Below are 129338 nucleotides of genomic sequence, written 5' to 3' on the forward strand. Positions count from 1 at the left end.
TTGATGACAAGGGGCACAAGCAGAACACTCTGCCAATAAAAGCTGGATTTTTTCCTTTTTATTTTTAACATGAGAGAATAGAAAGGGTGGAATTAATGTCACTGTACTAAGAGAAGTATTTCTGAGGGCCGAATGGAGCCACATGCCCAAGTAGATCAAATGACTTCAGCTGAAGTTACAGAGAAGCAGCAGCCTGAGCTGGCCTGGAGCAATAAACTCAGCTGAGCGTCTCCCACACAGCTCCACTCATGTACCACAAAAACAGCCTGGATGCAATGTCCTTGCTGTCCCAGCTGGGATCTGCTTTTCATCAACAGCTGACGTTCACACCAAATTGTAGAGTTTAATATTTATCCCTAAACACATAAAGCCTGCTAATAAAAACGGACTGGGAACTATTTGGTTACAGTTACTAAGGCACCAATAGGCAAGAGTGGGAGTTCACATCTTCAAGCCTCAGGCTGTTCTCATCCTCCCCAACATATTGTTTCCAAGATATTTCTCAGCATCTTTGCTCTTTAAACAAACTCTGCCTCTAAAATGTTCAAAGTCCTTTCACAGGAAGGACAAAGGGTGGGAAAGATGCTCCCTCAACATATTCCCTTCTTCTTCCCACAAGTTGATTCCACCTTCTGGCCCCAAAAGGGGGGAAATATTTAAATGCAAGGTATTGAAAAGGAGAGGTGGAGGGCTATGGGTGTGAGGGGGTACCATGTCTACATGCGCTCTCCAAGCTCTCTCCCTTCATTCCCACTGCACCTGACACCATGCCCGTCAGGCACTTGTTTTCCCACTGCCTTTAAAAACACATATAATAGAGGGAAGAGGACTAGCTCACTCCATTTCTTATTTCCCATTTGTCTTGATAATAGGCCCCTAAAATGCAAGCGTTATCTAAAGACTGAGACATTCGCTTGTCAGCATTGCTAGACAGCAGGCAGTGTTTGCAACACAGGTGCGCGCATAGATGGAAGTGTTCAGTCTTCCAGTCTGTCAAGTCAAAATGTTTCACAGCTGGTAACAACAGAAAATAATTGTGAACAGTGACAATGTAATTAATAACTAATTTCAGGACCATTTGGTTCCAATAAAGGCAGCTGGCACGCAGGTACATGGTTACACAAATCCTCACCACAGGCCTTCACAGCCCACCTTATCCAAAGGTATCAAATGACTGGAGATGGCATCAGCTCATCATTACTATGGTTGCAAGAAATTCTTGAGACATTAACCAAGTTTAGGGATGTATGTATCATATGTATCAAGATCCCTAAACTTCTTTAGAACAAGAGCAGCCATCCCAGCCACAGCTGTCAGCACTTATGCTGTTGAAGCCAAGAGCAGGTCACGCATATGACACTTCTTCATACTAAAGCTTGAAGCTGCATTGGTCAATTTTAAACAGGATAAATACTTTTGAGGTATCATTGAAGCTGCTAGAAACTATGGAAATAAGCACAGCAAAGTTTTCAGGGTGAGACAATACCTTTTACTAGATCAACTGATAAAACTGGAATAAATAGGAAAGTTATGAGGCACCCTAGCGGAGACCCTTCTGAGCCAAAACAGGCTTGTATGCCTCAAAGCTTGTCGAGTTTTTCCCATGTGTATAAGCTAGCCAAACAGAGAACCGTACTTCTTCCTAGAAACATTCTCTCACTTAGGGGAGACTATCACAGCAACATGATTACTGCTAGCGGTACCCACACAAGAACTCAAGACTTTCCCCGAATCTGAAAACACAGACAAGCTGGTAGACACATAAGCTCTTTTTCAGAACAATGACTATGAAAAAGGCTTCTGCCCATCTTCCTCTTGCTGTGTTTTCAGTTACTGTAACAGGGGAAAGAGCCCCTCACCACAGGCACCATCCTGCCTAATTAGGCCAGTTTGTGGTAAATCTTTGTCTTCTTCAGCTCCCTTGATAAATATTACAGCACCATGTGGTAGAGATCATCATTTTTAACTGTCCAATTATAATTATCTGCAAAAGACAATGCTATTGAAAACTGGTCTTGTCAGCAAAGTCAGTGCCTGTACCTTCTCCAGAAGTCAAAACAGTCTAAGGAAGAGGACAAAGCCTGGTTAAATCTGCATTTGGAAAACACTGACTCTCGGGGCTTCATAATAATGTTTAGATAGGCTCTGCAGGCTCTGAGAAGTAAGCTCATGGCTGCTGCATCTAATATTTGTCATCTCTAATTTTTTGTACAGTATTGCCTGAGTGAACTGTATGTTTCCTTTGAGATACCATGAGGTGTACCAGTCAGCCTAAGAAGCAGCAATCAGTGAACCATCTGTCCAGGTGAGGCCATCCTCTTTCTTGCACTATAAATGTGTACAGATTCTGCCTCACATGGACTTACAGAATTTAATCCCACATTGGCTCTGGACAAGTGAAGAGGCAAGATGAGGATCTTCAGCTTCCACCAGCATCAAAATATTACGTGTTCTTGGGAAGATCCACTAGCAGTCAGCATCACCCACGTGCAGCTGAAGGAAATACTTTCAGGGTTGTATCTTTTACAAGTAAAGCTCTAGGGTCAGACTCAGCCTCCTCTATGCTCCCCAGGTAAGTGGCATTGGTATTTATTGGAGTAGGTTTTCGGCAGCATACACATGGAGTTAACTATGCAGCCCACATTGCCGTTAATGACAGCCAAGCACCTAATCCTCCACATGCAGCACACTGAATACGTTACCCTATGTAACAGCAGCTTCACGGTTATTGTACTTCAGTTTATGCAGTTTCCCTTATGCTGCACTGAATGGATTTTCATTCTGTGTCCAGGAGCATTCCAGTCCCTCCAGTAGCAAACAATAAATGAATCTTAGGAGGCTCTGGTGTACTTAGGAGGCTCTGGTGAACCTATCAAAAGAAGCAATTTATTTCTGAACTTGGCACTAGGCACAGCGTGCCTTGTAAATGTCAATTTGTGTATGTGTGAGCATCTGACACTACTCAGCAGCACATGGCTGGGGCCAAGAATTTGACTGAGTCTGGCTGATTTGCAAGCCTAAAAATATTCTCTTTTATCAATATCCATTTTTTTGTGCTTATTTGCATGCTAAGAAAATTCTAAGCAGGAGGTGCTTTCATGGATCAATCCACAACAGCTCTGTTGAGATCAAGTACGTGATGACCTGCCATAAACTGTGTGATGACACAGTTAGAACCATTGCATAAGAAGTGGCCCATATATAGGCATACTTTGATTTTCACTGTTTGTCTGTTATAACCCTGCAGGAATCAGAGACATTTTATTGTTTTGTCTTCATTTACATGCAGTGCCCAAAGGCCTCTGGCAAGCAGAGAGAGGGCTATATAAGTCCAATGGGTTGTTTTTACTACTGTAGTTCCTATCATGGGCCCAATTCACTTCCCATTGACGTCAATGGCAAATCTTCCAATAATTTTTGTGAAAGCTAGATTAAGCCAAAAATCTATGATCACACCCTGTTATGTTTTGTACCAACAGTATTGTGGGCTCCAGCTGAAAATTTTTGCATTTACTACAGTATGGGAAACAAAGGCAGCTCTAAAAGAGGTTTTGATGATAAATGAGTGCATGTATGCGGCAAGCTGCTCTGTTTGTCATTGGAACATCTTCAGAAATACTAAGAAAAAATGTAAATTTTTAACTTTTTTTAGAACAACTCAGGCGAGTTATATGAGTTTATATGACGATTTTGAACATCAGGAATTAGCCTGATAATACTGCACCACAATAAAGCAGTAGAATTACTCCAACAACACCATAGGTTTACAGCTTGGGTGCACTATTTTTTCCATTTCATCAGTCCTCTTCGTTTGGTGACTATCGGTACCGCCCTATTACTTTCAGTTTCACCCACTGATCGTTAGTGATCATTCTGCTTACTTTCACTAGTCTTCTCACCCTTTTTCCTTGATTTTTGCCCTCTCATCTGTGCACTGCCTTCCCTCTCTATTACGAAGGAACTTAGCCACTTACAGGCACCCAGCTCTTCACACCAGCAAAGCGTTTTCTCTCTATTGCCAACTTTTGTCCTTTTTCAAGACCAAAACCGCCTACTGCTTCCAACTTCTACTTTCAGCACTACTGCTCCTCTCTCCATCTAAATGATTTAGCTTTTGTTCCTCTTCCTTAGAACTTTGAAGTGTCCCCCCTAAAGTCATTGTTTTCCACAGTGATATTTTCTGACATGAAAATTCAATCTCTCTTGTCTGATGGACTCTGCAGCCCATAGGTATGCACTGGCACCATCGATCTCTCTTGAAATCCAAAGAAGAGGTCAAAACAAGATGGGTGAAAACACAGATAAAAGCTCAAAATATGATGGCTAATGGCTCAAAATTGAACCAAGAGCCAGTCACAAATGACATTCTTTGGGGTTGATATGGGGTCCAACTCTATCCAAAATATTCTTCAGTGATCTGGATAATGGGACTGGATGCCCACACCAAGTTTGTGGATGACACAAAACTGGGAAAAGATATGCTGGAAGGAAATGAGCCACCACACAGAGAGACCTCAACAGGCTGGAAGTCAGCCAACAAGATTGCTGTTTAATATGTTAAAGCAACAAATGTTTGAGGTTTAATGAAGACAAATACAAAGTTCTGCAGCTGGGATGGAATAATCCCAAGCAGCAGTACAGGCTGGGGCCTGGCTGGCTGGGGAGAAGCTATATTGAAAAGGCGCTGGGGGTCTGGGCAGGCAGCAAGCTGAGTAGGGCCAGCAGCCTGGCCTGGCAGCAAACGCAGCAATCTGTATCCTGGCTGCATCAGCAAAATTACAGCCAGCAAACCAAGATATGTGATCATTCCTGTCTATTCCACACTTGTCAGGCCACACCTGGACTATTTCATCCAGTTTTGCTTTCTCTCTGCTCAAAAGAGACATTTTAAAATTGGAGACAGCTTGGTGGATGATAATCACTGGTGATTAGAGTGCTGGAGAACTTGACGCAGAAGGAAAGGTGGAAGGAGTTGAATATTTCAGCCTCAACTCCAAGCCAAGAGAAGGCCATGAGGAATCTAATCATAGTCTTCTAAGACCCAAAAAGTAGTTTTAGATAGGTCAGAGGTCAGAGAAGTATTGTCTTTACGGGGATTCACGCCAACAGGACAAGAAGCAGTGGGCACAGGTCACTAAAGGGGAAATGCCATCTAGGTATAACAAAAAATAATATTCACTGTGAGAACAATTCAACATTATAAATAATTTCTCAGAGAACTGGTGGAATCTCCTTCACCAGGAATACTCCAGATTTGGCTTGACAGGGCCTTGGATAACTGAGCTTAAAGTCCCGCTTTCAAGAGAGGGACAAATGATGTCAAGTAGACCCTTCCAATCTCAGCTTTTCTGTGATTCTGTGAAAGCACGGGGGAAGAAGCACATGTCAAATTCTGGATGTCTCCTCTCAAAGAGGCTTAGAAGCATTAAGAACAAGGCATGCAGGTCATAGCACAGACATAGGACAGGCTCAGTAGATGAAAGTAGATGAAAGCAGATGAGAAAGTACACATGAAGGGCAATGATCTTTGCAGGTTCTTCTCCCTAATGAAAGGAAGAGATGAAAAATGGGTGAGCTTTTTTTCACCTTAGCACAGTGACCAGGAAATTCAGCCTGCAGCAAGACACTGCAAGGGTAGATGCTGCAAATGTGTCTGAAATAATTTGTCCATGTATAACACAGAAGTCAGAAGGTAAATGAGACTTACAGACTCTCTGGAGAATGCCAGAGACTAACATAGTATTAGTCAACACGACAGCACTGGTTAGGAACCAGCTCTGCGAAATGGCAGCCGAACAGTTGAGGACCAGGATGTGAAGCCTTCAGTCAGTAGCATGTACCACTGGAAGCAAGCTGAAGCTGTTGCGCTCTCTGGAGGCTGTTGAGCTGAGCTGCCAACAGCCTTTCAGCTCTCATTGTGCTGCTGAAAACTTTTCTGTAGCCTGTAGTGATGAAGGCATGAAGCATCATCTCTGGTGACCCTGAGACATCCCTGCCATCTTACAGCCAGCAGAGTCATCTTGTAGATAATACACGTCTGTGGGTTAGTGAGGAATTCTAAAGCAGCAAGAGGGATGTATGTGTGAGGGGGTCCTATGTGAGAAATGTACACAGGTGTTAAAGTTGTGTGAAATGTTATTCTTTAGGCATTATTTGGTTCTCTTTTACTGACACAGTTACTTTTGGTTCTTTTTCTTTTTTCCTCCTTTTTTTTTTTTTTATTCCAGAGAGATCTGAGATCACAGAGTCACAGAATAGTTTCAGTTGGAAGAGACCTTAAAGATCATCTAATTCCAACCCCCCTGCTATGGGCAGGGACACCTTCCACTAGAACAGGTTGCTCAAAGACCATCCAACCTGGCCTTGAACACTGCCAGGGACGGGGCAGCCACAGCTTCTCTGGGCAACCTGTGCCAGTGTCTCACCGCCCTCATGGCAAAGAACTTCTTCCTAACAACTAATCTAAATCTACCCTCTTTCAGTTTAAAGCCATTCCCCCTTGTCTTGTCACTACATGCCCTTGTAAAAAGACACTCTCCAGCTTTCTTGTAGGCCCCCTTTAGGTACTGGAAGGCTGCTATGAGGTCTCCCCAGAGCTTTCTCTTCTCCAGGCTGAATAACCCCAACTCTCTCAATCTGTCTTCATAGGAGAGGTGCTCCAGATCATCTTCATGGCCCTCCTCTCAACTTACTCCAACAGGTTTACGTCCCTCTTTTGTTGGAGGCCCCAAAGCTGAACATGGTGCTCCAGGTGGGGTCTCATGAGAGTCACGAAGAGGGGGAGAATCACCTTCCTCAACCTGCTGCTCACACTTCTTATGATGTAGCCCAGGATGTGGTTGGCTTTCTGGGCTGCAAGTGCACATTGTTGAGCTTCTAATCAGCGAACATCCCAAAGTCTTTCTCCTCAGGGCTACTCTCAGTCCATTCTTGAACTTCATGAGGTTTGCACTGGCCCATCTCTCAAGCCTGTCCAGGTCCTCTGGGTGACATCCCTTCCCTCCAGTGTGTCAATCACACTACACAGCTTGGTGTCATTGGCAAACTTGCTGAGGGTGCACTCAATCCCTCTGTCCATGCCACCGACACAGATGTGCTAGTGCTGTTGAACAGCACCGGTCCCACTACCAATGTCTGAGGAATGGCCCTCATCACTGGACATCAAGCTGCTGACCACAACTCTTTGAGTGTGACCATCCGGCCAATTTCTTATCCAGAAGTGGTCCATCCATCAAATCCATGCCTCTGCGGTTTAGAGACAAGAATGTCCTGTGGAATAGTGTCAAATACCTTGCACAAATCCATGGATCAGCAGAAAAATCAGGCTGCAAGGCAGGGAATCGGGAGATTGCAGTAATATTGCATAGTGATACCTCAGCACATGCCACAGGCTCCACATTGTTCTTTACTCCTCACTGCAGTCCTTCCAGGAATAACTTCAACAAGTAAACTAAACCTACAAAACTGCTGGTTGTATCAAGAAATTTCAGAGTGCTGATCAACAAGGACTAGGACTATGTCATATTTGTTGTGTTCAAGCACATGCAGTGCAAAGCATAGAGGACAGTCAGCAAGGTGTAGGCACATCCCATACCCCATCTTCCTCACAGATGATTGCTCTGTTTGTGTCACTAAAGAGAATTTGTCCCTCAGGGAGGAGCTGCAGGATTTGCCCTCACATGTGCTAAATAACTGCAAATGTTGGCAGAATGTTTAAGGGCTTGCTTTTAAATGAACCACCCAGGTAACTTACTGCACACATGGCCCAAAATAATCTGTGAGTTTTGGTAAGCAACATCCTGCAGCTTAAGAAAAATCACAATACCCACATAGATTAACCTGCTGGCTGGAAGAAAACACTTTCAGGACAGTTTCAAAATACTGTATTAATGAATTTCACAATTCGTGCATGATCATCATTCTGGAAAACTCAACACAGTAAAGATTATTTGCCATTCTATAAGCATATAACTAGACTAGCAAGACTATTGCAATCAATTTAAGATGCGTTTACCCCAAATACTGCTTGGGAGTTTTTTCGTAGCTTTTTTGAGAAGCAAGAAAGTGAATCACAAAGAGTTAAAGTTACTTGATTAACTGAAATTATAGAATAGGAGAGATTTGAGTCCTACGATACCCATCCTATGGACCACCCTACCTTAGCCTCTAAATTATACATGATGTCAAGTCTAGTACATAACAACAGTCAGTTGCTGCTCTGGAAAGCAGAAATGCAAAATTAATATATTTATGCAGATATTAAGAGTCATCATACTTTTTTTCTTCATGAAGCAGATACTGATTCTTATTTCTACTCCTTGTAAGTACTGCAAAGCCACATCCATTGAGGAAGAATGAGTAAGATTCTGCTCTGCATCATGTATCAATGTTTTACTGTTCTGCATCATGAATTACCAGCTTTCTGTTCTGCATCATGTATCAATATGTTTCAAATCCAAGGCCATAATCCTATCTCTCCAGACAGCAGATGGAAGACAGGGAATGAAAAGGATTAACTGGAAACAGAATCTGAAGGACGTGTGCTTGCATAAATACAACGCAAGACACAGTTTGGCTGGTGGAAAGTTATGGTGACAGTGAAGAAGTCAAGGAGAACGCATCTTGGATTTCAAGAAGATCAGAAGACTGCAGAGCTGGCAGATGGACAAATATGTCTTGTAAACTCAACAAAATTCCATAAAAGCTGCTGTTTCATAGACATGAAACTATATAACACCATATTTTCTGTGCTAGTTTTCAGAGGATGACCTCAGTAGTGTAGAAGGCCTCTCAGTGTGTATTTTATTTTGTACTCACTTTGTTTGTTTGTTTGTTTGTTTGTTTTTTCTGGCAAAGAAACAGAGAAAGAAGGGAAGAAAAATCTTACTGCACATGTAAATTTTTAATTTGTCCTTCTAATGCTAGGGGATAAATCCACACTTTCACAGCTGCAGGTTTTGGGCCAGAGAATTTCTTCTGGATGACTGAGCTTTTAGGAGAGCAGCACAGTGCAGCGCTGAACACCCAGTGCAGATGAATAGCAACAGTGAGCAGAGGTGGTGACAACTGCATTCGAATGGGTCATGTACAGTCATGTACACTGGCACAACAGTAGACCCATAAGAAAGTCAGAAAAATAAATCAGAGTGTTAAAAAAAGGTATAAAAATATTAGGAGAAAGCATAAGCTTTATCCCCAACTCTGTATCAATCAACCCTAAGGCCAGCTCCTCCATTAGGGGCACTTCAGTTTTATGTCAGTGAGGGAAGGGGAGGGGCAGAAGAAGTAAATATTTATGTCTTAACATACAAAGTATGTTGATGATACTTATATCTTTTTTTTCTTTATGCTTAATGGTAGAAAATGGTAGGAAACCAGAATAAACACTCTTCAGCTTATAGTAACTGCAAGCAGAATATAAATTGCCATGAACATTCAGTTAGAGGCTTAGTCACATGCCAGATGCTTAGAGCAAGAGACATTTTGAATACTTCACAAAGTCTTGGAGGTGTGGGGTTCCCAGCTCCCACCCCAAGAGTAAAGATTTGCTGTTTCTACAAGTGAATCAAATGATAGTATTTTTTTATAAAGGTAGCACAACAGTATGGTATATTATGTGGTGGGTTTCTTCTGAGAATAACCACAAATTGCTACACACTGCAAGTAACCACAAGTTGTAAGTATTACTGCAAGTAACCACAAGTTGTAAGTATTGCTGCAAGTACTTACAGAACTAGTAGTTTCTTAGACTAAAGAACCCTGAAATAATGGGTCATATAGGCTCAAAAGACATCCATCTTTTGAGAAGAAGGAAAAGTAATCATTGGACTCAGCCTACAGACACTTACTGTTTTATTCTACTTTAATCAAAGCCCAATTAGTCACAAAATAAATTTAAACAGACTTCAGCAATAAAATGGTTGTCTCACGCTTGTCTTACGCAACCGAAGAGCAAAAGAATAATGTTTTTTTTAATGGAAAACATTTTTGTTTGAGTTAAAGAACATTTACAGAATTAACTGCCAAATCACAATCTTTGCAAAGGAGAAATATTTTAATTGGCTTTCAAATTTTTCCTGATGAGGCAAATTTGTTATCTTTTCTATTCACACACTTAAAACCAACCTTTAAGAGGAGTTTTTCATGTTCTGTGTTAGCGCTGTCAGTATTTTTCTTAGTATAATATCTGGGCTATTGTGATACCTCTATAAAATGTTTTCCTGATGGCACACAAATCTTGTCAGCAAATATACTTTAGTCCGCTCATAGCTGGTGTGTACTAAAGATAAATAACTAGAAAATTATACATGCGACTTCATTTAATATTCTTGGTAAACTATTTATTATGTCTGTGGCTATACACACTCTGTCTCCCACTCTTTACTTTGCACAATTTTGTGATTAATGGTTAAAAAAAGACGAAACCTCTGCCAGTTTGAACAAATAGTTCTGGGGACTCGATACAGCTGGGCACAATTCCAAATTTGAGGAGGCGCCAGTAAACTAATGAAGAATGTTGCTGATCTGCTCTAGCCATGCGAAATCAGGATTTCATATTGCACAAACTATGCAGGGTCAAACACAGTTGACATTTAGCTTAGGATGTTCTTGGGTGTTGGTGATTCACCAGGTCTGAACCAGTGTCTCAGCTTGCTCCTTGGAAGCACTATGCTGATAGATGTGATACTGAAGTTACAGGTTTTTTAGTTCTCAAGTCTGGTAAAAATTCCTATGGTACATTTTTTTTTGTGAGACAAGCTCTATTAAGGTCTGCTGTGTTGGACAAATTCCAGCTCTGAATAATTTATGCCTGCTTAAGTGACCTATAAAAAATTAAGTGTATACAGTTTTACTCCTTCCTTCCAGCACTGGGGCTGGATCCAGGAGATCCAGACAACCGAGAGGCACAGAGACCCACCAACACAGCTGCTAAGTATAGTATTTTTCAAATGAAAGCAAGAGATCTCTCCTGCAGCCCAAGGACAACCAAGTCTTAGTGGGTTTGCAAAGGTTAGGGATGCCAGTTTCTGCAGGCAACAGTGCATCCGCATATGATAGTCAACTAGGGCTCCTCGGTCTGGAAAAGAGACATCTTAAAGTGAGTATGATAGCAGTCTACAAAAACATGGTATGATGTGGAGGGCTTGCTTTCTCTTCCACTATAAGAACTTTAGGGCATTAAATGAACCTCTTAGAATCTAGGTTCTGAACAAATCAGCAGGTGAGTTTCGTCATGTTGTAGATCTGCTTCCCACAGGACACAGATGCTGTGGATGCTAAAATTTTACATGAACCGATGGGCAGCTACAGCAAATGCACAAGTTAAGGGTTTTCTTAATTATACAGAAACCTCATAGGATTCAGAAAGCTGGAGGCTGAGAAAATATTACGTAAAAGTACCATACATGTGAGCTCTATTCCCATACTCTTCTCCAGCCTCTTTAGGCTCCCTCTGAGGCAGAAAAAAATGAGAAAGCTTCATCTTCAGCTTGACAGTGTTGCTACTGCCATGACTACCACTTTTCTTCTAGAAAAATAGAACACCTTTCTGCAGTAGTGGTGCAAACCAGTTCTGCCTGGTTTCACTGTCTGGCACAGGTAAGCACAACGTTCAGGTTCCTCTCTGCTACCATACCTTGCTGATCTGAATTTAACAAAACTCCTCAAATCAGAAGCAGATAGTGAGGAATGATACTAAAATCTTTCATATTATTATTCACGATGAAACATCAAACAGATACCTGTAAGAGACAGCTTTATGGGAACGGTGGGATACAATTCAACCACCTGCTGATCCTGGCATGTAATCTATTTCGCTTTCTGTTAGATAGGACACTCTGATAAGACTTGTTTGGTAGCAAACATAATTGGGTATCTAAACAATTACTGGTATATATACCTGCTTCCATTTATTTGCAGCTTAAGGCCTTCAGCAAGACCTGCCTCATCACTTTTTACACATTGTCAGTAGGTCAGTAAAAGCATGTTTTCCAAGCGTAGTGCTGGATACCTCTGTTCTGTGAGAGCTGCAGCTGCCAGGGGAGTATTTAGGACAGCAGATTTCTCTTAAAAACATGCAGCTTAAATGCAATGGAAAAGAGGCTGTGACAAGATATTAAACATGAACATTGGCAATGGTGTATGGAAAAACTAATCAAAGTTTATAGGTGTCTTTTATTTAATGTGAAACTGAAACCTTTCCAAATCTAAATCATCATCAGAAGTTGTTTTTTAAAGAAAAGATATGGTCGCAGGCACCATTTGCTAGGGCCCCAATTCAACAAAAAGGCTTTGGCATGTGGTTAGTATGTGTTTGCTGAACTGGATCCTCTGTGCAAAACAAAGAAAAGCTACTGGGTTGAGATGGGCAATAAACACCCTCTTCAGCAAGAGACATTGTATTAAACTGCAAAGTCTAAGACACTAATACCTCTGTAGGATAAAATTGCATAAGTTTTATTTAATCTATGTCAGATGAACACCTAATTTGAAAAAAACAAATCATCTTCTTTTGTACATATAAGTCTAATACAGAACTGCTTTTCAGTCTTTCATGCCCTGTAAATGAGACATGGGCCAGAATACTTGCAGAACTAAATCACACAATTCAGAGTCATTGAGGGTGGCCAGAAAACCTTATTCCTGAATCAGGTGCTTAATTTTACAACTTGATATCTTAGGACTCTTATAAACGACAGGAAATGTTTTAGGAAGCTTATTTAGTTGATATAGACTTTTCGCCTTTTTCATGAAAAATATGAAATATAAGCTGTTTTCTTGTATTCATGCACAAATTCCTGCCTGTGCAGCTACTGCTGAATTCTAGATCCACCTAGATATATCCTGCTTTCAAATTTGTTTCACTTATCAATCCTGAAACCATCCATGCCTCTTTGTGCTGAACTTTGCACTGTGGCAGTAGGCCTGGGGAGCTGCAGCACCCTCACAGGGCAGCTACAAGAGCAAACACTGTTTCAGGCTTCCCTGGTGCATGTTCAGAATGTCTTCAGGGATCAAAGTACATCACTGCTGTACTTTGTCCTCTGTTATGAATTGTCCCACTCCACCTCACCGCAGTAAATGGGCAGCTCTGCTATTACAGTGTTGGAGTGAATGCAGTGCATCACGCAGGTAGAAACAGAGAGAAGAGCAGTATCCAAACAGTGAGAAGAGCTGGCAGTTCACCAAAGACAGGACAAGGAGTAACTGAAAAGCACAAATGCAAGTATAGTCTTTCCCAGAAGACAAAACTCAAAAAAGAACAAGAAAAGGCCTTTTAGATGAGTTTGAATGCATGGGGGTAAAGCACTTTATATTGAAAAATCCCAGTCTGTGTAATTTCTGTTGTGACTTTATGATCTGCTGTTCATGGGTTGTTATTCCCTTGTTTTGATGTGGTGAAAAAAGCAAAGGGAGACAAGGATTAAACCAAATAGAAGGGGAGCAGAAGTACCATTGGGAGGCAAAGCAGAGGATTAGAAGAGAGGTTAGGCCAGTCCAAAGAACAGGGTATGTGTGTGTGACTGTAGACGTCAGAAAGCAAAGCAACATAGGAGGAGCAGATCAATCAGCAGATCGAAGCTATTGATGTTGAGGGCCTCATTTAGTGTGGTGTTAATAACTTAAAAGGATTGTGGGACAGCTGAGCTTTGTTAACTAAGGACCTCATTTCCCAAGTAGCATGGTCTGGAGTAGAGTCTCTCCATGATACCTCTTGCAGAGGAAGTACATTCAAACCCCTTGAAGCAGAGAGGTGGGTCAAGTCTACATATGTCCTGGTTATGAGATGCCTGGATGAAAGGGAGATGGCACTAGCACTACCATCAAGCCCATCTCCACAAGTTCTGCAAGCCATATTCTTTGTTTTCTTTGTTCCTATTAGAGGTTGTCCAGGAAGGAACATGTTGTTCCAATTCTGTTGAATTTCCCACAAAACCCTTTCAGAGGTTTTTCAGGTTGAACAACATATCAAAGAACTTTTTATCCAGTGCAACCCAAACGACATTTGCTTCTGACATTTCAGTTTGCCTGGCTGAACTGTACACTGAGGTATAATCGCTCTAATACAGTATGAAACTCTTAGAACAAGGCCAGCTCTCTTTGTTGCATGGCCACCCCAGAATCCAGTCATGGAGGCAAGTTCACACTCCACCTGAAATGAACAGCATCCCTTGTTCTTCTCGACTTGCTTCAGGAGACTGAAATTTGCCTCAGCACAGAGATGGACATGGTCTAGCCTTTATCAATGTCTGTGGAGAACCTTACCCCTTAGCAAAAACCCAGATCAGCTGTGTTTAGAACTATGTGGATTAACTACTCTAAGGACTGTATAAACAAGAAAATTCTTCTTGCAGATTTGAGGCTGGACAACATCTTCAGTTATTTCTGGAATTCTTATAGAACTGCCAATTAAATGTGCAATTCAATAAGTAGCGAATTGTGTATATTAATTAAAGGCTACAGGCACTTTGAATCCTCAGTCTAAAGAGTTGCACAAAAACATTTGCTTTGGCTGTCTTTTTGAAACTTGTTTTCCAAGATAAGTGATCAACTGTTAACAAATGCTGAACAGCATTTTTAAACAAAATTTGACACAAGAAAATAAAATGGGTTGTCAGTTTGTTTGTTTGTTTTTTTTAAATAATAGAAGGCCTGATCATAGAGAGGAAAGTCCCCACTTTAACTAAATACAGTAATTAAAATAACAAGCACAAATCCTAGCAATAGAGCAAAGAGGAAAAACATTATCTCACCATCCCCTTTGGAGTGGGCAAGAGGAGAGTGTTACCTCTATTTTGTATGTGAGAACTATAATGTGCAAGGAAGCTGTATGCATTTTCAAAATTCAAATGGAGCCATCAGAGTCATGGTGAACACCCACAATTGCCTGCATCCTCACCATAGGCTGAGCTTGCCTGACTGCTACCATTTAAGACTCACCGTACTGACAGAGATGCTTGCCCTTACTGTAACTAGAGGTAGGCACTTCTATCTATACTGCTGCCTACCTGTAGCCAGACTCCAAGCACATCCTGGTGCGGCACTCACTGCTTATTCAGCCAATGTGGCATCCTCCAAAACCACCATGTAAGATCAAAAGCCTGAGGGGAGGATATGGGTGTAAGCACATGTGTCCCCCACTGAAATGGAGTAATTTTATCAAATTCTTTCCCATAAATGACTAAAAGATGCCAGAAGTGCAAATTCTGATTATCCCTGTTTCTGCCCGGTTGAAGTACACTTCTCCTGAAATGGCACTCTCAAAGGTAAACCAGACTTACCGTATCATGCTGAGGAGACCAAATAGTTTATGAGCTTGCATTACAAATGCATTACAAATGCTTGCATTACAAATCCAGCCAAAGCAGGGATTTTGTGTGGTGCTATTGCCAATGAGAACTGCTCTGTGATCATGAGTTAAGGAGGGCTGAGGTGGGGAGAGTGATAACAAGGATCAGGAGGGGCTCAGTCTTTCCAGTTCTTCTGACTCACCACACAAGCCTGTAGTTTTGCATATCAACCACTTAAAAAATATTTTGAAGACATTATAAAATTTTTTGTTATTATTATCTTGAGGACATGGGGGAATGGCTTTAAACTGAAAAAGCGTAGATTTAGATTAGATATAAGGAAGAAATTCTTTACTGTGAGGGTGGTGAGGCACTGGCACAGGTTGCCCAGAGAAGCTGTGGCTGCCCCATCCCTGGCAGTGTTCAAGGCCAGGTTGGACGGGGCTTGGAGCAACCTGGTTTAGTGGTGCCCATGGCAGCGGGTTGGAACTAGATGATCTTCAAGGTCCCTTCCAACCCAAACCATTCTATGATTCTATGAGTCTATGAAGTTATAGCTGTTATTGAATACACACCGATTTGGGACCTAAAAATATGTATTGTATCTAACCAAATATCAAACCAAACTATCTATACAGTAATCATGTATTACATGTGATTTCAAAGACTGTGGGGGATGCCATTTTTATCTCTCCCATGAAAGTTACTGCTAATTTATTACAGATTACATGTTGATGTTTACCTGGCAGCAGTCCCACTATCTCTGCAGATTTTTTTCAAAGGAAGACCAAAATACTGCCAGATTATCATTCCCGTGGCCACACAGTGGGCACCTGAAGACTGCAGGCTGTATTTTCCAAATGGCCCCTAAGAAGCAAGTACACTTTTGCATGCCTTCATATACAAAGACACGGTGTGGCAATGCTGGGTTCCTTAGCCCCGCTGTCCTGTCTCTCACCCCAGCCAGAAACAGGGGTCTCACAAACAGCACAAGAATACAGCACTGCATCACCCAGATAAGCCAGAGGGCAAGCCTGAGATTCACCCTCTACAGCAAAGGAGCCCATGGGGACAAACACAGTTGCCTTCCTCCTGGAAGGATGCAGTCCGAGATCCCCCTGGTGTAGCACAGGGCACAGGGCAGCCTCCAGGCATGGTTCTGCAGCCCATACTGAGTCCCACAGTGTCAGAAGTAGGCCCTTCATCATGGGCTAGAGTTCACCACAACTCAGAAGTAGCCTTAAGAGACAGACATTAGAAGAGGAAGGAAGGGATCACCCTCAGGTCTCCCTTTTCAAGTGGAGACTATAACCAGGAAGCCATCTCCCTAAGAGAGCAATGCCTTAATTCTCTCCTGACTCCCCTGATGTCTACACATCCATTACAGTGTGATTCTGCAGGCTTTATCATACTTAGTTAAATGTGTGCATGCATTATAGATTTTCATTTACAACTCTGGTTTTAAAAAACTGAAACATAACCTGCCAAAAAGTAGATGTTTTTAAATTATCCATTCTGTTTTAACACCACATTTTTAAAGACAAAGAAAACCACTCAATTTATTTTAAACTTAGATTATTACTTTAACTTCTTTTAAATTCTTGGGGGTTCTTCTGAGTTTAATGAGTTTAGCAGTGCTTTTACAGAGCAAGTGTTTAACATGTGTTGACCATACAACCAGGAAGCTAAGTTTCACTGAAGAAAATTATTTAAAGTTGCATAAATTAGAAGAGAATTTACAATGTTCTTCTCTAATTGCTGGGAATAGTTTGAATGCAAGAGGGGAACAAAAATATACCAAAATTTAAAAAGCATATTTTAATATATTGCAAACAAAAATTACTGTATTATTGCAGTGAGATCAATTCACTAATTCACTCTCTGTCCAATATCATGGGAGCCCTAAATTCAGATGTCATACGTATGTAGCTGTTATATGATGCTTTCTGCAAGCTGAGCCAATTGTTTGGGTAAAAAGGAATAGGAAAATAAGGAAGAGCCTCTCACAGCACACCTGCACAACCTTTAATGCCCAGAAATAAAATTACCAGGCTTCTCATAGCCTGTTACAAATCTTTCTTATAAGGTAAAATATAGATGACATGTAAGAAAAGACTGCTGGGATTTCAAGAGATTCATGAAGAATGTTCCTTGTAATGCTAAGATAAACGACAAAATAAATGCATACATGAGAATTAAAAATCTGCTGAAGCAGTACAGCATAAATGGAATAGGTACAACTACCCATCTTAAAATAATTATTTTTGTTTTATTAGCACCTGAAAGCTTAATCAGAAGTGAAGCCCTAAATTCCAGATAAGCCTGTTTGCAATATGAGCAAAATACATCTGCGGGTTCAGGCTAGGAGCGTGGTGGAGAAATAAATCTCCATGTGCTTGCAGGTGTTAAAAATCAAAATAACACTCTATATCCAACACTTGTTTGGAAATCCATCATGAGCCAAAGTTTCACATTTTTTACAGGTTAATTTATTATGCATTTTGCAATCTCTTTCTGCATGCCACATGTAGCATTCTGAGAAATAAGCTAATTACAAAGTCTTGAACTAGACTCATATCCATGTTCAGCACAAAATAAACTTCCTTCTGTTCTGTTCACTTTAAAGCAAGATTTGGAAATTGTAGGCAGGATACAGCAAATCTGGATTTCTGCAAGACATCAGAGGACTTTCAAGAGTACATCTAGCACTTCCAGACGTAAAGGTCTAAAGCTTGCCTGGTTTTTGAGATATCTTACTTGTGTCATCACTGTCCTCAGAGGTCACCCTGCACACTGCAAAAGCACTGCCCAATGGAACATGTCTGGCAGGTTGTATTCAAAAGGAAGTTGAATATGAGGTCAAAGGGGGTGTTGGAGATCAGGACCCGACTGTGACATAAATGTGTGTGGAGCTTACACAACGCCTGCGTTCTCCTGATTCTCATTTGCCTCTGGTGCTATTAGCTACGTCTGTTCATAAAAAACACTATGCTTTGTTTGCAAAGGCTAATGAATCTTCCTTAAATTCCTTTGCCTAGTGCTGTCTCCCTTCCCTTGCGCTGATGCTAGAACAGGCTGCAGACTCAAACTGCCAGAACTATACTGGTCACCCAGATACCAGGATGATGAAAAGTATATTTTGAAAATAAGAGGAGGATGCTGGAAGAACAAGCAAAACCTGTCTGCTGCAACATTGCAAAGATGACAACCTGAGTCACATGGATCTAGAGGACGCAGACTTCCTGAGGTAGCTACACCAAAACCTCTGTACCAGACAGGATTGAGAAGAGCAAGCTGATCGAGAAAAGGAAAATGCCTTGTGACTTGGCAACTGCACTTCATAACATTTAGGCTCTAAACCGCCTGCCTGTTTGCCAAAAATCCATCTAAGAAAAAAAATACACTGGCTATTTTCCCTTCGTGATGATCTGTCTTCTGATGGATATCTGTTGTGGGGAGAGAGATGGCTGGTGGAATGTGAGATCCATTTAAGGATTGAATTGTGCAAACAATACTCATGGGAAAAGGCAAATGGAAACTGTACTGTGGGCGTGGGGCACACTGGTCCCTACCAGTCCTGAGTCTAAGGCAGCAGCAGAGGCCAATGCCTACATTGCAGTGCATCGTTTGCATAAACCCAAGTTACTTTTAAGTATGAATATAACTTCAACCACTAGAAGATGCTAGTGCAGTGACTATACCTGTACTGAGTAGGGTTGCCTTTCAAGAGACAGGAATGATTCTCCTGGTGAATTTATCATTTTACTTGTCATATTTTCTCTATTCAAACATTCTGCCAAACAAAGCATCTGAGGATGGCTGGTGATACTGATTGAGGATGTGTGGCTTACTGTGCCAACTTAAAGGCCAAAGCTGCTAGAGGGATAATGTCTGTATATTGTGCAGAAGAACAGGGTAGTTCATTTAGGAAAATACCTGTTGTATCTGGAATTTTGTGCCTTGTAATGCACCAATGTTTGCTTCAGTTAAGAAACAACTGACTAGATATGTGATCATGTAATTCTAAATTCCCTTTTTTCTTCCTGTTATTTAAAAATTTTTATGGAAACTTGTTGGCACAGCTTTTCAGCCTGTAATGCGTACCATTGCTAATGAGCACTACTGAAGTGGGCTGTAAATAAAGAATCAAATATAGAACGTGAATGCAAACAGATTCACTCTTCCTTCCTCCCTCAAACCCACAAAGTACAACAGGACCCCAAAGCCACCACCATTTCCATTGATTCATCTGCAAGTGGCTCTGTGTGGATGGCAATAAACACAACAGCACTGGATGGGGATAAAAGCATGTGTATTAAAAGAAGTGGATGCTCTCAGCTCCTCGCAAACCGGAGTGGGCATGCTGTTTAACTGGCAATTTCTTCTCCCAAGGCATATTAAACCCTCAGGTTTTTTTATATCCTCTTTCTCATGTTTAACTGCCATGTTGGTGACTTCCCCCTTAGCTGGGATGATGGAGCCATACCTTTTCCAACATCGCAGGGTTCTTTTACGATCCCAAAAAGACGTCAAGACCAAATTGACAGTGGAGCTGATGCTTTGTTCTAGTTTCTTGAAGCTTAGGGGAGATATAATGAGGTTACTGCAGAAGTATCTCCACATTAATGTTATGCATTTCAATGTGTTTGCTTGGTACAGCTCAGAGGCAATGTTCAAAGTGAACATCATAATGGAGAACTAACACTGTTCATACATCAGTATCAACAAAGGGAACAGATTACACAGATCCTTGCGTAAACTGGTTATAGGAGACAAAAACTACAAATAAAAGGATAGAGAACAGGCTCTAGATCCTTGGACAGAAAATTAGGTGGATCAGCACTGATGAGCTAAAATGCTGAATGCAGTTTTAACAAATTGTTTTGAACATCCAAATAGAGAATACTATTTAATTTAGATGAGCTAAATTTTCAGTGTTTAAAATAAAATACTGTGGCAAACATCGAACTTAAAGCAGTTCCTGAAACCAGGCTCTCCTATTCTTCCAGTTAATTGAAAGAGTAATAGCCTCAGGTGTGAAAAAGTAATGGCTTTAACAAGCTACAATCTGATCTTTTTGTGTACCTAATTGCATGGCTTCTAGCACAGCACTATTCAGTGCTTTGACAATGCAGCTGGCAGTGTTTCCCAAAGCTATACAATTGAAGAAAATGTGATTGCTTCTTTTTTACTAGAAATGGACGGTTTAGCTCAAAGTCGTTCAGCAAACACTTAAGTTTCATCTTGTAGTTATAATGTAAAGATTAGTATAGATTATTTTTAAACGTAACTGATGCTGCATTTGCCATTGGCAATGACTTGCACATTCTGCATCAGAATGTTTCAAGGTATTTACTTCATGGGGCAAGCTTTTAGTGTATGTTCTCAAAGTTTTGGGGTGAGTTTTTCACTTTATTCCTAAGTGGAATGAAAATTCAAGTGATTTACAACTGTAAGAAGGTAGGTAAAATTTTCTCCATTGCTAAAATATTCTTTAATATAGAAGTATGGGTTTGATACTTTCTTCTGGTGTTTGTTATGTGAGAGGTATGTAATGGGAATGCATAGGAAGATGAAAACAGGAGAAAAAACTTCTAGTGAACCTAGAGAGTGAGCACATCTCCCTAACTATGTGTTGATCTGTGATTTTGGTTGCCTGCTTTGCCACAGACATTTTCAGCAACTTGAACCAAGGGCATCCATCTCTCTGGGACTGAATTTCTTTGTTTAATTGGGCAGTCCTTCCCTGCCTTATCAGCACATGGATAACTCCTGTACACCACAGACTGGGAAGGGTTAAGTACTATATAAGTGCTTAAGGAAAGGGAAATACTTTATATGCTTAGAATTACTGTTCCAAGTTCCCTGGCATAAAAAGGAAGTACGCCTTGAATGTTTTACCCTGTAGTACCCCTCAATACCTTTTTTATTGCCTCCAAATATCCCCTTTTTAAAATAAATAGCGTCAATACAAAAAGCCAAGTTCATACTTCTCATTTAATTGTAGATAGTTAAATTTATTATTTAAAATCAAATCCCTCAGAAAATCATAAAGAAAAAGAATATAGAAGTGTATTGATGCTTTCTCATTATATCTAGATAAGATTCTATTACTGCAATTAGATTTTAAGATTATCATAGAATTATAGAATGGTTTGGGTTGGAAAGGACCTTAAGATCATCTGCTATAGACAGGGACACCTCACATTAGACCAGGTTGCTCAAGGCCGCATCCAGCCTGGCCTTGAACACTGCCAGGGATGGGACATCCACACGTTCTCTGGGCAACCTGTTCCACCTCACAGCAAAGAATTTCTTCCTTATATCTAACCTAAATCTCCCCTCTAAACTTGAACCCATTGCCCTTGTCCTATTGCTACAGTCCCTGATGGAGAGTCTCTCTCTGGCATCCTTGTAGGCACCTTCAGAATTAGAAGGCTGCTATGAGGTCTCCATGCAGTTACTTATATTAACTTTGAGTTGACAAACTATGGCACCTTCGAGAGTGTTTATTAGACACTTCTTGAAAATATTCTGTATTTAAACTGTCTCTAGTTGATAATGTGTGGAAACTACAGTACCAAAATTGCTGATTTTTTATTTTTTTTTTTAAACTTTGACTTCAAAACTCAGTTTCCTTTTTGCTTCTAAATTATCATTAAAAATTTCTTATGTATTAATTAAGGTCTACAATGTTTGGGGCTTCTTTAAGCATGTATCCTTTTGATTTGTCATGCTACTTATATTGTGTTTAATCAGGAGATAGATACAGTTTTAGAAGATACCCAAGATACTTTGATTGCAGCTATAAAGGGCAACTGAGGCAAGATTATTCCTGACCAAACAGGGAACCTTGAAATAGATTCTGTGATGATGCTACTGAAATGGGAAAGAGCATCAGTTTTAAAAGTGTAAGAGTGCAAGCTAAAATTATTTTTATGATTCTAAGAATACGTAGCTTTAAATCTCAGGAAAAAAAAATAGAGCAAGAATTGCTTCATCAGTAACTTTTCTGTCACTTTTGCAAGGTCTGTAAGACTGCTTTGAAGTTGCAAGAAAAGAAAGCTGTATTACTTCATTCATATTCAATACAAGACAAAAACAAAAGCAAGCAAGGTAAGTGGAAAAACAGGCAGTAACAGTCACAAGCAGCCTGGGTGTCATGGAAGGAAAAAAAAATAACTATTACAGCTGCAACCAGGACACTGAGTAAGAGACTGAAGGTCTACCACAGTCTGCCAGCCCAGGTTCAGCACTGCGGCATGTATGATGCAAGTCCCTGGTACAGCACTGCTCCAGCTGGCAGCGGCCATCAGCTCAGAGTCTGGGATTTCGGTACACACGACAAAATCTACCTATTGCCAATTTCCTCAGTCATGTTTTTCCCAAACTGTTCTGACACATCTGTGCTGCTAGTTGTGTGACTCTCTTTGGTGGCCATTTTCAAGGCTACAGCATTCAGGTGTCATAATTTACAACAGAACAAATAAGCCAATACAGGCTTATCTTTATGTAATCTCACTAGCACTTACTCTTATTACAAGAAATTTAGAAGACTTTGTTCAAGATTGATAAAGGATGGTAGGTAGATTTTTCTACCTTTTTAAATGCATTTAATGTGAAAGGCTAGCTTCAGTCTGCAAGGTAGACATTGGTGTTAGCTAAAAATTTGTGTAAATAACCTTTTAACTAAACTGTTCCTAATTAACTGCATGCAAATAAGCACCTTGGGCCAAAAATGACACCTAGCTGCTAAAGTTTTCATAGGCAATCTGCACTCACCATAAAATCATCAGGTTTTCACTCTCACTGACACCCTACTGCTCCACCTCATTATGGGTGCTTAACAACCCTGAAAATGAGGATGCATTTATCTACGTATGTGAACAGAAATGTAGTCACCCAAACCGATACACCTTAGTCCTTATAATCAGGGTCCTTTCACTATCTGCTAAGCCCATAAAATTGCATTTACTAGTATTTTTCTAACTTACATAATTAGAAGGATTAGTTTTCATTTTAGCTTGTCTCCCATGTATCAAAACGACACTAAAGCCTTCTGGCAGACTGAAGTGTAACAAAAAAGCACTGTACTTTTTTTACACAAGGAAGCATCATGAACTATAAAAACACACTAAAGGGACTTATTTAGAGAATAATAATAGTAGTATTGGTATACTAAGATGTGAGTGAAAATATACAGGTGTTTCCAGTGCATAGTAAGAATTAAAATACTGGAGGTGTCTTCCTCCAGAAAGTAACAGCTGTAAGTTGTTTTAGATGTTGGAGGGACGAGTTGAAATTCATCCATTAATGTCTAAAGAAAATGTCAACTTTTTTTTTAAAAGTCCCGGCTAACTTAAAATTTGTTACTTATCTATTTCTCTTCCACGAGCCTCATTCTGAGTGCCGAGATCCACATCCTAACTATTGGAAACAGAAACCTTCAACAACTGTTCAGCTGCAAGCTCTTTTCCACAATTGCACACTTTATTTTACCTAGAGACATAAAAGGGCTTGGAAAGCTCCAGCTCTCTTGTGGAACTGCAGCAATGCTCAGATACAAATATGCTCCCAGCTACCAGATAGAGTACTAAAACAATTGAAAAGTGGTTGAGTTTTCCTCCATCACCATTAACTGAAAAAAACCACCATTCCTGTTCTCGAGGGCTGGGAGGCATAGATTTCCAAACAGCTGACACTGAAACAGTAAAAGTTACTTCATGCTGACCTATCCTAAAGGATATATAGAAAAACAATACATAGTAGAAACTAGCTTTTCTACTCTAAGAGAAATATTCTGCACCATCAGAGTTGTTAGAACTTCCAGGAGTGCGGGACAAGCCAGCTGCCAGAGATAGAGGACTTGAGAAAATCAACAAAAGCAACAGGGTAGTCCCCACATCATTAAAGTATTCTGTTGAAGAATTTATGGGAGACTTGAATTTTTGGGAGAGTCAAGACAAGGTGGAAAACCTACTAGTGGTTGAGTTTTAGAGGCAGATTTTATCAGAACATTGGGTAGTGTTTAAAGAGAAGAGGCTGGGCCAATGGTTATGTCCTGTGGAAAGATTTAGGTGAGGTTAAGACCTGGAATAAACTTTTGGAAAACTATTATCCAGTAACTTGTTATCTCAGGCAATAGTAAGTAAAACCTACAAAACTTGCCTCTCTGGTACTGAGACCATAGGGGCTATGCCAACACTCACATTGCATGAAGCACATGTATGATACTGACCTTTATTTCCCTATTCCCAGTTAAATCTCTCACCCATTCTTCATACATAAAACCACATGCAATCCTAGCAACAATGGGATATATTTATACAATTTAGAAATCTCTGTCAGAAGATACCCAAGGGATCTGCTGAATCTTGAAAAGTATAGCTCTGTATAGACTTCAATGTAACTAAAACTGGCCTTGCTTGATTAAAAACAATTAGATTGTGCAATCATTTGGCTCCAGGGCTTTTGAAATTCAGGATACTGGACTACATGAGGGGCAGGATGATTTTGAGCTCTCACTAGTCAAATCAAGGAACATTGTTTACTGTTACAAGAGCACCTTCTACTGCCTGTGTAATGGCATTGTGCTAGGAACGCTAGATCTTAAAAGACAGGTCCTTCTGAACCTTCAGTCTCATTGGTGCCTTCCCAAGAAATTTTAAAGGATGATTTCACGTGGCAAAGGAAAATATGTAGATTTCAGACTACTTGTATTTTTAGAAATAAAGATTCCTTCAGCTTCAATTCAAAACCCCATATATTTCCATGCTTACACTCTGATCCATCCAGATGCTTTCCCCACTTTGTAAAAGATTGTATTTATGTTGAACTTCCAGGTCCTGTTTCAGTTGATCAAGTATGTTAGTACTATTTCCAATTTTGCTGGAGTGAAGTATCCTATAGCTCACAAAACACCTCTTAATAAAGAAGTAATTTTAATTACAGTATATTTCCAATATTTAGGCATATGAATTTTATGTTCTCAAGGATTAACAGTGTCCTGCCAAACTAAAGGAACTCTACTTGCTGTTTAACAAAATTCTACTACAACCATCAGATACATGTAGCCATTAGAGATCTATCTGCCAGGGAATACTGGGGCTTTTCCTGGTTCTTTGGGGTTTGGGGTTTTTTCGTTTGTTTGTTTGTTGGTTGGTTGGTTGGGTGTCTGGTTTGGGGTTTTCTTGTTTTTTTTTTTTTTTTTTTTTTTTTTTGTGTGTTGCTGTTTGTGGTTTTTTTGTGGTTTTTTCGTCCTGTATCCTCTTGATAAAGCTGCCCAAGCCAAGTTAATATTGGGTATCCTTAAATATCTCTTTCAGATGAAAAATATCCATTAATGAGGTGCATGTTAACTAGTACATTAAGCAATTCAATTGCAATATGACACCAGAAAGAAGCTCTGACCTTAATAAACCTCATGGACACTAAAAGGGATGACTCGGCAATTAAGTGGAAAACAATAGGCTACAGAAATTAGCCATTAAATCATTCAGTGTTGACAATCTTTTTGTGCCTTTCAAAAGACTTGTACATCATGTAATTTCCAGCCTTTCCATGAGTTAGGTACCTTTTTCTCCACTAATGTTAGACATCATTGCCACAGAAAAGTGTACTGTAGGATCATGTGCTAATGATTAACACCCTTGCTGTTCTCTCAATCACCAAAGTATTGCCATTAGGTAAATGAGAGACTATATCCTCTTCAAAATCTGATCAAGTTTTCTACTGTACCTCATAACTCCCTTCAATTTCATCGTGATGTATTTCCACCTCTGCTCTTGCCATTTCCTCTGTAAGATCTCTCACATACATACACAAAGCACTTTTCTGCAGTCACACCTGCATTTGCCTTCTGATTTGTTCCTTCAGCTTCACCCACACAGTGTGACATCTCCCAAGGAAGGCTGGTTTCACCTCCCAGCGACTTTAGATGACTTGCAAAGTCTGCAGAGCCTGAGCTCCTTTCTGAAGGGGACCAGAGGGAGTTGCCAGCCAACATCACTTCGCAGCAACTGTAGGAAGAAGGGGATGCCAACATTTAGAAGGAGGGCCCAGCATCCTGAATTGGTAGAAGACTTGAAGATAGACTTTCACTTACAGAAAATAACGCTTTTAAAGACACTGAATTCCAAACATTTTTCAAGAAAAACCCCACTCAATTTCAGATCCCCCTCTCTGCCAGTTACTATGTAGATAACATAGTCTTTTTTTTTTTTTCTTAAGAATAAATCTAAGAAATCATCAAAAATCTAACCCAGGTCTCTGTTCCAAATGGTTCCTATTTCAGACATGCTATGCAAAAAGCAGCCTACATAAAAACTCAAAAGAGCTTAAAAACTGATACGCCTGGCCACCTACAAAAAAGTAATGAAAAGAGATGTTTTTGTTCTCTTAGAAAACCAGCTTGGGACTGGCACTGCAACACATTTCTCTGATTCTGGTTTTATTCTGTCATCTTTGAAGGTAAGGCTTCCAGGAACTGTTCCATGAATATTCTAACAATGTACATAAACACTTGCAGTTTATTGTATTGTTCAGTTAGGATGCAACAAGATAGCCTTGTGTATATACTACTGTCATCCCTTTGCATAACAGTGCCTCAGCACACCTAAGCACTAAATGAGAATGCTAACATAATCTTCAGAGATGAATATTCAGCAGAAATCTTAGCACCTCATTTTTCCATAATTTTTTTCCTAATCAAAATTCAGCTCAGTTTAGCTTTTCTGCCTTTTCTAAGCATGTCTGGGTAATATCAAATGCTTGCTGTTAGGCTAATTCTGCTCTCGTGTGAGAGAATTCATTTTGACATTATGCTAGACCTGGCATCAGTTTTGAGTACATACCGGTGGGGACAGGTGGAATTTCAATAATAACTCATCTCCTTGGTTGTGTTACAGAGCTAACCTGTGGAATCCAAGCAGATGAAGCAAAAGTGGGCTGCAGTAAATTGTATTTTATAGAGATTGAACTTTTTTACTATTGAGTACATATCTTAAATCCTATAGACAACACTAGTTTAAACACTTTTTACATCGTAAATCATACAGAATAGCGATTTGCTTTTATAACACCTATTTCTTTTGCCAGCTTCTAAAATTATATTGTAAAAGCCAGGATATAACAAGAATTTTATAGAACATTTGTGGAATAAAAAATTTGAGGAATTACTGCAGTTTGTTTATTTCTTTAAAAAGAACTGCAGTATAAAGCTAGTTACACTGCACTTAAAATATTTCCCCACATGCTCTTAATAAGTAGCACTGCTGCACTACATTGGTCTGAAATGGATGAGGGTGACCATCTGGGGCCATTTCTCACACAAAGGGAAATGGCTGAATAATTTTGTTATTTAACATGACTGCCATAATTAGCCAAGATGTAACACAGTCGTATAATTACTCCAAATATAGACTTTCTGAGACTTCGAAGAGCTTGGCTAGCTGTTTGTAAAAATAGTTTCATTTCCCCCCTCCACAAGCAGTTTAGCTATACTGGCTAGCGGCTGCTCCACTCAGTCTGTTTTTGCCCCCGTCTGTTTGTGCATTGTGTGTTGACAACTGTATCATGTTTGTACTACAAACCATGCTTTGAATGAGGGCTTAAATCTGTTCAAGCTTTCTAATGTGAAAGGAATGTTGGCACAGCTTGAGAGAAAAAGAAACCCTTTTAAAAATCTTCCTGCATGAAGAAAGAAACTTTTTCTCCACAGTAAATGTGATGTGAATAGAACAGAAAGACTAATTGTTTTCTTCTTGTTCTGGCATATATGTTGTGAATTGGGTGCGACCATATTTAACCAGCATCTATTCAAATTGGTAGCAAATAATTAAGCATTAAATAATAGTTTTATTTGGGAAGGAACTTTAGTACAGCCCTTGTTGTGGATTTCAACATGTACTCCTCGAGTGTAACACTTTTTCAGAGATTATGCCATAAGAGACAAAATATACATATATACACACACTGAGCAGATAACTCAAAGGTAGGTGCCCTAAGTGACAGTCATGATAACTGCAGGTTAGTGCAAGGCACATTGGCTAACCCCTGGAAATCTTCAGCCTTCTGTCCCTTGTTATGGCAACCAACTGCCACCTCCAGCATCCACCGCTGTTCCCAGAAAACAAGTCTTTAGCTGAATTCAGCTGTTTTTCTGACCATCTCACTGCTCACTGAAGATCTCCACTTTTACTTCATCAGAGCGCAGGGCTTCAAAAGAACCAATGCCCTGTTGGTTCCTGACCTGTTCTCTCCCTTCTTCCTCCCCATTACAAGATACCATGTCTGCACTAAAACTAGACTTTACTTTCTTCTGAACTTCTCATTTTATCTAAGTGAAAACCTCTTAGACCTAGAGAAATGTCAAATTGTTTCTACTTCCACATTGTGAAAATATAGTAGGAAAACTTTCAATAAAATGTTAACATTTTAAAGAGTTTCATAGATTTTTGGATGCAGCTTATATTGTATGCAAATAGTTCAAAGGGTGGATTTATGAAGTTATATATAGTGTGTGAAGAAAGATGATTATTCTTCTCAATAAAAAGTGCTTTTGCCATAACAGTCCTTATAAAGTAACTGCATTTTGTTGCTTTTTCTTCTCTTGGGAAAACCACTTCTTTGCTTGCTCCGTCCACATCTGCACAGAGCCAGAAATTATACTGGAAATAAAACATTTAGTAGCTGTTTTATTTCTGTTCCTGCGGTTTTTTGCCTCTCAGACTGGCAGATCTGGGAATGCTGGGAAGACACTGTGATCAATTATTTATGGGGAAAAAAAAAAAAGCCTTACATCTTGGAAAAAACCTGCCTTACATCTTTCACTGGTTATCTTCCTAGTTGGTTAAAAATTAGAAGCTTCCACAGCTTCTAATCCAATTTTCCTTAGTCAGAACACTACTAGTAGGAAATGAAGGGCGTACCAGTAGAAAAATGAAACAAGAAAGTCACAAAAAATTGGAAAAGGATGGAGGATGCTGTACAATTTTAAATGAAATAAGATCTTGTCTCCTTAGCAAAACCATTTATGAACATGCCAGTAATGAGTAAGGGTTAAGAACACAATGTGGTTTTGGGCAGTTAGGATTTTTTTCCTATTCTAATGGTTGTCCCATTGCTTCTGAGTGAAGAGCAGCCAGCTTCAGAAGAGCTGCAGGGCTCCCACCACCATCCCAGATGGAACAGGGGAAGCAAACTAATGCAAGCCTGGCCCCTAACTGCTACCAGCATGATTCAGAACCAGGCTGACATTATTCAGCCTGCTGATGACTGGGTAGGGTTTTTTTCCTGCTCCCCTAGCTGTGGAGTTGCTGGAGATGCTCATGGATGGAGAACAAGTGCCCCTGCCCAGGTACAATTTCTTACTGCAGCATTAGCAGCAGGATAAATTTCAAATTTATCTTTAAATAAGATGTGTCACACATGGCTATCTATTTGTGAGTGGTTTTGGGAGGAGGAACACAAGCTAGGGCCTGCTACCTTTTATTTTTCCCCAGTGTACCCCCAGCACAACAGCCACAGCAGCAACACCACTGTCCTGCTCACATCGTACAAGCAGGGCCCTCGGCACACTCATATGCACTTGAGAGACTGAGCAGGACTCCTTCAAAGAAAAGTGCATGTTGTGCACTTGTACCATGAGCCAGCACTCAGTTTCACCTGAGAACTGACCTGCTTCATTCCTGCATCCCTTCTCAGGATGCACTGCTGTCTGCCGTGCTTCTTTCCACATAGCACATGCAAGGCAGAAGTTATTTTTATAAAGGATGTTCCATATACGCTCTTTAAGGTTAAAAGCTTCCGTTCTACAGGAGGGTGGTCTGCATTGTAATAATGGGCTTCCTTGGCCTTTAAAGCCATTAATTTACAAAGAAAAGTGTCTTTGCTTAAATAAGTTCAAAAGACGTTAACTTACATGGCTAAAGTATTCTATTGAGTCTTTCCACTCAAACTCCTGGTTTCTTGTTTGTTCATTTTTGGATGGAAAATGAAGTTTAGTTAGATTCAAATTTAACAATAGGACCTTTGACACCATGAAGTATTTATGTCTGATTTCAGCCATGCATTTTGTGTTGTTTCTTTGTTTTTCCAGAGCTGCCAGTTCAAACAGCTGTAGAAAGGAGTATCATATCACTTATTTTTCTTCCTATTTGTTTCTACATCTGGAACTCTAATGAAGTTCTTGTGCTAGGAAAGGCAACTCTGGTTTACATATCGTCATCAGGTTTATAAACATCACATCCTTAGCACAGACAGAGAAGGAAAAATGGTCTTCAGGAATGAACACTCACATCAGCATTCACCAGAAAAATCCCATTTTCTAGCTATAACTCCATACATGGCTATTTGTAGGGTCTTAGGCAAATCACATCTTCTCTCTGCCTCATAATCTCCACCTATAAGCTGTAGCTAAGTGAAAGAGTCAACAATGTGACAGGAAAAAATAACTGATGAGTGAAAATCTCCCCACTCATTTTATACCTTCTGAAAAGCATTGTTCTGATTTGCACCATTTCTACTGAAAGGAGAATGAATGGTACTTTGAAGAATTACATCAAGGCAAAATATTGTATTTGGCATTTAAATGCAAAGTTGATAGCTGTCTCAGAAATGCCTGAACCAGATAGTCAATGCCAAATGCTACATTTTTTTGTATTCTGTAATATTCTTCAATAATCGCTTCAAGACTCATACAGAGAAAACAGCACATAATGAAGGCTGTTACTAATACTTTGATCAAAGTCATATGATTTGCCTTTCTGATTTCTTAAAGTTTCAAAGCTGGTTTTGCTTTGTTTTCTGTTGTAAGAGTTCTCGATGCAAAGTACCACTTACATATTCTCAACAGCTCCCAAGGTTTGTACAGGGGCTGTGTGAGTAATAACAATCAAGGTGCAGTAAATTTCCTGAGGATTAACAACCAGCTGGGAGGAGATGAAGGTCAGCAGCACAGCCAAGGATCATTAACCCAAGCTGGTCATTAATCTCAAGAATTTGCCTCACGCTAAGGTCAGTATTGTTATTTCAAGCTGCAAATGAAAAAGACATGGCCATACGAATTTTTATATGATAGCTTTACCTGTAACATCTAGCATATTTTAGAAAAAAATATATTTTATTTGGGAGAATTGCATTAGCTAATCAGACCACTAGCCCACCTTTCAGTGTTTGATTAGTTTTGCTTTCTTTAATATATGTACTGGACTACGACAGGCAGAAAGGATTTATAACATTTTTCTTCCATGTGCAATTGCTGTGGACCTATTAAATAGCGATGTTGTTTATATATCTATTTACAAGTTTTGATTTTGATCCAGAATTTCATCTCCTAGAGCTTACCAGCATCTCTCATATTTGTTTTGACTGAACATCTGTTCAAGTTATTAGAGTTTGAAAGTGGTGTTTCAAAAGATTGTTGTTTGTAAAGTGAGAGTGTTAGAGATAACTAGAGGGTGTCTGCAGTTTAGGGAGCATTTACTCCCTTTAGAAAACAGTAGTCCTTTTAATAGAAAAATAAAAAGGCAATTTTGCTATCCAACTAGTATTCACATTTTCATTCATGGTCATCTGGTATTTAAACTAACACTGCCAATTAATCCTTTCTGTAGCTATTTATCCTGTTTCTATGTCAGTACAGATATGTTGGGCTTAAAAGACTTTAAATTCTCCCTGTTTAGGAAGGATCCGGCCATCAGCTCAGCAGCATGCCTCAGGAGGGCAGACTCCCACAGACACTTTCCTGAAATAAGTCTAAAAATAAAAAGGTGCTGCTGGTCCTTGTGTCCAGGCACCAAAGGTGCCTCAGGAGATCAAATGGCCCCCAATTCTTCTGGCACGTTCCAATTTACGATTGCTACAGGTGACAGTTGAAGAAAATACATACAGACTCAGTGAAAGGAAAACATATTGTAATTTACCTTATCCAATACATGACATAGACCTTTCTACAGCAAATAACATTTTACTTGTTTCAAGGTGGAGCTTGTCTTTCGCTTTATAATGTTTCTTCTTGCTAGGAAATTCGTCCCTGTAAGTTACTCCTGAACTTCTCAGCCCTTGCAGTTTTAAATCCCTAGTCTATTCTTTCTCTCTTTGCTCCTAGCTGGGGATTGGCTGCTGAAAGGGATCAAATGGATCTTTGAGTTCAGTCCTCCGCAGCTGTGCAACAGACGCAGATCTACAGAGTTTTAACTATGTTTGACCCATCTCACCACGGATCACAAACTATTTTCCAACATTTCTTACAAACTTCAGCTCCACACTAACAGACCAAAGTGAGAGTGTAATGTGTTACACAAAATGAGCAGGAATGATAAGGATCCACTGAAGCAATTTTACTTACTTGGCTATATCCTGTTTCCAGCTGCGGTCAATCTGCAACGCTTTAGAGCATGGCTCACCAACCAGGCACCTTGAAGATTTTAATACAATTCTAAATCACCTCATTTATTCTTACTGACATATGTTATGTCTTTACTTGTAACATATTTTTAGTATTTCCTTTAAAATATATTAACAGGTGTGCATGCGAAAAGCGGACAGCTTAAGGAGCTTGTTGTTGCTGGACAAAGACTCAGTTTGAGTGTAGTCCAATGAAAATGTTACACTATGTAGCTTTACAAGCCAACAAAAAAAAAAAGTGCCCCAAATCTCACATTCTGATTGTAGATCAGGCTAACTCTGCCAGAAATAAGCTAATCTTCAGGCTCTTTCCCACAATATATTTAGTTTCTTCTTTCAGTCACAATTTTCTCTATATTCTCATTTTACTTTTCCTGTAAGAAACTAGGAAATGTAATTAAAGTCTTGATATAAAGTTATTGAAAGTCTGCAAACCCATGAAACACAGGACTGCTTCATTATTTATTAAGTGCTAGCAAATGTTTGTTGCTATGGAAAGGCACAGCAAACATGGACTCCCATCCATAGTTCTTAGCATGCAGTTAGAGTATTTTGGTGGCAGCCTTATCTTGACTGTCTTGTACTGTGACAAGGTCCTTCATTATGGGCCAAGTTTTGATGTTCTTTTTTTTTTGACTGAACAATGTGTGATTTCAGAAATTGTTCTACTGAAGCAGCATTATGGGAGTACTTACGACATGAACTTTTACCTGAATGTATACTCATCAATCATCTACAATATATACAGCTATAGACAATATGTTTTGCCTAACATTATTATCTTTTTCCTAAGTCTGTCAAGATGCTTTATTTATATAACCCACAAGAAAATCTTTCCTCTGAGGCGCCCAATGACATGTCCTATCCAGTACCTACTAAGCTTGCTACATCAACATTCAGTTTTTTGGTAGACAGCTGCCTAACCACCCCTCTCGACTTTTGAAGCATGACTGTAATGGAATATCAAATGTCATTATGAAGGTTGTTATGAAGTGAAAATCCTTTTTAGTCTCTCTTTATTAGATTTTCATACTAAAATACATACAGGGAAAACTGCCATACAAACCATAATTACATGCAGATTTCGTTCAGGTTCTTTATAGTCATGCTTTACTAATATGAACATGCTTTATTAATATGAACATATTAATATTGTCCAGGAAATAGCATGGATAAGAAAGTGCTGGCAAAATATTCCCAATATATCCAAACAAAAAGAGAAACATAACATTTACAAATGCAAGAACCACAGCTTGCCTAATCTAGTATTGGTATCAGTGTAATCAGTAATGGCAGTGTCAGCCAGAAGTTACACAAAATCCTCTCCAGGGTGGATTCTTTCTCTGAAGTTTTTACAAGCACATTGAATTGTAATGGACTCCTGAGCAAGTTTTCAGGTGAACAACTGGGAAGACCAGTTTTGTGGTGGAAGGAGAAGAAGCAATGAACACAAGTTGAAGCAAGAGAAGTTTGGGCTGGATATAAAGAAGAAAACTCTCACCCTGAGGAGAGTCATGCAGCAGAACAGGTTGAGGCTGTGTAGGCTCCATCTTTGAAGGTTTTACAACTTGCCTGGAGAAAGGCCAAGGCAGCCTTGTCTGATCCCAGGGATGGCCCTGGTTTGGCCAGGAGGTTGGACAAGAGACCTGAAGCCCCTTCCCACCTGAGTGGCTCTTTGATCCTATAATTAGAGGTCTTTTAATAGAAACAGAAAGATTAAAAAAAAAAAAAAAAAAAGATCAGGTCAAACCTTCTCAAAATGTTTGTTTTTTCTTTCCCTAGCTTCAACAGCTTTCCACCACTCATTTAAGAGCTTCTTTACAAAACCAATACACAATATGATTATATAGGTATATAAAAATATATGTAGACATAATTGGGTAACAACTACTACATGTGTATTTTTATATAATGTCATTATAAATGTGTGTATAAGTACATCAACACCAATATATATACAACAGTATTATAATATTTCCAATCTTATTTTCTCTCCTATTCTAACCTAAGATATTCCTAAGGTATCTCTTGCAGTTGTTAAACAGATTTTCACTGATTTTCAATGACAGTAGTTGATTTTCTGAAGAGGGACAATAAATTTATTTATTCATTAATAATGTAATTAAAAGACAATAAAAGTGTCTTGATTATGTATGCATACACAAACCAGCTATTTCTTTGGTACATTCCTTGCCATGATCCTACTGAGCCTAACTGCATTGCAATTTTGCTATTTCTAAGAGATTTCAAATCAATCTGTTCCCTTTTCCTGTAGCTGATGGTTCTAGCTAAAGGAATACAGCTACATTTTGGACTATGATGAGTGCTGATGACAGACTAACAGAGTGATTAATCTATGTTATTTTTAACCTTTTTAAATATGACTCCTGATCTTTTATAATTGTCAAGAAGGAATATTGCCTTGTGACCGCATATAATTTTCCTGTTTTCTCTCTTTTTCTCTGAATTCTCCATTCAAAGTCTTGGAGACAAAATAAGAAAGCACACTCAAAACTAGCTGTCATAAGAGAGGCTTCTCTTCAGTATTTGGGCAGGCAGAAAGTATGGGAATCTCTTATCTTGCTAGTTTGTTTGTCAGAAACCAATGCAATAGATTTTTAGTCTTATTTACCTCTACAAACTAGCAGTTTAAAATGGTAAGAAGAAGCAGAAATGTCCTGAAAATAGCTGAAGAAGCCAATCTGCCCTGAGGCACATTGTTGTAAATTCCTGAGGAAATCAGACATCATTCTTACCCACTAAAGGAGGCAATGTTGGTAAGCTGGTTGTAAAAGAAAGCTCAGCTACCACTCTGCTGCTTGAAGTGTTGTGCATTAAGACATAAACCAAAGGATTTATCACTTGTGACTTAAAAATCCCAATTCCATTTTTTGCATTAACAGTAGGTTTTTTCCTAGGTTTCTGGCCTACATCCAGTTAAAACAACTATATATAACTACTAACCTAAACATTCTCTTTCTGCTCAGTTGATTACAGTATTATTTATTTTCTCTCCTGAAGTGTTGAAATACTTTTGTACACTGTTAAAAAGTTCCTTGCCTTCTCCCTGAGGTAGCTGCATTTCAATGATGAGTGATGTAATTCATCAGTTCAACAGCACAGTTGGTAATTGGTCTGTAAAGTTTAGCATGCACTCCGGCATCTTTTCAAGAAGGGCTATAAACAAGTACCCATCATTCTTACTCTCTAATATGTCATCCCTGGACCTTTTCTTAGCAGGTCTAAAATTCCACAGCTGTGATGAAATATTACCATGCCACGGTGTATTGAAGCAATGCCATCATGTAAGGGCAAGAATTTTCATCAGTCAGTAGGGAAGCAAGGAAGCGAAAAAAAGATTCAAACTACTCATGTGAGAAATACAAAAGAAAGAACAGTGTGTAAAAACCAGCATTGATTCATCTGACAGTATCTATGGAGAACAGGGAGTATGGCAGTTTTACTAGAGTATAAACTCCAAGGTTTGGGTTTTGGTATTGTTAGGGAACTCCATAATACGATTAGAAAGGGAAATGTAATTGGGAAATGTGACACTTGGGAAAATAAGCTAATTATCCAAAAACTAGAAATTAGTAACATCCAAGTGTTCTTCACATCAACAGTAGCATAGTTCTTCATTTAATTGTCTAGGAAGTAGTAGAAAGATTATATTATTTTCGTCTTTGCTAAGTAATGAGTTAGTTCAAGGATGTCACGGAAAATTACCTTACATGACTGACCATGGAATAATTTAATATAATTAAACAAAGGATAAACAAAAGGAGGTCTGTAACTAAAAGTCAGTGTTCTAAAATGACAATCTTTAATAATTAAGAGAATAATTGAATGAAACGAACCAAATGATGGAAGGGGTTTATTTTTTTTTTAAATGATGATTTTCTTTTTGCCGAGGTGAGCAGCTCCAGAGAGGAGCCTTCAACCCCGGAGCGAGGGGAAACCCCGCGTCCAGGAGCCCCAGCTCTGAGCGGCGGGAGCCTCGACCCCTCCCCAGGCCCTGCCCCGGAGCCGCAGCTCTGCTGCGGCGCGCAGGGACTCACCGGGGGCGGCGCCAGGAGGGAGGCACCGCCCGAGCGGGGAGAACCCGCCCTGGGGAGCGCGGGAGCAGCGCGGGGCGCGGGTGGGCGCTCGGCTCAGGGCCCGCTCCGGGAGCTCTGCTCCGGCTGCCCCGGCGGTGGCAGCGGCGGCACCGGACAGAGCCGAGGGGAGGCTGCGGCGCGGAGCTCGGGGTGCACAAAGTGCCTCCGCTGGTCTCTGGAAGCGAGGGTGTGCAATGGGCAGGGCTGCGCTCGGTGCGCCCTGGTGGAGGTCCTCCTGCAGCGGAGGCTGAGCTGCGGGACGCTGTCGGTAGGGTGAAAGATGTCAGGGGAGCTGAAAGGGAGCTGGACTGGTCCAGGCACAAACTGTGCAGGGGCCACAAGCGCCCATCATAGCACATGCGGAAGAGGAGGAGGGTGTTAATCCAGGAAGCTGGGAGCTGGTAACAAAACAAACCAACACAAAAAGGAGGAGGAGGAGAATTAACCGCACCGGGCTTCCTCTAAAATGCGATATCCCCACCTGGAACAGCTTCCCAGCTCTGCAGGGGCTAAGAAGGAAACACACACCACGCCAAATGAACAACCAGCTGATGCACCAGTAAAGAGGATCACTACTGGTGCCTCCAGGAGAAAGCAGCAAGTCATAGTAGCAGGTGACTCTACTTTGAAGGGCACAGAGGCATCCATCTGTTGGCCTGACCCAGTCTTGAGGGAGGTGTGTTGCCTGCCAGTGGCTTGGGTCAGGGATGTTGCTGAGAGGCTGCCTGGTCTAGTAAGTCCCGCTATACCCACTTCTTGTGGTCCATGTGCGTGCTAGTGATATAGATAGCAGTAGCCTGGAGAACATTAAGGACTACAGAGCCCTGGGAGGGATGGATGGGCTCTGGGGCTCAGTTTTTTCATCGATTCTCCAGGACAAAGAGGAGGACCTTGAAAAGGCCAGGTGGATTTGGAAGGTTAATAAATGGTTAGAATGGTGGTGCCCTAGTCAGGGGTTTGGTTATTTAGAACATGGGACTTGCTTTGGGAGGCCAGGTCTACTGGAGGCTGGTGGAGCTGGTCTGATGAAGAAGGGGAAGAGCTGCTTTGGTAGGAGACTTGCCAGGCTGGTCAAGGCAGCTTTAAACTAGATGTGTTGGGGGAGGGGGGGCTTGATCCATCCCAACACTCCCAGTCAGTTGCCAGCACCTGTAATAACTGGTTGGAGAGATGCAGAGATACTTCAGCCGCTCCAGCCAATGAGTTGGCTTCATTTGGAGCTCGGCTCAGATGTCTCTGTACAAATGCCTGTAGTATGGGAAATAAACAAGAGGAATTAGAGATGTGTACACGGCTAAAGGGATATGATATCATTGGCATCACAGAAACATGATGGGATGGCTTCTATGACTGGAGTGTTGGAATGGAAGGTTATAGTCTCTTTAGGAAAGACAGGCCCAGCAGATGGAGAGGGGGAGTTCCTATTTATGTCAGTGATAGGCTGGAGAGGATGGATCTCTATCTGGGGACAGGTGATCAGTCAACAGGGTTGACTCATGGGTCAGGGTCAATGGGAGAACAGTGATGGGCGACATTACTGTGGGGATCTGTTACAGGCTGCCCGATCAAGAGGACTCTGTGGATGAAGCGCTCTACAGACAGATAGGAGCAGCCTCATGCTCGCAGGCCGTTGTCCTCATGAGGGACTTCAACCATCCTGACATCTATTGGAGGGATGGTACGGCCCAGCACAAGCAATCCAGGAGGTTCCTCGATTGTGTGGAAGACAACTTCCTCTTGCAAGTGATAGAGGAGCCAACAAGGAGAGGTGCCATGCTTGACCTCGTAGTCGCCAGCAGGGAGGGGCTGGTGGGGAATGTGATGCTCCAGGGCAGCCTTGGCTGTAGCGATCATGAGATGGTCAAGTTCGAGATCCTCAGGACAGTGAGAAGGGCATGCAGCAAGCTCACTGGCCTGGACTTCAAGAGAGCAGACTTTGGCCTCTCCAGGAACCTGCTTAGTAAAGTTCCATGGGATAAAGCCCTAGAAGGCAGGGGAGCTGGCTGATATTCAAGGATCACCTGCTCCAAGCTCAGGAGTGTTGTGTCCCAACTAGAAGGAAATGTGGCAGGAGAGCCAGGAGGCCTCCATGGATGGATAAGGAGCTGCTGAGAAAACTGAGAGGGGAAAAAAGAAGCTTATAAAAGGTGGAAACGAGGACAGGTGAGGCATGGGAAGAATATAGGGACATTGTCCAGGAAGTGAGGCACCAGGTCAGGAAAACTAAAACCCAGTTAGAATTAAATCTGGCAAGGGATGTGAAAGATAACAGGAAGGGCTTCTAATGTAGCAAACAAAAGACAGACTAGGGATAATGTGGGCCCTCTCCGGAAGATAACATGAGAACTGGCTACCCTGGATTTGGAGAAGGCTGAGGTTCTCAGTGACTTCTTTGCCTCAGTCTTTACCGGTAAGTGCTCTGACCACACCGCCCAAGTCTTGGAAGGCAGATGCAGGGACTGTGAGAATGAAGACCTTAGGCCCACTGTAGAAGAGGATCAGGTTTGAACATGATGTGAATAAGTAACTGAATAAAGATTAGATAGTCATACGTCATACTGAAAATGAATAGTATCAGGTTAAAAGTCACTAATGGTGACTTCCTGAAATATAAGTCTTGAGGCTGATTTAATTAGTGTTTTTACAATATCCTTGACATCAATCTGATGACAACATTATGTCAGGGGATGGGACGCAGGGGGAAACAAAATGACCAGAATGTGAGCAACAGGCATGCAAAGTGGGCTAGTAAAAACAAGAAACCATTACAGAATTCTCATATTTTAGTCAGTTATTTGGAAACCATTGAGGAAAATCTGTGGAAAAAGAGCTGATCACAAAATGGTAAGAAACCATTTCTGAGAGGAAAATGCAACCATAATCCTGGGATATAACAGGAAAGTTCCAGGAAAGTTGCAGTAAATTCTGCAAAACATCAGTGAGGCATTACCTGGAGTAATTTGTACAAGTCACATTCAGGGTGAAGTCAGACTTGAATCCATAAGCGGAAAGTCTAAAAAAAGTGGTAAGAGAAATGAAAATAGTATCTTATGACAGGAAACCTTTAAGAGCACGTCTTAAGCAAATCAAAGGCTGATGAGAGCCTTTCTTTGTCTACATATTCATCAAGCAAAAACTATGAAAAGAAACGCTTAAGCTTTCATACTTGCCAGAAAAGTGAGTATCAAACCTATCACCACCATATTTAGGCTGGCAATTACAAGGTTTCTAATCATTAGAGTACTGAGGTGTTATAATGGCTTTTCATTAGAAATATCGATGGCAAGAAACCTAGCTACTTTTAGGAAGATACTTTCTCAGTTTAAGGAAGAGATTATATGATGTGGTTGCCTGCTGGACTAGGTAAAGAGATCTCTTCCAGACCTCTCTTAGCAGTTCCATTTTTGCAGTGGTCCTGGTGGCTCCACTCCCTCAAATGCACTGAAAGAAGAGCATTCATGGGTCCAGCACAGGCCTAGGTTTACAGCCCTGTTTGAGAAGTTTACAGTGGAGACCTCTGAGGGCAGCTAGGAAGTTACGGGTTAAGCATTGCTGCATGAGAGGAAAGGCACTGAACTCCGAATGGGATAGAGCTATACAGCTTAGTTGGTGTAAACAAATGGTTATGATTCCTGTCAAGAACAACTTTTCATCTCCATAAAGCCTGGTTTAATAACATGGCACAGGCACCACTGATAATGGGAATATTAGTTATCCAACAATTTCCCAAAATTGAAATAGAATCTGTTTTGGCAAAAACAGTACAGTTTTCTACCAAGAAAAACATTTTAGCTAGTTACATAAGCAATAAAAATAAATGTTTTATAAAATTCACCCAGAAGGACTTATAAGTATTAAAACCTCCAATAATTAACCAGATTTCATGAAGTATGAGACAGCCAAAAGTAACAACCAGTACAGCTGAAGATGGTGAAGTCATTTCTTCTACTTGCACTCCAAAGCCTGACCACCTGCAGAGATTAAAAAATACATCCAACAAATTAATTTTCCTAATATGGACATAGTGCAAAATTCTGTCTCTTAACATGACTTCGTTTTGCCAAAGTAATGGAATTTTATGCAAGCTTAATATGTTTTACAAGTACTTGCTCCTCCGGCATAGCAGCAAATCATTGGGAAGACAGATGAAATGAAGGTGGATCTACTGAGTTTCCTTTTCCATTTTAAAAACTGGCATTGTCTCCAGCCAGGCTCCTGCTCGCTACTGCCCCTTGAAGCTGCCTGTCGTGCCCCACCAATGATGGAGATAGTTTAGGAAAAGCAGACAGATTAATGTTAACCTCTGTCAGAACCCACTACTCTGCATTGGGCAAATGATTTTCAGTAAAGGAAACCATTAATATCTTGCAGGCTAAGATCTCATTTAGCCTGTATGCGGACACCATGCTGAAAGACAGAATAACTCCTATCAGAACAGGTTTCACGAAAGAGCATGATAGCGACATAAATTAGGAGGCAACAACAGATAATTCTGTTGGCAAAATGGTTGAGATAGGTTATGACAACATTTCACATGGGGGAATAAATGATGGGAAAATAACATTTTAAACTCAAAGGTAATACAAGATCAGGACCATAAATAAATTTACCCAGGAAATTGAAGTATTCTGAGTTTCTAGAGTTGCTTTACATGCTAGACAGTGGAGCAAGAAGCCTAAACTGCTTTAAGATAAAGCTTGATACTTCATTTCTGTGACAGGACAAAAACTGATCCATGAGTTTAAACCTCATCTTTGGATCTCTGATTATTAATCTCTGGATATCCAATTACACTGACTTAGCCCAAAAGACTGGACATGAAGGACACTTACTACTGACTGATCATAATTCTCTGCATTTCTGGTATATTAATTATGATTCTCTATAATTTCTGTTGGCTACTTGAAAAAGCATTGGCTTTGAGGTGAAAGAGTAGCACATTGATTTTACTTGGAAACGTACAGCTAAAGGCAGATGTAAGGCAGGATGCACTGTTACTGAATTTTCAGCTAAGTCTTCCAGATACCTGGCTGCTGAGCTGGTGTCCAACACTTGGGTCAGGTAACATCAGTCATCACACCTGCAGTGAGAATGGAACTGTGCCCTGTTGTAAGACTCCCGGAGATTCAGTGTTTGTTGCTCTGTTGTTTGATGTTTTTTGTCTTCAGTGTGCAGGAGTAGTCCTTTCCCTAAGAGAATTTACCCAAATGAATTTCTTGTTACTGCAAGGACTGAGTATATTGATGACATCATTTTTTCCTCACATGGTTATGTGGAATAGATGAACTATTAATTTGCAGGACAACATATCTATTTCACAGTTCTTTTCAATGGAGGATAAAGGACAAGAGCCTCCCATGAAGCAGGAACTCCCTTTCTGTGTTTTCCTGTATTCCCATGCAAAGCTAAACTATGGCAGATAAGGGAATAAACAGAATAAGCCTACTGGATTTCTCAGGGGGTTTGGAGGGGGGCTGGTGGTGGTGGTTGTTTTTTGGTTTTTTTTTCCCCTCCCTTCTTTTCCCAAAACTTAGGTTCTTTGAAATTATGACCAAAAAAAAAAAAAAAAAAAATAGTTTTAAGATTCTGGCCTGTTTGTTAACATCACCTTTCATTGACCTAGAAATTCATCTCACTCTCAGAATTTGCATGTTCACTGCATTGATACTTGAACTCAGACATTTCATGGGAATTAGAACTTGTACACCTCTCCTGCTTTTCATCAGAATTTGTTTGCTCATTTGTGTTTTGTTGTGTAGAGCAAATTATTAATCTGATCTGTGCCCTGAAATTTCCCCTCAATTCTTAGTTTTGCAGACCTAATTTTTGTTTGAATTCTGGAGTTCATAGGGTTGGACCTGAGGATGCTGGCAAAAAATCAAAGAAACATATTATTTCGTAACTGGAAAAAAGAGCATTTGAGTATTAATCTCTTTCCCATGTGTGCTTCACTGCAGGACTGACACTTAGAAACTTCCTCAGCACCTCTTTTGTTTGGCTTTGTGTTAAGTTCATGTGCAGAGGTGTTTCTTCTCATGATGGAAAAGCAGTTAGTTTGGGAAGCTGAAGCAAAAACAGTAAGCAAGAGTAGCGGGTCCTTCACATCAATCTTCATGGACAGCCAGGCACCAAGAAGGCCAATGGCATCCTGGCCTGTATCAGCAATAGTGTGGCAGCAGGGGCCACGGCAGTGATTTTTCCCCTGCACTTGGCACTGATGAGGCTGCACCTCGAATCCTGTGCTCAGTTCTGGGCCCTCACTACAAGAGAGACATTGAGGTGCTGGAGTGGGTCCAGAGAAGGGCAACAAAGCTGGTGAAGGGTCTGGAGCACAAGTGTGATGAGGAGCAGCTGAGGGACCTGGGGTTGTTTAGTCTGGAGAAGAGAAGGCTCAGGGGGGACCTTATTGCTCTCTACAACTACTTGAAAGGAGGATGAAGTGGGGTACAGCCTCTTCTCTCAAGTAACGAGTGACAGGACAAGAGGAAACGGCCTCAGGCTGTGGCAGGGGAGGTTTAGACTGGATATTAGGGCAAATCTCTACACCAAAAGGGTGCTCAGCCACTGGAACAGGCTGCCTGCGGAAGCAGTGGAATCACCATCCCTGGAAGTGTTAAAAATATATGTACATGAGGCCCTCAGTGACAGGTTTCATGGTGGGCTCGGCAGTGCTGGGTAATGGTTGGACTTGATCTTAAGGGTCTCTTCGAACCCCGCTGATGCTACGACTGTGCTGCGGGGACCGCCACGCCCCCCTGCGCTGGCCAGCGACGGGCTTTAGTCTCAGGTCAGTCGCTCCAGAACGATGAAATCCGGCACTGGAGATCACCGGGAGCCGCCGTGCTCGCCGGAAGTGGCGCTAGCAGCTCACTAACAACGAGGCCGTAGTGACCGCCGCCGCCGTTAGCGCGGCCAGCGCCAGGCCAATGCCAAGCGGGCGCCTCGCCATGGGCGGTGGCGGCGGCGCGGCTGCTCCCCCGCCCCGGCGCCCCGGGAGCCCCGCGCAGGCGCAGGCCTCCATCGGGCGGCACATGCGCGCGCCGGGGCGGGGCGGGGCGGGCCGGGATGGCCGCGCCCGCGCTCTCGACCCCGCGGTACGACCACATGGGGCCGCACGGACCCTTCCGCGATGTGTACAAGCCGGCCGAGGACACCTTCCTACTGCTGGACGCGCTGGAGCAGGACGCGGCCCGCCTGAGGCAGGCCCGGTACGCACCGCGGGCAGGGGCGGGAGCAGCCCGCGGGAGCGGCCAATGCCCGGGAGGGGGCGAGGCGAAGCGGTCACGTCCCGTCTTCCTCCCGCGGGCGGTGATTACTTCTCAGAACGGCTTCGGGCTCTGCTCGTTGTCCGTAGGATGGCGCGTTGGGGGGTAACGTATGAGCAGCTGTGCGAGGGCCGATACGTGTTTCGGTGGCAGCAGCACATACATGAGTGTTTCAGCTCTGGGGCCCCCAACGCCAGAAGGACGCGGACCTGTTGGAACAAAGTCCAGGGGAGGGCCACGAGGATGCTCAGAGGGCTGGAGCACCTCTCCTCTGAACACAGGCTGAGAGAGCTGGGCTTGTTCAGCCTGGAGAAGATTCCAGGGAGACCTTAGAGCAGCTTCTAGGGGCCTTCAGGGATGCCGGAGAGGGACTTCTTACAAGGGCATGTAGTGACAGGACAAGGGGTGATGATTTGAAACTGAAAAAGTGTAGATTTAGATTAGATATTAGGAAGAAGTTCTTCCCTGTGAGAGTGGTGAGACACTGGCACAGGTTGCCCAGAGAAGCTGTGGCTGCCCCATCCCTGGCAGTGTTCAAGGCCAGGTTGGACGGGGCTTGGAGCAACCTGGTCTAGTGGAAGGTGTCCCTGCCCATGGCGGGGGGTTTGGAACTGGATGAGCTTTAAGGTCCCTTCCAAACAAAACTATTCTTTGATTCTATGAATGTGGTAAAATGCTCATGTCTCAACCCCAGTGAAGCTGTAGGAGTTGTGTAGCTGCTCAGGTTGCTGCTCAGTGTCAGCAGCTTAAGTATGTCTACCTAACTATAACCACTATAGAAATCGCCCAAGGAGTTAATCTTATGAGTGATTATTTTGAAATTGCCTGCCACTGCTGTTTGTCCGGAGCTGGCTGAAGCTCTCCTGAGGTATTCTGCATTTGGGTCCTGCTTTAGTTATGTGGCTTCATGGAGATGTTCATTAATTTCTATTGGAGTTCAGTCTTGCTGCAATAAATCTGTAATAAATGTTGTAGATATGTAGCCTGTACTGTTGAGACTGTGTAGTTATCGGAAACTTTAATGTTAGCAGGCATGGAGGAAATGCGTGTGTTTACCAAAGTGGCCTGTGATAACAAGGAGTTGTCTGTATGGGCACCAGGAGGCCTGGAAACCACTGTGAAACAGAAAACGTGATGTGGGCTTTGACATGTCATGGGTTTTGAGGGCTGTACGATAAGTATTTCAGCACATCTGGGAGAAGGGCATCAGGTTTTGTAACACTGCCTTGACTAATTCTGCATCTCTTGTAGATGGTCTTATACATTACAAATAAGTAATCCAGAGTTTTCTCTCTTTAGAGTTGAGATCTGCCTTGAAATAGGATCTGGATCTGGTGTGGTTTCGACGTTTGTAGCTTCTTCTATTATTGGATCCAGTGCAGTGTACATGTGAGTATAATAGCACTTAAACTGCTGCATGCACTAATAAAGAATACTTAACCCTCACATATATGCTTTGCATTTTCACATTTTAAAAACTGTTCTTTTCACAAAGAAATATTAGCTCAATTCTATAGGTATGGAAATCAAAGCAAAGCAAACCTAAACTATTTACTTCAGGTTCTTTAAGTAGTGGTGCCACTAGAATTCCATTTTCCCACTTCTGAGACAAATTGCTAAGTTACAATTGTGTTCACTTGGTGAAGTTCTAAATCTTAGTCACTGACTAGTCTTACTGAGGTCTGATGACACAATGCTAGTTATGCATGCTGGCAGTAACTGAATTTTATGAGAGACTTGTATGCATATATATTTATGCAGAGCTAGTGTTGAAAAGCAAATCCTGTAGTTCAGCTTTCAGGCAGTCATTAAAAGTTCCAGCATAGTGTTGATTTGTTTAGCTGCTGATACATTGTGTGTATTTTACTGGCTGTTTTTTGCTATATACTTGCAAAGTAAAGGATGCCAGAAAGGATGTTTTTATTGAGAGTACATACATTAGCATATGGTTCACGATGGTGTTACAGTACCCAGATATAGTACCCAGTAACTTAGACTTTGTAATATTTTGCTTGTAGATGTACGGATATCAACCCAATGGCAGCTTACTGTACACTGGAGACAGCTCTGCTTAACAACGTTCACCTTCAGCCAGTCATTACTGACTTGGTAAGATGTTTCAGTAATATTTTTATAGGTTTTGTAATTTTTAAATACTTATTACAGATACTGAAAAGTAACCATGGTCTGGAACAAACAGTCTCTTAATAAGCACGGATGTAAAAAAGAAAATGAATGCAAAAGTGTTTCTGAAAGAAGGGAAAAACTAACTGCTTCAGCTCTAAAATTAAAATTTAAGCTTTAAAATTTCATTGAATTAAGTTTAATTACGTAGATATAGTTTGGAAAATGCTGCAAAAGGAACTCTGCAGTGACCTGACATTATCATAGCCCCTCCTCTAATGTGATACACTTCTTTGTTCTCAACTCTTTCTGATTTAATTAGGAACTGTGGATGTTGTTAGTTTTTCCTTACAAAACTTGATATGGAGAAAAGCTAGGTTTCTTATCTCTTTAGCAAGATGTTTGTTTAAAATACCCTAAATATCTATGTTTATAAAAGATGATGAAGATAGATAGGCAACAATAAATGTGATCTAAAATTGATAAAATACTGCTCATAGTTGAGAACTGAACTGCAGTTGTCACAGATTGGTAATTTTGGGTAACAAATATTAACCGATGATAAATTAAAAATTCTTTTATATCTGACTTATCTATGTATTTAACTTTGTGTCCACATATGTGTCTCTTTCTCTTCTACATCCCATACATAATATACTCTTTAAGACTACTGAAATTGTTCTGCTGTGCATGGATACTTGTTCATGATGCTTCTTTTGCACTTAGAAAGTAAAGTTCAGTATTCCTGAGTCAGCTGAAATGCTCAGAATATCCAGCATTATGTTACTGTATTTTTACAAAATACTTGCATTGTTTCCAAAAAAAAAGAAAAAATAACAAAAGAACCTTCAACTCATCTACAGGTCAAAGGACTGTCTCCAAGATTAAATGGGAAGGTTGATCTACTGCTATTTAATCCACCGTATGTGGTCACACCTTCTGAAGAGGTAAGAAAAATTTGAAACACACAATAAAAATAGTATTTCTACTGTCAGAGGAGAAATGGCAAATCAAATAAGCTCTGCTATGAAAACTGCAGGGTTTTCATTTTGTTTTGTTTTATAAATAATAAAGGATGTTGTGGGACCAGCACTCTTGTAACAGCACTGTTGTACTGAAAATCATCTACTAGAGTTGCTTATAAAGACTGCATGGGAATAAGGATTGCTGGCTGCTGCTTCTCAATACCTAGTTTCCCCATCAAGTATTAACCGTGTAAGACTTCTGTTAGGCATGCTAAGGCGTTCCCATGGAGGACTTTTAATGGAAAATGCATTTGTTCCCTGCAAAATATCCTCTGCTTCTGCAGTCTCTAGTGTCAGAATTTGACCCATAAACACTTAAAGGGTTTTCTGGCCACCTTCCATTTGGCAAACACACTCATAAAATATTACAAGAAAATACATAATAAGCATATGACAAAATGTAGTTCTTCTAATCCAATTTAAGAGTAGAACTTGAACCAAAAATTATATGTTCATTGTGTAAAAAGTAGTCTTGAAGTAATTTTGTTGCATATAACTTATTTGCATGCTTTGAGTTGAAACATTATCACTCTGAGCATATACTAATCTGATGAATCAAAGTTGACAGATTTCTAAGGGCAGACATCCAAAGCTAGAGATTATGGTAATGGTTCTCTTATGACTGACTCTTCTATCATTTTGTATTGTGACAGCCTTTGCTTTCATTCCTCCTAGGTGAAAAGCCATGGAATAGAGGCATCCTGGGCTGGTGGCAAGAAGGGCAGAGAAGTAATGGACAGAGTTTTTCCATTAGTACCAGATCTACTTTCACCAGGAGGATTATTCTACTTGGTCACAATTAAAGAAAATAATCCAGGTGATCACTTTCCTTGGACCATTAAATGTGCCAAACCAGATCTAACACTGTATTAATTAAAGTGTTGATCACTGCAATGTTCTCCAGGTTATCAGACTTCAGTAAACAAGAAATAGTAGTACACAACATCAGCTGAATCTAACACGTGGTGACAGCAAGTAACTGAAGATTGACAGCATGTATTGAAATTCATAGAGGTGTTCTAGGTCCTTATTTAGAAATGCTGTAGACGGCCAGAGTGTATTTGCCTGCTTCATACAGCCCATGGCATCTCTGGACTCTTGTGCTTCTTGTCTTTTAAATTCATGTGGGCATCTAATCTAGAGAGGGACTTTCACATAAACTGATGCCTCTTGGAGTCCTTTTCCTGAATTCATGCCTTTTGCATCCAGTGTATGGTGAGCTAGACCAAATATATAAGCAAATTGTCTAAAACAAAGAACTCCCTAAGTTAGTTTGGAAAATGGTATTATGTAGGTCCTGACCCCATCAGGGTCAGGACCCCACACTGAAGTGTGGGGTTCAGTTCCACACTTGAAAGGTGACTGTAAATCTTAAGAACTAAGTATAACAAAGCCAGGCCTGTCCTTCCTCGTCAAAGAGAATGATGGTGTGAACTTCAAAGGCAAAAGCCTTCAGTTGGGCATGTGATGTCTTTCATTTTGACAGGCATAGAGAAAAGGTGCAGACTTGTTTCTTCTGATCTAGTGCTTAATGGCTATACATTATCAACTGATTTTAAGAAACATTATTCTTTCACACACCATAGATTAGGCAGCTTTTTGGGAGAAGGTGCTACAAACTTCAGTTTCTCCTACAAATTAGCTTTATAACTGAAATTGTTCATTGCTATTAATACTAAAATACAGAACTTCAGTTAGCAAACTGTAAACTTAATTTGTTCTTGGTGGAAGACTATTTTGCATAAAAACTGCTGAAGAGATCAGTAATGTGTGAAGAGAACACGGTTTATAATCTTTGTTTTACAGCTTATGTGTGGTAGATATTTTAGCACTGCCTTTTACAGCTGCTTTCCATATGAACTCATTTGTAATGCTACACTTTCAATTACAGATGAAATCCTGGAAACAATGAAGAAACATGGCTTAGAAGGCACACAAGTACTTTCCAGACAAGCGGGACCAGAGATGCTTACTATCCTCAGATTTAGGAAGTCTTGATAACTGCTCTTAATCTTCTAGACACTAGACGTGCAGAAAGCTGAACTCAAGAGAACTGAAGTTGCCCAATCAAACTTTAAGCCAAGATTTTCCATCCTCTTAAAGAATATCTTCACTTCCTGATTACTGCAGTGAAACTGATCAAGACTCTGTATTTATTGTTATTCTGGATGTCAACCAGCTATTGTTGGCTGTCAGAGGTGTAGTGGTCCTCTGGCCATGCACAGGACAGTTGAGGGGCAACTGTGAAATACCCTGCCTTGTTGCATTTGCACTTAAAACACTGAAGCCTTTTTCCTTTATAAACAAGTATTTGTATATTTTGTCATTGTGGCTTATTAAAATAATTTACTTGATATAAGGATATATTAAACCAGGAAGAATTATAATATCTTTAATATATCCTTTTAATAGCTTGCTATCTCTACCTATGCTGGATTTGCATGAATACTTAGAATCAGCGTTACTTACTTTGATGTGGTATCGGACACTTTTACAAGTCTAAGGCACAATTACTGAGTTTCCTTCACTTATAAGGAAATGTTGTACTTCTGAACAGGAAGATGCAGTAAGTGTATCTCAAAAGCTAAGGCAAAAGCAAGCTATTACTTTCCTGAAGTCTTACGGGCAACAGTGGGGTGACTGTGCTCCCTATTATGCCATTTTACAAGGAGGGTACTGCTGTAGATTAGATGAAAAGTTCTCATCCATGAAAAGGTATCAAGAGGAGGAAAAGGGATGAGATGCTATTAAAAAGACTGGTTACTGGGTAGCTGAAAACAAGGACTTTAAGTAGAGAAGTGGAGTAAAAGTCCTCCCTCCATCACTATCCAAAATGGGAAGCTATTTCCTGACCACTGGATCCAGATGAAGAGCTTTCTGCAGCTTCTTCCTCCTCCTGCTGCCCAGAGAAGGTCCATGTACAGAGTTGCCTCAGCAGTGTACATGGGGCAGTGTACTGCTGTGCAGTGGGCACAGTCTGGCAAGATGTTTTGCTCATATACAGCACAATGGCAGACAGTCTCGTATGCAGCACCACTCATAATACATTGCAACACTGAACCAATCCCCAGTATCCCTTTCACCCCTCCATATCTTCTCAGAACTATTCCCTAGTGCTGCCTGGGAGAATGCTTTCAGAGACACTGACCTTTAAGAGTTTGTGTCACATGATGTTTGATAAACCATCAGCTAACTCTTCTACAGGGACCAGGGTCACAAGGGTTTTTCTGTACAATGCTGAGGCACTGAAGAGACTGTTCCATCTAAGACTTCAGAAGTGAACTTATGACTCTTATGCTTACCCAGCTTGCACAAACATTAAAAGTTCTTCCATGCTTTGAACACTTAACTAGGAGACTGAAAAAAGGAGGTTTCGAACAGGCAGAATAACACATGAGAAGTGTAGGTGCTGTTAGCAGAAACACGTGACTATAAACCTAGCTACACCACTTGGGGTATTTTCCTGCAAAGGAACATGAGAAGCTACTATCCACTCGGGACTTTTCTAAGGACTGTCGAAGTTGAGAAATTGAGGAGAAACTTTGTGACCATCTGAAGTAACGTTTCCACAGTTTTCCACTGAAAAATTTAAGCGAAGTTTTGCTCTTGCAGCTTACCAAGTAGACAACTCTACAAAGTCGTATTTCAGTCTGCTACCTACTTCTAGGACCTGACTTGATGGCAGACCCTTTGCTAAGCAACACTTTTTTTTTTTTTTTGCTCAGTGTTCCCTGACAAAGCTGTAAGGAGGTTTTATGCTTAGTGATTTTATGTAAATTGTGTCTTCTAAAGTTACACTCCTAGCCACAGGGCTGTTTGAATGAATCAAAACGCTGTCGTCCTTACACCACTCTAGAAGTTTTATGTTGTTAACCACTCTGGCTAGCAAAGTTAAGTTGCTGAGCAAAAGTCGTAACATCAAAAAAAGATTTTTAAGATGTAGTCAACACATTTAATAGAATCAAACTACAGGTTTAACAAAAGGAAGTTTTAATTAATGTCTAGCGTTTAGTTATAACTGAAGAATTAGTTTTAAAAGAGGTAATCAAAGATAAAAAAGGGCAATTATCTGGCACGTATCGCAATGCTCAACAGTGTGTGCAGTTTTAAATTGTAAAGGACAGAATAATGAAGATCAGAACAGAAAGTGTAATAAAACGTAACGTCCTTTCCACAAAACGTGATTGCACTGGACTATCTAACAGATTGATATTTGGACAAGGAAATACAAGCGTCCACTTTAACAAACGACAAGTCAATTTTCCTGGCCCCTCTGTACTGCTGTCTGCTGCAACTCTGGATTTTTACTATAAGTAAAAATTAAAAACTACAGCTTGCTCCTTAATCTGTGTTTCCAGTTAGAGCTTTTCAATACCACTTTTAAAGCCTTTCCATTCTCTCTTTCTCAAAAACTGTGAAGAAATTTCTCCTCTGGAAGGCCAGCACTATCTGTTAAAAATACAGACTTAAGTTATCAACAGCTAAAAATCATTTCTAGACCTTCCACCTCAGACGGGACCAACTCGTTATCTGAAAATTTTTATTATCACACAAAGGAAGAGAAAACAATCCAGACTCTACATAGATTGATTAAAATTCATTTATTCCCTCCCTTTTATTCACTTTTCAAAAGAAATTCACCCCAAATACCATTCAGGTTAGAATATATTAGTATGCTACTGCTGTTTAAAAAATAAAAGGCATCAAAAATATATAGTTGGTGACAATATTAAATTTTGATACATGTTATGTTCACTTGGAGTCCTTATTATTCTGGGACAGTGGAAGTACAGTGTCCATTCAGTGATACCTAGTTTGCCAGCTAATGAAGACATCAACTAAAACAATAAGAATTCATCGGTGCATATGCTTTCTCTTTAAAAGCCAATTGGCAATAAATAGGTAGTGTTTTCCATTGTCATGCAGGAATGATTGTATTCTACTTACCTGGGCTTCTGAGTTTTCGTGATTTTAGGGTGCTGACCGGCTAAGGGATTTTGGGAAAACGAGGCTGTTAAAGGTGAAAGCTCGGTATACAAGCATGTTAATTTAAAGCATGCTATGTTTAAATTTTGTGCCTTAACTGAAGGCTGTCACCCTAGATCCATGCCTTAATGTCTAGCAGCAACAACATTCTTTTTTCCCCATAAAAGAAACTTCTATGAACACACTATAACCAAAAATCAAGGTTTTATACCACCTATGTTAAATTCACCTGTTACATTAAAAGGCATGAGCTGGTTAAGTGCGTGACACTGTGTTAGAATACACCTAAAATAAAAGGTTTTAATAAACTATGTCGTGGCTTAAACACCACTTTTGAGACATAACTCTGCATTATTTCTGAATTTTTAATATATCTCAGTATCTTAAAAATATACACATTAAAATAAATTATTCTTATATATTTCTTTATATCAAAGAAGAATCTTCAAACTTACAAAAAACAGTCCAGAGGTAAATATGTGTCATATATGCCACTAGTCAAGAATTTAAAGTAACTGACATTATTTCCAAGAGTTAGCTTCTTACAACAGTTTTTTGCAATCTCTTCATTTATTACTTAGCTCACAGAAAGGAGAAAGACCGTTTTAGTTCAGAAAAACGTCTCTCGACAGAGTGGACAGGTGGATTTGTTGCTCGATGTGAACCATTTGTACTGAAAGAGAAATACAGTGGTTTAAGATACACATGCAAGCTATCAGGAATGACAGTTTATCACCAGTAATAACCATTCTTTGCCAATTAATATAATTAGCAAAGCATTAACTGTACTTTAAAAAAAAAAAACAACCCAAAAAAACAAAAAAACAAGAAACAGTAAAAAAAGCCCTTTCCACTTCTGTATGTATGCATGTGTACATATAGATACACATATGTATTTGTATATACACATATCACACATTTTATTCTAAAAAGCTTGACACACAGGAATTCTCATTCAGTCTCATTTTAGAATAAAAAGCTAGCATTTTTAAAGCAGCAATAATCCCTCCATTTTATAGCCATACTGTTCCACACTGTGCCAAACTCTGTACAACCACTGCCTACAATGACTTGGGTATAGTTAAATGTTAATTGTCCACATCAGTATGGTTTACTAAAGAGCATGCTGCACAAATTAAATTTTACCTTTTCCATTCCCATATCGGTGTGGATAACAGCGAGATGCTGTTGCTACACCCTATGTAGATGTAAGGCTTATGTCTTAGTGAATGCAAAATGGATCATTATCATCTGTGAAATGTAGCAACCCCTCCCTCATTACATGCTCTTACATCTTAGTACAAAAGCCATACAAATAACTCATGAGTTTAGTTAATCCCAGATACTCCAATAACATAATGGAGAACTGATGGTATTACAACAGAAGTTCCTGGTTCAAACTACAAATGGATATTTTGCCTATTTGAAAGATTTAGTCTAGGTACTTACCAAGCAAGCTGAATGAAACTTTTTCTTGCATGTTCTGCAAGCTTTTTTGGGAAGTGAATAGTTGGAACCATGAATGACTGAAAAGCAGATCATGCAATCTTCAACACCCTCAAAACGTTTGTCCACGTTATTTTTCCACAAAGACAATCCTTCCATAATACTTCCATTCTAACAGAGGAAAAAGAGCTATTAATAATGCAGAAGTCCTTCACAGTATTTGTACTTTTATAGAACACGAAAGAAACAAAGCCTGAAGGCTTTATCTGAAATTATATGCAATATATGTGGTGAATAATTTGTAAATCTAATGCATGAAATACAGATGACAATCTAATCTATAGAAAAGCAATAAAAGGAATGCACTTAGGAGCACTTAAAAGGGGGTTTAAAAATTTTCAGTCACTGTTTTGTTCTAACCGCAGATGATGCAACTTCAGCAACCACCAATCTTTTAAAGAATTTCATGTACTAGCATTTGGGTTGGTTTTGTTTTGTTTGGGTTTTTTTTTTTTTCAAATTATAGTAGAGATGGCATTGCCACATAGGGCAGACACTAGCCTGTGTCTTAAAAGATCTAAATTTCCAACTTTGGCTATGGATTTTACAGGACTTATTAGGCCGATAATTTTACCTCTCTGTTTCAGGATCTGGAGAAATGCAGATGCAAGAGTGACCAAACCTATGAAGTCGTTTGAGATCTACTGATGAGATCCTTTATACAGATCTAAATAACACTGCATTACTAGGAATGTTTTTCTATCTTCATGGCTCTGAATTCAGTTTTCAAAAGAAGGGGCTTCCTCTACACTTACTTGATGTGTAAGGTAGGTGCTTAACTGTAGCATCCAATTGCGCCATTGCTGTACAGCCACACCAACCCTCTTTCCACTCTCAACTGTTATGGATCCCAATGGGTAATTTGATGGAAGCTGTATTATTAGTTCAATAAATATATCATCGACTGAATAGGTAGCAATGACTTCCCGTGCTGCAGACCGAGCCTTTACCTATGAAAAAAAAAAGCCTATATAGAGATACAAAGATATACACCATCTCTGGTCTTTTTTTATATATATATAAACCATAAATACACACATTAAATAATTTTCTCAGACCAGGAAAACACTTCTTAAGGGAAATAAAAATCCACTCATATCTTGGCAAACAAAAAAAAAAAAAAAATTTACCAGGCATTTTTCAATCTACTGATTCATTACTGTTCTAATAAACCAAAGGAAGCATACTGATAGCCATATCTTCCACTTAGCTCCTCCAACATCATAAACCCCATTCTTTTGTATTTTTTTCCAAGCAGAATATTAACAAACATCAACTTAATAAACAGATACCAAGCTAAATGTTGTTTTCATCAGTCATTTAGAACAATAAAAATGCAGTCATACAAAACACTGTAATACAGTCTTATCATTTCTTAATGTCTGTGAAAAACTAAAGCAAATTAGAAAAAAAGGACAAAAAGTCTTACTAACCGTCATGCCATTAAATAACTGTGTGCTAGTCTGAACAGAAGCTATTTCCTGTGAAGAAAGCACACTGCTGACATATTTGCTTGTAAACTTATCTACAACATTGAAGACACGTTTCTCACAGCTATTCCACCAAAGCCTGACCATGGCTGGCAGGTCTTTCAGTGTTATATGGTACACAGAGCAGGCCAAGTGCGGAATCTGGGATGACAGGACTCCTGTCCCTGTGAGGGAAAGAAAGGATGTTGAAATATTCTTAACGCGTTAGTCACAAATGTCAGTTTCTCCACACCACATACAAAAATGTTGATACCAACATAACTGTGGGAACCAGAATGTCATGTACATGCTCCTTAGATACTCGCTACCATAAGTGCTTGTTTGACTCCACCTTTCTCCATCAGTCTGGTCTCTTTGTTTTTTAGACTAACAATTCACAAATGGAAATTCACCTTCTAATTTAGAGATGAACTCTAGGTGGACGACCAGAAATCAAGAATAATTCTGTATTCCAGAAATTACAAAATATGCACTTTGGAGCAAATAATCAATTAGAAATTTGGAGCACTTTTGAGGTTTGCAGTGTTTTATAGAAGTTCATGAAGAGATAAGGGAACTCATTCTCTCAGAATGTCATGTTAGTAATTCTTTCTTAGTGAAAGAAATAGAAACTCAGTGTCTTTGCTCTCATCTATACAGATATATAACAATTTCAATGAAGTAACTTTAAAAACTAATTCTCTTTTTCATGTTTCTCAGCTAAAAAAAAAAAAAAAAAAAAAAAATCAAACCAGCATACCTTCTCTCATCATGGTTGATTAACTGGGTCTTCTGAACAGCGTGATGAAAACAACACACAATTTAATGTCTCAACCATTTAAACAAAAAAATGTATTAAAATACGCACAATGACAATTTTTACTAACCTTTGACATCTAAATGAAGCTCTTCAGTAAAGAAGGTTTTTGTGTCCTTATTTGGAACTTCTGAAGTTGGCCCAGGAAAGATGGGGTTTTCAGGCATAAGCCTGAACAAGTGATAAAGCAGTTTGTTCAAGCTTTTAGTTCTTCTAAGGTGTTGTGAGTAGAGAACTCGCAGCTGATAGTGTAAAAAGAAAAGTAAGTCAAACCAAAACCACAACATATAGATCAGACTTAACAACTACAGCTTACTCTGTAAATAATAAAAATATGTTTCTGTAGGGAAGAAAAGCAAGACTATGATTCAGAACAACTGTTTAGAAGAGTGATTTAGTTCTCTGCACCACTTTGAATGATTAGAAAATTACAAAAGTAGCAAGCTTGTTTGAAAATGCAAGAATTATCTATTAATGCAGCTTAATTCTTTATTACTCCAATACTACCAGCCTTAACTACTGCAGTGCAGAAATCTAAGTCTATTGATGCTTTCACAATTCCACTAATTCCACAAAAGCAATAGGTAGGAAGATGAATAATTAAAAGAATAAAAAGGCTGGATGAAATGCCAAGATTCAAACCAAGTAAGTATATTAAGAAATTCAGTTAAAAGGAAAGGACTCAACATATACCTGAGAAGAAGCTGCTTTGAAGAAAGCTAATGTTAACTTCCAAGTGAGAAGATATCCCAGAACAAGGCAGAACTCATCGCTCAGGGGCTGAATAACCGCAAATTCTCCAACTGGAATGCATTCCAGGATGTTTTCTAGCAAGAGCTCTTGAGTGGCCAGGACAGACATAAGAGCTGCTGGAGGTGATCTATGGAAAAAATGTTATCTGGCTTAATAAACTCAAATCTTGGGCAGAGCATTAACTGAATTTATATTCACAGATTTCCTAGAAAAGTCATGTCAGTAAAACTATGTATGTAGAACATAAAAAGGGCCTTTTATTACAGGAAAAATAACTTTTACATTTGCACATTTGTGCTAGATTTTAAGATTTTTTTATTTTTATTTTCCCTGAAAGGACAGTTGGGTGTTTTTACCTTTTGCAAGACAAACATAAACTGAATGCTGATCACTTAATCTGGAAGTGGCCCATGGCTAAGCTGATTCAACCTACATCATGCACAGCTGGTTTGCTTGCTTGCTTTGTTTGTCGAGTCACACCAACAAAGGAGGAACTGAATAATGGATCTCCTAATCACTGCATGTGTTGGGTTTGGATTAAAAAGCCTTTTGTGGCTGTATAGTAAAGGTAGGTATTAATCCCTGGGGTGATGTGAAATCAGTTATCATACTCCCCCGTTCAAGCTGTTGACTTTATCGTATTCAAGCTGTATAAAACACCCAGGTCAATTTTGGAGGTTCCAGCAACTGAAGCTACCTGTGCAACTGGACACACTGTGAATAGAGCAGTCCAGTAAAAATCTGTGAAGATTTCACAATACAAAGCATGTATGTTGCACTTATCGAGTAACTGTACCTAGAAAACAATTGCAAATACTGTTTGCAGTTTTACCACAAAAGCAAAGGTAATACTTATTACCCTGTTGTCATAGCCATACATTTTTTATTTTTTTTTTTTTTTTAACATCTCCTGAGAGGTGGTTACTATGCTGCATATCCCAACTCCTAAAAGATATCTTAAAAATACAGAAAAGAGTCATAAAAAAAAAACATGCGGAAAAAAATACTCACAATGCTGATTCTTCCTCTTCGTCACCATAAGATTTGAGATCTTCATCATCAAATTTAGGCAATTCAGGCATTAATCTATACAAATATGGAAAGGAAATCAGATTTAATTTTTACTATGATGCCCAGTTCTTTGCTTATCAGTGTCAACATTAATGATAAGCAATAAAATAATGGCAATTATTCCCTAATAACAACACAGAACCTTTAAGAGACATATTACCATTGCAAAGATGGTTCCTGAGTGATAGCTAACAGGCATGTAGCCTTGCTCAGTTTTTTTCCAGACCTTTTACACTTCCTGAGTCATGCTACAATTAACTATCAGAATAAAGCTATTGCATCTTTATGCCTCTATATAAGTGAAAGATAATGGTAGCTTCTTATGCTTAAGCCAGCTGCTTCGCAACCTGCATTTTGAGCAGTCAAATGCACTCAGTATTCTTCAAATTCTGTATTCTCTCCTCTGGTATTAGAGATATCCAAAAAATTCACAAGAATACTACACATTTTTATTCACTTTCTTACTTTCTTCTCTAAATCAGTGAAAATAAAAAGGCCATACTATTTAATGACAATGTCAGACCCTGCTCAAACCTGGAATAATTCAGTTTCTATTTTAGGATTCTACGAGTGTTAGAACAGGGGCTAAAAATAAATAGCTTTATAGTTACAGTACTGTTATCTATGCAAGTGTGGTACAGAAAATAAAACTGTATGTACATTACTGCAGTAAAATTTCTCAGTATATATTTAGTCTATTTTTACAATTAAATTTAGCATTTGTAGTTTTATATAATGTCCTCAATCCAGAACAGAAATTGCCCAGTTAAGGATTTTCTCACATAACAGAACATGACTTCGCTAAACATAAATCTGTAAGTGCATGTTCTACAGCACTTTTTTTTTTTTTTTGATAAAAAAGGGGGGAGGTGGTGGAAGGTGAGAGAAGTGAGAAATTGTTGATTCTTACTTATACAACATGTGGTAGACAGAAATCTGTACAGGTCTAGCCTGGAAAAGCAACAGTGGAGATAATGTATTTAGTAGAGTCTGGAGCTTATCTGGAAGATTTGTTTTTTGGCCTGCAACAAACTTTGCTGGCAATTTATGGTTTAACAACTGGTCCTTCGAGATGTAAGTTAGAGCTTCACCCAAAGACGTTAACACAGAGTTCTGAAAAGAGCCTTCGGATGCGTTTTTGGTTTCTCCTATTCAAAATAGAGAAAAATGAGCTGTGATACAGAATGTATGGATGATATCATAAACAAGCATTACTACAAACTCAGATTGTGCTTATCAGAACCCATCTAAACTTAAGAATAACAATGTTCAGTGCAATTAGTTTACTAATTAACATGTAAGTGTTAAAAAAGTGAGGTTTTATGAACTATGTTGACATAATATTCCTATAAATTAAAAAATACAGCCCATTGAGTTATATTTCAGAATAGTCTGATGGGTACCACTATGACCCTCCTTGCCATATACTTGCCTGTGACCTTCACCAACAAAGGTAATAGCAAATTGTGAATTCCCTCAGAAAAGAATTCTTTCCATTCGCTGATCAAGTTCACAGGAAGGTTTTCAGTAGTTTTAGGAGTTGCAGCTTCAAAGTAAGCACTAAGGGCAGATGCCAAGTCACAACTGACACAAGCAAATATCTGCACAAGCGGCACATGATAAAGTGAACGGTTTTCACTTGTTGTCTAGAAAGAAAAAATAAGAGGAAGATTTCTTAACCATAAATTTGCTTTAAAATACGTTTCATGTTCCCTGTCTATACCAAAAAGTGTAATTTCCAAGAAAACCCAATTGCAAAGACCATTTTAATATGGCTGAGGGAAAGTTTAAAAATGTAAGCTGTATTTTAGCAAGACTTACTGAAATGAACTTCCAAGTCTCACCAACATTTAGAATCCTGGATTGCTTCCGTTATATAACCTTCTTTATAATGACCGAAACTGCCACCAAGTGGATTCAAACAGAAAAGTATGCAGCTGAGCTTTTCTGTGGCACTTGTGCAGCCAAGTGAGCCAAAATTGGTACGTGAAGTGCTCTCACTTTCCTCTCCCACACATAAAAGCCTCATGGATATCACACTTGTGTTTCCAAATTGCAGAAGGAAATTGACAATACGCTATTGTAAACTGGAAATTATTCAAGTGGCTATCAGGAGAATATTACCTCTCCCCCAACAGAGTTTATTCTTCTAATTTATATTCTTACTATTTTCCCCCAAGGAATATCATTAAACATGAAAAATATTCCCAAGCACTTACCTATGCAACTATTTTTTCCATAGAAGTTTGTTGGGTTTTGTTTGTTTGTTTGTTTGTTTGGGGTTTTTTGTTGTTGTTTTGTTTGTTTGTTGGGTTTTGTTGTTTTTTTTGTTTTGGTTTCGAAGAAACTCTACAGTTTTGAGTCATATACAGCATAGGTAAGAAGATTAATCCCGAGACCAAGAAAGGCCACATGTAAGTTTCCAGCCTGCCCTTAGTAGTGACAGGGTGAGGGATTCTGCATCCTTATTTCACAAATAAAGTAGCCAGCTGTTCACTCTGACCTGTTTTCTAACACTGTTAGAATACATTTTGATGTTTCATGTGATCAGTTTGATATTGCAATGCAGATACTGCTTTACATAGTTAATTTTTATATGTCATATTAGACTTTGGTCTTAAAGGGATATTATTTTTCAACATAGAGACCTGTAGCAGACATATTTCAAAATTATTCTTTAACCACCAATGCCATTACTAAACATCATATTGCTTCAAGAGTGAGGTAATTTCATCTCCATATACAAAAAGAAACCAGAGATACAGTATTGCTTGTGCTTTTAAGCGATAGATGACTTTTGTCAATGCTCAGTAAAAAAGGATTTTGTACAATTCTTTTTAACAATGGGGCAAATATTTGCTAAGATGAGATGACTATGTCCCTGCCACATGCAGGGAGTAATCTAAAAAGGTAAGTACATCAAAAGTGAAGATACAACATTAGCACTCATACGGTAGGTAAAGTTTATTTTCTTAGTTCTGTATTTTAATGGAGACGATTTTTAAAATAAGTTATCTTCAAAATGCTGAGTACCCAGCTATTAATATTAATCTTTACATTACTCTGAGATATTATAAAAGTTAACACACATAGACGAAGATAAAACTGTTAAGCCCCACCATGTTCTAAAATCTAAGAATGACCTGTTAGAAACACTCTGACTTCCGTTCCTCTTGGCAATCCTCATGTATCTTTATTCAAATTTAATTGCTATGTGGGATTGCTTCTACAATGTTTTACTGTATCATACCCAACTTTCCACTTTGTAAATAGATAGGCAAACTTTCAACATAAAGTTTTCAAAGATTTAGGATGAATTTTCAATCAGATGGCCCAATAAGATTACAAAACATTAGTCATTTTGTAGCCTATTTTTTCAGTTGCTCCTCCCTTCCCCCTCCCCTGCATCAATCCAGCAGGTTTGGAGGACATCAGGAGGATCCTACTAAAAGCTGCGGTGCAACGGTTAGTAATAGTCACTTTCATATTACCTCTAACCAAGCCAGCATGGAGCACATGATAAAGTCCCATTCACTGTCGGCCAAAGGAGCTGTGGAATACTTCAGCAACAAGGGAAGGTAACGTATCACCTCTATGTTGAAACCAAGTAACTGAGCACTTGTCTCTTTCAGATTGCTGTAATAAAAATACAACTAAAGCTTACACATCTTCAAGTTGTAAACATGAGTACTTATATTCTTGTCTTCACCCCTCTTAGGACAAATTAAGTGTCACAGTAGGCTCAGCCCTATGTGCTTTTGATGCTCTGTCTTTCAAAGTTAGAATACTATATTAGCTGCCAAGTCTAAATAGGCCAGTCAACAGGTACAAAAGAGACTATCAGAGCTACTTGTTCATTTGCATGCTATACAGATTCCTATAATTGTACAATTTACATATTTGCTCAAGTAATACACTTACATGGAACTATGAAATTTAGCAATTTTAATTAAATCAATGCAATTAAAATAATCATTTAAGTTACTGATTTTAAGAATATAAGCACTCAAGTGTCCAAATAGTGTACATTATTTCGAGACTGTGTGGCCTGGATTTTTCTCGCTATACTCAAGACAAATGAACCTCAGTATATTTTCACTCCTTGCTGGAAGCTTTCCAAGTCACATTTTCAGATCCAAGTTTTAAACAACAGCCACCTAAGTTTCCTATCCAAGTTTTCTTTCTGCTACCTTAATAGGCAATCAGAATTTGGACCTACACCTACAAAAATTGGTCAGTTCTGAATGCTTTTGAAAACTTTTGATACCTAGGTGCAATAAAAAAAAGCTGCTAGTTTCCCAGCCCTTCAACCACCTGCGTAATTTTCTTCAGCATGAGTTATAAGATACATGAAGACAGGCATATTGAACTGAGGGATGCAGTTCTACAAAGGCTTAAAAATGTAACATTAGAGTAGTGGACGGCAGTTGTAACTTACAAATTGATTTTATTGAGTTAATAACCACTCTATTTTTAAACTCTTGTGGTTTTTTGGCTAGGATAGAATTAATGTTTTTCATAGTATCTAATATGGGGCTATGTTTTGGATTTGTGCTGAAAACAGTGTTGATAATGCAGAGATGTTCTAGCTGGGCAGTGCTTACACAGACCCATGGCCCTTTATGCTTCTTGCCAGGGAGTAGGCTGTGGGTGCACAAGGAGTTGGGAGGGGACACAGCCAGGACAGCTGACCTCAACTGACCAAAGGGATATTCCATACCATATGACGTATGCTCAGCATATAAAGCTGGGGAAGAAGAAGGAAGGGGGGGAAGTTTTGAGTGTTGGCGTTTGTCCTCCCAAGTCACTGTTAACATGTGATGGAGCCCTGCTTTCCTGGAGATGACTGAGCATCTGCCTGCCAATGGGAAGTGGTGAATGAATTCCTTGATTTACCTTGCTGGTGCATGCAGCTTTTGCTTTACCTATTAAACTGCCTTTTTTTCAACCCCCAAGTTTTCTCACTTTTACCCCTCTGATTCTCTCCCCTACCCCATCAGGGGGGAATGAGCAAATGGCTGTGTGGGGCTTAGTTGCCAGCTGGGCTTAAACCACAACAACTCATTTTAAAAATTAAGAGAAAAGTCAAATTATCTCAAAGTTGCACCCACCAGCTAAAGAGAAAACTGTCCTCACTGTTGTTTTTCCAAGATATTATGATTTTTAGTATTCCAGGTAGTAGATGATCACAATCAATTCCACTATCATTCAAGCAGGAGTTCAAAATGGAAAGACACCCAAATGCTCCTGTAAGATAATAAAAATATCATACTCAATAGGCCTTTATTATCAAGAGAAAACAAATGTTACAATGTGTGTCAATCGACTGGACCATTTTATTTGAACTTAACATCAATACTGTAAGACAGTTTGGACAATACCTATGCCTTCTTCTTTGAAGAAACCATTAAATCAAAACCACTATATCCAACCCAAACTTTAAAAAAAAAAAAAAAAAAATTTAAAAAAAGGGAAAAAAAAAAAGGGAAAAAAACTCCATCAAGAACTTCAAACCAACCACAAATCTGCTAAGACTTAAATCTATTTGTGCTACTAAGAATGTAGTATGCTAAGCAATATTATAACACATCTCAATCACCTCCATGTAATTTTCCAAAAGCTGCTGAAAGTGTATGTACAGCAGTTCTGACTCTACACACTGTATCTCATGCACTGGAAGAACTACTAAAAAAATCATACACAAAGTGTGAAAGAGTTCTTGCTAAAGCATCTAAATGCAATCACGACACTTCCAGTTGACAACAGTAATATTTTTGCATGTTGTGTAAAGCCTAAATGATTGAGAACTTCAGTATTTATAGATGTGTTTAAATCAGACAGATAATTACAATACAGCAATATCAAAATTCTTCTAACAATATCAGCCTAAATCCTTTAGTTCTAATTTTGTACTAGGCAGTATAGCTTGTACTTCCTTAATAAAGCAGAAAACTGTTACGCCAAACAGTCTAGAAGAAACATGCAAACTGAGAAGACATTTCTAGGAAAAAAATATTATTACTAACACATTTTCTCTAAAAGCAAACAATATTACAAAATAACATTCTTAAGTTCTGGTGAAGTGGACTGAGGTAAGAACATACTCACCATCAGTGCTGGAAAGCTCTGTCTGTGTGCATGTCATAAGTTTGGCCACACAGTGGAAGACAAGTTCGTTCTTTTCTTCCTCAAGTAAAAAAGGTGACAGACACTGAAGTGTATGCAATCTGCCCTCTGTTAATGGCGGAAACCTATTCATACAAGCAAAACATCAAAAATGAAACAAACCCAAAAATTAAACTCGTAAATAAAATGTCAATTGGTTCATAATGATCAAAGATCCTATGACATAACCAATCCCAGGCACTAAGACGAGTCTCACTTTTAAATTCCATACTCACATATTACCAAATTTTCAGTCTTCAATTGTCATTCACCAGAATCAGTATCATTTAACATTATCAACATTTGCAACAAACAAAAAATTATAAGCATCAGAATTAAAATACCCTTCTGTTGTCTTAAAAAGTTGTTTCATCTTGCAGGATACAGCATTTTCTGCACGAATCACTTTAGCCATGGTTAAGGACCAGAGTCTTCCATGTTTCTCTGATCTTCAAAAGAAGAAGACAGACCCTGGTTACTATCGACAGATGCACAGTTCACAAGCGTCTGGATGAAGTTTGAGTCAGTACACATAAGGAAATATGGCAGCACTTTATACAATGCAAATATGCAGACAGGTTGTTCTACTTGTTCTTACATACCTATCAAATATTGTTTGCTGAAGGCTAGTTGTATCACTAAGTGTCCTGAACTTCTCATAGGTGATGTGCATTTCTTCTAACATATGAAGATATTCCTGAAGCAGATAAGGAGGATTTTCCAATTCTTCAATCCATTGTAATGAGTACAACAGTTCTGCAACTAATTAAACCACAAAAGTTGTTGCTTACAAATAACTGTTGTATATATTCAGTGCATAAGCAAGAAGTTTCAGGTCAAAGTTTTGTTGGTTTTTGTAAATATGTTTTAAATGCATTAAAATAAGATGATATTTATGTGCAATTTCAGGTGCTTCAGAGCATGAACTGGGTATTTGCCATTGCATCATATAATACAAGAGAAGAAAAAGCTACAATAATTTATTCTATATGTTCAAGATATTTTAAAGTAAATCAAGCTGACAAGAACTCCAACCTCTCTATTCTCTCTCTTTTTAATATATATTTCTTGCAGACAAGGCACTCAAGATCTAAGTCCAGAAAACAAACAAACATCTGATGTTAATAGTTAGCATGTGGTTTCTTCATTAGCTTACTGAACAATTACGATTCTCATCATGGTGAGACTTCTGGAGATAGAATTGTTAATTTGATAACGCTGCTTCTAATTTGAGCATTCTATAAATAAAAAGAAACAAGATTCAACCTGGAGGAATTAAGAAAAACTGCTGCCTCAAAACATCTTTACATTATGGCTAAACACTCAGGATGTTTATTTGATGGCATGCATATAGTTCCTATTGCCCACTCATGCCAATGCACCACGTGTTTTTGCAATGAACAACTCTGAAGTTCATTGTAAATTGAAACTTCCAAATTCAAAGCCCTGTTGAGACAGCATGTATACAATCACAAAAGAACTTAGAAATATAAACACTACTTGTGCATATTTATACTTTTAAAGAGGTAAAAAGATGATTTCTCATACCTATGCACCAAACTTTAAATATGCATTTCTAGTTATCAATTCAGGTTAATTTCCACCTACTACAAAATCAAATCCCTTTAAGTTTTACCACTTACTTATATTATCTATTTTCTTTCTTTCAACATCATAATTTTCATGGACTGTAACATTTTCCAATACAAGTAGCACCATTTTACTTAATAAGGCTGAAGTACATAGATGGCCTGGAAGTTTAGTTGTGCTACGCAGCTTGACACATGATCCCAACGGTTCACAATTCATACTAAGCCTTCCTTCCAAAAGAGGTTTGTGCATCCACTGTAATACATGCATAAGAAGAGTATGAACAAATAATCGACATTTTAATGATGTATAGAAGAGCTTGGATTGGTTTAATCTTGAAAATTCAGAATTGTTAAAAAATAACCATGAAAGATACAAATGAACACCAAAACCACAATGGTCATGATGACCCACTCCATCACATTTGAAAACCTAAATGCACAACAGTAGACTGCTGCCTCAGAAATAAATATGCATCTTTAGAACTGTAATAATTTTACAAGAAATACTACAGTTAATGAAGATCAGTGGTTGGACAGGAAATTCAGTCGTTCCCCACTTTCCACTCTATGTGTATCAGCATTTTGTTTATAGTCAGTGCATCATGTTTCTCTGCAAATATTAGTGTTTTTCATAAAATTCATCTTATAGAAGAATTATAGATAAGAACATCTTCATGATCTATATTCTGTCAGATAAAATTTCCTGAATTGTAAAGGAAGTTGCTGGTGTTTCAAGCAGAAAAGGGTAATTTCATAGATTATTATTTTCCACAGTAATACGGGATGGGACCATAAACATACAGAATTTGTCCTCTGTCATCGACAGAGGCTGAAAAGAACCTCTGCCTAGACATATGCATATTCATAACTGCAGTGCCATGTCAAAATAAAGAATGGTTACCACCCTAAAGGACAGAGACTTGAGGTAAGACTGACTACTGCATGCAAGTCTATTATCATTTTCATACCTCAGTAGATAGAGACTCGTGCAATTTCTCCCACTCAGTTTTGTTTGGCATGACATGCTCAACATAAGCTCCCACAAGATATCCAGACTGCCCATCAGCTTCCATAAGCTTAGACAACAAATCACTAACTGCAGAGATCAAAACCTGCAGGCTGAGAAAAGGAGAAAACACTGCAAACAAGTTTGACACTATCCAGTAAAAGCAAGCTGCTCTATTTTACATTGGTACAATGCTATGTACATTGTATTAATGCTACATACTTTGTATCAATGCTATATACATACTATACAAATGGCTTTTTAAATGATGCTCTACCTGCAGTTCCCACCTCTGACAGGCTGAAACATCTCTCAGTAGTAAGATGCCAATTATATATAGCATAGTGCTGATCTTACTTTGTTTTGGAGAACATATTATGAAATGGACATGTACATCACAATTACCTTTTAACATCCAAGGAAGAAGACTGAATTTGATTCTTGACCCACAGTGCAGATTTATGCAAGAAGGTACTCTGTTTCTGCATACTCCGAAGTTGATGCACAAGTGAATTTACACCAGACATCCAAGTGTGTTTTAATTTACATACAAGCAAATCTATTGTAGGGAAAAGAAAAAAAACCAACAAAACAAGAAACTCAAGCAAACCCACCGCAAACAGGTAAACTCAAATTACAACCTCCAACATAAAGCAACAATCACATGTCTAAAAGTCCTATAGCAGGAAAAGCATTCCTTTTTCTATGAGGTTACATGCAATAACTATCAAGAGCAAATACACAGTTTCTTGTTATACAGCAATTCTAAATTAAGCCCAACACAACGGTAGTATTTATTTGAGATTAAAAGGGATATTCCTGTTGTCTTCTACAGTATGTCCTATGGTCTTCAAAACCGCAGATCTGTTTTAAAATACTGAAATACTGAACATTCACAACATCAAGAGTCATTTACAAAGCAGCAGTGGTTTTCAGGCTAGTGTTCTCCTACTTCACTTCTATGACTACACTGCAACATTTCCTCCTTTGTTTCTGTCAGTAAACGCACATACTGATTTATTACCCAAATTCTGGATTGAAAGAATATAAATCAGGATCTCAGTCTGACAATGAAACACTGGTGGAGAGAGGAATGGGTCACAATTTGTCAGAGCAACTTGACCCATATAAATGGTTTCAGAATAAATATATGTATCTTTAATGAAGTGATTGCACGCATTTTTTCATAGGATCCCCATATTGCAGAATGAACAAAAAAAAGCTCATTCTTTGTACTTCGTAGATCTTAAATAATTTATGTAACATTCCAAAAAGTGTTGAATATCACAGCCTCAAAGATAGCTGAAGCATAGGGATACCAACATCAAAAAAGTTTAAATCCTTGTAATGATGTACAGGACTTGAAGTTGAGCAGCAACTACTGACATTGTAAATTAAAGCACAAATTTTCATGTCAGTTACAGCTGCAAGTGCTCAATGTCTATGAACTCGATATTCTATGTTTTATGAAAAAGAAGAATTCAGATGTAATCATCAACTACAAAAAGGTTTGGTTGAAGTTTTTTTCCAAATTACCTGTTAAGTGCGTAGCATCCTGGCTCTGAGCACACAGTTGGAAGATGGTAAGCAGCAAGTCTTCTGAGGATGGCATCAGTAAACATCCTTTAACTGAGCTGAAAAAGCTTGAGGCTACATCGCAGATGAAAGATACTGATGGTTCAGTATTTCCAGCTTCAGAAAGATCCTTAGCTTTAGACAGAGCTGCCTGAAGTTTATCAATAATCTTTTCAACAAAAGTTTCACCAATCAAAGATTCTATGGGGGAGAGGAAAAGACAACATGCTTTGATTACTTGATAAACATGATCATTCAAAGACATCATATAAATATGTACCAATTTTTTTATTTACTAATTTTGAATGCAAAATAAAGTGCAAAGTCATTTCAGTCTAATGTACAGCTAAACTCTCTTATTCCACAGTTATCAAGGACCACCTAGCCAAAGTTTCACATTGCCAAGCATCTTTTCTCTAAACCAGCTGAAGCAGCTTAAACAAAAGAGATAAAATAGAGCAAATACAGAGTGATCCCTTTCACCTTTTATGCCTTCCTAGCTTCTGGCAATTAACTGTGAGCCAGATACTACATCTGGACCATTGCATATAATTAACCCAATCAGACCAAACTTTCATGAATAAGCTTAGTCCATTTCTCATGGGATATAAGTAGACTAATCCCATTTATTTTCAAATTCCACAGCATCTTATGGCAATGAATTCTCTTATTTAATTATAAACTGTATGAAGAATTATAGTGTTCTCTTTCCTCAAGCCTATCTGAACATCTGTAAGCAACCTCAGGCTCTTCCACTTAAAGAACTAATGAAAAACCTCTTCCTATTTGCTTTTTCCATGCATATTCTTATTTTATGGCTCTTTACCACAACACCATCCCAATCACTTTCATTGCAAGCTGAAAAGTTCTAGTCTGTTTTATTACCTCTACAAGCAGAAGCCACTGCATTTGCCTAACCATCCCTGCCATCTTTCTTTGGGCATACTTTCATTCCATCAGACCTTTTTTAAAAGGGATATAGGTAAGAAGAATATTGTGGTGACCAAAATTACAGATAGTATTCAAGATACCGACACACCAATGATATAATACTTTTCATTTGTGCCCTGTTCTTTTCACAACAGCTCCTAATAATCCGTATTCCTTTTTTCATTGCTGAGCACCAATATGCCATTTACAGAGAACTTTTACAATGGCTGAAGATCTCTTTTCTGAGTTTAAACAGATCAGAGCCTAAGATACATTTACAGTAGTGTTCTTCCTATGTATACTTTTGATACTTGTTTGGTTTGAATTTCATCTGTAATTATATCAGTTATTCATTCAATACCACAACACACCACTATGGCTCTGTGAAGTTTCGGTTTTGATTACTCTGAATAATTTATCAGAAACAATTATCGTCCTTCCAATATTTAACGTTCTTCATCTTTATTTCCTATCATCTGATAGGTTACTGATCCATGAAAGGCCCTTCCACTTACTCCACGACAGTTTACCTTCAAAAATTTAGAGGAGAGATCTAAAAAAAAAAATAAAATAAATCTTTTTAAAGTCTACATACTCAATTTTGGCCAAAATCACTAAGTCAAGAATCACTATAGCTCCTAAAGGTCCCCTAGACTTCACCCAACATGCATTAAAACCAGGTCACACAGCACCCAGCCCAAAATGAGCTCAGCAATACCTCCAGCTCTAGAGCCAAAAAGGAAAGTCACTGGACAATCAGACCTAGGACACCACTGACTCATAAGTGAACAAGTTTGTTGAAAATTCTCTGGAGAGAGGAAACAGGTTTTCCTGATGCTACTTTACATCAAAAGTTCCAGTAACAGAAATAACAATCTTACAACATCTTCAGGATGCACTACCTATGAACATCCACTGCAGTCAACTTGTTGCATGCAATCTTTGACACTTGAAAGCACCACAACTGTGCCCAGCTTTGGTAAACCGAAGTATGTTACCTCAGGGATCAAAGCAAATGCTGAGTTTAACAAAACACAAATGACAAGTTTACATGGAAAACACCAAGGAAATTGAACTCCGCTAGAAGTCGATATGACAGGTACCACAAAATGCAATAAAGACGTGAAACAGGATGTTATTAATAGAAAATAGATTGCATATATAGCATAAATCCACACACACAGTTTTTAAAATACATGAATCTAACTGAAAATGGCTTGAAGCCATTTATAGGTCCTGTAACAAGGCATAAGCAACACATGCATAATTCCATAACAATGATTTTTGATATTCTAGTTTTGAAGGTAAATTTCAGATGCTCTGGTTTAAAAAGTAATATTATTTTACAGCACATCAGCTAGTAACTCAAACTTACATTTTCCCCAGGTTTTCCAGACTTGCAAATCTGAATCTGCTCTTTAAACACTGACTTTTGTTTAGCAACACAAAAAAAAAAAAATTACAATGTCACTGCTGCAAGCTAGTGTTTACAAAATTAAACTGGACATGGTTAATTGGCTTAGGTAAAAAACCAAACACACACACACACCCCCCTTACACTTCACAAACTCCAAGGAATAAATATGCTTACCATTTTTAACATGTTGTGACAAAACTAAGCTCAGGAGGGTCCACCTTTCAGAAGAGGATGATTCTGATGAGGCTGCTACAGGTCTTAAACCCAGGTGACACAGATCATCTGTCAGCATTACAAGTCTTTCTCCAAGTGTATCTCCTTTCAGCCAGTCAGAGACTAAGGAAAGTTTTGTTGTGCTTGAGCATGCCTGAATCACAAGAAAATAACTCTAATAATCGTTTGGGATATTAATTTTTATTACTAAGCATAAGACTAATATGTCAAACCTGCACACAGAGTGGGAATCACATCATCTGTCATAAACAATAACTCTCTAGGTGTTTACATCTGCAACAATCCCCCCAACTTTCTTTTTGCTCAGAGACAGCAACTTGTGGCTAGGTTAGACCTCTACTTTAGAGTGAAACAAGTCACCTTCTGAAAGCTCTTCTTTTCCCTTTTCTCCAACTATAAAGACCAGTGAATGCCTATATTGGCATTAGAAAGAAAACTTTCAGATTTTGTTTCAGCCAACCTAGTCATCCATTTGCAACATAAAATCTATTTACAGTATCTGAATTTCTCTAAAAATAAATGGGACACAAATCAGAAAATTATTTTGGTGATAAGCCATTACAACGTATAAAATCATAAAAAATGAGGATACCCAAAATACACATTCTCTGTGAGGAAAGATACTGTGGTCAACGCTCGGGATTGTAAATCAAGTGCTATGAGTTCTTGTCCAAAAACTTGTAATATGCTTCATATTTCATCCCAGGCAATCACATAAATGTCAGTCTCCCAATATCCCATGTGAAAAATGGTATGCTATCTTTCCCTTGTAAGCTTGATGTGAGGGTGATACAAATAATCATTTTAAGTATTGGTCTAATACCCAACTCTATTCTCCCTACCTTAGAAGGGATAACCAGAAGAAAATCAGGAATCCCTCTGGCTCAAAGAGCCAACTGACCAAAAATAGAAGGGACAAAGATGCTTTTGTTTTGGTATCATCTTTTCATTTCTAAGCCTGTCCACAGATTTAAATGCAGTTAACATTAACTGCATTAAATGCAGTTTTAACATTTGTTGTTAAAATAAACAACAAACTATTAGTAGAAGATTTTCAAACTATTGAAATTATCACCACTTAAAAAAAAAAAAAAAAGAATTCAAACACATGCAACTCTCAAAAGGTAACATCAGGGAAATAGTCAAAGCAAGAATAAAAAAGTCTTAAGAGGTACCTTTTGAATTATCTGGAGAAAAATAATCCATTTCAAATCCATCTGAAAAGAAAAACAAAATTCCACAACATTTAACAAATTCTTTGCTGAACAGGAACATTTAATATCATTTTAACTTTGTTTACAGCTTTTCTGTAGAGGATAGCAGAAGGTGAAACGTTATAGTAACAAAGTTAGTGATTATGTTATTTTTGGCTTCTAAGTCTTTCTCTATCACAAATATTTATTTATACGAATTATAAGAAAGGGTCTATATTTATAAGAAAGGCTACCAATGACTATTATAAAAGCACACTGCGTAAAGAAGGAAGACCAGAGAAATCCTGATGTTACTTTTTTTTTATTGATTATACTATACAGAAAGGGACATGCGTCAACCTTTCACCCCAACACTGTCATGTCAACCTTCCCTAAATCTACCTTTCTTATGCTAAACTTATCCAAGTTCATGTAGATTATCTTCCAAAGTAAAATTATTAACCAACCACAGCCCACAAACGCTAGTCACTTTAATAAAAACTAACAAAATGTAAAAGTTGTACCTTTGTTAAATTGTCAAGAATGATTTTCCTTTCATCATTACTGTTGCAACAATTAAGCACACTGTACAAAATGTCAACCAGAAAATGGGTGTCTTTCCTCCAGTCTTCTTTCAGCCAAGTTATTAAATTCATATACAGAAATCGTACAGACGGACTGTCATAATGAGCTTTCATTTCATTTTGGGATTCAGCTCTAGCAGAGCTTGCATCATTGCCCTGCTCTAGAAGTACTTGAAAAACTCTGTTTGATGAAAAACTGTTGAGCAGGGCAGAGAGAAATTTCAAATGCTGTTCTGACTTCTGTTCATTGACATACACAATACTCAGTTCAGCAAGGCTGCAGACTAAATTCTCTAAAGGTTCTTTCCTTAGAAGTGAACTATGCTGCAAGTCAGCCTCTATTTCAGAGTCACTATTTCTCACTTCCATAAGCTTTCCATTCTCTGTGTTTCTTTCAGATTCATCCTCATCTGTAAATCTGATTTTTAGAGATTTTCTGTTGTTTGGTTTTGTAGCACTCTTTGGATTCTGAAGAATTTCTAGCATACCAGATATGGCAAACAATGATTTCTCATCAGCATCCGATGTATCAACATGAACAACACACATTTTTAAAAGATGGTCCCAAAAATTTGACAACAGTTTCTGGAAAACTTCATCTGTGCCATCATCATTGGAGAGTTCTGCTTTAGCTTCCCAGGAGCTCAACGTTTCTGCTATTTGATAAAATAATGGTCCATTTTGTAATCTGGGCTCCTTAAGTACAGCATTGGTGAGAGGAATTAGCTATGAAGACAAAAAAGTTATTAAAGATCAGTGATTCAACTAAATTATCATTTTACTCTTTGATACCAGGAAATTCTAATTTGGAAAAACCTTCCAGAAGCAATTCTGAAAACATCAGAATTACTCATGCTTGAAAACTTAACAAAAATACACAGGGTGGGATGCCTTTTTTTTTTTTTTAAATATAATTTAAACAGTAAAAGGGATGATTTTATAGGAAGGAAAAAAATTACTAAATTCAGTAGAATTATTTTTTCCATAAAATTTAGTGAAAATTTCGACACAGCAGTAAATCCTCACAGAAATGTACATTTTTCTTCAACTTTGAATTATTAATTGTACACGCAACGATATCAAGTATTTCTAATAAATACCTGGTCATATATAAGCATTTGATGAATTTGCCTTTGGTCATCTTCTTCATCTATTTTCTGTAGTATGGCAAAGCGCAGACACTCCATAAATGCAGTTATAATTGCTGAACTTTCTGAAGGGCTGGCTATTGCTCGCTCACTTGACAATCTATTGAAAGGCAACATTGGAGGGAGGGCACGCTCAGCCATGTAAGCCTCTGAGAAACCCAGTATGTGTGTAATGAATGTAAACTTCGTTATGCTGTTCTTATCCAGACACCAATATGAGAATATAGAATCACAGAATAATTGATATCAAATCAAAACAAATTCAATAGGACATATTTAAAGCATCCAAACAACACATTCAGGCATTTACTATAACTTATATTAAAATAACTTTTTCATGTAGTTTTAGCATTCACAAAAAACCCCAAAACTACATTAATAGAGGAAACATAACTGGTCATGCATACTGTCTACTGTTTCAGCTGTTTGTCAAAACTCCTTCACAATTTTCTACACATACCTCAGAGGTTTAGAAAGTATCACTTTCTGTCATTACAGAAAAAAACCAAACAAACAATGACAAAAAAAAAAACCCTAAACAAAAACCACAAAACAAAAAGACAAGTTTCACCATAGCCAGTTTGAGACTGAACAACTGAACAATTATCTTTAAATACTTAGAGATGACTAGTTCTCCTATTTCCAAATGTAAAACAAACTGATTTTAAAATAAATAAATAATTTTGTAGTTCATACCCTTGAATTATAGAGCTGAAAAAAGTTCTGAAATATTCCAGCTTTGGTTCTGCAATGCCAGGAGGTACCTTGCTAATGAACGGCAAGAGATTTGGGTATATAATGGTAGCTAGTCCTCGTCCACCTTCTCGAAGCACTGCCCACAGCTTTGGCAGAACTCCCTTTTTGGCATTTATATGAGTCCAACAGTCCTACAGAAAGAAATACACTTACTGTAAATTAAATGAGAATATGTTGTCTTGGAAGAACTCCCAAGCTAGACATTTAATATACCTGTGTTGTAGCTGAAATAAGTTATTGTACAATTTAAATTCACTTGCCAGTATTTTTAAGAATCACTTACTCCCTATCTCAGCTTGCAAATTTAAGAAGTTAACATGATAAAACTGTTCCTATATTGTTTAACACCAAGTGACCTTCCCTGTTAGCAAAATGCAATTAAAGGCTTCTCTTTAATAATTGCTTTAAGGATGCTTCATAAAAATCATTATTGTAATTGGTCCTGTATTTAATTCTGAGTTCTTATTATCAAGAGTAAGCAATGATTTCAAAATCCTAACTTTAGAAGCATCGCTAACTTCAAAATTCCCCTCAGAATTCTCCTGATGTTTACAAAATATCTTGGCACTTCCCCCCATACCCCAAAGTTTTTTGTCAACTCATCTGATTTATCATAGTTCAGATACTTACATTTATAGCAAGCTGAACAAAGATTTTATTTTTTTTTTCCCCATAAATGGTTACAGTTTATACCAGCAGTCACAAAAGAGATCAGCAGCATTAAGCCATCAAAACATTCCGGTCTACGGCAACACCACTCATCCTGCTCATAAATTTAAAGCTGGTATTTCACTTTAAAAAACCCCAAAGTTATAGAACCAAACATAAAATTAGAAGGGGAAAACAAACAAACCAAAAATGCATATCAGGTCATTTCTGTAACTGTCTTCAACCAAGAAAAAGGTTTTAAGTATTATTTTATTTATTAATAACTATATTTAATCAAAAGGATTCAGGTTAATTTGATGAAAGTCATAAAACGTCTCTGATTTTAAGACATGCTGAATACAATATATTTCAAAGTTACACTGAAACCCTAAGATAAAAAAATAAAAAAGGAGCATGTAGCATTGATAAGTTCATGTTATTAATCATACCAAAAACCCAGTCAAGCTGTTCTTCCTAATTCTACACAGACAACAACAGCACTTGGTGAAAAGTTAAATTCAAGTAAAATATCTGCCCCTCAGGTTTCCCACATTACCTCAATAGTAGTGACAGCATAAAGTACAGCTTCCCAAAGAGCAGGACACACCACTGCATCACTGTCATCGATGCTGAGAAGAACAGCAGGACAAGCTCTTGGTGCTTCAGCTTTCACCAGCTCAGGCAAGTACTGGCAAAAAGCAGAAGCCAGCTCGAAGAAAGCTGAGCGAACCTGACATAGGCCACAGAAAAAACCCAAAATTTTAGTCAATTACAACACTTTGCTGTAGTTTTTAACATTCCTTTTAAAGTCACCATAACTTACAACACATGATGCCTGTATTTTATCACATCAGCAAACATTTAAATATTAAAGAAAAATAAATTGATAAACCTGTTTAATATTTAAAAGTATCCTTTTAGTTATAAAATGCTTATCAAAAATTTTATTTTAATATACTTCTCAAAATGTATATTTCCAAAACGTATCTTAAACTTTTTAACAAAACACTACCAGAATCAATTCATTACTTTGTGCACTAAAAAAAAAAAAAAAAACAAACTCCAAAAAGCTCTAAGAACACATGCACTAAGATGACACAGTTTGTATCTGACAACAGATTGCCAAGAAGTAGATGATGGTGACACAGAAATAACAAATTAGCCTACTGGGCAAAGTTTAGAATTATATTGTCTATTTAAAGCCTAGAAATCCAAAGGCTGTTTCAAACATAATTCAGCAAAGTACAAAGTTCATTCTTGTAGAAAACAAGTAATTAACACTTGCTTAGGTTCAGTGTATTATTTAACTAAAACCAACCAAAAGAAAGAAGAAATTAAAGAGTCACCTGTGGTATGTTATGTTTGCTGTATTTCCAAAACTTGTTTTGGGACAGAAGTGACATTAACTTTTCCTCCAATGAATGCACCTCTTTCTTCGGCAACATGCTCAGCAACTTTTTTAAAGCTAACAAGGAACAGGTCAGAATCCGGAAAAATTTGGCTTCCCGTTCCTCCTCTGGTACAGTTCTCAGAAAACAAAGCAAAATAAATTAAAGCGAACCATAAATAAATCAGGAGGCTTCTCAAGCTCTTCTAAACTGAGTAAACTAAACTGTCTTGAGCTTTTCTATGTTCTTTTGATTTCAGACACCAGCAATGTAAATATGTAAACTTTCCATAGGTTCTGATACTACCAAATCACATTACAAAGTGTTAGTAAAAGAGAGAGTTTCAAGTCATCTGTCTTTCAGCTATCCAAGAATGCTACTCCTCAAAGAGCTGAAACAAGAATTATACAACTGATAAGTCGTACAATTACAAGAATTATACAACTGATAAGTATAAATGCTTTTGAAAGTAAGTCCCAAAGAAAGTTGCTGGGATCTGGACTCAAATAACTATTCTGTTTCCTGAAACAAAACTAAATCCACTACTTCCAGGGACACAGAACCTAATACAGTCTAAGACTTAAACCATACATATTAGAGCAGGCTAACGTACTGGGGGTCACTGAGTGTATCGGGTGTTTCTTTCAGAAGGTGATCTTGAAGTACCTATGGGAAGAAAAACCCACATATTACACATGAGAATCTGATGTTTATATGTGAATAATATAGAATCACAGAATAATTAGGGTTGGAAAGAACCTTAAGATCATCTAGTTCTAACCCTCGTGCAATGGGCAGGGACACTTCACATTAGGCTAGTCTTGGGTGACATGGTTTAGTGTGTGGTGTCCCTGCCCATGGCAGGGGGGTTGGAACTAGATGATCTTAAGGTCCTTTTCAACCCTAATTATGATTCTATGATAGACCATGTCGCCCAAGGCTCTGTCCAACCTGGCCTTGAACACTGCCAGGGATGAAGCATTCACCACTCCGTTGGGCAACCTGTTCCAGTGGCTCACCACCCCCACAGTAAAGAACTTCTTCCCTATATCTAACCTGAACTTCCCTTGTTTATGTTTAAACCCATTACCCCTTGTCCCATCGCTACAGTCCCTGATGAAGATAGTCTTTACATGATGATATAGTCTTTATATTTTTCAGAGACAGCTCTAAAACTTCACAACCTCCAAGTCGAGTCTTTTAAACACGTTTTAGACATGCTAGTGAAAAAAACATAATTTAATTGACTCCTGCTGAACGCAGTAGCTGTGGTACTGCTTGAACCAAGACTTTACAATATTTTGAAAGCTGCAGTTGTATGCCAACATGCTTCTGGTAAAAAGAAGCTAAACTGAGACAAAGCAAAAATGATTATGTTTGCATATGATGGGCCAGCAATGCACACTTCGAACTTTTCAAATTCAGTCAGTTCAGTTTCATATACGACTGGCAGAACAGCATTAACCCTGGTCAGAACTAAATTTGTAGAGGATTTCTGAAACACAGCTCAGCATTCAATCCTTTACCACTGCTGATAAACTCTATCATCATTATTCTGTCAGCATTACATGATGACTGAGCATCATTATATAGAAATGCACACAAGAAAATTCACTTCATACTCCTTTCTCTGATTCCAGTTATTCTAACTGCAAATGAAAGAAATAGAGGATGCGTTTTTGCCTCAGTCTGCCTCAGTCTTCACATTAAGAGGAGCAAAGTTTCAGATGAAGAGGAAATTTAACCATAAAGAACAGATGGGAGAAGATGAGTTTTAAACTTGTAATAAAAACTGACATATACTCAATACAGAGCCTTAAAGAAACAGAAAAGTATAAACTCACGTTAAGAATTTCATCTTTACAGAATACTAAGGCTTCAGGTTGCTTGCTTGAAGGAAAAGCTTTTTCAAAAGCTACTTTTGCAGCAGAAGCAGCAGGGGAGTAAGTGTCACATTGAGCAATCAACCAGTATCCCATGATACTTTTTAAGTAGGGAGCTAAGTGCTTCTTTACTTTAAGAATCAGTTGCTCAAAAGACTGCTGAGTTGCTTCCCGAACACGACGATCATGATCCTGTCAAAAAAAAAAAAAAGGCGGGGGGGGGGTGGTTATTGTTTTAAGAATTGCACCTTTAATGCCAGGTACTTCAAAGCAGAAGTGATGACGAACAAAAAAAGCTGTGTCTCAGTTTAGTCATTTTTGCAATGAATTGGGCTACACAGATTTGAAAATACGCAACAATGACAAAAGTCTTGGTAACCCTAGGTATGGGGACAGCCCCAACTTAGCACCATCATATTCCCAATGTGTTGTAAATTCAAAATTGTAGCCTTTTCCCAATATCCCTAATGACAGTTTCTATTTTAATTTTAAACAAACATTTAACAAAAAGGCAAGAGGCAAGAGAAACAAGAAGACTTGAAGACACCTTCTTGACTAAAACCACAAGCCTACACAAACTGTGCATCATTATCCATTTTTTGTGTATGAATTTACATCATCATGACTTTCTATGCTCTTGGCTCCTGAAAGAAACACTAGGAATTGCTCTCATAAATCAGCATTCCAATTAATTTTGTCCAATATCATATTTCCAATAGCAGCCAGCCCATACAGTTTGGACATGTATTAAATAGATCAGAAAATTATGGATTATCTGGCTATGCACAGTCTTTTCATGTTTGGGAGGGGTTTTTTTTGTAGGGTGTTGTGTGGGTTTGGGGGCTTTGGGTTTGGTTTGGTTTGGTTTTTTTGTTTGGTTTTGGTTTTTTTTAATACTAAGTCTAGTCAGATATTAGTCCTAGATCAAAAAGATTTATGTTAACCGAACAGCACATTCTCTTTAGCCATTGACATAAAAGAACTTTTCATGAAAAGAAATGTCTTGTCATCTTTTAAACATAAAGGTCTAACAAACAGCTATCTCCATCCAGTAAGTACAGCCCAGATTTCAACAGTTCAAGATTCCACCCACTGCCAATACTGAAATATCTCCACAGTAAAGAACACTACTTTCCTTCAACTTCATGTTTGTTCCTAGAACAAGTCAGTAATTCTAACAAAGTTAGATTTATCAATAAAGACCGCTTCAGACATTTTCACAGGAAGTATCCACAGAAGTTTTTAATTTAGATACTTTAATACTTACCAGTGAGATTTTACAATAAATTCTTGGCCAGTAGGGAAGAACACCTTTAACAACTTCTGCTTCCCTTTCCTTGCACATTGTTCCAAATTCTTGCATAGCCTAAAAAACATCAAAAGCATGATTTAAGAAGTCAAATAGATATGTTATGTAATTTACCAGCTTCTACCATACACTGCAACTCTCTTTTTCAAAAATCAACTAATTTCCTGCAATTAAGCATCTACAGATTACATGCTTAATTAGGTGCTTCTACAGAATCTAGTTACTTTTATGAATGCTCCATCAGCACTGCGTGATGGGCCTTCTCATAAGTCCTCCAAGATACCTTCTAGATTGCAGTTCTAGCAAATTTATCAATACGAAATTAGTATTAGCTATCTTGATATACTCCTCTCCCATAGAAAGGACAAAGGATACACCTACTTTTAGTTTTGTTGTGATATCCCTTTTAGAAAGTTTTCGCAACACCATTCGAAAATCAGCATCAACAAGGCTGTCTATTTCCTCTGCTCCTTGAACTGCAGGAACGTATCCTAGATCGTTCTGAGATGTTCCAAAGCCAATAAACCCAGGCACTGTTCCACGTTCCTTGGCGAGGAGCTCTGCAGCTCGGCCACTGCTAGAAGGCTGACAAAAACCAGGGACATAAGTCAGTTATCTATTTCAGTCATTTTATTTTAGTTTGCATTTGAAATAACGATCCTATTCAAATTGTAGAATTAGCCTTCTATTTAAAACAAAATCTCACCAAAAAAAAGGCCACATATGCTTTAAACATAGAAGTTTGACCTAGAAAATTATTCTTCACTTTAGAATCAGTATTCCCTTTTCTAATAATCCATTAATACTTATGGAAAAATGTATTGGTTTTACACACATATGTCGTGGTTTGAGCCCAGCTGGTAACTCGGAACCATGCAGCCGCTCGCTCACTCCCCTCCTTCTTGTCCCCCTGCTCCCAGAGGGATGGGGAGGAGAACTGAAAGAATGTAACTCCCACGGGTTGAGATAAGAACAGTCCAGTAACTAAGGTATAATACAAAACCACTACTGCTACCACCAATGATAACAATGATTAGGGAAATAACAAGGGGAGAGGATACAATTGCTCACCACCCGCCGACCGATACCCAGCCCGACCTGAGCAGTGATCTGGGCCTTCCAGATAACTCCCCCCGGGTTTATATACTGGGCATGACGTGCTGTGGTATGGAATACCCCTTTGGCTAGTTTGGGTCAGGTGTCCTGTCTCTGTTTCCGCCCGGCTTCCCCTCCTCCCTGGCAAAGCATGAGACTGAGAAAGTCCTTGGTCGGAGTAAACATTACTTAGCAACAACTAAAAACATCGGTGTTATCAGCATTGTTCCCAGGCTGAAAGTTAAAAAACACAGCACTGCACCAGCTACTAAGAAGGAGAAAAATGACTGCTATAGCTGAATCCAGGACAACATACAAAAATGTATAACAGGGAAGTCCTTCTGTAAGTGAACAATTTATTAAGAAACCATTTATCCTCCTTCACTACTTCTGGTTTTCTTAGTTCTTCTCATGTTATTGCATATGGACTGACACAGCTCCCAAGGAATGCTCTTCATATCATTCGGAAAAATAAGAATAAGCACGAAACAAAAGATGATACCAGCAGCCAAAGGGGCCAAGAAGGATTTAGAGGAACAGCATGTAATACTATCCCATTAGTACTACAGTGAGCATTTTGGAGTTCAGCATCTCTTCTAGTTTGTCCCAGTTAAGTCAACATGAGCCATCGTATCAGTGGCTCATGTTTCTTTCAAACACACTCTTCTGAAAAGATTGTTCCCAAACCAACTGATGCTTTAATGTTCTCTGTGATACCTTATAATCCAAATACCTTTCATTTCATAATGATCCTTGCAGTTTTGTGAATTTGTGTTTGCTTGTTTGTCTTTAACGCAATGATAATTTGCTGAAGTTCACTGTACTTTTCTGATTTTCTTGAGGTACATAAGCCACATTTTACCTGACTATTGTATCTACAGACTATTGTATCTACCTGACTATTGTATCTACATTCTGCATGTGAAATCCCAAATATAAGGACTGCTGCTTTGTGTTCCCTAGTCTTCTCTAAACACATGCAGGTATTACATCACCTGAACACAACTCTTCACTCACAGTTCTCCCACACCGATCCAGTGCCACACAGTCACCACCTCAGGCCCGGTGGCGGCAAAACAGATTCACGGAGACACAACAGGTGTGCTCCAAGCCTCTCCACAGAGGAATGCACGACTTACCGGTACCTCGCTGAACTCACGCCCGCCGCGACTTGTCGGTTACACCCCCTGCCCTAGACCCTCCCTGGAAAGCCCGCACGAACGCCACAGAAGCAGCAGGCACATTGCCTGAAGCGCGGGCCCAGGCCAAGAGTCGGCCGCAAAGCCCGGCGGTGGCCCTGGCTACGACAGCCGGACCCGACGACTGCGCCGCCTCCCAGAGGGGCCGGCCTCCGGCAGCCTACAGCCCTGTCCACAGGGCACCGGGAGGTGAAGGACGGCCATAACCCGCCCGACAGTGCCCGAAGCCCCAGCGCCAAGGCCCGAGTCCCGCCGCCCTCCCCGTCCAGGCCGCCCGCCAGCCCCGCCGGCGGCTCCGGCCGCACGGGACCCGGGTCCCACGGGCAGGGTGCGCTCACCCGCAGGTTGCCCTTGGTTCGTTGCTTGTTCTTGCCCCCCATGACTATGGTGGTGGCAGCAGCGGCGGCGCTGGGGAATAGCCGGGAGCAAGGAGGCGCGCGGCCGGGGCGGGAGAGGCGGCACTTCCGGGGGGCGGGATCAGGCCCGCGGCGCACTCGTCAGCGCTGCCGTCTGAGGCCACGCGGTAGCGGCGGCGTTCCGTGCGCTTACAACGACCTGGGATGTGCCAAAGGACCAGCGGCGAATCTGCACTTGCTGAGTGAAATCACCGTGTATTGCTACGGAAGGTGTCCGAGTGCACACCAGAGAGCTTGGGAATTTTAACAGATCTTCAACAATCAGAAGCAAGCAACTCCTGGGCTTGTTCAGCCTAGGGAAGAGAAGGCTCCGGGGAGACCTTAGAGCAGCTTCCAGTGCCTAAAGGAGCCTACAGGAGATCTGGAGAGGGACTTTTTACAAGGGCATGCAGTGACAGGACAAGGGTCACCGGCTTTAAACTAGACGGTGGATTTCGATTACACATTAGGAAGAAGTTCTTCACTATGAGGCTGGTGAGACACTGGCACAGGTTGCCCAGAGAAACTGTGGCTGCCCCATTCCTGGCAGTGTTCAAGGCCAGGTGGGATGGGGCTTTGAGCAACCTGGTCTAGTGGAAGGTGTCCCTGCCCATGGCAATGGGGTTGGAACTAGATGAGCTTTAAGGCCCCTTCCAACCCAACCCATTCTATGATTTGACACATGTGATTTAATACACAATCCATAAGCAAAGAAATCAAATTATCATTCTGATACAACTTTGTTGAAACCAGATTCAAGAGCACATGCAGTGTAACTCACTTTACATTACTGGGCTGCAACTCCATGACCTCAGCCCAGTGAGGATCGTTTCCCTGCTCTGGAGTGTGCTTGCCATAAGGCAGCCCATCCCGGGGTAACATTCTGCTTTAACGTGAGTAAAGAGACTGGGCTCCTCAGCTACAGGTGCAGTAGAAAGCTGCCACAGTGTCTCTCTGCACACACAAGTCTATCTATGGAAAATTCTTATGCCTTAGAGCAGGCATCCTAGCTCATCCTGTTTGCCTAAGCAAGACTTCTGTGAACTTGCTCATTCCTTTTGGATTTGTTTGTTTTGCTTTGGTTAGCTTGGTTTTGGTTTAGGTTTTGTTTGTTTGTTTTTTTTAATAAAATGTTAATATCATGGCTCAATATACTTCCAGATAGAAAGCAGAATAGAAGATTGTTACAAAAAAGTTTTCATGTAGTGTATGTAAACAGCAACAAATAATACAAACAATTCCTCTCCTGAGATACCCATATTTCACTTTTGTCTCTTCTTATTCATGTATTCGTTCACCACAATTACATCTATTCATTCACCTATAATTCTGTAACAGCCCGGTAGCTCATCAAATGGATTTTCTTTCCCTGTAATTAGGTATGTACTCTAAACATCAGAAAGTGTAATAAAGCAGTCATTTAGTAATTTTCATTATTCAGCATCTCACTGCATATTTGTTTTCATTGAAAACTAGATTCATAGTATAAACCACAAATTATTAATTCCCTGTCTGATCAACTCCTGCAGAACAGCTAAGGAATCTGTTACGAAGATTAACTTAAAAACATAGGTGCTTGGACCAGTGGTGATTGTCAACGCCTTCAATGCCCTTCAACCCCAAAGTACATTTGAAAGATGTCAGCACATCCTTTTTCTTCTAAAAACCGATACAGCTGCCCCAAATCCATATGATTGCCTCTGGCACCATGTGCATCAAAACATTTTTCTTCCAAAGTGGAGAACTTTCTTTGTTTCTGAATCTCAGCATGTCCTCCACCTTCCAAAGAAACATCTTCTCTGTGCCGAATGAGAATTCTTTTCCATGTTAATCTTCTCACTCTGAAAGAAATTGGAGAAATATGAATCTGCCTATGAAATAAAGACTATTTTAAAATACTATGAAATAGCTATTATCACAGAAGTCAACAAATTCCATTTGCACCTGTATCTTCACAGAGATAGTGATTCCCTGGCTGGCCATAGAAACACTACTCACATGCAAACACTTCCATAGCAGGAACTTGTTTCTTTGTATTGCCTTAGGATTCAAAAACCTTAATGTTATTGTTCACAAAATAATTGATGAAGATGTGGTTTCAGCTTTAGTGCTCACTTCTGCCTTGCCTGTGCTATGAATTCTCATATTCTTGTACTCTCTTGCTGTTCCAATCAAATGACAACGTTCATTTAGTCTGCACCACCCAGAAATATAAATGATGGGAGCAGAATAAAACACAAATGCAGAGCAATATAACAACACACATATCTAATGCAACTAGCGTACTGCAGTCCATTGCTATACAAGTGAAATACAGAGGAAGATAAAACAGAAATAAATAGGCATTGTGTGGTACTAGCAGCTTTGATTTCTGCAACGAACACTACAGCGGATATTCAGAGTTGGAAATACATTACGACAAGTATACGTTATGATACGCACACATCCTTTGCAGACCTTCACATGCCACATATACAACATGAAAAATGTAATATTCTAACTACTAATGACATTTAAGAACAAAGGAAAACTAACCTTGACCAGAACTCTTCACAACTACTTTGTAGACCTTCTACACAAACAACACCTGGTTTCCCCGGCATGCAAAACCCTGACAGAGAGAGCTCCTTGGCCCAGTCAATAATATTCTTTCTTTTTTGCTTGTTGTAAATGTGATGACTATAGATCCACAGTCGAGTGAATGTGATGACTTCCGACTGAGCGGCATTTGATGTTGTCACCGAGGAAGATGAAAGCTCCTTGTCAATGTAAGCAGCTGCATGGTCTTTAACCCATTCCCTTGCACTCAACATGCAGGGCTCACCACTGCAGTTTTGCATCAAATATGTTTTTAGATCTGAGTTCAGGTGAAGCTGCTGAGAGCGGCTCAGTAACGATGACCTAAAGAAAAATATAAATGTGGTTGTAATACGCTTACAATTTAGCATGTTTTTCCAACAGTTTTACTTCAAGCTGCTACGAAAACCCAGGCTGCATCTAGATGGTATACACTTACTATTATTTAAGTCATATTAGCTATGAAAAGGTCTTCATCAGTATTTAATCAGTGTACTAACTCTTTGAGTTCACATATAATACTACAAATCTGTAAATCAAAATCAAGGAAAATGTACTTGAAAAGTCAGCATGGTGGCTGAACTGACTTCCTGCAATATGCAGGGCTACTTCTTTAAACAGGTATGTTCCAATAAAAAAAAACAAAACAGAAGCCTGGGAGAGACAGCATTTTGACAAGGGAAGAATAAGACCAAGTAAATTTTTACTCCCTTGATTAGTGCTAATCCTTGCCAAAATGGACAACAGTCTCTCTTCTTGAGCATCAAATCTATGAACAGTATCTACATGTAGCCCCTCTGTACAGATGATGGCACTCCTCCACGCTTTTCCTATTTTTCTCACTCACTTGTTGAGGACACCAGAGAAATCACATCCTTGTAGATTGTTTTTCTCCAACATTGTGGTCCTTCTGGCTTAATTTGACAGTAAACTTCCAAAAAGGGACTGCCTTTTCCTTTTATAACTGTATCTATGTAGTACACCATAGCTTCTAAATGTTTTTGTTACCTGTACTTTTAATGCCATACCTGACAGTAATTTCTGGTAGAACAGCTGGATATTTAAACGGTAAAGCACAGGCCATAGAGAATTCCACCTAAAAAACAAATAAGCAGGTGTTCAGATCAAGTAAACCCTAAAACCTCACAAAATAAAAATAAAATACATGTTTACCATACCACAGGGGCATTAGAGACCTCTGGCTTTACGTTCAGTATAAACTGAACTTTTGAAGATGGCATCTCTGCAGACTCATTTTCAACATAGTGTTTTAGCTCTGCTACAGCCAGCTGGTCAGTCACAACGAACTCTTCCTCATAAGGAAACATGCTAGAGAGTAAATCTAATTCTGAAATTTGCATCTCAGCTTCTTCTCGGTTAGTCATTTCTGTTGACTCCTAAGCAAAGAGGAAATGAAGGAAGAAAATAAGGACTTCAATACGGGACAAAGTTCATTAACTAACCCTACCAAGTATTAATCTTTATAACCAAGCCTTTCGAAACTAGCTCACACATGCAAGCAGTTTAGGAGCACGAACGCACTCTGTGACAGCCCGCGAGGTTTCCACAGACCTGAGACGAGGCAGGATGCGGTGCTGTGCCAACAAATACATTTCCCTCTCGCAAGGCCACACTCCTGGAGCGGAGCCGTCTCTGCTGCTGTGACGGCCGCAGAGAGCTGGACGTTACCGCCCGAGCCGCAGCCAACGCCCCCCAGCACCCATAGCTCACCCGGGCGGAGGCGAGCGAACAGGGGGACGGGAGGCGTGAGGTACTTGCGCATGCGCAGACACGTCCCCATCCCGGTTCCCTCACTGCCCTCCCATCCCGCCGTATCCTCACGGCCCCACAATGCAACACGCCGGAAGCGCGTATGGCAGCTGGTGACGGTTGCCCAACCGCCTGCAGGATGAGGTGAAGCTGTTGGGCTGCCCCGAGACGGAGCCATGCACCACCGAGCCGTTCATCCCGAGGCACCGGCAGGTGAGGGATGGAAGCGCCCCGCTCCTGCTGCCGCGCTCCTATCGCCTCGGCCGCCTGCCTTCCCCCGGCACGGAACTCACTCCTCCAGCGTTCCGCAGCGTCCGCTCCGGGCCGGGACGCTCGACTCTTCCTATTGGCTGCGGCGCCTGTCAGTGCTGGCACAGGAGGCGGGCGCAGGCCAATCGGAAGCAGACGGGGCGGTGCAGCGCGGAGGGGTGCGCGGCGGTGGGCACGGGGTGCACGTGGGCGGCGCGGCCCGGTGCGCGGTGAGTGGGGTGAAGTGTGTGTGTGGGGGGTGCCCCGGGGACCGGCCCGTGGCGGGGGGACGGGACTAGCGGGACCAGGGCGCACCTGCTTCCCGCCGCGGCGGCTGTCCCGGCTGACCCCGGGACAGGGAGCGTTGGCTCCCCGCTGGTGTCTGGCGCGGCCTCGGCGGCCCGGCCAGCCTCTTAGGCCAGGCGCTTGTCGCGCCCCGGTGTTTTGCCGGGCGTTTGCACACCGCTCTGTCTTACAAAAAAACCATCCCCAAAACACCCGAACTGTCGTTTTACTTCTCTGGCTGCTGGCTCTGTAGCACTTTTCCTTGTGCGGGCTGTTCCGTGCAAAAGGCTGGCGAGGAGCCTGTCAGACAAGTTCATCCGGAGATGGTGTGGGTTAAACCAACAGCTACATGTGTTGATACTGCCCTGGCCTCCTGGAAAGAGCAAAGTCGATTTGGAAGGGATTTTGACGGTTTAGAGTTGTTCGTATAAGATCAAATGTAGATTTTGGCAGAAAAACGTGCTGGTGGGTTGGAGGAGTTCGTTGGATGAGCTGTCTTTTTTTATTTTTATTTTTTTTCTGAACAAATTGAATGCTAAGTTGTAAAAATTAATAATTCTACTCTTCATGATGTGGCTGCCTGCCTGTCATTTCACAATGGGGTAACCTGTCCTAAAAGTGTGCTTCGAAAAGGTTTTTCACACAAAAAGTCCTCTGTGCCTTGTCTGACAACTTGAATGGTGTGTGAATGCTCCGGCAGAGAATCCTCCCCTAACAGCTATCATGCCTAAGCTCTTCCCAGCTCGGTTTCTCTCAGTTTCTCTTGGGCTGGCTTGATTTTTAGTTTGTGACAGCTCCGCGCAGGCAGCTGTTCTGAGTCCAAGGTAAGAAATGGTTTTGAAAGGACGAGTGTTATACAAGTCAGATTTAGTGCTGTGCTAACATGTTTACGCAAAGGGTGGGCAGCAGGGTTAGGCCAACCTGCGAAGACTGTGTAAGGCTACAGAGACCTGATTTTGAACCCATTTAGGTTGCGTGTTTTCATTGTATAGCATATGTTGGTTTTTAAGTTTACCTGATGTTTTTGAATGTTATTCTGAGAGTTAAGGCACAGACCTCATGGGGCTACAGACTAGAAGCTAAAAATATTTGAAGGCAAGTACTAGGCTTGGAACTCTGTAGTGATAGATTGCTCTTCTTTGGAAGGGTCTACAGGCATACTGAATAACAGACCCCATCTGAAGTATTTGGTTGATATGTTGGGAAGGTGATGATAAATCTCCCCCAGTGGAAAAAATTGAAAAATTTCAGCTCCCATTGTGTGTATATTTTCAAGTATGTTTGAGTATTAGTGTGTGTCAGACTTCATCAAAGACAGAAGGGATTTGCAGTAAAGAAAACTGAAATATTGTAATTGCAAATAACTTAGGATTTAATTGGGACAAACCCAATTCTTTTGCCTGTTATTAGTTAGTTAAAATACAAGTCCTAAAGGTTTATGGCATTTTTGATGCTTAAGTTTCCCATCTATTATATAATGCTTTTGATTTAAGGTTTTAAATCATTTCGCTTTTATAGTTCACACTGTGATCTTGCTTATACAGCAATTACATTTGTTTCATGTTAAAGTATGGTTAATTTATTTTCTTTTGAAAAGTCAAAATAAAACAAGTTAATTCACCTCAAGGAACATCTTGGCCATAGAAATTTTGTATTGTTTAGCACTGAACAAGTAAAACCAAAGCCTATTTTCTAATTTACTGTTTTTCTTTGCTAGGTCACTGTTCCATGTAAGAAAAATTACAGACTACGAATATGGGAAAGAAACGCATCAAAGGCAAAACTGCACAGTCTGATGAGTCTCCAGATACGCTGGGTGTGTTTCCTCTGAAAAGTCTGTGGTCCTAATGTTTGTTTTAACCTCAAAGAGGGCTTGAAAACTCATTAATATTAGAAGGCCTTTAGGTTAGTCACTGGCTTTGAAGTCTCATTTACAAAGTATAGGTTTGTATGATTGAAACTGGACTACCAAGAAACAGTGTTGCTACTTAGATAAGTATGCTACAAAATAATAATAATAATCCTGTCTTGAAAATCAGGATTATTTTCTGGTTTTCAATAAACTCTGACACACAGTTCTTTACTCATACACAGATGGTATAAAATTCCTCAGAATATAAGGGGTTTGCAGAGTCAGCTGCTAAACTGGTTGTGATAGGTTTAAGTAGCATTTTCCTAATGAAGATTTTGTTGCAGAAGGTTCTTGCTTCAGCAAAAAAGATTGTGATTACACGTTTCTGTGAAACCATTTGTGTTTACACTAGCAACTAGCTTAGTACTGGCCCTGGACGTCTCAGCTCTCAAGTCATGGTGCTTCTTGTCTAAAACCTCTTTCTCATCCTCGCCTTCTGTTCCTGATCCCAAATTCATGTTACCCTTCTAGCTCTACTGGATCTCACCCCTGTGTTGAAATTTCATGATCTTTTTTACCCTGGTTATTCTAGCTCTTAATTTTGCTTGTGCTGTGTAGTATTCTCTTCTACCACCTTTTCGGGTTGGGTCACAGATTGTGTCTTGCCCATCCTTTTTGTTGATCCTGACTGGGCAAACTAGTTGAGCCATGCTAATTAGAGGGCGCTTACAGTTTTAGCTAGGAGGCTTGGTGTGATGGCCTGTCTATTTTAAATTCAAGTCTATTCTACTTTGGTTTCCTGGTTGTCTTGGTCGTGTGGTACCTTCTGTCTTTTTAGCTTCTTTTGTCTTTTCTTCCTGAAATCAAGGTCAATGTCTGCTGTGAGTCTTCCAGCAAAGAAATCGATTATGGTGCATTTGCTGATGGTGTCTCACTTCTTTGGCTAAAAATAGGCTGGTTTACCCTGACAAAGTCCTGTAAAATCACAAATGTAAACTAAGACTGATCAGTGTAAATAATTCCACTGTAATAGTAGTGGCAATAAACAAAAGGTTTGTTTAAAAAGACAGTTTTGAAGTTGTAGATGAAGCTTGTAGGTTGTTTTTTGTTTGTTTGTTTTAAAGGCTTAAAAAGTGCATCTAAATATCTGTATTTGGCTGTTATTGGCTTGCACTTGTACTCTGGTAAAATCCTATATTCTTGGACAGAAATAGAACTGTAGGTACAAAACTTTTTACCAGTTTCAGCTCATGCTAAGAGAAGTTTGCTGTCCTGAGGCCATAATGTTGGATATGATCCCCGACAAAGATAGATTCAGAGCTGTTTATGGTATCTGAGCAATAAAAATACCTCTGTAGCAAAGGACTTATGACAGTTGAATTATGTAAGCAGCTATGTAATTCTTCTCAATAATAGTTTCACAAAAACGTGATTTTATTTTTTTTTTTTAACGTATTAAGTACATACAGCATTTTCTTTTTTCATGTTTGGTTTTTTCTGACTTTTGAGGTAACTGCACTGTCAGATATTTGACCCTGTATTTGCAAATTTAGACACTTGTTAACTGCAAATAGTGAAGAGTTGTAGGCCGATGATGCTAAATGTCTTAGAAACATGCACAAGAGAAAAAAAGGGGGAGGGATTAAAATGTGTTACCTTTTTTTTTTTTTTTTAAATGATTTTTTTGTTTGTTTGTTTTATTTGGGAGATCTTGAATCAGTTTGCATATGCATTGTTTGTCAATTGCAGTTTCTCTGTTCATGACTTAATCTTACAGCTTCTCTTCATACAAGTGCAGGGTAACCAGCAATCTTAAAAATTAACCAAAGAAGAAATAAGGTAATTAGACTCCTGATAGTGGCTCTTAGCAACATATGTCTGTTCTCAGTGCAACCATTGTTAGCAGAGTGTGGTTAAATAGATGGAGTTCACACCAGGTCCAGAAGCTGCAGCTCCAAGTAAGGGTTGGTATTGTAGTGTGAAGTGATAATGGTACAGGCAGGATGACTCTGCCATTTGTTTCTACCATAGTCTGCTGTATAATTTCACTGATGCAGCTCAGCTAGAAGCGTAACCTCCATAACCTCCACTTTATAGGCCAGCCAGTTGCCGCCTTGGTGACTGGGAACCATGGCAGTGGGCTGTGGCTGCGTCTTGGGTGGTGTGTGAATCATAAGGCCACAATAATAGAAGCCCACAGCCTGGCACAGTAGGTAGGTTTTTACGCAGAAGTTTTGTCAACAACTCTTGGCTAAATGTAGGTTTGAGTGATAAATATTCTTTTTTTTTTTTTCTTTTTTTTTTGTAGTTTAGGATGCAGTAACAATATCCCTGTATGTGAATGGAGTTAATGAAGGGTTTCTTTCTGCTGTATCTGCTAAATTGTCAGTGTTTCTTTGACTCTGTAAAGGCTATCCTAGCTTCTGGATTGCTGCCTGTGTCTTTGACATTTGCCTTTGTTATGATACCTACAACCTTCTTGTGCTTTTTGTTTTGTAGAACCTGTGTGCAAGCATATTCGTAAAGGATTAGAACAAGGTCATCTGAAAAAGGCGCTGCTGAATGTGGAATGGCATGTTTGTCAGGACTGCAAGGCAGATAATAAGATACAAGAGAAGTCTGAGGAGGAGACCAATGAAAGCCCTTCAATATGGTTATGTCTAAAATGTGGCCACAGGGTATCTCTTGTTTTGTTGTTAATTTGTCTTAATATCTTTCAGTGCCTCATAATATAGTGGAACAAGAGAGCTTCTAATTCAACTCTTGTATAATTTTTTTTTTTTTAATTATTTTAAAGGTGGTGCTGCATAAATGATTTTATGTACTGTAGTGTCATTCAAGAATGTCTGCTCTGAATTGGAAATGAATTACTTAGAAGCTTGGCACAAAGGCATTTAGCAGGCTTAAGGCTAAAACACCATCTTGAGGACTTGTTTTCTTAGAAAGTCCAAATTATTTTGCTAATAAAATAAAAATTTCTGTTAATGTTCCTAATTTGTGATTCTTACAATAAGATCTTATGCTCACATTAGTTTAGTAAACTTAGAACTCTGCATGCTGAAGAGGTTTTTGTTCTGTACCATTCTTCAAGCTGTTCAAATTGGAATTTGTAAATTAAATGTTCTGTCCCTGAGCAACTTCATAGCTATTCTGCACTCATTTCTCTCTGCAGAAATAAGTGTCTTAAAACAGAGACCTGTCTATCCTAAATAGTTTAACGTGATTAAACAGTTTTCGTTTTAATACTTTGTTTATACTCTGACTTTATCTATGTTTCATTGATACATGATCACTGGATTTTGTGACACCTGGTTATCAACATTATAGGGCTGTGGCAGAAATTCTCCAGAACAGCATGCTTTAAAGCATTATGAAACGCCAAGATCAGATCCCCATTGTTTGGTTCTCAGTTTGGACAACTGGAGTGTGTGGTGAGTTTGTCAGGCAACAGTTACAAGTCATAGCTAGAGGGCAACAGAGGCTGGGATATAATTTGTTTTCTTTTCTTTGTGAATTCTAGGATTTACCTCTAGATAGGTATAAAGCATTTCCACACACAAAGTTCTCAGCAGTCTTTGCTGGGATTTGCTGAATAAATACTACTTTCTGGTAAAATTCGTAACTAGAAATTTTTTGTAATTGAAGTTGAAATTGACCAACTAGTAAATGCTGCTTTTGCTTGGTCAGAATACTGACACATGGAAACCAATGTTGATATGTAGCTCTAAATCTTAACTTTCAGTTTTGGGAGAAGCTCCTTTCTCATGCGCAGTTAGTGACAAACTTATTTTCTCAATAAGTGTGACTTCTTAATACTGTATGTGTAGTTAAAAAGCACAACTGTAGAATTACAAGATGCTACTGGATCAATCGATAGAAAATGCGTCTCCCTGGTACTATTTCTTTCTCTGAAAAGTAATAGTGCATTACTACATAAGGGGGAACCTTAATTTTCTAAATAGTGCTATACGCAAATACTGTGCCTGACATAGAGTTTTCATTTTGCTTAGTACCCTTTTTTTAAAACTCATTATTTGTCACTATGTTCATTTTCATAGAATTTTTTTTTTATATAACATTATCTTTTTACTTGATCATATTTTAGCACTTTATGTGTGATGATCAATATTTTTATTGAACTCTGGAATGGAAATAGACATTATTAATTGCATGTATTACTAATGAATTAGTGAACTTTTTATTTAAATTGGTGTTAAAAATATGGTTTAGAAGTGCTTTATTTTCTCTTTTCTAAAACTTAGTTTTTAAATCTAAGTGCTTGTGGCTGAGAGGAAGTTGTTGAAAAAAGTTGGTTTGCTTCTCAAATTTCTTGGTTGTACAAACTTGCACAAGAAATTATTCAGTGATTGATACATTGGTATAAATTATTGTTATAAATCAAACCTGCAGTCAAGAATTGTATTTTACAGTGGGCCTGGTATATAAAAGCAAAAGCAGTTTTCATCAGAATTTATTAATGCTATGAATGTATGAATCTTTCTATGGTGTGTATGCATTTGTGGTTGAAATTGGCATTTAAATAATACCTGTAAACAGTTAAAAGAAATGTTTTGAACTTGGAGAGAAAGAGGAGAGTTCTAGTAGTTCATTAAGTTCGGCTGTTTTGGGTTTACAACAAGTGCTATTGTATGCATGTTCACTAGTGGTATGGCATAGCAGTTGGATCTACTTATGTTTCTTCCCCCTACCAGTCAAACAGCCATCACTGGAAAAAAACCCAAACTTTTTCCAATCCCTTGATTCCTTCAAGGTTACCTGCAAAATTTTTTGACAGATAAAAGGTTATGATGTCAAAATTACCCATGGAAATAACTATCCTTTATTACTCCAGGAGTAAGAATGCCTATTTTTCTAATTAACCAGACAGACAATAAATATATAATCAGGGATCCAAAAGAGACAATTTTTTTACTATGACATGAAGAAATGTGAAGACTGCAGCTAATTTCAGGGATTCTGGAGATTCAGGGAAGCACTTTGCTGCAGACTTCTACGGCTTTTAATGTCAGAAAATAGTCTGATTTATGGTAATCCTGAAATCTGCTAAATGCATTTGTGCCTAAGAACTGTAATTGGTGTGTTTCAAAGTGCAGCTGTATTTGCAATGTCTTCAAACCTTTTGCCACCTCTTCAAAGAGCTGATTGGGCAGAACTGTAAAAATCAGTACATGCGACTCTCCTTCAGCTGTATGTGTTCTGGAAGAATTTTACTCAAGCCTTTATCACTGCAGCTTCTCTCATAATTTTGTTTTAAACAGACTAGTGTCCTAACCATGCAATTTCTTGCTCACAAAGAGACAAATAGGTTTGTATCAGCAATGGAAGAGCAAATAAAAGTGTGCAGGGCTAATGGAGGACAACAATTTATTTCTTATCCAATTTAAATAAAATTAAATACTTGCTTGGCTAGAATACTCATAATATTTTTCCATGCCATAACAATGTAAGTAATTTCCTTTAGGGTCTGATATCTTAGTTTGTTGATTTTGGCAGAATTTTCCCTGTATTTATTTTTTCTTGCAACAAGCAAGAACAACAAGCTGTGCTTGTTTCTAAGCACAGCTTTTAAGAATCTAATTTATACTTGTAAATCATAGCCTCCAGTCACTGAAATAATTTAGTAAAGATAATTTTTAAACTTTATTTTCTTGATCAGAAATAGATCGAACTCTTCTCCAAGACTTCTAAATCTTAAAATAAATCTTGTAATTTTGTGTAATGAATTGCATCAAACAAGCAAATAGTTTAGGAATTTTAAACAATAGGAAAAAAATAGGATTAATTCTCTTTCTTTTCTGGGGCGGCGGAGACAGGTGCTACATATGTGATAATGAAGTTCCATACAGTACTTCAAGCCGATTGGGCCAGACTGTGGATTATATTAGAAAACAAGCTTGCATTGGCTCATCACATACAGGTAAGTATTTGTAGTATGCATACAGCAAATCAGAAAGTCCCTTAAATGTAGGAGACACTACTAAATCCAGAATGTACACTAAATTAGATTTAACTTTTGGAGCACCTTGTAGTTAAAGTTAAAAGCTAATTTCTTCTTCTTTTTTTCTTTTCCCTCCTGTGTCAGAATTCTGATAGCATAAGTACAGTTCTAACCTATGGGCCTAATTGGACCGGGATTTTGCTCAGTGTTTGCTAAACTTTTACAGACCAGAAATACAGAAATAGGAGGGGAAAAAAAATTTTACTATGACTTTTTTTTTTTTTTAATGTGTTGCTCAGTTGTTCTATGAGTAAGGAATTGACTTTCAGTACTTAGAAGTGCTGTGTTTATTCATCATTGCTTAGTCTGTCTTGAGATTTGAAGGATACTTAGAGTGTTTAAAAGTATTTTTGTAGGTATTTGTGAATGTATCAGCTGGAATGACTGCCTCCAGCTGTTGCAGCACATTTCCTAGTGAAAAGTGTATACAAGAGGATTTGTCTGCTGGATCTGTACATTTAGAACAGGTAGCTGCAGTGCCTTCAGAATTCTCCTAAAACAGCATGTTCAGCCTGCAGTCTATCTGTAAAACATGGTTGTTTAAAAGGAAACAAACCCAGCAAAATCTCTCACTTTCCACAATGGCAAAACTGGTTTTGTGCAAGGCATTTCCACTAGAAAACCTGGAAGAATTTGCATATCAAAATAAATGTTATAACTCATCGCTATCAAAAATAACACATTTGGGTGAAATTGTAGCCCCCTTGGGAAATAGATCACAACCATCCAGCAATGCCAAGTGGCTGTCTCCAAATATTTGTTCAGGAAGCAGCTGAGTTTTTCCCACAGGGAACAGAATCTTTGAGTGATTTTGGTCAGTCTTGTCCAGATGTATAGTTTTTCTACACTTAATATCCTTGACCTTCATATTGGTTGCCAAAATTCTCCTTTTCAAGTTTGAACTGGAAAACAAATGAATACCTGGTTGCAGTTGTTTCAGGTGTTCTATCTGTTGTTGTCCATCCATCTGTTTCTTGCCCATCTGCAAAGACTGTATTGTCTGTTGCCCTTGCTTTCTCTGAGCTCGTGTTACTTTATTTTAAAGTTAGTCTTGGCTCACAGCTTTTTTTGTCAGAAACTGAATCAATAGTAGACTGCCAAACTGGCAGAACCAGTGTGGGCATTATTCTGAAAATTAACCAGAATTCCTTCATGGTTTTATTATGGTTATTGAAATTTTGAACTAGGCACCGAAGTAATTTTAGGGAAGATATCTTTAATGGGTCTTAAAGAATATAAACCTTCTAGTTTCATCTGTTCAGGTTCACGAAATGAACATGAGAGTGCTTTCACAGTGGGAGGCCTGTGCATTTCATTTCAGACAGTCAAAAGGGATATTATCTCAAATGCCATCATGTTGGATGTTGTATAAAGCCCTAACATACATGGTTTTGCAACAGGAATTAAATTTCAGATAACACATGCAGAGTTTCAGAGATTGATGGTATGAATGGCTTGTGGGCCAAGTGGCATGTTTAAATTGCATGCTGATCTGAAATGACATTTCAGGGGTTTGTTGATATTTTTGTTTGGTTGGTTTATTTTTCAACTCCTGTTACCTAGATAGTTTAAGAACCTACGTCAGTAGCTTAACACAATTAGAGAATTAATTATATGTTTAAGTTTTAAACGTTGTAAATTGCTGATGCCTGTATTTTTGTTTCCTAGCCCATTTGCTGTTACTGGATAATATGTGGTATGTTTTTTCTTTATTGTTTCAGTAGAAAAGCAACAAGAGAAAAAAGAATTTGAAAATAAAAAAGTAGAAAAAGACAGTAAAAATGAGCAAGAAAAAGAAGTCTCGCTTAAAGAAGAGAATTCTAATTCAAGTACTAACTCAGAAGTGACTGTGAAGGGACTTAGTAACTTGGGGAATACATGCTTCTTTAATGCAGTGATGCAGGTATGGTAGTTATTGCTGGTCTTAAAAAAAAAAAAAAAAAAACACAAAACAAACACCCCCCCCCCCCCAAACCCCAACAACAAACAAGCCAAACCTTTTAATAGCCAAAAAAACAACAAAAACAAACCCCACAACCAAAACCAACAAAAAACCCCCAAAGCCAATCAGCCCACAACTCCTCTGCCACCAGTATTTTACAGTGACACAATTAAAATGCGATTTTTTTTATCTGCCAAGAATGATGGGTTCTTTCTAAAAATAGTGTGTTGGCCCAGAGAAATGCAGAGAAATGGAGTTGCAGGTTCAGGCTTGCTGTAAGGGAAAATATAACAAACTGCCTTATCTTTGAGGGACAGCATCTTTTGGTGTTGTAGACTGAGCATGCCAACTTCTTGATTTATTAAAAAAATAGTCTGGCACATTGCCCTTGCTGACCTCTTAGAATATAAGAGATTAATACCCGAAGACTGTGGGTGTTTACTGAAACACAAATGTTTCTCTCGGCAACAAGAAATCAAACAAAAGTAAATATTAACAGGATGAGCATATTGCATTGCTGTCTCGTGTGTCTTGCTTAGCTAAGCAGTGTTTGGATATAATAAGCTTGCTCTTTTATGTATATTACAACTTGCATGTAATCTTGTGCTCTTTGGCTTTTGATACTGAAGCTTTACTCAAAATTCCTACTCGCAGGTTTTAGTAAACAGTTTGTTTTATTTTTAGACATGTTTTAAACCAAGCAGATATACACACTGCATTTTACCTTTTGATTTTTAGAAACAGACACTAGGAAATAGACTGTCAGAAGATCAGTCTGTAGAAGAATTTAAGGTTTCTGCAATCTAAAATAATTCAGAAAGAACACCTGGAAGTCCCATTAACTGTATGGAATGCACATTTAACTCTTGGACACCATTAGAATTTCCAGAGTGATAGTTACCACTCTAAGTTCTGTGTTTGGGAAAAATAAATTGCTACTAATCTGGTTGCTGCCAGTTCCATGACTATAGTGGAACTCAACTGCTCTTCCTCTTGTTCCGAGTTACCAATCTTTTTCCTTCTTTTACATTCTACAGAATTTATCACAAACTCCAGTCCTGAGGGAGCTGCTTAAGGAAGCTAAAATGCCTGGCACAACAGTTAAAATCGAGTCACCTGAGTTATCCATGGTATATATGCTTTGACTTCCATAGTGTTTCTTCCCACCTTTGGAGTCTGTTAAAGAATCAAGCAGCACTCATCTCTGGATTTTAAATCTGTTTCAGCTAAATAATAACAAGATTAAGATATAAAATCAGTGGGAACTTCACCGTTGACTTCCATAAACTGCTTCTGAAGTCCACAGGGGTCTTTCATTCAAAGTGAAAGAGCAGTGATTCATTACTGTAGCTATTAGTTGTCAGTTGTTAGTACTTACATTATTATTATGTTATTTAAAGGGTGAAAATGTGTAACTTTTGCCATAGTGTCACTTGTCTAAATACAAAATAGGAAACTAGAGGATGTCTGCAGTGGTAACTGAAATAACACACCTGTCATTACAGTTAGGGATTTGGAAGGGAAAGATGAGTTGCGCATTTTAAGGAATTGTTGGGGTTTTTTTTCCTAATAAGAGCAAGAAATCCAGAGTTGCAACTAAGCAGTAAATAATTAATGATTCTTAGCCCAGTGTTTTGTTGTCACCTCATGAGAAACCATCTATTGATTGTTTTTATTAGGTTAACTTACTGCCATTTTGGAGGGTTTGTTTATAATAATGTTTTCAAGTGCTGAAGCATTTAGGTAAGGAAAACTTACTCCAGAAGGATCTGTCAACAAATTAAGGCAAAACAACTTTGTTGCTTTTCTTTAAAACAGGAACCTCAGCTGATAAAACTAGATCAGCCAGGTCCTTTGACGTTAGCCATGTATCAGTTCCTGACAGAAATGCAAGAGACAAAAAGAGGGGTCATCACTCCTAAGGAACTTTTTGCTCAGGTTTGTAAAAAGTGAGTATCTTTACAATTGCATGTCACAGTGAGTATGAGAAAAGTTAGCTATTTAAAAAGACAGTTTTTTCCCTTTTTTTTCTTGAGCTCACATCATAGCCTGTAAAATTTGTATAATATGTAACAAGTTTTGAAAGAAGAGGATAAAAAGCAAAATATAAATGAAGAGAAGTAAAATCAAAGATTATCAGTGACACTGACAATATTTTTAGAAAACACCACATGGAGAAATTTGTTGCTTTTATATATATACATACATGCTTGAGACTTTGTCCTTTTGTGTCTGATGTGAATTGTTTTTACTTTGTCCAAGTTCAGTTATACTTTACAACCATTGTTTCACTTAACAGAGCAATACGATTTAAAGGTTATCAGCAGCAAGACAGTCATGAATTGCTTCGTTACTTACTTGATGGAATGAGAGCAGAAGAAGTGCAAGTGAGTGCTAATTTCATAGTTGCACAAACCCTTGTTTTTCATGCCACAGACCAAGGCTTTCCCCTCTGCTGAGAGGAGAAAGAACGTTCTTTTTGAGATAAGTCACTCTCTGAGAGTCGTTTGTGCTGCCCATAGCACGCACTTCAAGCAGATGAGCAACAAACCTGTAGAACCGGGCAGCCTCTAAGCAGTGCGGTTGTGAAGGAGCAACCATGGGTATTACTATTTTCATTTAACAAAATTATTCAAAGAGGGAAGTTTGTGGCCTGTATCACTTGCATATATTGCATGCGTTGTTTAGGTTTCTAAGGTAATGATATTTTCTGCCATTCTGCAAGGCAGTGTACTGATTATTCTCTATGCTCAAGTCAAGTAGAAAGGTTCCGTTTTGCTTGCTTTAAAGGTCTTTGGTTAATTCAGCACTACTAATACAAATGTCTATTGTCCTTCAGAAATAGATTGACTTGTCCAAAATTTCTACAGAAAAGCATGGTATATGTGTACTCGCCCTAAAGAAATGTTCTTATTTCTTAATTTCTGAAATGCCTGAAAGTTCACTTAATTACTTAATTTGGGAAAGTATTTTATCCTTAGGCTTACTTTCTTACATACTAATTGCAACATTAGAGTTGCAAGCTTGTTTCTCAGTGGTGTGTTTTTTTTTTTTTTTTTTTTTTTATATCCACAGGAACTATTTTGTGTCTCTAGAGGCATTTGTGGTGTTTGTATTGATTCTCTGAATTGGCGATGATTAAATTTTTTTCCTCTATCTATCTGAAACGTTTTGTGAAATGAACTAGTTAACAGAATTAGTTTAGGAAATTTTACAGCATGTGTTTGTTTTGAAAATTTCAGCAAATAAGTGTTGGAATACTGAAGGCACTGACTGACTCTAACAAACAAAATGAAGAAGAAATTAAAAAGAAAATTAAAGGTAAAATGCATGTTCCTGATGTTGTGATAATTTAAAACCTTGTTTCATTGAAGTACCCAAAGTAACACTTATAGTGTCAACTAAAAGATGCATGTTTAATTGTACAACTTTATGGGATCTCTTGAATATGTGTGTCTCTAGAATATAGGGCTCAATAATGTTAAGTCTGTTTAAATGTCTTACCAAACTTGGTGGTGGTTCCTTGACAGTGTAAGAGAGAGTTGATTCTATAGACATTAGGCATTAAAATATGTTTGGGTAGTATTTAATTATTCAAATATTATCACGTGAATGTAATTATTTATTCAGTCCTAATAGTCTATTGGTACTTAACAGCAGTATCAAAAGGAAAGAACACTGAACAGAAGAATTTTTCAACTTTTCAACATCATTTAGGTTAGAAGATGAAGAGCAAGTTTAAATTCAGATTGTGTGCTACACTGAAAATACAGCTTGAGGAAATTGCTTTTGTTTTAGGGCACCTGTACTGACAAAAGTTGGTGCTTGGTTTTTAGGTTCAGATAGCTGGTGGAGTTAAGTCCTGAGAGAAAATGGGAACTCTTACTGGAATACAGTACTTCTGAGAAAATGAGGAAATGTGTTTGAGTTGAGAAAGTGGTAAAGGTGTTGGTTCAGTCAAGCTGTCTTCTGCAAATCTCTTTTCGCTCCCATTTCTTTGATATATGAAAGAATCTTAAGTTAAGAATCTTGCTGTATTTCTGGAGGAAACTAGAACAGACCAACACATTCCATCATACATTTTGTATATGTATTCACTTTTTTTTAAGGTGGTATGCCATAACTAAATTGGTTGTCAATATATTCAATGTAATATTATTAATTTTACTATATACTTTGTCAATTCTCAGAATATGAGAAGAAAAAGGGAATACAAAGTTTTGTGGATCGGATTTTTGGTGGAGAATTAACCAGTACGATTATGTGTGAGGAATGCAGAACCGTAAGTAAACTGTCTGCTTTGAATAGCCTAGGGTATAATTTTATGTAATCTGTAGGAGAACACCAAAATAACTATATGTAGAAATAAGTGAAACTAGAGAAGTTTGTTTCATTTAATGCACTTCTAAGAGTTGGCTAGCTACATGCTTTTCAAAGAGGAGCATGGTTTGGCTGGAATCTTTCTTCCCTTATGTTAGAAAGCTATATTTTAGTCATGGATAGCTGTTTGTGAAGGGAGATTAGCTGTGTTTTTATGTTTGTATGCGCTTGTGAAAACATGACTTAAATGCAAACAAGGCTATGTACAAATAAGCCTATTGACAGCAAGCCAGCCACTTCCAAACGAAATTAAATTGGACTTTTGAATATTCATTTAAAGGTATCCTTGGTCCATGAGTCTTTCCTTGATTTGTCGCTTCCTGTACTAGATGATCAGGTAAGAAATTGTATGTGCTTGCGTTTTTGCAGTAGTTTACATGAAAACACCTTTATTATATAATCAGTAGGGAATGAATCTATGCATATTTCTAAATGTCTCTTCTGAAAGTTAAAATTATAAGTTTGCCCAGAAGGATAGAAAATAAGATTTTTATGAGAGTCATTCCTGTAAGTTGTGGCTCATAAATGGTCTCTGGAAAATCTGATAGTCTGTTGGTAATTTTGCTGCTTTGTCAATTAATGTTTCTAATGTAGAGATTGGCTTAGGTAGTAATCTGGTATGTACCAATTTTGTCTCACTATTGTAGAAGACTGAGTTTCAAAAAACAATGCTTCCCAATTCATCTTCAGTGTTGTAAAACTGAACTAAATTGCATGACAATGATGGGTGCCACCAAGCAAGTGGTTGCTTGAGTGCCCCCTTTTTTTATCCATTTTTCTGTGCTGAATGCAGAAATACTTCTCATAATATTCAAGTTATTAAATAAAGTTGGGAGGATAGCATGTGATTACTTATTTGATCAGTAGTGATTTGTTTGATTTGATCTCTAGATATTCTTTGAGTATCTAGGCTTGATTTGCTTTGTATTTCATATTGATAATCTTTATATGTAATGTTTCAGATTTGCTATGTAGCACTGCTAACACAAAAGTTAAAGAGTAAATATTAAAATGAAACCCCCTCAACCAAAGGGATCGTATGTCTTCTGCAGCAAACAAATTTCATTGTAGCAGAAGCAAACAAATTCTGTGGCAGGCAGTTCAGCTGAAAATGTCTCTCGGCTTGTGTCAGATGTTACTGTTCAGTGCGTTTAGTGAGATTTACATCTGTTAGGGCCAAAGGTAGTGTTGCCCCTTTACAGGTTCAGAATTTGGCCCTTACTTTTTCATACTGTTTCATTCTGCAAGTCAGTGTTTCACATGGGCTCCCTCTGGAGTGAGACACCGCTTTTGTAAATATTAGGGTGGCATAAATGAGTTAGTTGTATGTTATAGACACTAAAATGCTTTCTCTTGAACTGAAAACTCAGATAACATCTCATCCCTAGAGTTTTCTTTTGAATACTGTTTTGTTATTTGGGACAGTAATATTTCTACTTCTGTGGTTGTTTTGTGGATTTTTGCATTTTTTTTTAATAGAAAGTAAAAAATACAAATGAGAGAAACATTAAGAAAAACAAAGAAAAGGAATCTGAAGATGAAGAGAACAAAAATGATGACTGTTACCTTAAGCAGAGAGATGAGCCCCCTGGTACAAGTAAGCACCTTCAGAAAAAAGCAAAGAAACAGGCCAAAAAACAAGCCAAGGTTGGTTTTGATCAGTATTTCACTTTTATTAATGAAGTGCTTGCAACTTTCAGTAAAACAAATTCTTTTTGCTTCCTCAAATTAGATGGAGGAGACAGCTTAGAATTTCTCCTCTGTAAAATGCACAACTGAAAAGACCAATTTTATCTACATCATTGCTATTAAGAAGTTACATACTCTGTTAAGAGTTGCTGTGCTATATGTAAGCTAATATCCAGAGGAATGTGGAATTTTGATGCTTGTATGAAGTAATTAATTTGTTTCAGACAGCTGTTCTCTAGTCACTGATTGCAAGAGTACTCACAAAACTATACCCTTTCTTATGTCTGTATTCTAAAGAGAATCACAAATGTATTTCGAAGATACTGTGTAACAGGGAACATTGGGAACTATATCACAGAATCGCAGAATGGTTTGGGTTGGAAGGGACCTTAAAGACCATCTAGTTCCACCCCCCTGTCATGGGCAGGGACACCTTCCACTAGACGAGGTTGCTCAAAGCCCTGTCCAACCTGGTCTCAAACACTGCCAGGGATGGGGCAGCTGTGACTTCTCTGGGCAACCTGTGCTAGTGCCTCACCACCCTCATCGTGAAGAATTTGTTTCTAAATCTAATCTCAATCTCCCCTCTTCCAGTTTAAAGCCATTCCCCCTTGTCCTGTCACTACAGTCCCTTGTAAAAAAGTCCCTCTCCAGCTTTCTTCTAAGCCCCGTTTAGGTACTGGAAGGCTGTTATAAATGTCTCCCCAGAGCGTTCTCATCTCCAGGCTGAACAAGCCCAGCTCTCTTAGCCTGTCTGAGTGAGGATAAATTCAGTATATTAATCACCTCTGGTTATTAAATCACAGATTACTTTCCCACCCTGTGCATATATGGCATGCTACAAAATTTGTTAAAGGAATGGTAAGAAATGCTAGATATATTTTAAACTTGCTCTGATTTTTGTATTCTTCTATGTTACTTATTCAAATTTGCAGAGCCAACGCCGTCAGCAAAAACTTCAAGGAAAGGTGCTTCACTTGACAGATATCTGTGGAACTGAACAGCCAGAAAAAGATGTTGAATACAACCAAGAATCAGAGGCAGAAATTGACTCTGAAACACCTGATACGAAGCAAGAAGAGGAATCATCAAATGGTTGCAAAGATCACTGCTTAACTCAAAAAGACTTGAGTATACAGGGAAATAGTACAGAAGTTCAGAGCATGCATGAAAATACAGGAAAGCCAGAACAAGAGTGTATAGAAAAGGAGTCTCTCATGGATCTCCCTATGGAAGGCTTAGATTGTCCTGCAAAGTTAGTCAATGGACTTGACAATCTGTCTTTGAAAGATGAAGATTATGAAAATAATGAGGAAGAGCTTGCTACTGACTTTTCAAAACTACATTTGGGTGCCAGTGCTGAATCTGATATGAGTACATCAGATGACCTTCAAACTGTTCCCATCAAGACATGTGAAGTATTGACTGAAGATCCAGAAACAGCATTTCGTACTCTTGCAAACAGGGAAGATCTGAACCCAGAAGAAGGTTCTATCCATCACTGTTTGTATCAGTTTACCCGTAATGAAAAACTTACTGAGACCAATAAACTACTTTGTGATGTATGCACACAAAGACATTATGGACCAAAGAAGAACATAAAAAGTATGATAAATTATCTTTAAGAAAACAAATATTCTAAATATGTCCCTATCTGCTGCTTGAGCGGGTGAGGGAGTGGGGGGCAATGTCCCTGAAGTGGCATTGGTATAACTTTAACTTCGATCAGTGGAACTAGTATTCAGTGAGTAGGTTGTGAGAACCTCTTTTCATACAGATTAATACAAATAAGTTCTTAACTGAGTAGGATTACAAGCTCGGGTACAGACTACTCCAGGACTGAAAAAGAGGAGTGGGTTTGGATTTGGTGGGAGGGAAAGGGCATTGCAGTCTAAAAATTCATTATGTGGGTAAATGTAGGGAGTAGATACTTAGCAGGTAACTTTTTTTCCTGTTCTTTCCTTAAATATCAAAATTCTGCTGTGACAGTCATAGGGAAATCCTGTTGGTGTTTTCATGAAAGTCCGGTTAAAACTGCATGCAATTTCTGATGGTGAGAGTTTTAGAGAAGGGGGAAGAATTCATCCTGCTCATGCAGACTTTGCTTAGTAACTTGAGGGGTTACTCTTGTGATATGGGATCTGCAAGATGGCAGCTGTTGCACAGTTCCTCAGGTTAAGGGTGACTATTCAGTTTCTCACTTGTTGTAGTAGATGACATTAGAGCAGCCTAAATAGTGAAAATAAATTCTTGCTGTAACGTTTGTTTAGATTTTAATCATTGGTGGTTTTTCTTTTCTGCAGGTGAAAAATATGTTTATACTAATGCCAAAAAGCAGATGCTAATCTCTCTTGCTCCTCCAGTTTTAACTCTTCACTTAAAAAGGTTTCAACAGGTAAGTAGCAGGCTGATAACTGTAAAAATGTGTATGTACACAGTGTCAGTTTAATATGTATATACGCACATAATACTAGCTTAACTTAAATCTAATGTTAGCATATTTTCATATTAAGACTGTTTTGGTTTGGGGGTTTGTCATGGGTTTTTTTTTTCTTTTTTTCAATGTTCAGAAGGCACTGGTGTGCAGCATTGGTTTTTGTGGCCTTTGAGGAGCTGGGGTGTGTTTTCCCAAAAGAATATTCCATTAGTTACCTGGAAAACACTGTTTTATGAGCTTATTTGCAGTACATTCCCCACTGTTGTTACTGCTTACTGGATTAAGCAGTATTTTAGCATTAGTTGTTTCCTGCTACTGCAGCAGTTCAGTAGAGATAGAATAGGATCCCTTACTAAATGAGTGTAACAAATAAGTCCATAAAATTGGAGAGGTTACTGAGCCTTATGGGGTGAGGCGTGGAGAATGGAAAGCAATGCAACTTAAGTCTTATTTATAGACACCAAAGTAAAGTGGCTTACTTTTTTTCCAAGTTGTAGGAAAAATTGTAATTTAGGGCTTTAGGTTTTCAAGAAAGAAAGAGGAATGGGATGGAGATGGGAGACAGTATCGTCTCTTTGCTGTTCAGTATTTTGGTCAAAATACTTGAAAAATAAGGGAGGTAACTAAGTAGATGAAAAACAATTTCACAGAGAAAATAGAAAAGTGTAGCTTATTCCAAGAGACTGTGATATAATTAAGAAAATAACATTTGTCATCTTCTCCTTTTGTTTTTCTAGTTTGATACTGGAAGATTATTTGCATAAGGCAGGAGTAGAATTTACATCAGTTCTGATGGTATAAAATTAGATCCTCAGGCATATCACAATATCTGAGAAGCAAGAGATACCCTCGTAGTTACATAAGTGCATTAGAGCTGATTCTTTCTCCACTTTTGCTACCTTTAAGTTACCATAAGAGTGAGTTGAAGAACCATGTTAACTTGTGCTCCAGCGCAGCATGTAGGGGCAAGGAGGTGCTGCTGGGAAACCTTGGGCATTGGAGACAAAAAGAAGTGTTGCTTTTTCCCCCGATGTTGTGTGATGTAAACCTGATTTTGTATTGTTAAAACTTCAACCTGAAACATTTAGTAACTAAGCATGGTTTTAATACCTACATTTTAACATTATGGGGTTTTCCTCTACTTTGTTTAAGGCTGGATTTAATCTCCGGAAGGTTAACAGGCATATCAAGTTTCCAGAAGTGATAGACTTGGCTCCTTTCTGTACAGCTAAATGTAAAGTAAGTGGGAAAACAGTCAGATTCTCCTTTCCCATGTTCTAACAAGCTTTCATGATGAAGCTGGTTAGCAGAATCTTTGTAGAATGCTTGTCAAGCTTCAGTAATTTTGTGTGATAATACAGGGTAACTTGCAAATGCAGCTTGTACTTGAGTATGTCCATTGACCATATCTGTAGTGCTTGCATGAATCCGCAGTGACCAGCTTCCCTTTTGTCAGCAAACAGATGAAAGCAAAGTGAAGAGTTTACATTCTAGCCTTGCTTAAAACCCAGTACCTGACTGGCATACCTGAACTTTTGCTTTTATAGAATGTGGCTGAAGGGAATACAAAAGTACTGTACTCTCTCTATGGAGTTGTTGAACACAGTGGAACAATGAGGTCTGGGCACTACACTGCATATGCTAAAATGCGAAGTATGAACAACCATCTCTCTGATCTTGTCCTTCGAGGACAGTCTCCTCAAGGTAAGTAATTTGAAATATTTTACAAATTGTTTCTTACTGCAGAGCAGTACAGGATTGATTGCTTCAATTCTTCATTATAACTTTTACTCCTAAATTCTTCCTTTCACAGCTTTAGAAACTGAACCAGTAAAAGGGCAGTGGTTCCACATTAGCGATACCCACGTACAAGCTGTGCCTGCAGCGAAAGTGCTGAGCTCTCAAGCCTATCTCCTGTTCTATGAGCGACTCCTTTAACTCATCCAAGAAACCTTCTCATGTGGTGTGAGAGGTGGTCATCTTCAGGTGGTCTGAAAAAAGGCAGAGACTTGCAAATCATGGTCTTAACATGTTGTAGCTACTGTATACAACTGCAGGAATATACTTTATGCTTCTTAGACACACTGACAAGTGGTTAACTTATACTTTTTCCAGTGTTTTCACTACTTTTAAATAAAGGTCTTTTTCAAAATTACAGCGTTGAGCTTGTGTTGAGTAGTTTGTGCATTGGCACAGACAAGGAACCACTATTAGTTTCCTGTAAGTGCTATACATTTCAGTCAGAAGCTTTCACTTTAAAGGGGCCAGCTTCAATTTTAAACTACAGTTATCTTGGCTATCATCTGTTCTATGTGTATTTTAGAACTGAGTTCCAAGCTTAAGAAGCTGTTTCTTCCTACACATCTTAGGGCTTAGACAAATTCAGCATCAGCTCTTTTCCACTGTTGGTTATACCCAAGATAGGAGCCCTCAGTTTGCAAACTCTCTAGGAATTCTTTCACATGGGAACTTTCTGGTATTTTGGCAAGGCTCAGAGCTCAGGCCTCTCTCCCTTTTGCTACAGGCACTCCTTTTTGCACTGGGCAGGGGTAAGAAAAACTTAGTCCTGCAGTGACTTTTAACTGTAATGTTCTCTTCTCCACAGGCTAGGTTTCACATAAACAAAATCTTGGCCATGCTAGAGCAGCAGCTGCTTACATTCAGTGCATTTTTCACAACAACCTTACGTAAAGAAATGGGCAGTCTTATGTCTTCTTATTATCCTTACAGTCAGCAGCACGAGCACTTGTGCAGCTGACTGTATCAGTATGCCAATCCTTCTGAAAACTTGCTGAGTTTATTTTTTGGCCACACCAGCAACTGACTATAAAGCAAGCATTAGTGTAGCTGCTGCATGGCAGCCTTATTTAGGCATAAGATAGTTCTAGACTTGATTTAGCCTTCCACTCCCTTCTGGCTGTGAAACAGAGTAGCACTGGCAAGAGTAATAAAAGGATTAATTATTGAAGTGGCTTGGATTTCAAGTCCCGTTCTCCTTGCAAGTTACTCCGAGACATGTAAGCTGTTTACTTTCCAAGAAGAATCTTTAAGAGAGGGCTTCACTTGAAAGATTCCGGTATTCTGCATTGTGCTAACTATTGCCGCTCAGCCTTTATTTTTAAGGCCATTAGAATGAGATGCAGTTCACTGCAGTCAGGCTGCCATTCTGAGAGCATGGACACTCTTAAAGGGTGAGGATGAAGCAGATACATGAAACAAAAATGAACTTGTTGCCATACTTGGTTCTTTCTTACAATATTCATTTGCCTTTCTCCACTCAAATATTGGGCAAGGAGTACAATTAAGAGCACAAAGAGCCACAACAATTACAAATTATAATTTCCAGAAGTTCCTGCACAGGCTGATGGTCAGTCCCCCTCATCCTTTGTACTGGGTGCAGATACCAACATGGTGGGGTGGGCTGCAGCTGAGGCCTCTGAGGAGAGGCTGGGCATGCCTGCTGCCGGACACAGCCAGCTTTAACAGACCTACACCAGGGCACAGCTGAGCCCTTCAGCCAAGATGGTGGCACCTTGGAGAAAGCAAAATGCTGTCAGGGCATGAGGGGAAAAATGTGAGAAGCAGCCCTGCAAGCACCAAAGGAGAGGAGCAGCTCCAGGCACCTCAGTGGGGATTCCCTCACAGCCCATAGAGAGACCATGCTTCAGCAGGTTGTCCACCTGCAGCTCCAGAGGACCACACTGGCCTCCACACTGCAGCCATGGAGGCTCCCAGGCCAGAGTTAGGGGGATGCATGCCTTGAAGGAAGCTGCAGGCTGCAGTGAGGAACCCAGATTGGGGCAAGCTTCCCTGCAGGAGCCGGTTCTTCCTGGTGGACTACAACCTACACAGAGGAGCTCCATGCTGAAGCATTTCAACTAGGACTGTACCGTGTGGTAGGGGAGAAGGGGAAAAGTGTGCATAGGAAGGAGCAGCAAAGAGGAGCTGTTACAGACTGACCACAACCCACATTCCCCATCCCCTTCACCACTCAGGGGCAGGGAAGAGGTAGAGGAGTTGGAACAAAGGAATACATGTGAGCCTGGGAAGAAGAGGAGGGGGACAGGAACGTGGTTTAGATTTTCTTCTTCCTTCTCACCCTCCAATTCCTCTTTTAACTGGTAAAAAGTTAATTTTCTGCACATGCCTGTTGCAGTAATCAGTAAGGGATCTCCCTTACTGTCTCCACCTCAACCCCTGAGCTTTTTCACCTTATGTTCTGCCACTGTCCTGGTGAGGAAGGTCATCCCACACCCTAATGCCTGGGAACAACCACGTCATGCTAACTCCAAATAAAGTGACAGTTAACATTTTAACAGCAAGTACATTTATTGGTGTGTTTGAAGTTCTGCACTCCAATGGACACCCTTCATAACTTAAAGGCAACAGAGCAAAATATCGTGACAGGCTCCGGCTGGAATATCAAAAAACTCACATAATCATGTCATTTAAGAAGTATAGTTAAATCGTTCAAGCATTTTGGTCTTCATCCCAGTCCTTCTTTCCTGATGGAGGTTTAGGGCCACCAGCTGGTTTTGCCATAATGATCTTAAAGATAACAGGGAAAGAGAAAAAAATAAGGTTAGAATCAGACTCTTACCCACTCTTTCAGCCCTATGATTCTGTCAACAGTCACTAAAATTAATGCAGTTTCCCTAGTCTGAACCTAAGCCCCGATCTTATTTTTACCCATTTAATTGAGATACTCACAAATTAGTTTGGGTTTTTTTTCTTGTAAATAGCAGAAGCTGAGCCCTGGTACACAAGAAAAGGGCTTTTACGTCATTTTTGCATGCAAAGTAAGACTTTGGTTAGTCTACAGAAAGTGAGCACTTGAACAGAAGTGATGGGTTTCCAGGATGCACACTACAGAAAGCAGGATTATCAGAGCTATTAGTCTGAATTATAGTCTAAACTTTGAGTCACACTTTAAATGCCTGAAGTACACTCGTCCTACCATGTTAAAGGCTCTTTTTCTGTACTTGCCATAGCGACAAGTAAAACAAAACTAAAACTGCACTTGTCATCCCTTCATTGAAGCTTGGTTTTAGGAGTAAAATTCCTTTGCAAAGGCACAAATACAAAACGTAGCAATCAGCACACCTAAGACAGCAGTGTCATGTGTCCTCAAGAAACTTATCTGCCATGTGCTTGTCAATGTATACTCATGCATGTGCTCACACACAGATACCTCTCTGCTAGAGACAGAGCTTACTGCATACTATTTTTCAGGTTCATCTTTCCAGTCATCCTTATCCCAATGTCCTTGTTGCTTAGGGGCTTTTGGACCGCCTGCTGGTTTTGCCATAATAATCTACAGAAATTTTACATGCAAATACATTTTTGCTAAAGTTCCACAAAATATAAAAAGTTAACATTTTTATCATTAAGATTATAACATCTCTTTTCCCTAAAAGTTGGATTTTCATGTAAAAACAATATATGAGAGGTTTCTGTTGTTAAAAATCTTGTTTCTACAAAAGTTAAGATAACTTTCTGGACTATGAGTATTAAATGTCGAATCTTAAAAAAACCCAACAACATTAAAAGTGGTCTTATGGAAGTGGCAACATTACAACGTTCCAAATTACAAGCTCTTGAGCAAACGACTTCCTGGCTTTCAGCAATAAACAAACCACATTATCAAGTATCCTATTTTTATGTCTTGCATTCCAAGAAGATTCACATGTTCTGCACTAGTATTCTGCACGCTTAGTTAAAGATTTCAATTCAGTGCCCAAATTACTTGTGATCTTACCTGATCTACCCTTAGGACGGTTACTGCTGCATTTGTAGCTAGCTTGATACCCCAGGATTTTCCAAGGTATGTGTCTAGTACACCAGCTTCCAACATATCCTTCACAGCAGCAGCTTCGGCCTATCAGACAGAGGGAAAACATTGTTCAGAACTTCCTCAGGCTTCTACCTAGCAAGTTACTGGGTTTTCATTGTTACAGGTTTAAAACAAGTTATCATTTTTCTAATCTCATCTCCCCTCTTCAGAAAACCTTCATTCCTAATCCATTAGCAGGAAGACAAAATAATTAGTGAAGACTTACTCTCCATCACATCAGTTCAGCATCTCAATTTACCTCCTACAGAAGGCTACTATACTACATTGAATTTAACTGCTTGCTGGCTGATGAAAAAAAACCCACTTCATTATTACAATTCTAAGAAGTTATTCTTCTAGACCATACAACACAGAACTTTACTGATTTAAATTAAAAGTACTTCTATCAGTATGAATTATGTATATATTAAATATAATCCTGTACTGCAAAGCACCAAGTAATGCAAAAGACTATTTACCTCAATATCAAATCCAACATTTTTGTTCCCTTCCTGATGCACAGCATAAAGTTTGGAGATGACCTCATTAGCCTTTACTCCAGAGTTTTCTGCCAGCGCTCGAGGAATGGCTTCAAATGCCTCAGCAAACTTCTTGATGGCATACTGGTCAAGCCCAGGACAAGTCTAAAGTGAAGTTGAAAACAAGGTCAGCATTTCAAAAGTTTAGGTATAAAATAACACGTATATATATTTTTAAGTGTCACATATATAAGTAAATATATATGTGTCTAAGTTGTATAAAAGTAAAAAAAAAAAAAAAAGCCCATTTGCTGTACCTCTCCATAGGATGTGATCTGCTTGGCTAATTCAATTTCTGTTGCACCACCTCCAGGAACAAGACGTTTATCCTGTGAACAGACCATCCCAAAACACAAAGTTTTGGTTAAAGTGTGGTATTAATTTTCACTTTTTTAGAATGCATATATCCTATGAAGAACACAAGAGAACTCTATCCCACAGAGAATGAAGAATATGCTTCAGAACAAACATGCATTACAATAGAAATTTACCAGAATTTACTCATTCATTCCAATGCCTTTGAAGGGAATAGCTTCTTATGCAAAAGTGAAATAATAATGCAGTGGGGTTTGTGTCTGGTTAGTTGGCTGCGGAGTTTGCTTATTTTTTAGTTTTGATTTTTGGTTTTTTTGGGGAAGAGGGTTGGTTTGAGTTTTTAATAAAGTAATTTAAACTCCTACCTAACTAGTAACAGAATTCCTAGATTTTCTCACCTTTTCCATTAACTTTTCCAAAATTCCATTGTTGATAAATATCACGCAGGAAACCAATCTACTGTACACTAAGTTTAAGGTATGACAAAATGCTTGGAGGTTTTGTTTTCTTTTAAATTAAGCATTTTGTTTATCCTTTAGCAAACCAGGATTCACTGACGAACTCCCAGTCTTTCCAACAGAAAAGTAATCATCATAAATCATTAGTCAGGCCAACTCCTGGAGACAAAAATAAACGCAGAGACTATGGCTGCTTCTGCACTCTAACTCTGCATGCATGTCCTGGTATGCACAAGACATTAAGTGTCAAACAGAAGTTCAACATTTTTTGCATGCCACCTGAGTAAATACACAAACATTTCCTTCTGTATTAAAAAAAAGGACAGATGAACACTCAAGTCCATGAAAGCTGCTCAGAAAAAACTTTGAAGAACTGAATTCTTCCACCTCTAAAACCTATTTGTAGTATGTGGAAGAAGCGTATCTTGTCACCAATGAACTAGAAATTCAGTTTGCAACCAGTCAGTTCTTACTGATCCCTAGTGACAAAGCTATCTAGCTTTTCTCTGTGCCTGGTTTCCAAGGAGCATTATGAAACATTTAGGAAAATAGTCAAGCAATACCTGACTGCTATTACAATGTGGTAAAACTAATCTATCTTCAAGAACTCATTCATTACTGGAAAATTAAGTGCAGTACATTCTGAGCCAAGCACCATCTTTCATGTACACTGTACTCACAACAATGTTGGCAGCCATCTCCTCTACACGGTCTTCTCTACACCTCAAGAAGGTTCCTAAGCTAATGAGTATCATCTGCTACAGCTTTTGCAGTACATGAGCACAAAGCAAGCATGAGTCTTGCTTCAAACTCATCTATATAGCGCAGTTTTGATAAATGGTTACTTACCCTTGTGAGTACTTTGAAAGTATTTACACCATCATCCACTGCTCGCTCTATGTCATCCATCAGATTGTCTGTAGACCCACGAATGAGGATAGTAGAAATGGCACCATCCTCTTTTTCTGTTCAGACAGACACGTGCATTACTGAATTCAGTTTGTTTCATGTAAAACACAAGAACACTGTACTTCTAGAACAGTAGCATTAGGAGCTGTAAGGAACAAACATACCATGCTTAAACACAACCACCTGCGTATCCCCAATCTCTGATAAATATACGCTGTCACAGTGACCCATTTCTTCTAGAGTAGGGGGAGTCTGTAAAGAAAAACAAGAGTTAAGAGGTGAACCTCCTCACCAGTTCTCTCCCTCCTACTCATTTGATAAGTCCATACCAGTCTGGGTAGGGCTGTTGCACCAACAGTTTTGCAGAGTCTTCTCAGATCCCACTTTGAGTTCAACCTTTAAAAACATGTTTGCAGAACAGATGTTAACACATACAAACATTCTCTTAACTTGGCAGCACTCTGTAAACTAATGACACCAATCAAAATTTACTGCACCAAGTTATAAAATCCATTCATCTGTTTCTTTGAGTTACAATTATCTATTATCAGGAATGCTATGCAAAACCTAAGAATTTAAAAACAAGTAGTTCAAATTACTGAAAATTATCAATAATCTTCTAGTGCATTAAGACCTGAATGGATCTTAACAGCACCTCTATAATGATCCCTCTTTGTTATGAAAGAGATTACAGTATCATGCTCCATTTCCAGAAGTTAAAATTTTTTGGATGCCACCAATAAAGTCAACAAAGGTTCACTTATTTGTGTGAGATGAGAGAGCTGCTGCTAGTAAATCTGACTTACGTTGTGCAGAATATAGTTCAAAGATGTACAAACATGCTTCATTTACAGGTAAGCTAATTTAAGGACCGCGAAAATGACCAAGTATTAAGAATTAGTTCTTCCACCCATCAATACATCAGTGATGCATGGAGGCATCTCATCATTGCTAAAGCATCACATGAAGACTGTGACCCTGCAGAACCACTGTGGTATAGTCTTATGTGCCTCTGAGGCCACATTCCTCTTTACTAGATCCACAAATTTTGATATTCTTGATTTCAGTTGTGCTATAAAGACACTTCAAACCAGAACAACAGTACCATATACACAAGTTACTCCCTGATTAGATGTCATACAGAGGTGAAATACTATCCAGAAACATATGCTATGAAACAACCAAACTGCAGCTCAGGTTTTATCACTAGAAAACCAAACAGTCTGCAATAGTTTGTTTCTAATTTGTTTGAGAGGCAAGTGACAATATGGCAAGTACATTTCATAAATCTAGTAGATGAAATGTTTTTATGTTCTTCTAGTACTTACCTGACTAACATAAGATTGTATTTGTTGGCATAATGAAGTGCCATGTCTGCCACTTTGCCACCTGTTACTACTACATTTGCACCACTATCAGCAATAGCTTTCACTTGCAAATCCATTAGATTTTCTTCTCCCTTACTGAAATTCATCAGCTCTTCAGCATTCTTTATAAGTACAGTGCCCTAGTAAAAAACAACACATACACTGTTATCAATTCAGTGTTAACTACGTGCCTAGAAGTTTCTGACAAATCATTTTGTCTCCCAACCTTATCCATAAACCCCAAGTCATCCTGTTTTATAATAGTGCCACCCTTCCCAGGCAATGGGGTAAAAGAAGTCAAAAAAAGGGCACGCTAGCATTTATAGACAACCTTGAGGTTCAGACATTCTAGCACATAGCTCAAATAACCTAACAAAACCAAAAACACCTGGCCAACCCCGAAAACCCTCTGAAGTAAAATTAGGTTCAGACATTTTCTATGAACTTTTTTAAACTAATGAACTCAATAGTAACAAAAATATCTCAATCATCAAGTGTCGATAATATTTATAGTTAAGTCTAAAAATAAGAGCACATGAGCATAAATAGATGTATCACTTATTCTGAGCTTTAACATACCTTAGTTTCAGTTATCATAGCATCAAAAGGGCAGGAATACACAGCTATTTTTGCATCTTTGACAGAAGTGACATCTCCTTCAGTTTCTTTTTTAAAAACCATGCCATGCAGTACTGAGGAAGCAGAGATACCAGCACCCTGAAAGGAAAGAAATGGAACGGGGGAAAGCTGTATCGATCATTTATTGCCAGAAAGCTGTACTATCCTTTAGGAAAGGTGGTCCTTACATTCATTTGAATGTAGCAACCTAAGCTTTCATTGCAGCATAAAGAAATGAGACTGAAGCTGATTTAGCAACATCAAACATTGTCTTACAGGTTCCAATTTTAAGATTATTTGGTAGTCCAGGTAAACCTTAAGACATACATTTTCTGTGCTCAATTTGTTATGTATTTATTAGCAGGGAAAAAATATAGGGGGAATTTCATACTAGATATAAACTTATTCCAACCCTACACACCATACTGAGGCCTGACAAAAAGAATGCAAGATTAGACGGCTACATTTCTGCCAGCCTGCATCTTAGCCTAATCTTGTGACTGCTTCTACAACAAAGATCAAGATCCCTGTGTATAATAAAGTTAACATATCTGACTTAAGTCTATATTTTCATGATTTTGATTTTTGTTTCTGAAAGTTGCTACTGAGCACTAAACGAATAGAAAGACCAATTTCCAAAATTTACTATGCATGCCACAACAGAAACGAGAATATAAAAAGCACTTCTGAAATTCAAAGATCTGAAAATGAATTTTCGTTAAACTGTTTACCTTGATAATACAGTAAAGCTAGCTACTTCCAACTTACCACAATTTTGCACACTCTGATATTATCAACGTTGAAATGGCCAGAATCCGAAAGAATAGAAACTGTTCGGAGGAAATAAATTAAAAAAGAATTAATTTGTGCTGCTTAATGAATAAAGTAGAACAATGACCATAAATAACGGCTGGAGTTTTTAATGAAGTACTAAAACTCAATGGTTTGAGATGCCTGTCTAAATTTAAGGCAATTTTAATCTGCTAATAACCTACATCAAGAGAAACAAATTTTGTTTTTATGATGTAGTAATCAGAAAGCAACATCTATTCAGGCTGCTCAGTTAATTAAATTCAAATATCCATTCACACACATACATTCAAGAGTGAAGTCTGACCTAGAATATTTTCAGAAAACACTTAAAACTAGACATGAAAGCTTTTTTCCTGGAAATCTAAAGGGAGAAAAAGAACAACTCAACACAACTACAGTCCTGCTTCCACTCTTCTGTGGCTGAGACTAGCAACAGCTTATATGAAGTGTAACATATCATCCTAATGGTAAGAGGAAGAAAGATGGGTTTCAGCTTTTAAAAGACTAGAAATCTATTTCTATAAATGTTTAGTAGGAAATACAGACCTTTTCTGAGCCACAATACCAACAAAGAGTTCAACACAATAAATGTTATACTCATTTCAGAGGCTAAATCATTCCATCCAATTCAACCTGATAAACCAACCATACGTTTTATCTTACATGAAGATGTTAGTAACAATCATAAGCAAAACCATGCAGTTTTTTAGATGCATGCACACATCTGTTCTTGTCCACTTACCACAGGCCTGAGCAATAAGCTTTGCCAAAAAATGCTCATTGCCATACTGCTTGCTCATCACCGAAGTGTGCAACAAAGATGCCACTTCTTCAACATCTCGAAGGTTCTTTGCAGAACAGCACACCAAGTCTGGAAGAATTTCTAGGGCTTTCTTGCAACCTTTTTCATATCCTTCAATCACCTGTGAAGCAAACAAGAAATATTCACTACACCACTGTGCATTCATACTGCTTGTATCTTCTTTTCAAATGGCCATCAGACATTAACAAAAGCAAAAGCTTACAAGGGAAGCAAGAAATCACAAGCAGCAAAACTTCTGTTACACTGTTGTTCTTCATACATAGCTATCTAAAAAATTACTTCAGAAGGAAGCAGACAATTCACAAGACTACGATCCAAGAATTCAAGCGTGAATTCAAGCTATGCGAGTTATAATGACAATATGACTTGCCTCTGAGACCGATAACCCCATCCTCAGAAGGTCTTCTGCTAACTCCAGAAGAAGACCAGCAAACACAAGGACGAAATTTGTTCCATCTCCAACTTCTTGCTCTTGCATGTGGGAAGCCATCACAAGCATTTTTGCAGCAGGATGCTGGACCTTTAAAAGAAGTTACACATCTTAGTTACTAACAATCCAGACTATAGCTTCAGGCTTTTCTGTGCATTCAGTATAAGCTCTCTTATTTTAAATTGTATCTAAAGATACTAAGAATGCACAAAATTGGAAAAAGAAAGAAGGACAGATTATCTTAACTGGCTAACTTCCCTAGTAAGCAAAAGATATGCATGAAGAAAATAAAATCAGACATCCCTGATATTGGTTCTGCACTATTTTTACAGGATGCAATAGTTTCACAATCAAGCTCTGCAACAGCAAGTTTAGATCTTCAAGCTGAATTTGGATGCATAACATGCCAAGCAGATGTCTAAATTACAATTTAGTGGTTTTTCTGTTTACAGATTGCACTGCTTTCCCTTTCTTTCCAAGGGAATAAAAACATTGTCATTTTATCCCAGAAAGTAACATGCAAGACTCATTAGATTAAGTAACTAGTCTGCATTAACACAATGCATTAAGGAAATACTTAATACTTACCCTAATTCTATCAGTAAGTACAGAATTCAGTAAAGTATTATTTGTATCAAAACACAAATACGAACTTGATAGTAAGAGAAAAGGTTACGACAGGTCACTCTTTCCACACTTTTACTGTACCCACAGGAGGATGCTGCTATATCCTCAGCTTCTTTAAACGCAATTAATGTATTCTAAGCAGACAGGAGACTATGGCAACCACCAACACTGGGAGATTAACATAACAGTGATTTCGTACAGAGTTTTTAAAACACTGCACTGTCGAGACATACATTCTTCTAAATCTTCACTGGTTTGGGGGATGAGAAGTAGGCAATTATTAAGCATTTCCTGCAACTACTTAATGCTGCTTCCCAAAAGAGTTCTGTCCCTTGCTGTGTTAAACTTGCCAGTTGAAAATGTCAATGAGTTACAAAATGACATACGTAAATCATCTGTCAGGGTGGCATGCATTTATTAAACATTCCCATGAATGGAAACACTAGCTCACAACTGACATCTTCTGAAGCAAGAAAACTTACGTCCAACTCTCTCAAGATCGTAGCAGCATCATTTGTAACAAAGAGCTTCTCCAAATGATTGATAACCATTTTGTTCATTCCTTGCAGAAGGAAAAAGAAAATAATTAAAAAATCATTCATTAGGAAACCAGCATTTTGTACACAGATAGTGTTCCATAAACTTCAGGTGTACCTTACACGTTAAAATTTTATCCCTATTTATAATTCAAGAAACTAAAATATTTTTGCGAAATAACCCTTGAGAGTGTGCTACCATGAGGAGAAATCAGTAATTTCTGAATAAGCAGTTTTCTCTTCAGAAGAGTATTAGTACATCATTTAATTACCAAATACTGGAGAACAACTTTTGTTTTGGTATATCTGGCCAGACACAATATGGGTATATTCATTATGACTATCTACCAAGTTACTGTCTTTCCTTTCATTTTTGCAGGTCTTCCATGTAGCAGCAAGACAGCAAAAAGGACAAAAAAACTCATACAAAAACCTGGCAAAGGCAGGTACGCTGTATAGCATGAATCAAGAGCTAACAAAACAAAGTCTGAGCTATATAGCCACAAAGAGTTTTGAGCATTCCAGAGCAAGTCCAATGTGCTTCCTCAAACACATTTGCTCAAAAACACTACAATGATTTTAGGATTTATTTACCATTTGGTCCATAGGCTGTACGAGTGGTTTGTGCAAGTTCTTTGCATGCCTGGATGTTCCTATAGACAGCTTCTTCTAGTCCTGAATAATGCTAAAAAGAAAATTATTTAGAATTAGGCTTTCTCACAAAAAAGAAAGGGATTAACTAGTCATTTCTCATCAAAGCAGCAATAATCTACCGAGTCAATGGTTTCATCAACTTAATTTCACTTAAAAGCTTAAAAGGGAAACTAAACCTCCCAAAGACAGCAAGAAAAGAACTACTGTGTACTCCTCAACTAGGCAGTTCACACACAGTTCAGGCACAGTAAGCTCTGAACAGAAAATGTGAACAGTGACTCAGTTTTCAATACAGTTTATATCTCTTAAGTCTTCCAAAAAAGTTAGTGGCATGCCAAAGGGAAATAGAAAATAATCAATATCAGACTGGAGAGGGGCAAGGGTTTTGTAAGCATGCAGTTTTGCACACGCTTCTTTGCTCACAGCTCTGTATTCCACAAAAATAATTTAACTCAGTTCTGTATTCAAACACGTACGGTATGAAAATCCAGAATGATCTGTAAGATATTTGTGTTTGAGAAGCCAATCAGCCTGACTTCAGTTTGGAAGCCTTAAGAAAAGAAGAGATCCACAGACATGGCCTGAAGAAATAAGAGCGAGCAGGGTAAAACATACTGTGTGGCCCATAAGGGAAGGGAGAAAGGTACTCTCTAATAATATTTGCTCTATAAATACAAAAGAAAAAAATCTCAGAATGCCAGCTGCCTCCTTCTTCTGTAAAAGGCAGTTCTTGCTGTTCTGGCCTTGGAATCTCTGTTAGAGAACCAGCGCCTAGGCCACTTTGTTTCCCTGCTCTCCCCCTGCCCTTGACATATGCCATTCTTTGTCTCCAAGGAAGACTCTGAAAAGAAAAACAGAGGTTTCTGAGTTGCCAACTTCACTTTCCTGTCTATTAAGTAGCAGCAACCAGAATTTTTCTTTTATTTTCCTCTGCAATTAAAGAAAAAACCCACCAGACCTGCTTGGTTTCTGCCCACTTTCTCAAAGAACACTTCTGCTTTATTAGGCACAGTCCCTTTTACCCAAAATCTACATAACGTTAACGTTACACACAATGAGAACGAATATATGGAAAGGAAATATATGGAAAATTGTGTGTTACTCTACCACGCTGGCAGAGGTGCTTTTCTTTCGAGCACAGTAACAGAAAGAGAGTCAAGGGAGGTACATAACAATCGGGACACTTCCGAACAGCCAAATCTGGAGGGCCTGGTTGAATTTTGCTGACCCCCACCCATAAGAGCTCTCCCGACACACGCCTTCCTGACATCGCTTCCAGGCGCACCGCTCGGGAGGCACCGTGGGGCCCAGGGCGGCGGGAAGCAGCGGCAGCGCCTCCGGGCACAGGGAGAGAGGGATGCGGCCCCGACGGAGCCTTCTCGAAGGCCGCGTGAGCGACGCACCGCCCTCTGCCCGCCAGCGGCGCGGCGTGGCCCGGCAGGGGCTGGGGCCTGTCCCTGGGCTGGTCCCCGCCCCACAACAGCCGCCGAGGGGTCCCAGGCCGGGGGTCAGGGAGCGCGAAGCCGCCCGGGCCCTCACCCCGCGGGACGCGTGGAACACCGGGGCCCGCCGGCCTTCCAGAACCTTCCCCGCGCCGCCACGCTGAGACTCCCTGCTCCCATCCCACACCCCCTCGGAGGGCACAGCCCCTGCCCGGCGCCGCTCCCACCTTCGCCCCTTCCTTGAGCATCTGGGCGAAGCCCGGGGCCTTGGGGACGTGAAGCGCCATCTCCGCTCCGCTCGGGCCTGGCACGGTAGAGCGCTGAGGACGACGGGACAGAAGAAACCGGGGAGCGCGCAGGCGCGCCGGGGCAGCCGGGCTCCAGCAGGCGGGGCGGGCCGGGCTGCGCTCGGGGAAGGCGGATGGCGGGGCGGGGCTCCGGGCCGTGTGCTCGGCTCTCACTCGGAACGGGCGGTGGGTGGCGCGCAAGCCGCGGGTTTCCGCGCCGGAGGGGCCCGTGGTCTACGATCCGGAGGGTATCGTCAAAGCCCAGTCACCGACAGCACCGGCTCGCCTGACATTTTTCTCTGCTCGCAGCCCTGGCTGAGCTTGTCGGAAGCCCGCCTAGCCGGCAGCCTGACCGGCAGTCTCTAAAAGAGATAGAACGGGGAGCATGCAGAGACTGCTAACCTGAGAGATGGCTGGCTTGTGCTGTGGGTGTGCGTTTTGCTTTAGGTGAATGTAACCAACCGAAGTCAATGGTCATCTTACTATTGCTGTATTTATGTAACATTTGTGTCTTTTATTTGAAAGGAAAAGACCTTTCATGGTTCATGCTTTTCTGAAACAGGTAGGAAAGCATTGCCAGATTGATTGTACTTGGTTCAACTCACTACCTCTTTTTGTCAGGGGTGCTGTGTGGTGGTGGTCTTTCCTAGGAATCATCAGCCATGTAGCAAAGTGATGTACCATATGGTGACCATGGCTGATGTTGGCTCCTTTCTTTCACTATCAAGTGCAGCATAAATGTTTCTCTGAGTACATTAAGTGATACATGTCCCAGAAACAGTAAACAGTCTTCATTGCCACTGGTGGCAAAAACTGATCATAAAACTTTGCAGAGTCCAGCTGAGTATTTTGCTAGGTACAGACCTGATTGTTCAAATGGAAGCAAAATGTACTGATAGTCCTGAGGCTGATAGCATAGATAGCAGCCTAAATAGCAGCCCTGAGGAGAAGGACTTGGGGATGGTGTTGGTCAATGAGAAGCTCAACATCACCCAGCAATGTTCACTTGCAGCCCAGAAAGCCAACCATATCCTGGTCTGCATCAAAAGGACCATGACCAGCAGGTTGAGGGAGGTGATTCCTTGTACTCTGCTATTGTGAGACCCCACCTGCAGTCCTGCATTCAGCATTGGGGCCTCCAACATGAGAGGAGCATGGACCTGCTTGAGCAAGTCCAGAGGAGGGCCATAAAGATGACCAGAGGGCTGGAGCACCTCTCCTATGAAGACAGGCTGAGAGAGCTGGGGTTGTTCAGCCTCGAGGTGAGAAGGCTCTGGGGAGACCTTAGAGCAGCCTGGCTTAATTTCATGTACCATTTGTGTTAAAATATGTTTCTGAGCTCATTGGTATGCGTTGGTATTATTCTCCTCCTTTGATTTTCGTCAAGCCAAATAACAGAAGAATCAAGGCAATAGTGTGCAGGATGCTAAAGAAACAGGATTTTACTTTTAAAAGCACTTTTCAAGTTTGCATACATTATAATTTTTCCATAACAAGAAAGGCTGAATATTTATCTTTCCAAAACTTCTGAAATCTGTTCCCTGATTTTTCACGGATGGCCCCTCCAAAGCGCTCACTTCATCAGAACCTTAGTAAATATTAGCTCAGAAACTAAATTAAGGGATTCCTTGGCAATGTTGCGTGTTAATTCTGTGAGCATTCATCTTACTAAGAAGGTGACATTCCCTTTCTGAGTCTTCGATAATTAAAATGCTGATATTTAATTAGTCTCTCAAGTGATTATATACAGGAAATGTATCTTGCATAATGTGGGAATTACAGCAAAATGCAAAGTCAGCTCATACAGGCCAACAGTAACCATTGCAGAATTGCATGGCACTCTGCTTGAATAAAACAAGCAGCTAGGGAGCGAAAGACTCAACTTTCATCATTCAGCACTTCAGCTGTCCAGTTCACTCCACTTTAGGCTTTTTCATAATGTTGCTTTTGCCTGAAGAAGTAAATTTACCCATGTTTGTTTCTACTCATAATAATAATATTGCAGAGTCATAAAGTTGGTGTTGCTCAATGATTCCACACTCCAGGTCTAGTAATTTAAGCAAGACAGTGGCCACAAAGGCAGTCTCATATCTGTCTGATTGTTTCATGTCTACATTCTCCTTCTCCTTCTCTCAAATTTTCTCTTGACAAGCATTTGTGCACCCATGCAATAAACCAGATTAGGGAACTGGTCTGCATTAAAACTAACCCAAAAGAAGCCTAGCCAGCTTTCAGCTTTCCTGCTTTCTACATGGCTGTGCAAAATCTTGGACTGGCACCAGCAGAGAGGAAGAGAGACAGGGCAGCAGTCTCTCTTGTGGCAGTGCTGCTTATGCCATCTTCAAGTACTTCTGGAACTGCCCTGTTGTTACAGTGGTTTTATTGGAACTTATGTTAACTACGTTTTTTGAAGTGAGAATGCCACTAAAGCTAAAATATATAGGTATGATTGTGATTATGAATATATACGATGTACAAATACATTTATCTGTATTAAACTATTACTAAAACATCTCTTTCTGTTATAATCAGAAGTTATTTGGACTTGCTGTCTAATCCCGACTTTGACTTGGCCTTCATCTTTTTTTAGCTACTCGTCTACACCATTTATATTCTGCACAGATATTGCCATGCTAAAAGACCATCCAAAGGTCAGAGGGTTGGCTATTGGCAGTTGGCTGCCCTTTCACCAGCCAAAATCTATTACTGTACATGTGGAAATCCCCAGCTTATCTGTAGGCACATATTTGTCAAATTCTAGGATGGTAAAATTTTAACAAGATCTTGGGAAGTTCATGAAAAGGGCAGAATGTTGATTCCTATTTGGTTTTCCAGCAGTGGGAACCTGAGCAATTGGAAAACAAGGATAGAAAAATGTCTGCTGAAGTCATGGGTGTAACATCTGACTGTGTTTGTCCAACAACAGTGACATCGGGCCAATGAAAAAATGTGAGTGGCATCTTGAGGGAAGCCTAAGGGCCATAGCTAGTTTGTAGAGAATCGTGCTTATACCTGAAACAGTCCATTGGGCTGAATATTCAGGGTGAACATAATTCTCCCATAACAGCAGCAGCAGTTACATCAGCTTTTCCCAGATTATGCTTATCTCACGACATAATGAGAAGGAGCACTCTAATCAACTGGAGCACTTCTAATCAATCAAGTATTTCTTAGGTCATTGGTCCACAGCTCCTGGGTTAAACATGACCCTCATCCTGGGCTTATCTCACTTGCTGGTGCAGAAGATTGCAAGCTAGACAGGAAAGCAAGATTACTTTACCATTTGTATATTCTTATCTCAGTGTATGTGATTTCTGCTGTAGCTAAGCCAGTTAGTTTGAGTCACTGGAAAGCACTTCTGGGGGTTTTAGAGCAGTATTGCCTTTGGATGGGATCAGTAAATTAAATCATTTGAAAATGTTGACTAAATAGTGATGACAGTCCCCAGCTGAGTTAAGTATCCAGTATGTTTGATTCTATCTGCACTAGTGGTAACAATTCAGAAGTTCCTCTAAACAAATAAGATTGGAAAGGATAATAGTCTCAGAAAGGAATCAATGCTGTTTGTATTGATTTTGTATTGTAAGTACATTCAAGGTATAAAATCATGTTGTGACATTGGTACAGTACACACAAAAATAAAATTCAAGAGCCTCTGCTTCATGAGAGAAAGCAAAATTGGTGAGATCTTTTTGGTTTTGATGTAATAAGAAAGAAAGAATAATTGGGCAAAATTGACATCTTTTAGATGGTGAGTTCTGTTTTGCATGAGAAGGTCAAATCCAGAATCAGGTAAGGGCTAGAGAAACATGTCTCTTAATTTTTCGAAGTGGTCATACAGGAATTTTTTTCCAGTGGAGTGCACAGGAGCCAACTGCTATTGAGAGTTTAGGTGGTGGTGTTGGGGTAGGAAGAATTTATCAGTATCTATGTGGATGTGGGAACTTGGAGAACATGAAACTGAGAAGTGAGGGAAATAAATAGGAATTTTAGGCTGTAATATAGAAAAGATAGGAAATAGTGGAAGAGCGTGGTTGGCTCAGCATTGAATAGAAGACTTCTGCAGAAATAGCACCTAAATGAAGTCACGAAGAGTATTATGAATAACAACTACCTGCAGACTCCTGGAAACAAGCTACTACCACATCTGATTTGCATTTCTTCCATCTCTGCAGACACTAAGAAAAAAAATCCTGTAGATAAAAAGTAGAATTCTGAGATCAAGACCACAACTTACATTGTTTGGCATCTGGGCCACTGAGATCTGTGGTCTTGTTTTTTCACTGTATCGTGCCTTGACTTGGATGCCCAATCTGGAATTTTCTAAGGATGGTCTAAAACAGCACTAGATCTTCAGGACAAAGACAGAGGTTTTTCAAATTTTCAATACTTTGTTTCTCTATCCATATATTATTAAAGACCTTGTCCAAGTAACTACAAATCTTGTTTCTCATATCATCCCCATTCTTATTTTGGGATTAATTTTAGGGTTCTTAATACTGTGTCATCTGAATATACTTGTTGAGAAATCCATTAATTCTCCAGAACTTATGTCAGTGGGAGTCTCCTGGCCCACCTGTCTCTGAATCGGGCCCAGGGTTTGCAGAGCACTCTCCTTTTTCCTTCCAGCATAGAGTGTGAGCTACCAGTATGACCTGGGAAACTCCCCGTTATTTCCTGGCTACTCTGTCAGCCCAATTTATCTACCAGAAGCTCAGAAATTAGCCTGAATCTATGCTTGGTTGTGAATCAAAAGAATTCCAAAGACACCTTTGCAACCCTCACTTCTGCACTGTATAACCTTCTTAGCTGTAACTAAGAATCATAGCTCACACAGTAATGCATAATCTTTCCTACACGATTCCTGAAGTGTTTAAAGAAATGTTAATAAATCAATGCTGTGCACTTCTTCAGAGCAGGAGATACTATACCACATTGTATAAATAAGGAAATCAAGCCATAGTGTACTAAGGGCTAAAGGCCATGGAATGAATTCATGCTAACAGTTGGGACTATCACACAGGACTTGTTCCCAGTATTACATGCTAAATCCTCAATGTGTGATCTCATGTCTGAGCCGTAGACACATCATCTACTACCTAAAAAAAACATGAAGTTAAAGACTATATCCTTCCTATTTAAATTCCACAATAGAGAAAAATAAAGTGACATATATATATGAATAATTATGGACAGTCACCAAAGTATGATTTAAGCAGTGCAACACAGTTTACATATAAAGAATAAACAGAGAACATTTTCTAATAAGCAACAAAACAGCTAATTATGACTGTACGAGTGTTGTAATATGTACAACAAAAGAAAAGTTGATGTCTTGGAGGTTTATTTAATAAGAAAACCACCCTAATGAGCATCTAATCAGAAAGAACTAATTTTTGTACTGTGCTATGAAGATATATAAAGCTCCTATGAAAATATATAAACATATATATCTATCTATGAAGATATATGTCTATCTATGAAGATATATAAAGAAATTCTGCGTTACTTTGTTCACTCTGATTTAGGTGTATTTGCTAAGTATTTGATCTCCAGATGCTTTGCATACTACACAATGAATGGGTGAAATGAGAATGAGAGAACTAAGCAAAAGGATGTTATCAGACATCAAAGTTCCAACACCGTATCCCTGACTCAGCAGTATCAGTAGTTTTCCTTGTTGGGTCTCAGCCAGGTTTAATTCTGAACCATGGGGTTCAGAATTGGGGTTAAGATTCTTGAAACAGTAATTGAACAGTAAATAAATCTCTGCCATTTTTGCTTTTGAGGGATAATTTTCCCACCTGTTTTTCAATGACAGTATTGCTTATCTTACCAACTCTGCAGGCTTGGTATTCATTGCTCAGCAAAGAATAGATTTTACCTGTGATGCGTTTGAGCTGCTGCTTCTTTTTTTTTTTTTTTTAACATAGTACAGTGAAGTGAATGTCTAAATGTTTGTTATGCAGTTATACATCTTTATGGTACAGGTTCTCTTGACTAAAATATGGACATCAGTAAGGCAACTGTGAAATTCACAGCAGATTGTCTGTTAATCATTGTCTTGTATGAAAATAGACCAAAACATATGCTACAGCATCACATCCATTATTTAGATCCACTAACAGATGTCCTTGTCATCAGACAGCTGGGTAGAGCCTGCAGAAGACGTTAAACCAGTGCTTTGAGTGGCAAGCCATACCTCCACTCTTTTACTTTGAACATCAGCATGTTGCGGTTTTAAGAGGGAGTCATCTATGTTCCCAATACCCGCAAAATCTCTGAGAGAAATTGTCTTGTTTCATTACTTACAAAGGCTTTGGATAGGTTGGCTAAGAAGACACCACCTTCGCAGAAAGGAGTGGTGGTGGAAGGCAGAGCGTACGGATTCCAAACCATACTGGTATTGCTTCACTTGAACTTAATTTGCTTTATTAATTAAAGAAGACATTTGATAATTAGACTTGCTTTGTCCATGAACTCAGAAAAATACAGTGGAGTAGGGTTCAGAAAGATATCTTTGGGAAAGACAAGAAACCCAAAGCAGTCATTCAGCAGTGCGTGATTCCATTTACAATGATTTTGAAAACACAATTGTAACTCCCTTTTCTCTCATCGGCAGCTTGATGCCTGATTTTCAAGCCTTCAAAGTCCTTGAATGTTGAACTCTCACACATAGTGGAGTACTTCATTGTGCCTCCTATCCTCTATGATACAATCTAAGCAGCAATTTCGTTTTGAATTTCTGTTACTGCTGGCACATTCAGGAGAGCTATAGAATAAAATTCTCTGTTCTGATGAGACTAATAAAGGATTATGAACTTGAGAGCTTAAAAAAAAAAAAGAAAAAAATTCAAAATATTCAGTACAGATTTAGTTTGGACATTTCATTTTGTTCTTAGATTATTGTGATGACCACATGAAGAAAGTCATAAAATTAAAACCATCGTATCGTTCTGGACTTGCAGGAACGTGGTATGAGGAATAGTCAATGGTTTTCGAATACTGTTCTGATCCAGCTCTTGTATTGTCTTCAAGAGCTCTTCGACACGAGATGGGTGAATTTCTCGAATGTGTCCTCTAAGGGGCAGCATTGAAGAGCAGGTCTCCGCAAACGGCTGCTGCTTTTCATAACGCTGAGTAAGTGACTAACGGATTAGTGCCTATTCTCTGTTGTTTGGAATTACAGTTTTTCAAAGGTAACCAATATTATTGAGAGTCACTACTGACAATCTGTAAAAAATCCTGTAGCAGACATATTTCAGTTTAAGTAATAAAACCACTGGAATTTTCCCCTTTGGAATACTCAAAATCATACAAAAAGGTGAGTATTTTGTTAATTTTTGTTGTTGTTGTTGTTGGTGATGTTTTTTGTTGTTTTTTTTTTTTTTAGTGAGAAACTGATGGCAGAGTCTATTTGCATTTCTTTCTTGTGAGAAATATCAATATTGTGTCATTTCTAGAAGCAGTATGTCATCTTGACTCATGCTAATTAGATAATGTCAAGTCTTTCCTGTCAGTATTGCACTAAACAGTATAGTGTGGGTGACTTAATATGGGAATATTCTGGAGTATTAATATCACTGGCTTAGTCCTGGACATTAGATCAGAAAAATATCTGCTTCTTCCTTATTAAAGTCCTGTGATAAGAGGAAGATTGTGGCATTAATGACAAAACAGTAGTGCTTGGTTCTTCACTTGCAGCCAGCCTCAGGATGATGGGTAGTCATTTAGGAAGAATGAAGTTCAAGTGCTCTTTTTCCCCTCTGCAAAATAAGCAGTTTATTTTCCTTACCCTACTTTGTCTCATCAGTGTCCCAATAGAAAATTGGTAGAGTCTTGTTGTCTGGGCAGGAGCTGTCCCTGTGTAAGATAGCCTTCAGAACTGTCTTGTACAATTTGTCTGCCAGAGCAAAGTATTTTTTTTTCCTTGTGTGCCTTTATAAAAAGATAATATGTTTGGGTTTATAAAAATATAGTATCTTTAGTAAGAACAAGCAATTTGGTTGAATTTGGCTCATGGGGGAAAGTGGCTTGAGTACCCATCATTAAAGACTGTATCAGAAATGCACGAGGGATCCAAACCAACTGTGGATAGGGAGGCCGGTTATAACGGCAGTTTTTGACTTTGTAACCATAATGATTTCCTTTTTAATATAGT

At 39.0% G+C, this 129338-nt stretch overlaps 5 protein-coding genes across 16 annotated transcripts; 2 read left to right on the forward strand and 3 right to left on the reverse strand.

Annotated features, from left to right (window-relative positions):
- The first annotated feature begins 43773 nt into the window (after positions 1-43773).
- On the forward strand, positions 43774-51537 carry N6AMT1 (N-6 adenine-specific DNA methyltransferase 1). The gene is made up of 6 exons (XM_030477861.1): positions 43774-44001; positions 45358-45447; positions 46077-46167; positions 47046-47129; positions 47883-48024; positions 49099-51537. The coding sequence occupies exons 1-6, from the start codon at positions 43859-43861 to the stop codon at positions 49203-49205; spliced, it is 657 nt and encodes a 218-aa protein (XP_030333721.1). The 5' UTR covers positions 43774-43858; the 3' UTR covers positions 49206-51537.
- Positions 51538-51789: 252 nt separating this feature from the next.
- On the reverse strand, positions 51790-82390 carry LTN1 (listerin E3 ubiquitin protein ligase 1). 2 transcript variants are annotated; one of them, XM_030477859.1, is made up of 30 exons: positions 82270-82390; positions 80019-80222; positions 79596-79694; positions 78290-78520; positions 77059-77111; positions 76404-76584; positions 75614-75787; positions 74350-74540; positions 73606-73753; positions 72446-73231; positions 71904-71945; positions 70669-70861; positions 68109-68348; positions 66978-67131; positions 66535-66685; positions 65618-65819; positions 64577-64736; positions 64319-64423; positions 63918-64060; positions 62921-63056; positions 61301-61445; positions 59242-59455; positions 58720-58957; positions 57750-57824; positions 56679-56865; positions 56056-56227; positions 55133-55353; positions 54455-54649; positions 53643-53810; positions 51790-52866 (listed from the first exon to the last, which is right to left on the reverse strand). In XM_030477859.1, exons 1-30 carry the CDS (start codon positions 82309-82311, stop codon positions 52804-52806), a joined length of 5313 nt encoding a protein of 1770 aa, XP_030333719.1. In that variant the 5' UTR covers positions 82312-82390; the 3' UTR covers positions 51790-52803. The 2 variants fall into 2 exon arrangements, with proteins under 2 accessions (XP_030333719.1, XP_030333720.1); XM_030477860.1 differs by lacking the exon at positions 82270-82390 and adding an exon at positions 81872-81903.
- Positions 82391-83427: 1037 nt separating this feature from the next.
- Positions 83428-87022, reverse strand: RWDD2B (RWD domain containing 2B). Of its 3 annotated transcripts, none has more exons than XM_030477875.1 (5): positions 86967-87022; positions 86082-86300; positions 85932-85999; positions 84862-85227; positions 83428-84167 (listed from the first exon to the last, which is right to left on the reverse strand). In XM_030477875.1, exons 2-5 carry the CDS (start codon positions 86286-86288, stop codon positions 83930-83932), a joined length of 879 nt encoding a protein of 292 aa, XP_030333735.1. In that variant the 5' UTR covers positions 86289-86300; positions 86967-87022; the 3' UTR covers positions 83428-83929. The 3 variants fall into 3 exon arrangements, with proteins under 3 accessions (XP_030333735.1, XP_030333734.1, XP_030333736.1); XM_030477874.1 differs by lacking the exon at positions 86967-87022 and adding an exon at positions 86476-86770; XM_030477876.1 differs by lacking the exon at positions 86967-87022 and adding an exon at positions 86446-86770.
- On the forward strand, positions 86752-107683 carry USP16 (ubiquitin specific peptidase 16). 8 transcript variants are annotated; one of them, XM_030477862.1, is made up of 18 exons: positions 86752-86886; positions 88925-89023; positions 91559-91737; positions 92387-92490; positions 94894-94997; positions 96800-96981; positions 98058-98150; positions 98839-98969; positions 99320-99407; positions 100263-100341; positions 101211-101302; positions 101681-101737; positions 102880-103047; positions 104025-104694; positions 105393-105484; positions 106679-106765; positions 107074-107230; positions 107340-107683. In XM_030477862.1, exons 2-18 carry the CDS (start codon positions 88963-88965, stop codon positions 107462-107464), a joined length of 2469 nt encoding a protein of 822 aa, XP_030333722.1. In that variant the 5' UTR covers positions 86752-86886; positions 88925-88962; the 3' UTR covers positions 107465-107683. The 8 variants fall into 8 exon arrangements, with proteins under 8 accessions (XP_030333722.1, XP_030333724.1, XP_030333725.1 ...); XM_030477864.1 differs by having other exon boundaries at positions 86777-86886; positions 96803-96981; positions 107340-107672; XM_030477863.1 differs by lacking the exon at positions 86752-86886 and adding an exon at positions 87057-87152 and having other exon boundaries at positions 107340-107672.
- A 2147-nt stretch (positions 107684-109830) lies between these two features.
- Positions 109831-121273, reverse strand: CCT8 (chaperonin containing TCP1 subunit 8). Of its 2 annotated transcripts, none has more exons than XM_030477873.1 (15): positions 121118-121273; positions 119389-119479; positions 118741-118820; positions 117572-117721; positions 117121-117301; positions 116334-116395; positions 115527-115664; positions 114909-115087; positions 113910-113976; positions 113745-113832; positions 113521-113636; positions 112156-112227; positions 111839-112003; positions 111285-111404; positions 109831-110074 (listed from the first exon to the last, which is right to left on the reverse strand). In XM_030477873.1, exons 1-15 carry the CDS (start codon positions 121175-121177, stop codon positions 109997-109999), a joined length of 1647 nt encoding a protein of 548 aa, XP_030333733.1. In that variant the 5' UTR covers positions 121178-121273; the 3' UTR covers positions 109831-109996. The 2 variants fall into 2 exon arrangements, with proteins under 2 accessions (XP_030333733.1, XP_030333732.1); XM_030477872.1 differs by lacking the exon at positions 109831-110074 and adding an exon at positions 110250-110840.
- Between the last annotated feature and the right edge of the window lie 8065 nt (positions 121274-129338).

Source organism: Strigops habroptila, chromosome 2 (assembly GCF_004027225.2).
Source record: "Strigops habroptila isolate Jane chromosome 2, bStrHab1.2.pri, whole genome shotgun sequence".
Lineage (NCBI taxonomy): Eukaryota > Metazoa > Chordata > Aves > Psittaciformes > Psittacidae > Strigops > Strigops habroptila.

What these genes read in the sequence shown, in the direction of transcription:
- N6AMT1 (XM_030477861.1), top strand. Translation starts at nt 43,859, where the DNA reads ATGGCCGCGCCCGCGCTCTCGACCCCGCGGTACGACCACATGGGGCCG. An exon ending in AGCCAGTCATTACTGACTTG is followed by an intron (nt 46,168 to 47,045) that starts GTAAGATGTTTC and finishes ACTCATCTACAG; the next exon opens with GTCAAAGGACTGTCTCCAAG. An exon ending in TGGTCACACCTTCTGAAGAG is followed by an intron (nt 47,130 to 47,882) that starts GTAAGAAAAATT and finishes CATTCCTCCTAG; the next exon opens with GTGAAAAGCCATGGAATAGA.
- LTN1 (XM_030477859.1), bottom strand. Translation starts at nt 82,311, where the DNA reads ATGGGGGGCAAGAACAAGCAACGAACCAAGGGCAACCTGCGG. An exon ending in GTAAAGATGAAATTCTTAAC is followed by an intron (nt 77,112 to 78,289) that starts GTGAGTTTATAC and finishes TTCTTCCCATAG; the next exon opens with GTACTTCAAGATCACCTTCT. An exon ending in TTCTCCAGATAATTCAAAAG is followed by an intron (nt 70,862 to 71,903) that starts GTACCTCTTAAG and finishes CTTGTGATTCAG; the next exon opens with GCATGCTCAAGCACAACAAA.
- RWDD2B (XM_030477875.1), bottom strand. Translation starts at nt 86,288, where the DNA reads ATGACTAACCGAGAAGAAGCTGAGATGCAAATTTCAGAATTAGATTTA. An exon ending in AGGTCTCTAATGCCCCTGTG is followed by an intron (nt 86,000 to 86,081) that starts GTATGGTAAACA and finishes TTTGTTTTTTAG; the next exon opens with GTGGAATTCTCTATGGCCTG. An exon ending in CTACCAGAAATTACTGTCAG is followed by an intron (nt 85,228 to 85,931) that starts GTATGGCATTAA and finishes ATTTTTCTTTAG; the next exon opens with GTCATCGTTACTGAGCCGCT.
- USP16 (XM_030477862.1), top strand. Translation starts at nt 88,963, where the DNA reads ATGGGAAAGAAACGCATCAAAGGCAAAACTGCACAGTCTGATGAGTCT. An exon ending in TCTTTAATGCAGTGATGCAG is followed by an intron (nt 96,982 to 98,057) that starts GTATGGTAGTTA and finishes TACATTCTACAG; the next exon opens with AATTTATCACAAACTCCAGT. An exon ending in ACTTAAAAAGGTTTCAACAG is followed by an intron (nt 105,485 to 106,678) that starts GTAAGTAGCAGG and finishes ACTTTGTTTAAG; the next exon opens with GCTGGATTTAATCTCCGGAA.
- CCT8 (XM_030477872.1), bottom strand. Translation starts at nt 121,177, where the DNA reads ATGGCGCTTCACGTCCCCAAGGCCCCGGGCTTCGCCCAGATGCTCAAG. An exon ending in CGATCTTGAGAGAGTTGGAC is followed by an intron (nt 117,722 to 118,740) that starts GTAAGTTTTCTT and finishes CTTCTTTTAAAG; the next exon opens with GTCCAGCATCCTGCTGCAAA. An exon ending in CCGTCCTAAGGGTAGATCAG is followed by an intron (nt 110,841 to 111,284) that starts GTAAGATCACAA and finishes AAATTTCTGTAG; the next exon opens with ATTATTATGGCAAAACCAGC.